This window comes from Lissotriton vulgaris, unplaced genomic scaffold (genome assembly GCF_964263255.1).
Source record: "Lissotriton vulgaris unplaced genomic scaffold, aLisVul1.2 SCAFFOLD_424, whole genome shotgun sequence".
Lineage (NCBI taxonomy): Eukaryota > Metazoa > Chordata > Amphibia > Caudata > Salamandridae > Lissotriton > Lissotriton vulgaris.
In genome coordinates, this window is record NW_028248538.1 from 695,120 (window position 1) to 839,298 (window position 144,179).

The following is a 144,179-nucleotide window of genomic DNA, read 5'->3' on the forward strand; positions in this document are numbered from 1 at the left end:
TTACTTGCTTCCCCCTTCCCTAACAGTCTTTACTTTCTTTTATGTTTTTTAATTAAATCTTTCCTTCTCCCGTCCCAGGGCAAGCTCCTCCATTGCTCACTTAGCAACACCTCCAGTGCTTTCCAGCCCCATTTTCTGTCATAGTCTTGTTTCTAAAAAAATGTTGTGCCTTATGGTTCCCCTGCATTGATTTCTCTCCAGCCTGCATACCCTCACAAGTGATACGTTGTGCCTTACAAATCGGCATCAAATAGTGGGTGGTCTACGCACTCCTTCAGAAATAAAATTTCCTTGAGTTCAGCTCAATAGTTTGATCAGTGTGCTGTGTCCGAAGGTGTGTACCTAATCACACTCGAGGTAAACTGAAAGTGGTGGCTAGCTTGCTACACTGCCTGCTAGACTCGGGCACACCCTACTATAAATGATTTACAATCTGTTAACTATAATTTAAACAAAACCTTAATCACAATTTACATTCAGTATTCTTTAATTATTTTGATAATTAATTTTTCTTATTCAATACTCAATTGAAGAAACATCCTTTCTTTGATGTTTAAAAAATGGATTTACAAGTATAATATTCAATAAAACATGATAACAAAACAGTTTTCTTATTTAAACAATGCAGATGTTAATAGCCCAATGCATTTCGGAACATGTCATTTTTCCTTCCTCAGGGGAAACACTGTGAATGAAAAAATAATAGAAATCAATCAGTGATTTAACACATTAGTAGATCTACAAGTTCTATTTTACAATTTAACAGCTCAATGCACCTCAATACAGAGTCATCACTTCAATATGTGTCAATGTGTGCTTGCAAAATACTACAAATAGTGTCTCTTCATGAGTGTGAAGAAAAAATCGTGTAAAAGAGCCATCACCTGTGGAAAAACCATGAAAGAAACCTCCATAAAAATAAATTCGACTTACTCTGTAGTACGGGTCAAAAGACACCCTTCGGGTGTTAAGATTCAGGAGTGAACCAATGATTTAGTTAACCACTGCTCTGCATGATAAAAGTAATCTCATATTAGTCAACCATAGTCAATGTGTGCAAAAGGACGACGATTTTACAAAAGAATGATTACACTTACTTCACAAACTTTATTCCGATGTTGCACCACCTAAGGCCACAAACCGAAACACAAGCTATAAAACCATAATCCGATGCACTATATCCTCTATTTTTACTAATATTAAAACAACATGCCCTCACGTACCATAAATAATAAAGATAAGCTCTCACGTAGAAATCTCAGCGTGCTGCTTAAAAGGCTTTAGTTCGATCACAGAATACACTTACTACTTCTGGCATTCACAGAATGCACTTACTACTTTCGGTATTCACAGAATGAACATACTACTTTCGGTATTCACAGAATAGACTTACGACTACTAACTTCGCTACTGGGCCGGAATTTACGGCTCTGCGGTGAAATTTACGATTCCGGCCGCAATTTACGGCATTGTGCCGTAATTAACGATTCGGGACCGGCAGATACGATTCCGGGCGGAAGATACACATTTCGGCAGTTGGTCATGTTAGCCAAGGGTAAAAACCTGTCCAAGGGCCTACCATCACCCACTATGGATCAGCTGACACACTGCAGAAAATCCCAGCCAATAGCTCCATTTTGCCATGATGAATATTGCCAGTGCCTACCATTCCCCACCACGCTCCAGCTGAAGCCAGTTAACACTAATTGACCAGCTCCACAAAACACATAAAAGCAGCACACATTGAAGGAACAGGTTTGGCCACAGAGAGTTCGTGTCCACAATGCCACAGAAAATAGAAATGAGGAGAAAAAGGAACTTTACTGCAGAGGAGACCACCATGCTTGTGGAGTTCATAGTCAGGCACCACAAATGCCTATATGGACTCCCACCCTTCTGCACCAGTGGGGCACAGAAGGCAGCCCTATGGCATTAGTTAGCCACTGCTGTCTCAGCATTGGGGGAGGAGAGGCACACAGTACAGGACATAAAAAAAAGTGGCAGGAGGAAAGGCAGAGGATGAAGGAGAAATACTCCAGGATCAAACTAAGCAGGATCCTCCCTGCTGCATACCCTGGACCCCGCATCCGTCTTACCCCACTGGAGGAGGATATCCTCACAACAATACACCACCACTTGATCCATGGGCTGCCTGTCAGTGACGTCCACTACATAGTACCAGGTAAATGGAATGAAAAGAAAAAGTGCATTAAAAGATTGTCTATGTTACACTGTCATTGTGATTATGGAACTTGTCCAAAGTGTATATAAAAATATAGTTAGTCAGAGACTCATGTGTCACGCTCTACATAGCACCACAAGTCCCAGAATCGTTTGCAGCAGAAAAGGCTAATACCACCCCCCTTTTGAAAACATGGGCAGAGTACTGCTGCCCTACATACACAACCCTGCTAATTCAATAACTGTTCATATTGACTGAAAATGTGCAATGATATATGGAAATGATAAATAAAGTTAAAAACAAATCAATAAGTAGAAATTGACAAATATTAGCAGTGAAGCCCCAGTACTAATGTGACATGCAATTCAACCCTGGCGCAAACACAGATGCGTTGCGTTTACATGGCAGTGCACTGTGGCGCAGGGATAGACAGGTGTGTGTTGAATCTGATGGTGTGTAGGGGGGGCTTTGCTGGAGTTGTGTCGCAAGAGCAATGCAACTCCAATAATGTACATGGACTGCTCATACCTAACATGCTGCGCCACTCCTTACGTCTGCTTCAAGCAGAAAAAGGACTCTGTGAAATCTTGTAGATTTCACTCAATCACTTGTACGCGGCATATCCCAAAGGAGTGCCCACCCTACCTACATCAAAGCTGACGCAGGTTCAATGTTGCGCAGTGCCTCACAACATGACGCTTCACCATTGAAGCGTCAGTTTGCGAATAATTCAAAATGTGTCGTCTGTTGTACACCACCGCTGTGTCACAGAAGTGATGCAACAGCAGTGTAAATCTTATTCAAGGGGCTTGTAAACCTGCCACAAATTCTCCAAGAAGTACATCACCATGTGCCGGCCTAAATCACAAAGCAAAAGGTGAGAGTATCATCAGACCAAAATATGTCATACACATATTCTGTTGTCCATTTTCCACTCTGCCACGCCATTACATACCTAACACACCACTGCTCCTACCTGCCCCGTCTGCAGCAGTACTTCACAACACTGTTAGCACGCAGACGATATGGGCAAATCCCTAAAAAAAGTTCCACAAGCACATTTTCCATTTGGTTACTTTTCTCTCTTCTCACCCATTGACACATCCAGCCAGAGCACAGACAACTGCAGTAGCAGAGTTCACCGCATCGACTGGGAGGAATCGGCAACGTACAGTGGAAGGCATGACAACCACACTAACTGGTAACTCAAACTGGCCAGGAGATGGTCAAAATGCATACATTGTCAGGAGATGACAGAGGGACAAATAGTGCCCACCAATGTTCCCTCTAATTTATTTCCTCTGTGTGCGGCAGTGGAGGGTCTCTGTGTGCTGCAACCATGGCTTTGTGCGCCAGGAACCAAACCGCACGTGTCTGCGACGCCAAATGGCACTCAAAAAGTTTACTTTAAAAAGGGTCTTAAGGGCAGTTTGCAAATTGGATAAGCACGCTATGACATGAATTGGTTACACTGGCAAGTACACTTCAAGTTTAGAAAAGCACAAGACTTCAATGATGGTACCATCATAACATTTTAATAAATATTCTTAACTGGAGCACAGTTCATTGGGTGGAGAAATGTTGCTAGCCTATACAATATCATATATGCACAAGAAAGGAGGGGCTGTTCAGACACATCAAGTGGAGTCACTAGATGGGTGACAGGGTTGCTTCTCACGGCGATCCTTGCCATTTTTCCAGTGCTGATAAACTCGGTCTAGGTCAACTTTCCCATTCAGGAGGTAGGCCTCTGTCCTCATCAGCATTTCCAAATGCTTCTGCTCTAGTCTATTCCTCAATTTGCTCTTAATAGTATTCATTTTTTTTTTTTTTAAAGAAGTTTTTATTGCATCACCAATATAAATGTACAGACAATACAATCAGCAGTATATATGCAGCATGTACAAGATTAGCATGGTCCAGTCCTTCTCCATCCGGGAAGTCCACCCTGTCCTTGGGGTGTGTGACCTCATCCCTGATCGCTTCTCGTAGCGCCTTACAACGTCTGACAGTAGCATTAGGCAAATATCTCTGGGTTGCTTTTGTGATTTTCACCCCTCCCCCTCCCCAAATTTCGGTACCCCAACACCCCTCCAAACCAGCTTCCTACCCACCCTCCCCCGTGGTCGCTCTGCGTTGAGTCAACAGTGTAAAGGTGTCTGGTGTGTTGCAGGAGGAATCAGTCATTCGCTAATGTGTATTCTCCTGTGTAGTGACAGGGTCTGCCCCATCCAGTTCACCCTCGCCCTCCAGCTCTTCAGCATCCATATCACGGAGCGCCTGCACCATCACTTCCCATGCAGTCGCCCTCTCCAGAGCTTTCTCGTCATTCATCCTCCAGGCCATCTGGTACCTCAGAGTACTTTCACACGCTGCCCATCTCAGGCACTCCCCATACCATCTTTGATATGTGGGCCCCACTCTGGACTTCCAGTTCCTCGTAATCTCCCGCTTGGCCAGAATAAGTCCCAAGTCTATAAATTTACTAGTCGTCTTATTCCTAGGCGTGTGAGGGAACCAATGGAGGATGCCAACCGCTTTAGTGTACTGGATATCCCTGTCTGTCGCGCCATTAAGGGTCCGCCCAACTTCCTGCCAGTAGTCTCCCAGAGAGGGGCAATCCCACAGCATATGACCTAAGTCCGCCCCTACCGTGTTACATCTGGGGCAAGCAGCGTTGTCCACCCCAAAGTACTGTTGGATTTTTCCCGGAGTAAGGTATGCCCTGTGAATGACATAGAAGTGAATCAATTGAAACCTGGCATTTCTCGAGCTCTTCCGTGCTCGCCTTAGCAACTGGCCCCAGGTCGCGTCAGGTATCTCCACTTGAAGTTCCAGCTCCCACTTGGCCTTCAGGGCTGTCAAAGGCTGCAAGGCCTCCCGCTGCATCCTAGAGTACAAGCACGTGACGGCCTTAAAAGTCCCCGCCGCCATCATTGTATACTGGCAGGCCATAGAGGTGCCCGGCTCCTGCAACCCTTCCCCCCAGTGGGCTTGCATAGCGCCCGTGACCGCTGCATGCAACAAGTAGTCGCCCCTCGGGAGGTCAAAACGCTCCTGCAGGTCCTGAAACGGCAGCAACACCCCGTCTTCATAGAGATCACCCAGCATTTGTATTCCCGCCTCCTCCCATCCTAGCAAGCGCGACCAGTCTCCTCCATGTGGGAGGGCGGTGACCATCCCCAACGGAATTTCAGGGGCATACATGAGGCGGACACCCGCCCGTTTACGGGCCCAGTCCCAGCAGAGCCGGAACGTCTGCTCCTCAACCGTCAGGTCTCCCACCCGGAGCTTCTGGTGCAGCGTGATGTACGCCAGAATGTGCCGCGGGGTGCCGTCTACTCTCGCATCCTCGGGGCCTCTATATACTCTCGCTACCTCCTGAGTAAAAATCTGCAGCTGCGCGGCCAGGTAATACCCTTCAAAATCTGGCACCGCCATACCTCCTTCATCCTTGGGGCGCAGCAGAGTGTCGAGCGCTATGCGCCTCCTTCCCGTGCCCCACAAGAACGCTATGACCAGAGATCTCAGGCGTTTAAAGACAGAGCTCGGGATCCACACCGGGAGTGTCCTAAAATAATACAAAAGCCTGGGCAGGGCTACCATTTTAAGCAGGGAGATCCTACCAGCCAGGGATAACGGCAGAGTTGCCCAGAAGTCCATGGACCCCCTCAGGGCATTAATACAGCGGGTGATGTTACCGTCCAGCAAGTCAGCCGGGGTATGATAAACATAGACCCCCAGATAGTGCAGACAGCGTGGCTCCCACCGGAGTTCCTGTGCGGTGAGTGGGCACGGTTCCCCTGGCCTCAGGGGGAACAGGCAGGATTTAGGCCAGTTGACCCTCAGGCCCGACAGCCGGCCGAACTGCTCCAGTAGCCGCCGCGCCCCCTGGAGCTCGGGTCCCGCATCGGCCAGAAACATCAGCAGGTCATCTGCGTACAGGGAGATGAAGTGCGGCCTGCCCCGAAATGATAAACCTGCATAGTGGCGGCCCAGCCTGGCCTCCGCAGCGAAGGGTTCCATCGCCAAAGCGAACAGGAGCGGGGATAGGGAACAACCCTGTCTAGTGCCACGCCTGACCGGGTATTGTCTCGAGATCAGAGTGCCCACTCGAACTCTCGCTACCGCCTCGGTGTACAGGACCTTGGTCCACTTAATGTATCCGTCCCCCAGTCCGAAGCGTCGCATCACCTCATACAGGTACCCCCACTCAAGGCTGTCAAATGCCTTCTCTATATCAATGGAGAGGACAAATGGGGAGACGGCGTCCGGCCAGTCCGCACCCATCAGTCTCGTAAGTCTGCGAATGTTGTGAGTGGTGTTGCGTGTCGGAATAAAACCACACTGGTCTTTGTGAACAAGGCCCGTCATGTGTACCAGCAGTCTGTTGGCAAGAATTTTACTGAGGATCTTATAGTCCGTCGTCAACATGGACAACGGGCGGTACGAGGACAAAACCGCACCCTCTCTGCCCGGTTTTAAGAGCGGGATCATGAGGGCCTCGCTCATGGAGCCCGGGAGTCGACCCTTCGTTTGTGCCTCATTGTACACCTCGCGCAGCCGAGGAGCAAGGTACTCTAGATATTTACTATAGAATTCGATCGGGAGCCCGTCAAGTCCCGGGGTCTTATTTCTGGCCATCTGCTTTACTGCACACCCTATCTCTCCAAGAGTGACGGGCCGACCCAGCTCTTCTGCCTCCGAGTCTTCCACCCGGGGCAACTGCAAACCGTCCAAGAACTCTCCAAGCTCCTCCGCCCCTCCTGTTTCACCACTCTCATAGAGCCCTTCGTAATAAGCACGAAACTTATTCAGAATCCCGGGTTGAGTGTGGCAGGGCTCCTCCCCTGTCTCCTGGATCCCCATGATCGGCACTCCCCTCCGAACTGGGTTAGCGAGCCATGCCAGCATAGACCCCGCCTTATCACCCTCCGCATGCGCCCTCGTCATGTACGCCTTGTGGTCAAAGCTACGCAGCCGCTCGAGCTCCACAGCCAGCCCCTCCCGTGCCCCGCTAAGCCCCTCCTGCAACTCAGGGTGATTCGGGCGCCTCTTCTCCAGTTCCCTCAGCCGTGCCTCAGCCTTATCTAAGTCGTCCAACAGAGTTTTGCGAGCCCCAGCCGTGTGCCCAATACAGTGCCCCCGCACCACCACCTTAAATGCATCCCACTCTACCGCCCTCGTGGAGGCCGAGCCATTGTTCTCCTCAAAGTACCTCTCAATGCGCTCACCCAAAGCCTCCCTGAACAACAAGTCATCTAGGGTGTCGGGCTGCAGGCGCCATGTTGGCACACAGTTAACAGTCACCATCCAGTCCAGAGATATCAACAAAGGGTTGTGGTCCGATAACGTCCTGGCCAAGTATTCCGCCCCACCCACCGCAGGGAGCACACACGACGAACAAAGAAACGCGTCTAGCCTTACGTGCAGATCATGTAGGTGCGAGTGAAAAGAGTAGTCCCTAGTAGTGGGGTGCAACGCCCTCCATGCATCCGTGAGGGCCCAGCTCTCCTGCCACTCCAGCCTACGCTTGGCGACCCTATGCACTGGTGACGCGCGCAGTGGGGGATGGGACCTATCTAGTAACACATCCTCGACCGAGTTGAAGTCCCCCCCCAAGATGACCGGCCCTGCCAAATAACCCGCCATTTTGCCTGAGATGGTAGACAAGAATGCGGGCAAATCTACATTAGGGGCATACACATTACAGAGAGATATCACCCTGCCTCTCAACCTCCCTTCCACCGCCACATACCTGCCCTCCGGGTCCACCAATGTTTTTGTCACCTGGAAGGGGACCCCCGCCCGTATCCAAATCAGTGTCCCCCTTGCAAAAGCTGAGAATGTCGTGTAAAACAGCTGCCCCCTCCAGCGCCTCTGCAGAGCAGCCCCTTCTTGCTTATTAAGATGTGTTTCTTGCAGGAACGCTATATGAACCCCCCTACGCTTGAGGTATGCCTGAACCTTATGCCTGCGCGTCATGGACTGCATACCCCGCACATTCCAGGTCACACATTTCAATGCCCCAGTACTAGCCATCCCCCCTCACACAACCGGACCAGACAATAAAAAACAATGTCCTTACAAGTCCCGCGACCACGGGCCTACCCACCCACCCTCTCCAAACAGGAAGCCAAACCCCTCCAACAACAACTACCCCCGAGCAACCCCAACTGCTCGCAACTCCCACCCCCCCAGGACAGGCCCCCCGCAACTGGAAGTACCCCCATCCAAACCAACACTCCCAACCACCCCTCAAAGAAAGGCGGTAATGGTCGCAGCCTCCACTGCGGTGACCTTAGGGGCCAGTAAGGCGTGGCTCGATGCGATAGATCCTCAAAGCAAATCTGCCCCGCGCACTCCACCCCGCAATCCCCACATTACAGCTCCCCAAAACCTCAAGTAATAGCGTTCCACTACCACGGGCCTAGTGCCCCGGTGTCCAACCAACGAGTCCACTCCACCAGTTCAGCTCAACACGCCTCGAGTATCTCCCCCGAAGTCTGCGGTGTCACAATAGGGCCCCGGGCTCCACCAAGTTCCGAGAGTCCCGTCTCCGAGCCCGTGCCCGGGTCCTCTGAGTCCGTGCCCTTCCCGGACTGACTTCTGGCGGCCCTGGATAAGTCCGCTACCGCCTGCAGCGCCGCCTGCCTCTCTGCCTTCCCTTTGCGATATCGATGGTTTGCCGGTCCTCCTGCGGTTCCTCCTGATCCGTTGGGATTTCCTGACCGGTTGCGCCACCTTAGCCTCCTCCTCCCTGGCCTTAGCACCGTCCGTTCCCGCTTTATAGGTGTCCCACCAGGCCCAAGCGTCCGCAGAGGACGTGAAGAAGAGTGATTGTTCATCCACCACCACTCTCAGCTTGGCGGGGAACAATAGGGAGTACTTGATGCCCTCCCCGCGGAGCTCCCGCTTGAGGGACAGAAAGTTCGCCCTAAGCCGCTGCGTCTCAAATGTATAATCCGGGAACATAGTGACTCTGCTGTTGTCCACTTGAAAGGGCCCTGCCTCTCTCGCCCTCTGCAAAAGCCAGTCCCTGTCCCGGTAGTGGAGCAATTTGAACACCACTGGGCGAGGAGGGAGGCCCAAGGCCGGTGGGCGCGCTGGAACCCTATGCGCCCGTTCCAGGGAGAAGAAGGGGGACAATCCCTCCGGTGCCACCTCCGTCCGCAGCCAGTTATCGAGGTAGCCCACCATATCGTCGCCTTCGATTTTTTCCGGCAGGCCCACTAGGCGTACGTTGTTGCGCCTATTACGGTTTTCCGCATCTTCGGCCCTCCGTTCCAGCACCTTCAAGCGGTCCATCACTTCCGTCATCTGGGCCTTTATCGTCGCTTGGCCTGGGGCTAATTCCTTAACCGTGATCTCCACGGACTTCACTCTGTCCTTAAGTTTATCATGGTCGGCCTTCAGGAGGCCCAAGCCCGTCGCCACCTGAGCTATATCTTGCTGTAGGGCGTCTTTTGTGGTGGCGATGGCCTCTAGGATACGATCTTGCATCCGCTGTAATGCCGCTTGGTCTCGCTCCGCTCCCTCCGCAGCTTCTGTATCAGTCGCACCATCTCCCTTCCCTTTCGGCTTCCCCATCTGGGCCGGCCCGAGCGGTGGCCTCCGTGTCTGTCCCTGGCCTTTCCCCGCACGTCGCCGGGCTGCTCCCTCCGGCAGGGTCCCCGGATCCAAGGTTGTCTCCAATAAGCAGGATCTCCGATCGACCGTCAGCCCGGCTGGCGCCAGTCGTGCTCCGGGGCCCGGGGCTTTCGTCACTGGGTCACAGCCGCACCATCGCCGCCACTACTAGGGGGCGGCTCCCAACCACCGCTCGAGGGTGCGCCCAAGGTCCACTCCAGCACCCAGGGAGAGGTGCGATGCAACCTCCAACACCTCTGATTTGTCGGGGAGCGGTCCTTAGTGGGTCTCCGGGCAGACGACTCCGTCGGCACCGAGGCTCATGCCACCGCCGCCATTTTAGGGTCTGTGACTCCTCGCTTGGGTCCAACTTTCAAAGTCGAAGTACTGGTTTGGAATGGCTCGGCGTCGTCCTCCGTGGGCACCGGACCCTCCGCAGTACCTTCCAGTACCGGATGATATCGATTACATCGGGGTCCGATCAGATTTTCAGGATATTTTCCGGGATCGGGCACGGAGCTCCGAGCTCACGCTGCCTACCTCCTTGGCATCCAAGCCACGCCCCCCCTCTTAATAGTATTCATGAGGCTAAATCTTCGTTCACAGTCTGCACTAGATGCTTGAAATGTTACATCAACAAGCTGAGACACCACACTATACTGAGCAGCATTGCGTACAGTGAAAATCACCATTTCTTGAAAGGTGCTAAATAACCACCCTTTACATGTTCTGCCACCACATATTTATAGTCTCTGTACTGTCAAACAACATCTTCTGGTGTTTGACAATCACCCAGGGCCAAGACATTTTTATACTTTTCAACAAGTCTTTCAATATTCTCAGTCCCAAAATCAAAATGTGATTGTGTGGCTATTGACTGGATCTCAAAACTTGCCCATTCTTTTAGCTCATCTTCTGAGAACCTTTTTTGCATATGCTCAGAAAGAAGGGGAACAAAAGACAAAATAGGCTCACTGTCAAACACCTGACTTTCCTTGCACAACACCATCAGCTCTCTTACATTGCTGCTCCAAAAGACAGTGTCCCCCAAATACTGTTGCTTAATTTGGCCAATCTTTGCTCTTGCATACTGTACAGCTTCAACAGTAGTTAAAGAACTTTTTTGGAATAGTTTGCACAAAGATGCAAATTCACCCAGAATGTCATTAAGTACTGCAAGAGAAATATGTAGTTTGAGTCCAATAGCTTTTTATAACAATATTTAGCAATTGGATCATTCTCCTCAACTTTCTCATGCTCAAAGTACTTAAGAACAGTCTCGTAATTTCGAATTAGTGCACCAACAGCAAAATGCCTTGAAAGCCACCGGACTTCATTCAGTGGTCGAAAAGAGACAACTTCACATTCAGTGACCGATGCAATTTCATCCAGCTTGGACTATCTTGCAGGAGATCGGGAGAACACAGTGTAGACAGTCCTCAATAATGTGTCCATCTCTTTAATCATTGGAACCCTTTTCCAGGCATCATCAACTCCCAAATCTTCTCGATGGGTGACACAATGCTGCTCAACTAGATGAGGAATGGATTGTTTAAGGTGAGTAGCAACACCATTATTCTTCCCCAGCATCACAGACGCACCATCAGATGTGAACATGACCATTTTCATGAGGTCCAGTTCATTGGCAGTGTAGAATTCTTTCACTGCAGTAGTGATAGTCTCAGCATTACAGCTAGTCAGCTTAACTATGCCCCCAAACTGCTTTTTGTGCTCAGTTGATGTTACAGGTCGGTACTTGAAATACAGCATGAGCATTTTTGTAACAGAAATATCTGTGCTCTCATCAATTATCAAGGTGTGAACAAAGCTTGCCGAAGTTCTATCATAGCTTCACAGTGTATCACGCTATTGATGGCCTCAAGGAACTCAAAGGCATAGTTCTTGCTCCTCCAGCTGCCTGTTTAAATGTATGGGGTTCTGGCTGTGAAACCTGCAACAGAAGAAAACATGGGTAAGTATATATGGTACTACAATGTTCAAGATGCACCACGGTTTAACTCAACCCAACAATTACCTCTTCTGCTTGCACTCACCTACGCCTGTTTAAATGTATGGGGTTCTGGCTGCGAAACCTGCAACAGAAGAAAACATGGGTAAGTATATATGGTACTACAATGTTCAAGATGCACCACAGTTTAACTCAACCCAACAATTACCTCTTCTTCTTGCACTCACGTACGCCTGTTTGAATGTATGGGGTTCTGGCTGCGAAACCTGCAACAAAAGAAAACATGGGTAAGTATATATGGTACTACAATGTTCAAGATGCACCACGGTTTAACTCAACCCAACAATTACCTCTTCTGCTTGCACTCACCTACGCCTGTTTAAATGTATGGGGTTCTGGCTGCGAAACCTGCAACAGAAGAAAACATGGGTAAGTATATATGGTACTACAATGTTCAAGATGCACCACAGTTTAACTCAACCCAACAATTACCTCTTCTGCTTGCACTCACGTACGCCTGTTTGAATGTATGGGGTTCTGGCTGCGAAACCTGCAACAAAAGAAAACATGGGTAAGGATATATGGTACTACAATGTTGAAGATGCACCACGGTTTAACTCAACCCAGCAATTACCTCTTCTGCTTGCACTCACGTGCGCCTGTTCAAATGTATGGGGTTCTGGCTACGAAACCTGCAACAGAAGAAAACATGGGTCAGTATATATGGTACTACAATGTTCAAGATGCACCACAGTTTAACACAACCACACAATTACCTCTTCAGCGTGTACTCACGTACACCTGCTTAAATGTGTGCGGTACTGTCTGTAAAACCTGCAACTGAAAAAGCACTGGTTTAACTCTACCAAACAATTACCTGTTTGTTCTGCCTGTACTCACGTCTGCCTGTGCAATTGTATTTGTAGTACGGTCTCACGAACCTGCAAAAGAAAAAGGGGTGCAGATTGTGAATCTATTTACCCAGCAACCCCCAACCCAATGAGGAACGTAAACAGAATTACCTCGTCTTTGTGTAACTCGCACCTGACCACTCAAATCCAAATACCGTACAGACTGGAAACCTACAAGTAAAGACAAGGAAGTCAGCAAACGCCTGAAGAATTGCAAACTATGCATGGGACCGTTCAAGAGGCCCAAGAGGAAAAATGACCAAATAATTACCTGGGATTCCAGCCTAGGACAAACAGGGGTGTGCCCATGTGTTCCATTATTAGCATCCATTATCTTAAACTGGTCTATAAATCAGAATCCCAGGGGAAAGCGGCGTCACAGAAGGTGTAACACAAAATACAAACTGTGCAAATGGTTGAGGTGGGTGAACAAGGTAACCCACAGGTGTAATGTAGTTCCTATATCCCTTATAGGTTCTGCGCATTGGAATAATATACACGATAGGCTTGGCATAGGACTGAGGTCTGTATGCCCCTATTATGTTTATTAAACTTAATTACTGTGTACCAGCTAGCTCAGAGGCCACTAGAAACTTCTTGAAGACAAGAAGGGAATAGCTTCTGGCAACCACATAACATAAAACCCACATCCCTCAGGATCATGGAAACAATATACTACTTTTCATTCAGTCACTCATCTCAGAGAAGTACATAGAAGAAACAGTCGGTGTGTTTACAATCAAATTTATTGCACAGTTGTTATTCTAGTACTGGTTATATGTGCTGCGACAACTGTTGGACAGTAGCAGAGAATTATGGCCAGCAGTGCAGTTAAATAAAAAGGCTTTGTATAGTTATTCCATTTTGCAATAGTAATGAACAAATACATGAAATACAGAATGCATTAAGATAAAGCCTATACTCTTATGATGCCTAACTAGATGTACCTTCGTGTAGCTAGCATGTGTGTAGGTCTTTAGAGAGCCAAGAATCCCCCTAGGAGTTAGTCTAACCCCTTTACCTTAGTGGGAAGTCTCTGTCTCCTCTGGTTTGCTTGGGCAGAGGGAGGTATACTTATACTGGAAAGGTGTCTTGGATTGACGTAATGTTGGTCAGAGGAAGATGTGTTCTTGGTCTGTGTCCAAGAATTTGTTGTGACATAGGTTAGTCACTGTTGGACATGGAGATTACGTATTTAGGATGGACCGTCTTCTGTGCACAGAGCACACAGTGATCAGATAAGGGGACAGCCTCTCCGTTGCTCGTTATTGTGAAATGAGCGCTAATCTAGGTCAAAGGGCCTGCCTGTCTCTGTGAAAGTGCCTGCTTGTCTCTGTGACACAAAGGATGTGTGCCTCTGAGACAGTACCGATGTTAAGGCCTCAATTTCATTCATAACACAGGATGGCTGAGAAGCACACAATCCATCCCACCTGAAGATGCTGCAGTGGCGCGCAAAAAATATGATTAACTACGATCAAGCAATTTTCAGGTAACCATAAATATGTCAAGATAACTGAAGAATGCTGGACCTGCTGCAGAGAGATCTAAGTTTTGCCTACTGGAAGTTGACTCATTAAGTAACCGAGGAGGTTAAAATGCCTGATGAAAAGCTGGTGAATCATGCAGATCAAAAATCACATGCAATGTAACTAGGTCAGTGCATTACTGCTTCTGTCAGAAATCTCAATTTGTTACTTGCAGTTTATAACTTTAAATCCTAATATAGAACAGTAACCTATTAACTAACAAACAGCTGCATTTCCATTCATTGCAATGGCAGAAAACCTGCGACATACCACCCGAGCGGAAGAGTAACAGCTTTTGATTGTTATAACTTAAGGGTGTTTTTGAACAGTAAATAAAACATTTGTAAAAACGCAGCCTTAAATTTAAAAACCTGCATCAAGAGGAATAACCCTCAATCGTGTTTTACTTGCAGAGATTTGTACACATTCCCCATATCTTCATTGCTTTGAATTTGTTCACAAGAAAATGTCACCCTTAGCCATCGAATGCTAATCATAAGTACATTGACATTATGAAAATGTCTCATAAGCAACCTGAAACCTTGGTCCAGCCTGAGGCGCATGATATTGGCATGTAATTGATGCATCAAACATCATGTAAAAAAATGGCAGACTCACAGTTCCAAAAATTGATACCCTAAGGAGTGAAATGCTTTTGTTCTGTACACATAATGAAATTGTGGATTTAAAGCTGCTGTCAAATGAAGGAAAAGGGAAGCACTGTGAAATAAAATAACTGCCTAAGATCACACAGTTTGGTCAAGTGGGGAAGCCGGCAGTCTGTATTACATCAAAGAGTATACTTTATATTTAACTATTTGATGGGCTACATCAGTACTGCACATTAAATAAATACACTTATCATGTGTCAAATCAAGTTGTGCAGGAAGCCATTCCAGAAAAAAGTACAAAGTTAAAGCGAAGTAGATTGCTTTATTTTAATGATAACATCACGGACTTCCCCAACGTATCATAGCGCCAGATTTTAGGAGAGGCTGACCAGCGCAGTGTGTGTTTACTGAAATGCTATGCATGCATTAAAAAATCCGGAAATGCCTCATCCATTAATGTTTGGAAGCCAGGGACCCCCCAAGCAATTTGTACAACTTAAATTTCTTTTTAAAAACGCCTTTTGAAGCAGAGGCAATTTCAAGAGGGAGACAGCCTGAATTGGGTCTATTGGCATGGACATGTATGCATACAGCAGTGTATTATTTATTGGTACGCAAGGGCTTGTGGAAAGTGAGCAATCCAACAGCACGAAAATCTGTGCCCTTTTTCTTCCCTCGCTGTCCCCATGCTCTCTCTGCCAGGTCTTTACTTCTGTTCCCCTCGCTGCCCGTGTCTCTACCCAGTTTTCCCTTCTGTTCCCCTCGCTGCCACCATGCCTCTCTGCCGGTTCTGCCTTCTGTTCTTAGCTGCCTGTATATTTCTGTATTCTGCCTCCTTGCCATTAGTTTTTTGTGCCCGTCTGCCCTCTGTTCCACTCTTTTTTTGTGCCTTTATGCCCTCTGTTCCACTCGTTTTGGCCCTCTGTTCCACTCGTTTTTAGTGCATTTATGCCCTCTGTCCCACTCGTTTTGTGTGCCTTTATGCCCTCTGTCCCACTCTTTCTGCCCCATCCGTTTTTTGTGCCTTTATGCCCTCTGTCCCACTCGTTTTGTGTGATTTTCTGCCCTCTGTCCCACTCATTTTGTGTGACTTTCTACCCTCTGTCCCACTCGTTTTTTGTGCCTTTATGCCCTCTGTCCCACTCGTTTTGTGTGCCCTCTGTCACAATCGTTTTTTGTGCCTTTAAACCCTCTCTCCCACTCGTTTTTTGTGCCTTTCTGTCCTGTGTTCCACTCGTTTTTGTGCCTTTATGCCCTCTGTCCCACTCATTTTGAGTGCCCTTATGCCCTCTGCCCCACTCTTTCTGCCCTCTGTCCCACTCATTTTTTGTGCCTTTAAGCCCTCTGTCCCACTTGTTTTGTGTGACTTTCTGCCCTCTGTACCACTCGTTTTATGTGCCTATGCCCTCTGTCCTACTCTTTCTGCCCTCTGTCCCACTCATTTTGTGTGACTTTCTGCCTTCCGTCCCACTCGTTTGGTGTGTCTTTATGCCCTCTGTCCCACTCTTTCTGCCCTCTGTCCCACTCGTTTTTTGTGCCTTTATGCCCTCTCTCCCACTCGTTTCTTGTGCCTTTCTATCCTGTGTTCCACTCGTTTTTGTGCCTTTATGCCCTCTGTCCCACTCTTTCTGCCCTCTGTCCCACTCATTTTTTTTGCCTTTATGCCCTCTCTCCCACTCGTTTTTTGTGCCTTTCTGTCCTGTGTTCCACTCGTTTTTGTGCCTTTATGCCCTCTGTCCCACTCGGTTTGTGTGCCTTTATGCCCTCTGTCCCACTCTTTATGCCCTCTGTCCCACTCGTTTTTAGTGCCTTCATGCCCTCTCTCCCACTCATTTTTTGTGCCTTTCTGTCCTGTGTTCCACTCGTTTTTGTGCCTTTATGCCCTCTGTCCCACTCGATTTGTGTGCCTTCCCTCTCGCCTTCAGTTCCGCTCGTTCCCCACCCGCGCTGGCCTCTCGTATAGGTATTTCTGATAATCAGAGCCCCTTCACGGGCTCTGATTAACAGCAATACTTAAACAAAATGCCACAGTCTGCCTCGCGCTTTACTAACAAAAGCGTCAACACTTTCCAAATACAGCGTGTGGTAAAGTACACGCTGTGTTTAGAAAGTGTCTACATTTTTGTTAGTAAAGCACGGGGCAGACTGTGGCATTTTGTTTAAGTATTGCTGTTAATTGGAGCCCGTGAAGGGCCTCTGATTATCAGCAATATTTAAACAAAAGGCCACGGTCTGCCACACAGTCGCAAGCGCCACAATTGCCACAATCCCCACCAGCCCCCCCGCCTCTTGATTGCGCCGCTCGCTTTTTAAAAGCGGCAGGCAGCGCGACTCTCTAGCGACGCCTTGTGTGCTCGCTCCACACTAGGTGGTGCGCGCTGACGTCAGGGGAGGTGCGCGAGCACCGTCTAGAGGGAACGGTGGTGCCCACCTATGTAAGTCAACCAGAGATGCAAAATTTGCTTCATTACAATTGGAGTTGTCAATGGACATTCACCTTTACCATATGACATTTGTGAACAGCGAAAGACAATCTATAAAATGTCTTGGCTTATCGTACCATTGTAATTGTGGTACACAACATGTATTTCACCAACAGTCCCAGACCGGGGAAACCAATCCTGTAATCAAGTGCCACAACTAGTCAAAAGGGTGTGCCCACTATATTGTAATAGTGTCTGTAGACCTAATCAAGAAATCATATTTGCACAGATATGAAAATGATGAACAAGCAGTGAGATACCAGTCTCAGTAGTATTGACAATGCATACATTGTCCAACTTCAAATCTTCCCAATAAACATTAAATTGCACATTCCACACAGATGGTCATGTACTGCGTACATTGGATGGATTATTTTCTGGGCATCAACAAAACACGATAGTGGACCTTACCTCTTGAATCGTAGGCATGTAATTGTGATATAGGTAGCATCAAGGTAGTGGGCCCATTCTAGGTTAAATGTGGGATCACTCATTACATTATGTATGACACACTTCTGCAACGGTGGTGCCCACAACTGCTTGTGCTCGTCTTATGTGCCAGAAATTGAGTGTATCTCATGTGGCAGCACAAATGTAAAGTTGCAAAACACACTTATCATTGTAGGTACAATGCGGTCCTCCCCGAATAAAAGACGCACACTGACTTCTGCTACAAGGTTGTACGTGACATCTGTTCAGGGACCACACACTGCTTCGGTGCTAGGCCAAGGTAAGTCAACCCGGCTGAATGTTCATTAATTGTGCCTTTCACCGCCACCGTATGTGTTGTACAACACTGTTGTCCTGCATCACAATATGCTCACATATGGCATTTGAACACATGGCAGATCAGACCCTGGTGGCAAATGAGAGACTGACAGCAGTTTTAGAGAGCAAAGAAAAATCATGTGGGGTTGCTGTGTGCCTGTGAGTGGTACTGTGACCTGAGAGGAACTTGGCAGCATTTCAGTCGACCCCAGATGATTTTTCTTTGTTCTCTAAAACTGCTGATCTCTACTGATGAAGGGCTCAACCCAGAAACACGTGTCTAGAGAAATACAGCAATGTCTGCACCAACTTTGGTGAAAAACGTCAGCTAATTTTGAAGTAAGTTTGAACTGTGTACTGTATTTACCAGGATGCAAAGGGGCAACTGTGCTGGGACTGTGAGGCAGTGTGCTCCCAACCCCCATTCTGTTTATGAACTTACATTACATGTATGTTCACTGTCATATACTGAATTGAGTTTGACATGGCCATTTCATGTGTATTATTGTGGCTTACGCAACTGTATTGGCCAAACCTCAACTTTGGCATTCTTGTGATCTGTGTGTCCTGTCACTGCTACATGTGCCAGTTAAAAAAACAGTAAACCAAAGGAGAACATGAAGAGTCCAGATTTAATAGAATTTGGCCATTGATATGGAGTTGCAGCTATTTAACGTCTGGACAAGTGTCATCTGCTTTGTAGCATTGTATGGGACAAGCCAAATGAAGAATGTGGGTCACACATCCACATAGGGTCTGGGCTACTTCTCTAGCTACATTGTGAGTCTAGCCTTTTGCCGTCCCCACACATCATCGGACAGTCCAGTGCCACATATTGGCTTTGTTGACTTAAAAGGTAGGTCAGTACACCGGTGAACAGTGGTAGGTGGTTGTGACAGCTACCTGTAAATGTAAAATGTCATACAGGTCACTGAGGGTGAGACGTCTGTCACTATACACACCTTGCAAATTTAGGAACACTTAAGAGTGATGCAAGGATCTCAAAGTCTGTCTTGAATCCATAGCACATGATGATCTGTCTCAATTGGAACCCAAACTCTACAAGTGCAATGAAAATCACAGCATCCAATACCCTATGGCCTGCCATGCGCACACTGGGCAATCTCTGTACCATTGCTCATCCAATGCAAACATCATTTATGATTTCCTTGGTTCAATGGTAAAGGTGCTGGCAGAGCAGAATTCAATATGAATGCACAAGTGTGGCTCATTTACCCATTTGTCATGAAGAAACTAAAACTCCCAAAATGCACTCTGCCCTGTACAGTTTATATGCCACAGTGTGCCTTTTGAATCTTGGTGACTGCTGCGTGGACACAGAATTGGTGAATGGAGGCATGGGACACACAATGGTACAGCACTGTTTCACTCACAACATACTCCCAGACACATATTGCATATGATGTACTTACTAGGTCCCTGCTGCTCATGCTCCTCCAGCTGAGCATGGAGGGTCAGCCAAGCTGCTCGCAGGACCCTCCTGTACAGTGGGGAGACGCAAGGACGATGTACATGGTGCTAGAAAGACAGGCCCACCAGCTCTGTAGCCTTTTGATGGGCCCCGCGCTTTAGGTCCTCCCAGCGCTTTCGACACGCCCTAGCACTCCTGGTGTACACCCCCACTGTACTGCAGCGCTCGCCGATGTTGGCCCATAGACTGGCCCGGGCTGCAGAGCTCAGCTGGTGCTTAGGGTCCCCATATAGCTGAGGAAATTTCTCCAGCACCCCCTCCACCAAGATGTCCAATTCCCTTTCTGAGAAATGGAGTGCTTTCTTCTCGTACTCCTCAGCCATTTTGGGGAAATAAGTTTGATGAGAGCAGCAGCATGCCTGAGAATTTGATCAAGGATATAGGATGACTCAGAATGAACACAAAATAGCTGCCAACTACTTCCTGTGATGTATTTCCTGTCTCCCACTTCCTGTATAACATTGAATGTATGAAATGATGTGTTCCAGTTTATTTTCGGATATAGCAGCCCAAAAACATAGTTTCCGGATCCGGAGCGTCGTTTACGCGCACTCAAATTACGCCGCGAAACCGGAACTAACGTTTTTGGGCCGTAACCTCCGAAAATGACCCGGAACACATTGTATCATACAGGAGATGTTATACAGGAAGTGGGAGGCATCACAGGAAGTAGTTGGCAGCAATTTTGTATTCATCCTGATCCACCCACAATAAGTAATCAAATCCACTGCCATCCTGCTGTTCTGTGGTAGAAAAAACTGAAATGACAGTGCAGGTGAGAATCCTGACTATGTAACAAAAGGGGGAACAGACAATTTCATGCCATTTCTGCACAGACAGGTGAGGGCTAACACACCATCAAACCCCAGTTTCATTTTCTCCTACTTTGCATTATGGGACATGTAGTCCATTTTGGTTGCTCATTATCAGAGTTGTGTGATGTGTTACATAACATTGGTGAGGAGCAGTGCGGATATATCACAGACACAGACACATGGGGGCAGATTTACAAGCCCCGTATGCCACATTTGCCTGAGAGTTGTGTCACTTTTGAGACGTAACGGCAGCGCAAAGCCACCGCCATGCTGTGGGGTATTTTCAATGTGACACATCTGGGAAATGTGTCACGTTGTAAATCCCTGCGCCACAGTTGGGCGTTCCTGCGCAGGGGGGGTGCGTTCCAGCACAGGAACACCTCCTAAAAGTGGCTGAGTGAAATCTGCAAGATTTCACTCAGGCCCTTTAATGGCAATGCGGCGTCAAAACCCTGCTTGTAGCAGGCGTAAGGATTGCAGTAGATGTTAGGCATAGGGTCACCGCTAGCCTTGCTGGAGCTGCGTTGCACTTGCGACACAAATCCAGCAGTGCTTCACCTTAATGGCAGCAGATGCATCACGCTTCTGTCTATACTTGCCCCATGGCGAGCCTCATTGTAAATCCGATTCAGAAAAGGGGGTGGTGATGAACAGAGTGTCTGAATTAAGCAGACCACTCTTACCCAGTCCAAATATCAGGGCTTGATCCATCACCGTTATTTATCTCACTGCACCATCCCAGCTCAGAACCTGGCTATATGCAAATCAGTCTGTCCCTGGCCCAGTGCATCATGGAAACAGGGCAGACTAAACTACCAAGCCAATTCTTCACCAGAAAGGAGACAAGCTACCGGGGACCGGTTTCTGGCATTTCAGCCTTCTTCGGCCCGGCTTGCTTGAATCCTGATGGTGCAGTGAGAAAGGGACTCATGTCTGAGTATACCCTGCCACACCTATAGTGGCCAAAAACGATTCAGAAAAGGGGGTGGTGATGAACAGAGTGTCTGAATTAAGCAGACCACTCTTACCCAGTCCAAAGATCAGGGCTTGATCCATCACCGTTATTTATCTCACTGCACCATCCCAGCTCAGAACCTGGCTATATGCAAATCAGTCTGTCCCTGGCCCAGTGCATCATGGGAACAGGGCAGACTAAACTACCAAGCCAATTCTTCACCAGAAAGGAGACAAGCTACCGGGGACCGGTTTCTGGCATTTCAGCCTTCTTCGGCCCGGCTTGCTTGAATCCTGATGGTGCAGTGAGAAAGGGACTCATGTCTGAGTATACCCTGCCACACCTATAGTGGCCAAAAACGATTCAGAAAAGGGGGTGGTGATGAACAGAGTGTCTGAATTAAGCAGACCACGCTTACCCAGTCCAAAGATCAGGGCTTGATCCATCACCGTTATTTATCTCACTGCACCATCCCAGCTCAGAACGTGGCTATATGCAAATCAGTCTGTCCCTGGCCCAGTGCATCATGGGAACAGGGCAGACTAAACTACCAAGCCAATTCTTCACCAGAAAGGAGACAAGCTACCGGGGACCGGTTTCTGGCATTTCAGCCTTCTTCGGCCCGGCTTGCTTGAATCCTGATGGTGCAGTGAGAAAGGGACTCATGTCTGAGTATACCCTGCCACACCTATAGTGGCCAAAAACGATTTAGAAAAGGGGGTGGTGATGAACAGAGGTCTGAATTAAGCAGACCACGCTTACCCAGTCCAAAGATCAGGGCTTGATCCATCACCGTTATTTATCTCACTGCACCATCCCAGCTCAGAACCTGGCTATATGCAAATCAGTCTGTCCCTGGCCCAGTGCATCATGGGAACAGGGCAGACTAAACTACCAAGCCAATTCTTCACCAGAAAGGAGACAAGCTACCGGGGACCGGTTTCTGGCATTTCACCCTTCTTCGGCCCGGCTTGCTTGAATCCTGATGGTGCAGTGAGAAAGGGACTCATGTCTGAGTATACCCTGCCACATCTATAGTGGCCAAAAACGATTCAGAAAAGGGGGTGGTGATGAACAGAGTGTCTGAATTAAGCAGACCACTCTTACCCAGTCCAAAGATCAGGGCTTGATCCATCACCGTTATTTATCTCACTGCACCATCCCAGCTCAGAACCTGGCTATATGCAAATCAGAGACCTTCTGGATTAAGCGCTTGGGTACAATGACCCCAGGGGGCCTTAATGGCCATATGGAAATGAGTTATTTTCTGTGAATTAATGGATTTTATATGTATGCTTGCACATCTACATTGGTACCAGTTGATATGATATAAGTGTCTATATGGTAAAACACACATGAACAGGGGTTCTATCATTTATACATCATCCTTTTTCTCCTTCTTTTGCATACCGCATTTTAACTAAGGATGGGCGAATTTTGCGAATTGACAATTCGCGAATTTGCGGATTTGCGAATTGGCAATCCGCAAAATTCACGCAAATTTGCAGATTTTTTAATTTTTACGTGTTTGCGGGTGTTCGCGAGGCCCTTTGCATGTTCGTGGGTGTTCGCGAAGCGCTTTGCAATTTCGCGTTTTTTTTTTTGCCTGCTTAATCACTGCCACCCTCTCATTTTTTTATACCCATCTTCCCTCTGTACCACTTGTTTCTGTGCCCTTCTGCCCTCTGCCCCACTCATTTTTTGTCCCCTTCTGCCCTCTGTCCCACTTTTGTGCCCTTCTGCCCTCAGCCCCACTTAGAATGGCGCCAGTAAGCTGCCAGCGCCATTCTGAAATAGCTAGAAATAGCTTCAACAGGAAACACTAATAGATAAAGTAAAGCAGGTGCTCCAGTTGAAGGTCAAATTAAGTTACACAATCATTAACCACCCCAAGTTTGGGGTGATTAATGATTGTGTAACTGAATTTGAGCAGCACCTGCTTTACTTTATCTATTAGAGCTTTCTGTTGAAGCTGACTTTTGTAACTATTTTAGAATGGCTCTGGCAGCTTGCCGCGCCATTCTAAAAGAGTTACAAAAGTCAGCTTGAACTTTTGACCCAATCCGTTCCGTTCGCGGATTTTCGTTCGCGGATTTTGCGGGAAATTCGCGAATCTCGCGGATTGCGAATTTAACAAAAATCCGTGAAATCCGCGAGCGGAACGGATTTTCCGCTCATGCTTCATTTTAACCATGAATCTCCATGTACTTTGTCATCGCCTGGTTGATCCACTTACACTGATGAGTATGCGTCTTTAATTTGTATTGTTTTGGCATCACACTTATAGCACTGATTAAGATAGGACATTTTCAATATTTTGCATCTCTCAAGCGGATGCTGATATTTTGGTTTTACTGTCACTGAATGGATGCCGGTTTTATGCGTCATTTTGTAAACTTTATTTGCCTGATAGGATTTAACTTTTATTTTACGAAGTTTTGTTTTGGGATTTTTATGGAAATCTCGGAGTTATCATTGCTCTATTCTGGCATTGTTCGGTAATTTGTTGTATTGGGACGCAGTTTATCTCTTTAAAGTATCGTCCACGTTGAAAACCATCAACTTTCCGCATAGAGTGGTTGCCATGACCACCGCGCTGTGACGCGACTTGAGGAAGTAGGAAGGAACCAATAGCATGATGTTGCTTATAAGCACAGTTTCGTCATGATGAAAAGCACGCTACGTTGTCACATGACCATGAGACCAGCGAAGAGGCAGGCATTTATGGCGGCGTATAGAGGAGTAAACTTGGATACTAGCATTTACGATCTAAGGTACGTGAGGGCTTCCATTGGTGGACATTTATATGTGAATTGATATGAATTTTCAGATTATAGACTTTTCGTCTGAACTCCGGTTTCTTTGCCCTTCAGGTGGTATTACATCGAACTAAAGCCTTTTAAGCAATGCGCTGGGATTTCTACGTAAGAGCTTATCTTCATTACTTACGGTACGTGAGGGCATGTTGTTTTAATAATAGTAAAAATAGAGGATACAGTTCATCGGATTATGGTTTTATAGCTTGTGTTTTGGTTTGTGCCCTTAGGTGGTGCAACATCGGAATAATGTTTTTGAAGTAAGCGTAATCATTCTTTTGTAAAATCGTTGTCCTTTTGCACACATTGGCTATGGTTGACTAATATGAGATTACTTTTATCATGCAGAGCAGTGGTTGACTAAACCATTGGTTTACTCCTGAATCTTAACACCTGAAGGGGGTCTTTTGGCCCGTACTACAGTTAAGTCGATTTTATTTTTATGGAGGTTTCTTTCATGGTTTTTCCACAAGTGATGGCTCTTTTACACAATTGTTTCTTCACACTCATGAACAGACATTATTTGTAGTATTTTGCAAGCAGACATTGTCACATATTGAAGTGATGACTCTGTATTGAGCTGCATTGAGCTGTTGAATTGTACAATAGAACTTGTAGATCTACTAATGTGTTGAATCACTGATTGATTTTTAAAAAATTTTCATTCACAGTGTTTCCCCTGACGAAGGGACAATGACATGTCCCGAAATGCATTGGGCTATTAACGTCTGCATTGTTTAAATAAGGAAACTGTTTTGTTATCATGTTTTATTGAATATTATACTTGTAAATCTATTTTGTAAACATCAAAGAAAGGATGTTTCTTCATTGGAGCTTGAATAGGAAAAAATCATTATCAAAATATTTAAAGCATACTGAATTTAAATTGGGATTAAGGTTTTGTATAAATTAGAATTAACAGATTGTAAATTCTTTATAGTAGTGCGTGCCCGAGTCTAGGAGGTAGTGTAGCAAGCTAGCCACCACTTTTAGTTTACCTCGAGTGTGATTAGGTACCCACCTTCGGACACAGCTCACTGATCAAACTATTGAGCAGAACTCAGGGAAATTTTATTTCAGCAGGAGTGCGTAGACCACTCACTATTTGATTCTCACTTACCTACATTTATCCTACAGCACCCAGAGAGCAAAAATGTAATTTGAATCCATAGCTTCCTTAACTGACAACCGAGCAACTACAAGAGCATATTCAACTGAACAAGCTTCTGAAATGTATGGTTTAATTCATGAAGTTAGCAATTTACAAGCACACAGTGGATCTATAAATCATCAATTGAAACAACTTGAATTCAGTGCAAGGCGAGAACTGAACCAGAGGCTCCACGCATCAACACTATTTCAATACCTTAAGGTCAAAAGGATCCGCCGGGGTCTGAGGTTACCCATTAATCCAATGCTATACCGTTTACAACACAACCCACAATTTATGGAAAAATGGTATCAGATTCTCAATAAGTGTTCTCTGGATTTAATCCTACTTATTATGGAAGAACTTGCTAAAAGGATTTAAGAACTCAACATGGAGATATCAAGCATCCACATGGATTCGTCAAGTAGAATACCGGAAGACGAGTGGAAAAAATGTTTAGAAGACCTGAATTAAAAACTTGAAGACTATGGCATGGAACTCCAGATGACTAAACTTCGCAAATTGAAATGCGATACAATAGATTATAAACTGAATGAGGCATACACCTGGGCAGAGGTGTATGCCCAAAGATGATTTACAAGACGACCTAACACATCATCAGAGGAGAGCATAGCCACAGAAAAAGATACAAATTCATCTAGAGCCCCGATAAAATTGTTGCAACCAGTCAAAGTGGAGAAAACAACTGAAAAACCTGGTTCTTCAGGTCAACAGGTGTCTTTTTTGTCCCCGGTCTAAGACTCAGAACTTCCACCAGATACAATCGTACAGAGAGAAAACAAAAAAAAAAGAGAGGACAAAGAAAAGGAAAAAGAGAAAAGCAAGAAGGGGTTGAGGAGCCAAGGGAAACCCTCATAATTAATATCTCATCTTACAATTTGACAACCAAGGAGGAGGAGATTTTGAATAAAGGTATCACTTTTGTACCGACATATGCAGGCTCCAGTTTTGAGAATGATATCTTTTTCTACAAATTCATGAGGACATTAAGACTGAGGAACTTTTTTGAAAACGGGGTTCATCCACAAGAGATTCAAAGACCACAGCGTGAATTATTCAGACCCAAAAGTACATTTGAAGCCCCTATCTCCCATAAAACATTGGATTTGTTTGAGTCACTTGTGTTGAAAGATTTAAAACAATTGAACTACAAGAAGAATTACAGGAAGCCTCACAACATGAGTAGAACAGAAAAAAGCATTTTGACACAGTTGGCGAGTAGACAAGAACTTACTTTTCGGGAAGCTGATAAGGGCGGAGCACCTCCTTATGGACACAGAATTCTATAATACTAAAGTCAATCTACATGTGGAAGATACTAACACCTACATGCCATTGAATCAAGACCCTATAATGGAGATATTGAGACTTCTTTACCAACTTGGCAGTAAAGCATTGGATATGGAATAGATCTCAGAGAACTTGGCTAAATTCCTTATAACCAAGTTTCCACGCAGACCAAAACATTACATGTTGCCTAAAGGTCACAAAAGCCTGGAAGACCCCCGTTCCAACCTATAGTGTCAGGATGCGGATCACTTTTTGAACCAGCCTGAAAAATTATATATCACTTTCTACAACCATTGATTCAAGCATGGCACACATACATACAGTATACTGCAGATTTTATTCTTAAACTGGAGAGAATCACTTTATCAATGGAGAAAGAATACTTATTGTGTACTATGGATGTTGTATCTTTGTATATATCTATTGCTCACTCTAAAGGATTGGAAGCGCAAGAATGTTTACTATGGCAACATCCTAAAATTGACATGGATCTGTTTTTTTTACTTGAACTTACTCATTTTTGTCTTCATCATTATGTTGAATGGTCAAAGAAATGTTCTGTCCAATTGAATGGAACATCGATGGGTTTTGCAGGAGCTCCTGCCTAAGCTAATACGTTTATGGCGAAGTATGAGGAAGAACATATTTTTCAAAACAGAGATTGGACAGAAGATTTACAGTTTTTTTGCTGATACATTGACAATATTTTTATCATTTGGTCTGATACAGAAACTAAACGTATCCAAAACATTAACTGCTTGATCACCAAGAACCCAAGGATACAGTTTACTTATTCACTGAACAGAACCAAAATAGCATTTTTGGATGTTTGGGTTGAAATCAACAATGACCAGCTGACCAGGTTGTTCCAAAAGCCAACAGATAAAAACAGCCTTCTGCATTACCGATGTTTTCACCCGCAAAGCCTTTTAACCCCTTTGATGCGGATGACAAAGCCAGCTCGCCATGGGCGTTACCTGCGCTGCGCGCATGATGAGCTGGCTTTGTCACAAAAGCCGCGATTTTCACATTTCAGCGCACAGCGGGAAAACCCGCTAGCGCGCATGCGGTTAAACAATTTACCTTATTCTCAAATTTTGAGAATTAAACGCATAGTCTCAAAAGAAGAGGATTGCTAAGCAAACATTTTTGATTTCAATAAAAAATATGAAAGGCATGGGTACCCAATCAAACTGCTTGATGAATCAGCGTCACTGGCATTGAAACAAAATCAACATTCTCTTTTAATGAAAAAGGACAACGCAGAAACCAGAAGGAATGTTTTTGTTTCAAAATTTTCAATGAATTCTCAAAAAATTAGGAGTATCATCAACAAAAGATCGGAACTTCTACAATCAGAGCCAGATTTACAGAATATCTATTCAGAGCGACCGGTGTTTGCTTACACAAGGACAAAGAACCTAAAAGAACTGTTGAGCAGTGGTAAAACATTGAAAAAATGTGAAACAGATGGAATGTGACGATGCACTAATTGTGTACACTGCAACAATGTTATTCAGGGTAACATTATTTCTCATCCGCACACTGGTGAAAAGATCAAATTACGCTACAAAGGAGATTGCAACACAAGCAATGTTATCTATGGAGTAAAGTGTCAATGCGGACTACTTTACGTAGGCAAAATGGAAAGAATCGTCGTCCTTTTGCACACATTGGCTCTGGTTGACTAATATGAGATTACTTTTATCATGCAGAGCAGTGGTTGACTAAACCATTGGTTTACTCCTGAATCTTAACACCCGAAGGGTGTCTTTTTGCCTGTACTACAGAGTAAGTCGAATGTATTTTAATGGAGGTTTCTTTCATGGTTTTTCCACAAGTGATGGCTCTTTTACATGATTTTTTCTTCACACTCATGAACAGGAAGTATTTGTAGTATTTTGCAAGCACACATTGAACATATTGAAGTGATGACTCTGTATTGAGCTGCATTAAGCTGTTAAATTGTAAAATAGAACTTGTAGATCTACTAATGTGTTGAATCACTGATTGATTTCTATTATTTTTTCATTCACAGTGTTGGCCCTAACGAAGGGACAATGACATGTCCCGAAATGCATTGGGCTATTAACATCTGCATTGTTTAAATAAGGAAACTGTTTTGTTATCATGTTTTATTGAATATTATACTTGTAAATCTATTTTGTAAACATCATAGAAAGGATGTTTCTTCAATTGAGTATTGAATAAGAAAATTAATTATCAAAATAAATAAAGAATACTGATTACAAATCGGCATAACATAACATAACATTGACTCACTCCTCCATTCTCTCCCCTCAACTGCCCGTCAAAATCTTTAAACAACAGATTAATTATTTCATTAAAATCTGGTGGACCACAACTGCACTTTGCCAACCCTTTTTAAACCTGCACTTATAAACACATTTAAGTTATATTTTTTATTTACCACTCTAAGATTCACATCTAACATCTTGGAAAGGTACATTTTTTTAAGTTGCAACTGTGCTATTCTTTTGCCACACACTTGTGTGGTGAGGCATGCATACTCATACTCAATCACACTAGGCTGCTGTAGCATCATTGCAGCATCAGCAAAAAGCATATTGTTCTATTTTTATAGATGCTGAATATTATTAATAACAAGCACTATGAAAGTCAATATGTCTGCATTGATAGCAAAAAGGTGCAACCTGTGGACTTTGTCAATGCTTGCTCTTTTCTTTGGATACTCCAAAAGAATACATGTGTTTTCTTGCTCTCTCTCTCTTTCTGCCTCTCTCTCACTCTCTCTCACGTGCAGCTTCCCCCTCCCAAATGTCTGCCATATCTGTGTTGCTACCTCACGTCTACCCCACCTCTGCTCTTCTTTCACTCTGCTTCTCCTTCCCCTTCCCTATTTAAAAATAATTACTTTGGGTTTTTACCACACTGCTTTTTTCTCTCAAAAGCACTTATGCACACTTTTTGCGCTCAGTGGCGGCTCCGCCCCAATGGCGGAGGAGTGTCGCCCCACTATTTTTAAGCAGTGCTAGAAGAGGAAACTTAACATGTTAACTTTCAGTTATTATCATGTTATGTTTCCTTTGCAGGAAAGAGGGTGGGCGAGATGCTCTGCTTACGGATCAGGGCAGGGGTGAATGCTTTGCCCACTCAAGTGCGCAATAACTGTTGGGTCAGCCCTCTCAGGCCGCCCAAACCAGTCATGCACACTTTTCCCTTCTCCATAGGGCTGCATTACAGCCTGCATGGAGAACCTGCCCACCCCTACAGCCCCTGGCAGAGTGCAGTGTCACCGCGCTCAGACCAATCAGAACATCCCCCACCCATGATCCATGCCAGCTGCCCCTGCTTGAAGGCTAGAGATTTCCATCTGAAGTAATGTGCTCTAATACCATCGTGAACATGCAGATCCGGTATATGCAAAGAAGGCAGACCAATCAGAAGGTCTCTCACTTGCAAAAATGAAGTACCAAATTTGGCGTTGGTTGTACTATCGCCTCCCTGGCTGCAGGTAACAGAACTGGTGGAACAAAACAAAGCAAAAGCCACTACAAGCATTGCTCTGTTTTCCAAACTCATGTCAAAGGTGGCAAAGGATAGTCTGAAGCTTCAATTCAAAGTATTGTAATATAAGTAAGATTCCCACTCACTCAGCCATCTCCTAAAAATGTTAATTTTGCAGATTAAGCATAAAGAATCGTTAATTCTTAAAATAACAAAAGTGAGAAATTTGAGAAAGCAATATAGAGGTTTATGAATATACGTGCATACAAAAATTCATAATGCACTGTTTGCATATTTGAGCTCAACTGGGACTGAAGACAGACGTAATATACAGCCGCGGTCTGTAGTAGGAGTTCCTGCAGGGCGGTGACGTGGGGAGGGGGAGGGGCAGGGTGGTGGTAGTAATGTATGGATCACAGAGTTTAACAGGTAAGTAAACATATAAATATAAATGAATTTTGTTGCATGCACTGCATCACCAAATACGATGCAGTGCGTGCAACAAAATTCATTTTATTTATTTAGCATAATCACACACGAAGATGAGGAGAAAGTGGCTCTGCTCTTCAACACTGACCTGGACGGAATATCTGCGGAAGAATGGAGTCAACACATGTCGCGTGACTCTGCGCTACAGGAAGTATGCAAATTCGTTAACACTGCATGGCCCGAAAAGCGCAGCCTAAATGACTATATCAAAGCGTACTGGGAAACAAGAAATGAACTCAGTTGGGAAAACGGTGTGTTGGTAAAGCTATAGCCCCTGTCACACTCAGAGACAAAATTCTAAGATTGTGCCACATAGGCCATCTCGGTATCACCAAGACTAAGCAGAGAGTCAGGTCAAGTTACTGGTGGCCGGGTATTGACAAACAAATTGAGGTCCAGGTCAGGAACTGTGTAGAATGCTGTGACTCAGACCAAACCCTCAAAACATCAAAAGTCAGCCTCTCTCCAATTCAACCCCCCCTAATGGCATGGGAGAAATTGGGGTTAGACATAGTGGGGCCCATCGAAGGACACGACGGAGAAATCAAGTACATCCTAGTGGCGATAGATCATTTCTCCAAGTGGCCGGAAATAAAAATTGTCGATGAAATTTACAGCTCAAAATGTATTAATTTCTTGGACAAACTGTTCTTGAGTGAAGGATTACCCAAATCTGTGCTCACAGACAATGGTCCACAATTCTGCTCAGAGGCATTCATGTCATTTCTAGCAAGGAACTGTATCACTCATCACACCACTTCAATTTACCATCCAGAAGGTAATGGTCTCACTGAACGCTTCAACCGTGTCTTGAAGGGACACATACAACTATCTAGAAACGCAAACCTAAACTGGGAAGAAGAAGTATACAAACTCATCTGGGCATTCAGGATATCTCCTTGTGCAAGCACACGCACAGCACCATTTGTTCTCATGAGAAGCAGAAAGCCCTTAAGCATTGACCTGGGGTGGATGTCCAAATCTAAGCAAATTGAATGGTCACCAGAAAACATCAGGAATAACATTATCAAAGCCCAGAAATACTACAAGGAATGGTATGATTCGAAACACAGTGCAAAGGAACATGCATTTAAGTTTGGCGACCTTGTGAAAGTCCGTTTGGAAAAAAAAAGTAAGGAAAGGAGAAAGCAGATTCACTGCCACTCTTTACATCGATGAACTGTTTAACAATGCGGCAAGACTCAGCGATGGGAAAGTATGGCACATGAGCAGACTGGCAAAATACATCCTGTGGAAAGGCTCACAATCAACAGCAACATGTTACGGTTAGCAATGATCTGTGGGTGGATGTCGATAGGTCTTATGCTGAAGAGAGTAACATATCTAGAAATGACATCACACACGATCTCCAACCTGACACTGACTCAGATGATGGTCAAGCGACAGACCGGTTTGTTGGTGTCAATCCAAGCACTTCGACATACAATCGGAGTTGGCGCGATGACTCACATTCTGACTCTGAAGTTGCGTCTGACGGTCACAGGTTCAGTGGTAGGTTCAGCAGAACTAGCTATGATTCCCATTCTGACACTGAATGTACACCTGACTTACCGTCGGTCTCTGGAAGGTTTGGTAGAACCATCCGAAGACCAAAACGCTTGGATGACTTTGTCTGTGACTAATTGTCTACCAGTTTATGTACCCCCCTTGTTAATGTTTACCACTTCTCGTGGCACAGTTGTCAAAACTCCCAAGAGAGGAAGATGTGTTGTATCTCACCTATGCCACCCCTCCCATGCCCCTGCGCGTGGTACCTTCCCCTCCCCTGCGCGAGAGCTTCCCCTGTGCCCTCCCCTCCCTGATTGGTTCCCCCACATTCCATTCTCCCTGTCACCACCTGTGACAGCAACTGTCATTACTGATGTTCCACTGACCCACGCACCACCACCTGTGTGGGGCTGTTCTAATAAACCTATGCTGAGGAACTTCTACCGTTTCCTGTCTACTTTGTAACAGTGGTAAGCCGGTATTCCAACATAGAGGGAGTTGGCGTAGTCAATACGGGAGGTAACAAAAGCCATGATGACAAGGGTGAGCACCTCAGTAGTGAGGAACCTACGAATTTTGCATATCCTGCGCAGATGGAAAAAGCAGGATGATGTAACTGCATTAATGTGAGGCCTCATAGACAGGTCACTACATATGATGACGCCTAGGCTCTTTACCGAATTGACAGGGCAGGGCGAGGGCCCGAGAGCGGGAGGCCAGAAGCTAGAATTCCAAGGGTTGGCTGGCCCACCCATCAACACCAACTCTGTCTTGTTAGGGTTAAGCTTCAGCTGACTATAGTGCATCCACTCAGAGATTGCAAGCATGGTGGATTGAAAGTTGGTGCAGGAAGAGGGGGAGGGATCAACAGGAAAAATCAATTGTAAGTCGTCAGCATAATTAAAAATAGTAACTGGGGTATGACGGAGGGAAGCAATAAGGGGTTGCATATAAAGATTGAACAGAAGTGGCGACAAAGCAGAGCCCTGAGGGACTCCACAAAAATGGGGGGGAATAGAAAAGGAGAAAGTGAACAGATGGACTGCCTGGGAGTGCTGGTGCAAAAAGGATCTGATCCAAGCAAGGGCCGTGCCTTGGATACTCGCGTTGTTGACACGGTCGATCAAGATGGTATGATCGACAGTGTCAAAAGCAGCCAACAGGTCCAGTAATACAAGAGCCTGGGCAATGTTCTTGTCGTCACCTTGTCGCAGCACATCCATCACGGCCACAATGACAGCTTCGGTAGAGTGAGCTGGCCGAAAGCCAGCATGCTGATCATCCAAAAAGGAGGAGCCCTCAATGAATGAACTGAGACACCTAGTGACATACGTCTCCAAGACTTTCCACAGATAGGGGAGAAGGGAGATTGGTCGAAAATTACTCATGACCGAGGGATCAGCGCCGGGCTTCTTTAGAATGGGAGCTACAACCGCATGTTTGAAAGAATCTGGGACCGTGCCAGTGGCAAGCGAGTTGTTAAGCAGTGACAGGCCAAAAAAGCTTCTTTGAGGATTTGAGGGGGGCAGCAATCATTAAGGGAGCCCGAGATCACTGAGTTTAGCAAGGAAATGAACTCGGTCGGGGAAATGGAAGGGAAAACATCCAAGCGACAGGGATTCATGGGAGGTAAAGAGGGAGGGATGGGGGAGGCAGGAGGGGGAATGTTGTTCTTGATGGTGACAATTTTTTCAGTAAAATATGAATTCAAAGAATCACAAAGAGCTTGAATAGGTAGAGGTTGAACAGTGACACGATCCGGCAGGGTGAACTCCTCAACAATAGAAAAGATGTCCTTAGACTTGGAGGCTGAGTCCATGATCTTCTGAGAAAAGTAAGAGGTTTTAGCCAATAAGATAGATTTTTTATACTGTTTCAGTAGATTAACATACTCAATTTTAGATGTTGGATCGTAGTTACGCCTCCATCGACGCTCGGCTTGACGGAGGGACAATTTATCCAGTTTCAATTGATCAGTGAACCACCGCTGAGCGTCATGAGGACGTTTAGATTTTGTAGTTTTTAGCAGGCCACTTTATCACTGGCAGATACCAGCCACTGCTCGAGTTGACAGGCCTGGTCAGACAACGAGGACTGGTCCCTAGGGGCTGTAGAGGCTAAGGTGGCATGGAATTCCTCAAGATTGGCATGCTTCCAATTACGGGCAGTGAAATTAGTAGTGGGACTAGAGTGAACAGGCAGAGAGAGGTTGATAGAGAACGAAATAAAAAAATGATCAGACCAAGAACAGGGATTCACTGAGGAGGGGGAAATGTCAAGGTTGGCCGTCCAAACTTGGTCAAGAATATGACCCTTGCTATGAGTAGCCACTGTAATATACTGACTGCAGTTCAGACCAAGTAAGAGGTCGGTGAAATCCTCAGAGAGAATACTCAACTAAATATACTTCTCATGACAAGTTCACTTTATTTACTCTATATTATTTGCTAGTTTTTCTCACCGTTCAAACCTGTGATCAAATATTCCTGCGAACAGTTGTGTATATTATTCAAACACAAATATGGAGAGTCTAACTGCGCCTGCAACTTTTCTGTCTTCTCCTGGGGAACCAATATTAGAATGGAAACGTTGGAAGGAAGGATTCTTTGCTTTTTTGGAAGCTATTGGTGGTGATGACTACACAGACAAATGTAAGCTTGCTATTTTGAAACATTGTCTGGGTGCAGAATCAAGAGACATTTTGAAGCACCTTCTACCAATTGGTAATCAAACCGATGATGAGCTGGATGTGTTTCTAGAAGCTATTAAACAATTGGACAAACGTTACATAAAAAAATTAATGAAGTTGTGTTATGTCACAAATTTCTCAGTAGGGGTCAACGAGTCTATTGATTCATTCATGAACGACTTGAGAATTCTAGCAGAAAAATGTAACTATTCTACATTTCACGATCAAATGCTTCAGGATCAAATGGTGCATAAAGTGGCTGATGTCAAACCTCAAGCTAAATTACTGGATGCGGAGGATTTGACTCTCGACAAAGCTTTGGATATTGCTCATACATTTGAAGACATGAAGTTGGGTTTGAAAAAATTAGCTAAACAAAAAGTGTCTGAAGTTAATGCAATAAAAAAAGCAATTCTGATGAATCTAATGCTAGTAAGGCAAAGTACAAAAGTTAGTTCACTCATGATAAAAAAGAATATATATGTTTCAAATGTGGGATTTCAGGTCATTTATCTAATGACAAAAAGTTTCCTGCTATAGGTCAAGCATGTAGATACTATAGATTGAAAGGACATTACACCAGAATGTGCAGAAACAAGAACAGATTTAAGAATAAGAATTTTGAACGGAGAAATGAGAACGATGAAAGCATAAGAGAAGTTAATTGTGATGATGTGTATGAAATTAATACTGATCCTAAAGATGCACCTTATTGTACTGTGAAAATTGGTGGCATTGATGTAAAGATAATGGCTGACTCTGGAGCTAGGCATACTCTCATTGGGGAAGAGTGGTTAAAAGAGTTTTCTAGCATTTCTTTATCACCTGCCCATATTAGATTAGTTGGCTATGGAAAAAAAACCATTGATGTTTTAGGATTTTTTGTTACTATTTTGAATTTTAAAGGCAAAACAATTACATCTAAAGTGTATGTAGCGAAGGATGGTTCATGTCTTTTAGGTTGGCCTCATCAAAGAGAGTTAATGATTAAGTTGGATCCTAATCATCCAGACCAAGTGTTAGGGTATTCTGATCTAATTTTACACATAGAGAGTGATCCAGCTGCGGAATGGGAAAAAAGGTTTCCTAGTGTATTTTTGTCATCTAAACTGGGTTTACTAAAAAATGTTGTACATAAAATCATTCTCAAGCAAAATGTAATTCCCAAAGTCCATAAAGTGAGAAATGTCCCTGTACATCTTAGAGAAGCTGTTAAGTCTGAACTTCAAAGACTGTATGACCTTGATATCATAGAGGAGATAGAATCTTCAGAATGGCTATCTCCAGTTGTAGTCGCACACAAACCAAATGGCAAAGTTAGGTTATGTGTCGATTTGAGGGATCTGAACAACTGTGTGTGGGTCTATAGACATCCATTACCCAACATTAATAAAATGTTTACCAAATTAAAAGGTGCATCCATTTTTTCGACCCTTGACTTATCTAATGCCTACCATCAGATTGCGTTGCATCAAGAAAGTAAACATCTCACTTCTTTTATTACGTCCGAAGGTGCTTTCAGATGTAAAAGAATGCCCTTCGGCTTAATATCTGCATCATCTGTTTTTCAAAGAGTCATGCACAATTTATTCAAAAATGTCAAAAATGTTCTATATTTTCAAGATGACATTTTAATCTTTGCTGCAAATACATCTGAGCACCCAGATATTTTACACAAGGTTCTTGATATTTTACAAAACAATGGATTAACGCTTACCAAAGAGAAATGTAAATTTGGGGTTTCGTCAGTTGATTATTTGGGCCATTCAATTGACAAAAATGGGATTTCTCCGAAGCAAAATTTAATTAGGGCCATTGAATCTGCTCCTGATCCTGAGAACAAGGACAAGCTTAGATCCTTTTTAGGACTTGCAGAATATTATGCGAAATGTATACCTTTGTTTTCTGACAAGACAGTACATATGAGAAATCTCATGAAGAAAAACTCATCATTTTTGTTGGATGATAACTGTATAAAAGAATTTGGTGAACTGAAAAAGTGTATTTCTGCTGCTTCTGCATTAGCTACATTTAACACTGCGTATAGTTCAATAATTGTATCGGATGCTAGTAATGTAGGCATAGGGGCGGTGTTGATGCAAGATCAAAAAGGTCATTTGGTTACTACTGGTTTTGCATCCAAACCATTAAGGGGAGCAGAATTTAAATACTCAACATTGGAAAAGGAAACACTTGCATGCTGGTGGGGAATTGAGTATTTCCAAAAATATGTTTATGGTACCATTTTCAAGGTAAGATTAGATCATCACCCTCTGGTTGATCTATTCACGACAAAGGGGTGTGGTAAAGCTACATCTAGGATTGCACGATGGCAATATAAATTGCAAGATTTTCATTTTAAAACTGAATATCTTCCAGGGATAAAAAATATTTTGGCAGATTGTTTATCGAGATTACCAGTCCCTGACGACAATGTGGTTGAAAAAGATGACGATTTGGATAATGTGATTTCAATATGGGAAGTGTCTAAGGGTTGTATTCAGGAAAAAGAATGGAGATTGTCTTGTGATAATGACTTAATCTTGAAGAAAGTGATTGAATATGTAAAATCATCTTGGCCTAGGAAGGCTGATTTGACAGAAGATATTCTTCCTTTCTTTCGGGTTGCACATGAATTGTCTCTGAAAAATGAACTATTGGTTAGGGGGTTAAAATTAGTGGTACCATGTAATTTCCAACAGGACACTTTAGAAATGGCTCATGAAGGGCATCCAGGAATGTCAAGTATGAATAGGAAAATTAGAAGTGAATTTTGGTGGCCAGCCATGGATAAAGCGCTAGAACGTAAAGTCAGAGATTGCATGGTACAATTTGTTTCATTGGAAATGAAAGAATTTTTACAACGTCATGGGATCATTCACAAACGCGCATCAGTTTATTACCCACAAAGTAACGGTATTGTGGAAAGGTGGATTAGAGTATTTAAAGAAGGTCTACAATTGGCAACGTCTCAGGGTAAGGATTGTAAACAAACTTTGAGTGAAATATTGTGGTGTTACAGAAATACTCCTAGAAGTATGAATGATCTAACCCCTTTTGAAAAAATGAGAGGTAGGAAATGTATATCCAACATGTATCAATCTTGGATGAAAGACCTGTTTCTTAAAGAAAAAGATAAGAGGGGTAGAGTTGTTCAGAGTGGAAGTGTAAAGTCTACTCTTATCAATGTCAATGACTGGGTTAGAGTAAAAAAAGGTAGGTTTGTTAAATCTGGTGAATCTAAATTTTCAGATCCATTGAAAGTTCTACGAGTTGGACGTCAGGTTGTGGAATTATCTGATGGTAATGTGTGGAATATGTCCAAAATTGTCAAAATTCCATAATGGTTATGGCCTGATGTAAAATCTGATTATTCGATTTCTCACAGGTTCTCCAGATCTGCCAATAACAGTAGTAATTGGAGAAAGTTCACCAATACATGTGATGGTTCTTCATTTGATCAACATGTGCAAAGATATCGTCAACGTCCTGCATGGTACAAGGATTACTACGGGGATTATTGATCACATTTAATTTATTATCGGTGTCATGTATTTTCTTTTTCTGTATACTTCATGTATTCTGTTAGTTTATGTTTGGTTATTCTGTTCACTTACTTTGTTATCATTATTAAATTGCTATGAAGGGGGATATGTGGTATCCTGGTGATGTCACAACTGGAATCTGGAACACGGGTTGTCCCGGATTCCAGTGGAGACAGTTAAGACCCAGGCTTTTTACATATAGACACCTTAAAAGCTTTTCTCAAATAAAGCTATTTATTTAAACATATTTATTGGAGGACCTTACCTTATTTCAGGCTTTCAGTCAGCTTTCTTTATCCTTTGTTCTGCTTGTGTGCCATTCACATTTTGCTTCCGTCCACTACAGTATACAGAGTGGAGCAGAGGGTCAGCTCACTTCAGACACTGGACAACATCAATTTGAGTCACTGCATTTTGCTCTTTCGCAAGGAGCAGGACCACAAATAACCTAGTTACGTTTATGTTCTCTTTCTGTTTAAGTCTGATGTGACAGCAGGACACTTTATGCCAGGGAGCCAGGTGATGGCACAGGCCACATTCCACACTTTATGAGTTGTGTCTGGCCAATGCTAATATAAATTCTATTTGGAGTGTCATTTTTTCTGACTGGTGGTATTTCACAGCATACCAGATTACAGTCCATTTGAAACTGTTCTGCCTTCAACTATGGAAAGCTTCAATATTAAACATGTGAATTCATAAGCAGATAATTCTTCAGAACAATTTTATTCTGGCATCAATTTCACCAATGGTTCTTTAATAAAGTTTTCCAAGGAAGTAAACCTTTCTTTCTTTCTTTCTTTCTTTCTTTCTTTCTTTCTTTCTTTCTTTCTTTCTTTCTTTCTTTCTCTCTTTCTTTCTTTTTCTCTTTCTTTCCTCCCTTCCTTCTTTTCTTCCTTGCATTCCTTCTTACAATCTTTCATTCAGTCTTTCTTTCCTTTTTCATACCTTGTTTACCTTTTTTGCTTCATTCTTTAATTCTTTCATTTCTTTTATTCCTTTCTTTTTGATTACTTTTTTCTTGCTTTCCTTTTTTCATTCATTCTTTTTTCTTGCTTTCCTTATTCTTTCATTCTTTTGTCCTTTCTTTCTTGCTTTTTTTGTTCATTCCTTCTTTCTTGCTCTCTTTCCTTTCTAGCTTTCATTCCTTCTTGCTTTTATTCCTTATTTTCCTCCTTCTCTCTTGCCGTCTTCGTTCTTGCTTTCTTTCACATTCATTTCCTCTTTTATTCCTCTCTCCAATTTCTTTCTCTCTTTTTTGTTATCAATTTTTCACTCTTTCTTTCCTGTTTCATTCCTTCTTTCCTTTTGTCTTGCATTCTTCGTTCTATCTGTTTTTCTATCCTTCATTCTTTTTTCATGTATTTTTCTTTTCTTCCTTCTTGACTTATCCTGCCTTTTTCTTTTCTTCTTTCAGACTTCCTTCTTTCTTTCTTCTCATCTTTCTTTCCATCTTAATTGCCCCCCTTTCGTTCTTTCTTACCTTTTCTGTTCCTTTCTTTTTTTTCCTCTCCTTTTCTTTCATTGGCTCATGCATTCCTTGCTTCTTTGATTCTTTCCTTACTTCCTTTTTTATTTCCCTTACCCTGCTATTTATTCATTCTTTCCATCTTTTTTTCCTTCTTTTGTTCACAAAAGCAAGAGACTAAAAGCCATTTGCACAACAATTGGCTTTTTTAGGTCTGTGTTAGCCAAGACCTTTTGGTTTTAATAAAATTATGTGTATGATCTAGTTACTTATAGAGCTTTACAGCCACACCTCATCCATTTGTCTGTGGTTGTGACATCCACATTTATTGCCGGCTCATTCGAGCATGCATCAAGGGGTAAAGTGTCACACCCCACATCAACTATTGGCTCACTTTACTATGCGTTAGCACATGCTGTCCTTTCACAAGGACCACATTCACACACAAAGTAGTTGTCTTCAATGTCAGGGATTACTATGGTTATGTGTGCTTTCATGAGAACAAATTCTTTTTTTGCTTTTGGTCAATGTTTCTTTAGATTCACAAATGCCTGGTAACTTTCCAAACAATAAAGTTTTGTAAAAGTCATGACAAAACAATACAAGAATTGCCAAAAGGCTAGTGGCTGACACCAGACCTGTTGGCTTACCCTATGCTTGGAAGTAACAAGGAGCAAAAAAAACATTTCTTCTCGTTAACCCAGGATCTGGGAGACATACCATTTTGATACAACTCTTTGCAAACCTGGGAATGTGCCAAAATCCATGGGTGGATGTGTGGAACACCCAGGCACAGATTTACTAAGAACTGGCCTTGCTCATGCGTCACTCAAGTAGCCGGGTGGCAACACAAGCACTTAAGTCAAATTTATTAAGCCACACAAATCCACCTTGCATGGATTAGTAAACCTAGAGTAGCATAAGGCAGCACAAGTCGTTGCCTTACTTTGTGCTTTACAATGTGTTGAAAATGTGTTCCATGGGTGGACTGTGGGTATTTTCAGGCATCCACCGATGGATTTTGCTACATTCCCAGATTTACTAAGAATAGAAAACCTGGGAATGTGTCAAAATTGCAAGCTTTCCCAACAGATGCATAACAAAGAGAAATATGTTTCTTTCCTCTTTCTACATGTGCTGCATTATGTAATTTTCACTTTGGGACTTTCCCGGGACCATATTACTGTTCATGTCTACATAAACAAACTTACAAGGATAACATGACTTGGAACTTCATACCTTTTTTTGGTGACTCACTTATAAAGAGGAAGTGTGACTTACTGAAGAAGCTTTCATCCCCCATTTTTACTATTTCAAGACATAATTAGTGAATCAGATCTGAATTATAAGCTGACATTTACATGTAGGAAAGAGTAAGACATACCAACTCTTACAAAGTATGTTGTGAAATGAGCCTAGAGTCCATTTTCAGCCAGTGCCTGTATTTTGTTATGCCATAATGCAACTCACAGCCATCCCCTAGAAATCCACATTAGTGAGCCACCTGAATTAAGCAACAAGTTAGGCCAAATCCATAAATAGCAACACAATTACAGAATAGAATTACTTTTAGTGTCACCAGTATTTGTGACCTAGTAAATTCAGTAATAAAATAGCAATTACATGCTAACTTCAAAAACCTTTAAAGGGTCACTGCTTTCACCGTTTTGAGCTTCCTCTGTAGCTAGATTTCACCATTTTACTTAATAAGGTCATTTTGAAATAATTGGGTTCTAACCCATTTAGCCCCCTAGACATTTTGCTTTTAAGCCACTTATTTTTAAACCTCGGCTGTAAGTGAGTCTCACTAACTCAGTCCCACTCACTGTAAACTCTTGTAATGGTTTGAGTGGTACTTGTCAGTGTTTGCCCTAAAATAAGGTCCACTGCTGAGCAGCTTGTGTAATAGGCTCTGGGATAGTTGTATGTATTCATGTGTGCGCACATGTGCAGGCTGACTGAGTGGGACTTTTAGTCATGTGGCTCTGTCATGCAGAAGGTGTAAGGGTCGAAGAATGACTCATACACTCGATCATGTAAAGCACTGACATCTGTATTGATGAATGTCATTGAAAGGTTGCACCATTGTTGACTGTTTTAATAATGACTGCATTGTTTTGACCTACAAACAGGGTCACTGGGATTCAGCGATTTTGAGGGTATGTCCTTTCCCACATAAATATGGATTTTGCCACATTTTCCGCATAATCCATCACCTGCATAATTTATAGACTTTAACAAAAGACATTTTATTTCTAGGTCAGACGGATCAAAAGTTACTTTAAATGTGGTGACGTGTTGCCATGCACCATAAAGCCGTTCTCAAAGAATGACTGGTCACGTTTCATTTGCCTATTGTTGTATCTAGGTGCTAAACTTGTACTAGTGAGGTGACTTCTTTGCCAGGACAGGTGTAACATGTTAAATTTACAAAATAATTAAGTAATGCGCTAAGAAAAAGTGGACACTTATGCTACATAATTTGTCTTTTTCTACTGCATGTTTTAGTCAACCATGGAACATAATTCTAGAGGCCCTGCTAACAGGTTATGAGGTTGTGGTAACCAGCAAAAAGTGAACTGTAGCAGTACAACTTCTTTGTGAGTTTACTCAGGACACCATATACTGTCCTCCTCTCTTCAGCTCTATCTCCAACTGCCGTGCATATATTCCAGCTTACCCCAATCTTCTATCTACAACATTGCTTTACTTCACAATACATTACATGATGGCGTTTCTGCCCCTCCTTCCTTTTTTTTAGAGAACGAGCAAAGAAAAGGAAAAAAAAAAGATAGAACGAAAAACAAAAAACACACTAATCTGCTATCACTTCTGGTTGTAACTGCAGACCCATGAACGTTTGTCACTTTCAAAGATGCTGGATGAAACCTACTTTGTGATTTCCTCACCTGTTGTTGCTTTACTAATACTAAACCTTCTACATTGTAATCCTGAATTCGAATGCTCTTCTTACTATCAGCTTAGTGTTTATTTTTTTCTTAAGCTTCTCTTTCCATTATCTCTGCATGATCTTTTGGTGGAACAAATGGAACATGTGGCAAACACATTTGCCTTGATTGACCAAATATCAAATTAGATGGGCATTTTTCTGTAGAATTATTAAAAGTATTTATGTAATCTCACAAAACATGACATAATGCCAGATTTTTTAAAGAGATAGTTTTGCTCTTTGTACATCTTTCTTAATTTATGATATAATACCTGACACTGTAGACCTGATAATAAAGCACATGAATTCTTCTGCCTCCGATTGTTCCTACATCTCTATTTTAGTAGAGTGCTTAGACAAATAATCTGCTGGATTAAATTATTTTCCTGGCTTGTGAACGATTTTAGAATCATAATCCAGCAGTTGCATTCCTCATCTTTCGATACATGGTGGCATTTTTAATTTTGTGTTTCCATAAATTGCAACTAGTGCTTGATGAATTGTTATTATAACCATGGCTTCCCATATACAAAATCATGATAATGTTTGCAAGCCAAGACTACCACAAGACTTTCTTTTTCTGGCTGTGAGTATCTCCATTCAATATCAGACAGACTTTCACTGGCATGTAAAATGACATACTGAGAGGTTTTTCTGCTAGACTTATGTTGCACCAAGATTGCATCAAGTCCTAAAGGACTAGCATTGACCACTAGCACAATTGTAGATCAAAACATTTCTGATTAGCTGCAGATGACATGTCATCCTATATTTGTTTAAAAGCATGCTCACAGTTCACATCCCAAATTAATTTCTGACAATTTTTTATTAGCTCTCTAACGGAGCACCTATAGTGACATAGATATTTATCTAATGTGAGCAGTAACTGGCCATTCCCAAAAATAAATGCAGTTCAGACACATCTTTAGGGATACCTATTTAATTTAAAGACAATACCTTTTTTGGATTAGGTCTCATTCCTTCTCGACAAAACTTATGGCCATAGAATTTTAATTCAGATTTGTTTATATCACATTTTCCTAAATTGAGTGTTGGACCTGCTCTGATAATTTCATTTAATGTGTTATGATGTTGTTTTTGTGTTTTTCTAAATATCAAGATGTCATCACTATAGTTCATACCATGCCATACTTTTCTTATTATATTTTATTTTATTATTTCCTGAACATTTTCAGCGGCTGAGCATATGCCAAAATTCAATCTTTTGTTCATAAATAATCGTAAATGCACCAGAAATGTTGTTATATATGGAGATTGATCATCAATTTCTAATTGATGGTCTCCTTTCTATACATCTAAATTTGAAAAGATAGTTGGGCCACTGTTAATACTCATCATATATTTCAATGCAGTCCCGGATATCTCTCTTTCAATTGCTGTGTTGGCCACTCGCATAGCCTGACACATTCTGATATCCTCTGTACCTTTTTTGGGAACTACAGCTATCAGAGATATCCATGGTGATGGCACAGAAACTGTCTCAATATTACCTTGTTGAAGAAGTATGTGTATTTTTTTCTACTTTTGTCTGTAAATGTATTGGAACTATTCTGTGAATCTGTGCTACAGGCTTCACAGCTTCATTACTGTGTTTAACTGATTGCCTTATTTTTCACCTCTCCTAGTTCTGTAAATGATTCTGGATACCGCCTTAGGACAGGATGATCTGTTGTGACATTACAAGTCACTGCTAACAGACCCATAATCTGAGCTGTGACACGGGTCAGGAACTTCATCATTCAATACATGTATCTCTTCCCTGCTGGACTTCAACCATACTGAAGAACTTTCTCAAACTTCAAACTATCCTAAACATAAAACTTGATGCTTCATTCCCCATCAGAAAACAGTGACATGTGACGGACTTAGAGATGGCCATATTTCCATCTTCTAATATTCAGCGATGCACATTATATTGCAGGTTGCTCCACTATCCAGCACAAAATAAACTTTTTAAGAGCCAACCTAATGGTCACAGATGTTATTTTCTTTATGTCCTGTCTTCCGATCATATTAATTTGTTTGAATCCACCTTCTTCAGATATATAACCTTTCTTATTGATCAGTTTCTTTATCCTCATAATCATGTTCAAAACCTTGCATTTGTCTCAGTTATTTAACATTCCCTACTTTTTTTTAATCTCAGGTATACTTTGCCAGAACCAGGTTTCTTTTTTTCTCCAGGTTGCTTTTTTCTCTCTTAAACCTGTACACACTTGCAAAATGGTTAGATTTACCACATTCCCTACATGTTTGACTTAGTTTAGGACAAGAACACAGGGGGTCTAACTGCCACTATAATATAGCTGAGCTGTCCTTCCGAGCAACCAAGATCTCGGAGTGCATAAGTCACATAAAGACAGCTTATTAAGACAAGGGTGAATACTATGTTATAGGAAACACAGAAGCTTTATAGGTCATTTAGAAATTGGTTAGCAAAATCCATACCTTTAAGCAATGGGTTAACATCAAATTGACTTTGTGATCAGTCCTATCATCTGGCCATACCCAGGTGTGAGTTGGGCAAGTCCCCTGATCATTGGGACATAGAGAGCCACACCATTCGTTGCTGGTTTAGGATTTGGTCCACCAACACAAATGAGCCGCCATCTGATTGCTAATCTTTGATGGTATAGTGAATTCTAGTGCAACAAAAACAATATAGGGAATTAAAATAGGAAGGTGTGTCCTCCTTTTATAAATGTTATTCTACGGCCGAACAACATCTCCTAATTAAAAACTAGAACAGTGCAAGAAAGACAGTCAACAAATATCTGTCTGGTAATGGGCCAACATGTTTCTGCCTATCGGGCAAACTGTCCCCTGGCTTTCATCAGGGCCTCTGTTCTTTACGTCGTTGCACTCACTATTGAATAAATGGTGAAAAAAACCAAAAACACCACCACCACAAAAGTGGGTTAATTTAAGAAGCGGTTGAGTGTGATACAACCTGTAACAACCGGAAACCTTAACCCTCCATGTCACTTGGAAAGTAGAATTTCTATGAAGGAAATATACAATAATTAGTTTGACCTAGCCATGTCTTTTTCCAAAACATGTGTTTCACCAAACTTATTAACATGTTAAATAAACAATTTTATGCTCACCTTTCATGGTAGGGGGATTGACCTCGCCTCACCTGGACCTTGCTCAGGTTCTACGAGGACCCGCACTGTACAGATAGAAGAGGTAAAACAGAAAGAAGCCAAACTGCTAGCCTTTCAAAAATAGTGTCTCATGCTCCTTCTGTTATACATCCCCACTCCTATCTAGGTATCAACAAATAAAAAGACTCCAGTCCACCAACACTTGTGTAAACCCAGTCTCGAAGTATCTCAAAATAGTCATATTACTCTTAAAAAGTCTCTCCTCCATACTAGTCTTCCACTATTTATATGGAGAAAGTTGAGGTTCCAAATCAGTAATCCCTGGTTAATACAGTGTAAAGGGCCCAAGAAAAAGAAGTTAAAAAGAGCCCAGACTGACCTCTCCGTCGGTGCCTCAAGCTCTCATCTGAGTCTTGGGGGACGTACCGACCCGGAAGAGGCCAGTCCTTTTAAGCTTAATGTCGATCGAGCACTATGAATGTAGCCCTCCGCATTGTTTTGCGTGTCATATATCAGATAGAGAGTATGTTGATAATCTTGACTTCTATGTGCACATCTACAGGAACAAACAACCGGAATTGAACCCTTACCGTTACTTCACTGTCATTCTCTGTATGCACTATTTTGCGTTCAAACTCGCGCAGTCAGATCTCGCGAGTTCGACTACAGAATGATGTCATCCTGCGGACTTGAGTAGTTTAATGGCCAGCGTGCAACCGATCGTGTTGTTTTGAGTGTCATATATCAGATAGAGAGTATGTTGATAATCTTGACTTCTATGTGCACATCTACAGGAACAAACAACCTGAATTGAACCCTTACCGTTACTTCACTGTCATTCTCTGTATGCACTATTTTACGTTTGAACTCGCGCATGCAGATCTCACGAGTTCGACTACAGAATGATGTCATCCCGCGGACTTGAGTAGTTTAATGGCCAGCGTGCAACCGATCGTGTTGCTAAAATGATCAAAAGTGCCCCCGCCCATATCTCGCTTAGGTGAAAGCAGTCTAAACGATTCTTGAATATAACAAAAATAAGTGTATTATATCGTTTCAAGATCCTGTATTTAGTATTTGTACTACAGGATGACGTCATTGCGGCCATCTTAGTAGTTTCCTAGCCCCATGTTTTAATAACGTTTTTTATATATATCCAGAAGACTTAGAGATCTTCAAGTAGAGGCTCATAGAACATAGTTAATTATATATAAATCAAACGCGAATGATAACAAGAAATATAGTGCAAATAATGAATGGGTCTCATTTAGAAAAGGTGCCACCAGGTCAAGTGCATTAGACTATTTCTTGCTCATCCACTTTGCCCTGTATGCATATGTAAGTCAGGACTACCTAGTGTAGTGTGTAGGGTTCGTGGTGGTTCGCCATAGAGTTTGTTCATCATTCTAACCCTACATTATTACTCTCATTTAAGATCTTACTTTGCTAATTGAAGACCGGCATTTCATTTGCAGCTAGACCTCTACAGCAGGGTCCAAGGAATGTCATCATTCAGTCCGTCTGAATCCATACGGAACTTATAAATCCATTTCTGTTCCTTTTGGAAAAGATATCTCGACACATCACTTATATGCCCAGGTATAAAGGGTTTTTCGAGAACAGTACATTTAAAGTCAGTTTCACGATGTTGTTTCTCCAAGAGATGTCTCCTAAGTTTAGTCAAAGCTTTCCGGCAATGAAAAGAGCTCTTATGCTCCAACATTCGGATGCGTACTTTTCGGGTTGTCATCCCCACATACCGAATGGAGCAAGGGCATGTTAGCAAGTAAATTAGGTTGTTACTATTGCAGTTGCTAAAGCTGCGCTGTACCCAAGGTCTGTTGGTACCTATATCTATTTCTTTGGAATGTTTGGTCAGTGGGCAAACTGAGCAGTTACCACATGGGTGGTGCCCCACTACAGGAGGTAGATTCCACAGGGCTTCTCTGTTTTTTTTTAGAAACCTCTTTGGGGCGAGTGTGCACCAGACGGTCTCGTATATTGCTTCCCCATTTAAATGCAAAAAGGGGCAGAGCAATTTTGTCATTACTGTGATTTAGAATCCGCCAGTGTCTTTTGATAATCTTCTGAATGTTATTGCTCCTAGTATTGAAAGTGCTCACAAAAGTGAGTCTTCCTAAAGGGGGTTTAGGAACAGGTGGTTCTAATAGAGCATCTCTGTTGTTATTAAGTGCTCTTTTCCGTGACTTCTTAATCAGGGCACTCGGATAATGTCTATCTTTCAGTTGTGATGACACGTTGTTGGCATGTACATTAAAGTTCTCCTTACTGGAAGAGTTCCTCCGAACTCATAGGAACTGACCATAAGGTAAGTTCTGATGTAGGGACTTGGGATGATGGCTCTCGCAGAGGAGTAAAGAATCGCGCGCCATGGGCTTCCTATACAGCTCACTCTGCAGGCCTGCAGGTGTTGCATATATAGACAAATCAAGGAAGGCAATCCTTTCGTTGTGAGCCTCTAGCGTGAATTTGAGATATTGATTTTTACAATTCAGCCATCAATGGAATTCATTGACAGAATCTATGCTGCCTCTCCACACCACCAACACGTCGTCGATATAACGCTTCCACCATCGAATCGATGTGTGGAAGGGGTTGGTGGGGGTAAGTACATGCTGTTTTTCGAAATGGTGCACGTACAGGTTTGCCAGGCTCGGCGCAAAAACGCTGTCCATACTTGTACCAGATATCTGGAGATATATTTTGTCTTCATACTGGAAGTAATTCCTTTTCATGGCAAGTGTAGCTAAAGCCATTATGAATGGTACCGGAGTAATGGTCTCACAGATACTATCCCTCAGGATGGATGTAACGACTTCCAAAGTCTCATCCTGAGGGATAGAGGTGTACAAAGATTCTACATCGAAAGACCAACAGGTCTCTTTCAAGGTCAAATTCAATTTCGGGGAGGACTCGTAGGACATCTTTTGTGTCCTGTAAGTAGGTGGGCATTTTTTGTACAATGGGCCGTAGAAATACATCTACAAAGGTGGAAAGTGGCTCTAATGCAGACCCTATCCCCGATATGATGGGCCTACCAGGCGGAGGCCTCTGTGGCTTATGCACCTTTGGTAGAATGTAAAAGTAAGGTGTAACCGGGTGTTCGGCTACTAAAAAGATTGCCTCATTTCGGGTAATCCATCCTTCCGATGACGCTTCTTCCACTAGGTTCCTTATCTGTTTCAAGACATCCTCAGTGGGGTCTTGCTGTAGAATTAAATATGCCTGTGTATCATTCAATTGTCTCACGCACTTTGCCTGGTAGTCGGCGGTGTTGAGAATGACAATTGAACCGCCTTTGTCCGCCGGCTTTATGGTTATTGATTGATCCTCTGATAGTGACTTAAGTGTAGTCCGCTCAGCTTTAGATAGAATATTAAATGATCTCAGGTTTGTGTTCCATAGCCTGGCAACATCATCTGCTACTGCTTTCACATAGGCCATCACCTGTGGCGGAACCGTGTGTGCAGGAGGTTGAAATTTAGATTTCACTTTAAGACCTGTGTTAGTGTCATGACTCAACAAATCATCACTTGTCTTATCCTTAAAAGGTAGTGGAGTCTAAGCTTCCTAAAGAATTGGCTTAATTCACATTGAAATGTGAAAGGATCTCCACAGTTGGTCATGACGAATCCTAAGCCTTTGTTTAGTACCTGTTCTTCTAGATGGTTCAATATTTTAGAGGATAGGTTGACTACGAGGGATGATTCCCTGATTGTACTGCTTTCGGATTCTTGGCTGTTTGGCTCAGCGTTCCTGCATGTGGTCCTGTCTGATCCTCCCATTGGACCCCTGTGTGTTGTGCCGGACGCCTTTTGCCTCTTGGTCGGCGTGGGCCAAACCCTAAAAAAGAGGATTGAAAGCATTAGGGAAACCTTGAAAATTGGCAGGAGGTGGCGGGGGTTAGGCTTGGTGTTGTTTTGGTGGAAATCCCCATGGTGTAGGTGGCCACCATTGTTGGTATTGGTTCATATGTTGATTGCCATAGGAATAGGGTCTATTGCCTCTGCCTCTCCCTCAAAGTGGAAAAAGTGATACACTGGTATTTGTATTATCCGAGTCACTCCCATCTGAGCCAGAACTTGAATAGTTAGACCCATACCGTCTACCATTGTTTCTGAATTCTGGTGGGGTATAAGTATCGCTCGTGTAGGGATACACTCGTTCGTGCTTCCATTTAGACAAGTCTTTTTTTAGTTTAGTCTGAAGAATGGTGTCTTTAAATTCGTACGAATTTATGTTAGATTTATCTTGTTGCTTTTTGAACAAGATGGGCGTTACAGTGTCCATGATGGCTGCCTCCAGGACCTGAATCTCAACTAAGATTGTGTCAGCTATTCTTTTGGCTGTGCTTATGATTAATATCAACCAATCTCTAGTGCACCTCCATGCAATAAGGGACCAATCTTTTAAAAAGACCTTGTCCTGTAAAAATAGACGAGGTGCATTGGAAACAATTAAGCCTGGCGGGGCACAGCTAGCCCTCAAATATTCTGCCATGGTTATACCGTGCACCACTGTCCGAGCATGTGATTTCTTTAGAACCAATACTTTGGCCCACTCATCTCATGTACTAGTAGAAGCTATGGAGGGTGTATCCAGTACACTTGGCATACTGTTTAGTATGGATTTGTATATAGAATCGTCATAGGCTATCCCACTTATTTCAGCCATGGTGAGTACTGAGTCAATTAAAATGTTATCTGAAATACCAAGACCAGGCCACACACTGTCTGCACTCAAAATCTCTTACTGTTGTGAATCAGTTCTAAAGAAGTAACTGTATAAGACTATCTACAAGTATAGTCTAAAGAATGTAAATGACCCAAAGCCTGCAATCTGCTCTAACAATATAAAAACCAACCGGTGAGAGAGGGTCAAAGGGATTCAAAGTTTAAAGACCCAAGCCTGGTTAATATCCTGAGCTACTGCTACATATATAACACAAGAACACAGGGGGTCTAACAGCCACTACAATATAGCTGAGCCGTCCTTCCGAGCAACCAAGACATGACTAGGTCATACTAATTATTGTATATTTCCTTCATAGAAATTCTACTTTCCAAGTGACATGGAGGGTTAATGTTTCCGGTTGTTACAGGTTGTATCGTACTCAACCGCTTCTTAAATTAATCCACTTTTGTGGTGGTGGTGTTTTTGGTTTTTTTCACCATTTATTCAATAGTGAGTGCAACGACGTAAAGAACAGAGGCCCTGATGAAAGCCAGGGGACAGTTTGCCTGATAGGCAGAAACATGTTGGCCCATTACCAGACAGATATTTGTTGACTGTCTTTCTTGCACTGTTCTAGTTTTAAATTAGGAGATGTTGTTCGGCCGTAGAATAAAATTTATAAAAGGAGGACACACCATCCTATTTTAATTCACTATATTGTTTTTGTTGCACTAGAATTCACTAAACCATCAAAGATTAGCAATCAGATGGCGGCTCATTTGTGTTGGTGGACCAAATCCTAAACCAGCAACGAATGGTGTGGCTCTCTATGTCCCAATGATCAGGGGACTTGCCCAACTCACACCTGGGTATGGCCAGATGATAGGACTGATCACAAAGTCAATTTGATGGTAACCCATTGCTTAACGGTATGGATTTTGCTAACCAATTTCTAAATGATCTATAAAGTGTCTGTGTTTCCTATAACATAGTATTCACCCTTGACTTAATAAGCTGTCTTTATGTGACTTATGCACTCCGAGATCTTGGTTGCTCGGAAGGACAGCTCAGCTATATTATAGTGGCTGTTAGACCCCCTGTGTTCTTGTGTTATATATGTAGCAGTAGCTGGGGATATTAACCAGGCTTGGGTCTTTAAACCTTGAATCCCTTTGACCCTCTCTCACCGGTTGGTTTTTATATTAGTTTAGGACAAATCTTCAAATGTGTGTCTTGCAATCCACATTTATAGCATGATTTCTTTTCTTTATCTTGCCTATCTGCTTTTCCTGTACTAGTTTCCTTTCTTGACATGTGTTGCACTTGTTCTACAGTTTTTATTCTGTCTTGATCCATACTGGTAGCATGGTTTTGTGCTTCTGTTTCTGTTCTAGCCATGCGTAAGATTGTCTGTAAGTCATATGTGCACTCTAATAACTTTTTCCTGCATTTTAATGAACAGCATCCTTCAATTAGCCTTAGTTTTATTGCTTCTTCATTGCTGAATTTCTGAAATTCACAAAAAGTGACCAGTTTCTTTAGTCTTTTTACACATTCGTCCATGGACTCATCCACATTCTGACAAAGCGATACCAAAATTATATCTTTCGAAATGCAAATTCCTTTACAGGTCAAACCTGTCATTCAGACATTTAATAAGAGCTCTGTATGTAGCGCTTTCTTGTTCATAAAACATCTCTATCAAATCCTCTACATCATTAGTTACCAAGTTAAGCAGCAGATCTCTTGCTTGTTCATAAAATACTATAGTATGCTAAATATTTATAAAGTGCATGTCTACCCAGGACTGAAATCATGTCTATCCTAGCTTGCTCAGTAGGAGCTCTTCAGAAGAGGTAGGTTTTAATCAACGTCCCAAATCTGATTTCTTCGTCGGTCAGTCTGAGATAGAGAAGTGGGGCGTTCCAGAGTTTAGCTGGTGAAAAGGCAAAGGAAAGTCCCATGCCTCTTGATCTTTTGACTGTAGGAACTACAAACAGCTTCTGTGCCTCCGAACACAGAGATCTGTTAGGTATGTATGGAGTTAACTGCTTCTGGATATAGGGAGGGCTTTGTTATACACCATTTTATGGGGCAGGCAGAGGGACTTGAATGTAATTCATTAGCATACCAGCAGCCAATGAAGGGTAACAAGAGTCAAGGAGACAGAATGGTGTTTTGGAATCTTCAGCAAAGTGCATGCTGCAGCATTCTGGACTGGCTACAGATGCTTGATCACATATTGAGGACTCCCTAGGTAGACTGAATTACCGTAGTCAAGATATGAAACAATGAGACCTTGGACAGCGGTTCTTCTTGCGGCAAAGGGAAGCAAACTCCAAAATTATTCTCAGAATGCCAAAGCCGGAAGCTGCCAGTTTCCTAACTTGGATCTCCATGGTGAGCTGACTATCTATCTAGAAGATCAGACTTTTGATTTTGGCCTTAGGAGGAGGGCTCTAAAACAGTTGGGCCAGTGGAGTTCTGACTAGAGGGTGTTGGCATTTCCTACTGCCAGTACCTTTGCTTTGTCTCCATTGAGTTTCAAATTGCTAATTGACATCCAGTGATAAATGTCCTTTAAACATGCGTTTAATTTGAAGGAAAGTAAGACTGTGTAGATGTTAAGGAGATGGCGATTTGAGTGCCATCAGTGTAGGACACTGTAGAACAACCACGCCCATAATAATGTCTGCCAAAGGCTGCGCAAAGACATTAAACAAAGTGAGACTTAACAAGGATCCCTGAGGAAACCCATAATCCATTGATAGGGACTCGGAACAGGAATGTCCTCACTCACTTGGAAGCTTCTATTAATTAAAAATTAAGGTAGCCATTTGAGAGCAATGCCATCAATTCCTGCTTCCCCCGGTCTTTTAATAAGCACTGGGTGGGACACTGTATCCAACGCAGTGCTTATGTCTTGAAAGATGACCACCACCCTGCCATTGGCGTTGAAGACTCTTTGAGCTCCTCGGTCATCGCTCAAATAACTGTTTTCATGCTGTTTCCGGCTCAGAAACCTGTTTGAGTAGGACGTAGGAGTTCCTGATCGTCCCAAAAATTTTCTCATCTGTATGCTTTTTGCCTGTAGCCTTCAAAAAATGTTTGAATCTTCTTCTCCATTGTTGCCACCATTTTAAACAGATTTTTTTATTCATTGGTTTTAAATCAATCGATAGCATTACAGAGATAAGCTTGAACTTACAAGTTGATTCCAACAAATAGCCGTCTACATCCATACACACTAATCTCGAGCCAATTCCCCCCAGGAGGCCTTGGTCTTGCTCTAGTACAAGGAATTGGTGATTCACCCAGTGCAGTTCGGGGTCCTTGAGCTTGTTAGACTCTGTACCCTCCTAGGTAGACGCACATCCCCTCAGCGTTCTGTTCCATTAATACACCGTAACACCCAGCAAAGAGAAAACCCCCCTCCTCCCTCCCAATTCCCACCCTCCCCCACACTAAGGCATGTCCCTTATTCATCCAAGTACCTGCATGGCAATTTTAACCAATCTTACAGGGCATCAGGCATGCTATTCCAAGTAATGTAGTTCCCTAAAAGGGCCATCATGGTCATTCAATAAATCAGGCACTCCGTTCCCCGCATCTGGGTTTGCCCTGTCAGGGTATGCTTCATTATTGCCGCTTGGCTGCTTTAACACCTCCACTAATGCCACCAATGCTCTTGCCGCCTCCAGTATCTTTTCACTTCCAGTCCTCCTCTGGGCCATTTGCAGTCTAAAGATCCCTTCGCAGTCCGCCCACTTTATAAGCTCTCTTGTCCATCTCAGTACACTAAGGGCGTTTTTCACCATCCAATGGCTAGAAAGTTCCCTTTTGGCTAATACAAACACCAGGTCTATAAATGTGCTAGTGACCTTATTCCTGGCAGTGTGAGGGAACCAGTGTAGGAGGCAATACCCTGGTGTCAGCGCTATGTCACATTCTGTTGTGTCTTCTAGTCTAGTCGTTACCCCTCTCTTAACTCTCCCAGTAGCGGGCAGTCCCAGAACATATGTAAGAACCCCACGTTTTCCAGGTTACACCGTGGGCAGGCGGATCGGGCCCACAATATTTGTTAATCTTGCTCTGGGTAAGGTACGCCCTGTGGAGGACAAAAAAGTGTATCAGCTGGAAGCATGCTTTTCTAGAACTTTTCCAAGCCCCTTCTACGAACTCTGGCCACGGTTTTTCATCTATGGGCTCGCATAAGTCCACTTCCCATTTGAGACGCAGGGCTTTCAGGGGATGTTGTGTCTCCTGGTAAGGCGTCAGTAGAGGCAAGTGACTGCTTTAATCGTTCCAGCCACTACTACTAAATATTGACACGCCAGGGAAGTCAGAGGTTCCGTCAACCCATCCCGCCAATGTTTACTGATAGCTGCGATCAAGACAGCATGTAAAAGGAAATCACCTCAGGGGAGGTCGTAGTAAATCATTAAAAGGGAGTAAGGTATTGTCCTCATGTAGCCTATGCCAGTCTCCACCATGGGGCAGTGCCTCCCAGATCAGCAGCAGGATCTCTGGTGCATACAGGGATCTTATTCGTGTTTGCCCACAAGCCCGCTTCCAGCATCGGCGCATCGCCCATAGGTCCACTGGGGCTTCCCCATCCCTCAAAGGGAGGCCTAACAACCCGCGGGATAGGAGTTGCAAACCCAGATCCAAGCTCCCAAGTTCCTCAGCGTTCCGGAGTTGTCCCACCATCCACTTTGTGAACCACTGTAATTGAGCTGCCTGGTAATAAGCTTCAAAATCCAGCACCGCAAAGCCTCCCTCCACCCTTGGCCTCATCATGGTGGTGAGAACCACTCTGCGTCTCCCAGAGCCCCATAAAAATCCTGTGATCATGGTATCGAGCTGAGCAAAACATTTGTGCGGGATCCAGAGTGGTAGTGATCCGAAATAATAGAGTAGTCTAGGTAGCGTGACCATCTTTGATAGTGCCACCCTTCCCGCCACTGACAGCGGGAGGGTCCCCCAGAATTCAAAATTACTTTTGGTGCCTCATATTGCTCACCCTATATTACCTTCGAATGAATCTGCAGGATTGTGGTATAATTTAACACCCAGATAAGTCAGGCATCTATTTTGCCACACCACACCTGTAGTATCTAGTGGGTCAAAGAAAAACCAAAGGAAACGATGGATGGAGCGTTGACAATACAAGCACTCACCCCCAGTCAACTGATCTGGTTTTAATCCATCACCATTCTTTAGCCCACTCTGCCACCCCAGTTCAGACATGGCCATATGCAAATCAGTCTGACCCTATGCCTCATGGGAACAGTCCAGCCCGAACTGCCAAGCCATGCCTTCCCTGGACCGGAAACAAGCTACCAAGGACCGGTTTCTGGCATTTCAGCCTTCTTCAACCCGGCTTGCTTGAATCCAGTGGCAAAGTGAGCAAGGGACTCACGTCTGAGCATACCCTGCCAACTTATGGTGGCAGGGTATGCTAGAGCAGAGAAAAGGCACATCTTGATCTAGTTGTACTTAAGTCCTGCAACTCTTCCCAGTCTACCCAACAAACCTTTGGCTCCCTGTAAGGCGTCCTCAGACTTAGCTAGGAACATCAGGAGATAATCCGCATATAGTGCTATGAATTGGGGTTGGTCCATCATTTGTAATTCCTGATAGTAGCGGCCTGATCTTGCGTGCACGGCTAGAGGTTCCACTGCCAGAGCAAACAAGAGAGGAGATAGCGGGCATTCCTGTCTCATTCCCCTGCCCACTGCACAGGCCTCCGAAATCAGTCCTCTCGTTCGAACTCTAGCAGTAGAGTTCTTATATAGTATTGCCATCTAGGCTATGAAATCTTCACTCAGCCCAAACGCTCCCAGGATGCTGAAAAGATACGGCCACTCGAGGCTATCAAAAGCTTTCTCAATGTCGATTGATAAATTGCAAGCCTCTTCTTTATTATACGTGGTCGCATCCAGTAGTCTTAGCAGTCTACTTATATTCATTACTGTATTCCTGGATGGAAGAAAGTCCGCTTGGTCCGCATGTACGTGCATTGTCATGTGAATCATCTGTCAGCTCGCTGAAATGCGACTCCATAACTTATAATACAAGATGAGCATGGCGAGGGGTCGATATGCAGAGGAATCCAAAGCTGGTTTGCCAGGTTTTAAAAGCGGCATGATTACCGCCTCTCTTGTTGAAGCGGGTCGACAGCCATCTCGCTTCACTCTAATATACAGGGCGGTCAATTGGGGATCCTATATGTCTACATATAAACTCAATCTGGAGCAAATCCATCCCCGGAGTCTTGTTCCTGGCCATGTGTTTTATGGACCCTCGCACCTCTCCAATTTCAAATTCCCTTCCCAGAGCCTCTGCGGCATAATCATCGATCTAAGGAAGTTCTACATCCTCTCAAAATCCTGCCTCCTCTAGCACTGTTGGATCGAGCTTACTCTGGTATAGGGCAGTATAACATTCCAGAATTAGAGATTATTATCCTGCTGGCTATAATAGACCTTGTTGTTCCTCCCCCGCAGCTCCAGGATCGACGTCCCTCTGTGTGCTGGATTGGTCAGCCAAGCAAGCAATGCTCCAGACTTATCTCTCTCAGCATGAGCCCGGGCTGTGTGGGGCCTGTAATCAAAGCAGCTCAATCTTTCCATCTGCGTTGCCAAAGTCTCTCTGGCCGCAAGATCAACTTGTCTGTCCACCCTCTCTGGTCTATCCCTTTCTACTTCCTGAAGCTGCTGATACGCGTTCTGTACATCACGCAGGAGGACCTTCCATACCCCCACCGCCTCTCCAATACATTGGCCCCTAATAACGGCTTTAAAATCATCCCATTCAATGAGTGGGCGTGTTACTGTGTTGGCGTTAGTTAGGAAATAATCCTCTATAGCAGTGCCTATTGCGGCATGAAACACCTGATAATCCAGTGCCTCTGGTCTCAACCGCCAGCTAGGGGTTGTAGGCCTAGTCGGTATCCAGTCCAAAGACATTATCAGGGGATTGGGATCAGAGTTCGTCCTAGTCAAGTATTCACTCAGGGTGACCCCTGCATGAACATCTGGGGAGCCCAGTATTGAGTCTAATCGAACATGCAACTCATGTAAGGCAGAAAAGTAAGAATAGTTTCCAGGTGTTTCCAGGTGTGCGTCAACCCCCAGTGTGCTGCCAGTCTTGCCTAGCCTCAACAACTCTATGTGGGGGAGCGGCTGGTGGGAATGGTCCAGGGTGACGTCAGTAAAACTGTTGAAATCCGCCATAAGAGCACCAAACCAGTCAACACCAATGCTAGTGTCTGTGATAGTTGCGCTAGAAATGCAGGTTGATCTACATTAGGGGTGTAGATACTTCCTATTGCTATATCCCATACGTCTAATCTTCCCGATACCACCACAAATCTGCCCTCTGGGTCTATTATTTGTCTAACACATTGAAAAGGGACTCCCGCACGCACACAGACCAGAGTCCCCCTGGCAAAAGCTGAGTATGTAGTATGAAACACCTGCCCTCTCCACCGGCGCTGCAATGCAGCTCCTTCTTTTTGCTTTAAGTGAGTTTCCTGTAGCAGTGTAATCTGCACCCCTCTCCTGACCAGATATGTGTGTATTTTATAACGCCGGGTCATGGTGTGCATCCCCTAATGTCCAAGAGATACATTTAATACCTATGTTGGGTCCCTTTTTGTGAGCCACAGTCTTTCTCGGAATAGTTCCCCCCAGCGACATGCCTGCCCCAGACCAAATCCACTCAACCATAAAAACTCCCCCTCCCCAGGACAACTAAACACACATACAAGTTCCCATCCAAACTAAGGCACGCAAACAGTGAATCATAAAAAGTGGCGGGTGTAAGCTGACCCTGTTGGACCCAGATCTTCCCCTAAGCCCTCCTCCACTCTTTAAGATCAGGTAGTGGTCCACCCTGTTCCTATAGTGTCCCCAGGTTGCCACCAGTAGGGCCAAGTGTTAGTAAAGGGCATATCCCAGCAATAGGCAATACCTATTCATACGACCTGATGTGTGATCCTCAGATTACGTCGTCTGCAGTTTTAGGAGTAATGTCGAGGAGTTCGGCATCCGATTCCTCATGCACACTACTCGACCTTGAGCCTTCCGATTTATCCATTTCGTGTCCAATGATATTACTGTTCGGGCTCAAGTCTCCATGGCTAATTTCCACCACCTCTTGCACAGCTTCATTACGTTCAGTTTTCGCTCCTTCGGTGAAGGAGCTCTCTGAGGAGGTGAAGGAGTGTCCGGGCTCCCGCCTGGACCAGCCGGGTGATGAGGTATGAGGTCCAGGATTCCGTTGGGCCTCCAGCCATACCCAAGCTTCATGCGGGGTAGTAAAGAAATGCGTCTCTGCCTTATCAGTCACCCGGAGGCATACCGGGACCAGCATAGCATAGGGGAGCTGCAGCTGGCGCAATTTCTGCTTAGCGGCCTGGATCGAGGGTCGCTGGCGCTGCACCTCCCTAGTGAATCCAGGAAGATCATCACTTTACTATTCCCAGTCTGCAGGTCTTGTTTCTCCCATGCTCGCTGCAGGATGTAGTCTTGATCCCGATAGTGCAGCAGCCTTGCCACCAGCTGGTGGGGAGGGGCTCCAGGTTTGGCCCTTCCACCGAGACTCTGTGGGCACGTTTGAGTGCATAAAATGGCAAGAGACCCTCCAGGGCAACCTTCGTCTTTAACTAAGTCTCCAGGAACTGAAAAACGTCAGCCCCTTCCTCTCTTTCCGGGAGTCTATACGCAGGTTATTTTTACATGAGCGACCTTCACTATCTTCAGCTCTCACTTCCAACACTTTGTAGGGTAGAGACCGTCTCCGGGACCTCGTTCATGGCTTTCTCATTGAGGGTCACTCTCTCCTTAAGTTTACGGTGGTCATCTTTTAGCAAGGTGAGATGTGTCCCTATTGCATCAATTTCTGTCTCCAGTGCTTCTATCGATGAGATGATGGCCTGCATGATGTCGGCTAGGGTAGGGTCTCCAGGAGCCATCTCTGTTCGACTCCCGGGCGCATCAACGTCATCCTCAGTATGGTGCTCCCCTTCTTCCACTCACAGGACCTCAAACCCCTTTCTTCTGGAAACTCTCCCCATCGTGAGTTCTACAACGATAAGTCTTGGAATGTCTTGGAGCACTCGTAGGTCGTCAAGCTCATAGACAATTATGGAGGCCCAAGTGTCCTGTGAAGGATCTGCCATCTCTTTGCTCTTACGTGTCAGCTCTCGTCAATCAGAAGGTGTTGTAACACCGCAGCACAGCCTCCGTTAGCTCTGCCTCCCTGATATTGAAAAGAGGGACTCTTGTGTTGTGTAGAGCTTGTGTACAGTGGTAATGAGCCTCTCAGGGGCTGCGGGTATCCACCAAGTTCCCCAGCGATTGCCTAGCGCCAGTCAGCAGTCTCCCATCCCGCAGCCGCCGGCCGACCTTTGTTTTCAGTGCCTCCACATAACTGCTGCCACCCAGCAGGGCCTAGTTCAAGCCTCACCACACCTTTTCACTGTTGCGGGTCAAAGTCTGAGGCACACGGCTCGTCGGCCAGTTGTTTCTACAGTGTCTGGCGAGTACTGCACCGCGACACTCCAGCTCCATGGTAACCAATCCTCGGTTCAGGAGGAAAGCACAGAACAGCATACTCCAGTCGCCTCTCTGCCTCACCAGTTCTCTCGCGCAGAATTGCTGCAACCTCGCTTCTAGAGCTACCTCACGGCCTCTCATATATTCAGCAAGCCCTGGCCACAGTGCTTCCTTGCTACTACCATCACTACCCCACCATCAGTGGTGCAGCACTGGTGCAAGGCATGCGTTTCAGCTGCCAATCATCACTCCCACAAGCAGCGTGGCTTTTCGCCTCTGTCTTCACCAGACCTCACCGTCGCCTCACGGGCACAACCCAATGCAACGGTATACTGGTGGCCCCGTCGCTCCAGGTCGCTCCCTATCGTCGCCTCTGTGGTCCCCTGTCGTGGGTTGAGCTCCAGCTCTCTGCACTGCCGCTCAAATCCAGATTGCAGCACTCCCGTTACTTCAGCGAATGGAGTACTCCAATTCAGCATGCGGCCGCCTTCTTAACATCTCCGCGTCCGGAGTATGAGCAGGACAATGAACTACTTTTTTCTCCCTTATAACGGCATCATCATTCTCCAGCAGCGGACCTACAAGGGCACCAGTCGTTCCACCAGAGGATGTGCGGTAAGGGTCCCCCCAGTGTCTCAGGATCATTGGCTGTGGAGGGAAGCCGCAGAGGAGCTCTCAGGTTCACTTCCCCTTACATCGGCACGAAGCCACATCCCCCATTTTTCTCATTGTTGTGAAATAATTAGATCAAATAGGTTAAATGGTAAAGGCATTTAAACAATAATGCTTGGAACATTTCCTATACTTTCTACATCATTATATGTCTCTGTTACTGTATTTACTGTAACCTCACGATATGTCTCTTTATTTGAAATTTTATTTGAGAAAAAACAAAAAAGATCAAACTGTGCCCTTCAAAATGATAAAGCTGATCCTATCATATACAATGGAAACTCAACTCAGGTGTGCTTTATTTTAAACAAGTTGCACTGTGTGATTTGGGCTTTAATTGACTTCGGAATGGAGTTTTTAAATATTACTGAGACTCAAAACAGTTCTGCTTCTGCCTAACTTTAAAATGGCCGCCATGGATGCCGTTAGGTTTCTATTGTTGGTTTCTCATCGCATGTGTGATTGGGTGCACACTATAATCTTCCATTATTTGGAACATGCACGCGCTCCGTGACTGGCATCTTCATACTGTATTTGGCAGGACGCGTACACCACAATCTGTACTTTGCAGGTAAATATTTAATGTCTGCTCTAGTTCATAAGCTCACTGGTGATTACTTACTGACAGATATTTAAAGGCCTTAGCACTGCTTCTCAATCTCTTGCCAACCTCTGATTTTCACTGCCTCTGTTCATCCTTCCGGGTAAGTGCAGCCACCTTGATTCTTTTACTGCATGTCGCATGAATGTTTTCCACTTGTCCCTATTGTGGTAACTAGCAAGAAGTGAAATGTGGACACTATTGTTTTTTCACAAGTTTATTCAGGACACCATATGCTGTGCTCCTCCCTTCAGCTCTATCACCACCTGCCCTGCATGTATTCTATCTTACCCCAACCTTCTATCTTCAACATTCCTTTACCTCATAATATATGTTGCATCATCATAGAGGTCATTTAGTGGTCATCACCAGAAGCATTTCTAACTGCAATTCTGTATACCTGTATAAATTGGTGTTTAGTATTTAGTAGCTTTTCCTTTTTGTGAGAAAAAACTGACTAGAGAGTGATTTAATGAGGGTTGTTCATTGTTTTGCTTGTTAAGTACCTAAGTCCCTTACCTACACCTCCTCTAAGTAAGCCTTCGACTGCTCTGTCTTCCTTCCCTGAGAGTCATGTGCTAAAAAGAGGTGCATTTTTGCTAATTACCGGCACCGAGCTATGGGGACCATAGAACACTATTGGTGAAAGACCCCAGTTGTTACAATTAGGGCCCAGTACCCTGTCTTCTCTGGGACCCCAACCTGGATTCCTTACATTGGTTGCAAGCACTGGGATTACTAGTTACCACTCCAGAATGCACTAATCATATGTAATAAGTAAAGTTTTTTGCATGAATAGCTACATATGAATACCCAAATATCATAGCAGGGGCCTCTGAGAGGGGTTGAAAGGCTGGGTTGAGGAAACTCAAGACAGAGGAAGGAGAGCACCTATTCCTTATATCTCAGGAGAAGATATTGTGGGTGTTTTTTTTTACTTCATAGGTTGTGGCATGTTCACATTTGTAGAATAAGTTTTAAGGCAATGAGCTCTCTCATAGAATACTGCATACACTATGACTGTATGATGAAGACACTTCTCCATAGGTTTAGAGACTGCACTAAGTTCTCAAGCAACTGAATTTGGGAAGACTGTGTGAACCCTGCTTCTCAGTTTGTAGAAGATGTGTGTGAGACTTTGGGAGTTATTTTCACATATATATATATATATATATATATTTTTAACAGAGTTTTATATATCGCAAACTTGACCCGAATCGGGTTTCAGAGTGCTTTACATAGCACCAGTTACATTACATGAGGACACATTCATTTTTATTAGGCACGGGGAGATTAAGTGATTTGCCCAGAATCACAGGATGTTCTGCTTCATTGCCAAAACTCTAACCCAGTTCCCCAGATTTGAGGTCTACCACCCTAGCTAGTGGGCTCAGTGAGGCAGTAGAGCACCTGGACATATGGCAGGACCACTAGAGGTTCCCACTTTGAGGGTGGAGTCCCCAAGAAATTATCCCAAAGTGGGCTTCCAAGAAAGAAAATGCAGTTTCTAAGGTCACCATAAGTTAGTTGCTGTGGATAGGAATTATTATAGAGAGACCCATGTTAGTGGGAAGTCCAGTTAGGGTAGTTACTGAGAGTGTAGTAGTTGTGGTGGTAGCCCCTGAGGAATTAGAAGGAATAGTGGTAAGTGCCCTCGTTGCCCCAGGTGGGCTAGTGAATGACCCTAAGGAGGTCAAAGAGGGTTTCCTGTGCTCCCTAGATTCCCAGGATGGATTAGTGTTCAGGGGAAGAGTAGGGGAAAAGCCTGACCATGTTCAGTGAAAACTATCTTTCTTCAGGTTTTGTTACCAGATCCTGAGATGCTGGCAGTGGCAATGCCTAGCCCAGTGTTCCCTCAAGTCGGTCCTATGGAGTCATACCCTACTGAAAGGGGCAAAGGCTCGGGGAAGGAGGAGGAGGAGGTAAAGAAGGTGGGTGATGACTGCAGTGGCACAACCAGGTTACTGGGTTTTGCTTCCTCTAAACAAAAGGGAGCCTGACAATCAGACTGAGTTATTGCTTGATATTTCAGTTTGGAACTTTTGATTTGGACTATCTGAAGTCCAGGCTGTAGAGGACTCCTTCTTGGCAAGCCCCTAGCTGGTGCACTTTAGTTATACAATCCTTGGGTAAGAAGGCCTTGTGGCCCTCTGAGAAGTTCTGGTTTGTTTGTTTTGCCAGTTAGGGGTGGCCTCTGAACTGAGTGAGGTGGAAAGTGACACTGTATACCTTCTGGGTGACCTGTCACATTTCACAAAGAGATGTGGCTCCTAATATGTCTCCAGATTGACATTTTGGGGGTTGGGAAGGTTCCCAAGGTAGGGGCGTGTCAGGCAAGACCTGAACAGTGCCCAAAGGCACTTCTTATAGATTCAGTGAGGCTTGATAGTCCTTGGTTGGGGAACATGGACATTATTCTTGCTAAGGAGAGGTGGGCTCTAATCCCTAGGGTTGTTCTAGTCAGTGTTGTCAGGGTTGTCCAGTGGAGTGTGCCGTAGGTTCATAAAGACATCAGTCCTCCAGGCACCACCAGTGTGATGGTGGGTGACTTTAGCATGACAGCTGGCGTCAAAGTATATTGACTGTGGTGTTCCAGAAGGGATACAGGTCAAGAAGAGTCCAGAAGAGACTCTTTGTCAGGAATGTAATATGAATTTCGAGTTGGTTGTTCTAGCCTCGGGGAAGTCTATTCATCTCACAAGGGCAGTGTAAGCTATAGACTACACCCTGTGTGCTGTACGTGAAGGTCAGTGGTCCTGCAATAGGCCTGTGTCTTTACCTATTGGGTGTAGTAATCCAGTAAGCGAGATGGTGATTGGCTTGTCTCTGTTATCCGTGGGCTGTGAGGGTTAACAGAAATCTTGCCTGGCTCATGATGATAAAGATTTATGAAGAGAAACAGAAATTCAAAAAAGAAATCGAAAATATTTTTGAAGTGCAGTGTTTTATGCACAGTGCACTCATATCATCATAGTAGGGTTTAAAAACCAAAATAAATAGGTACTTTTCATTTGTTCATGTGCCCAAAAATAGAAAAGGGGAAAAGAAGTGCAAGGTAAAGTTTATAAAAAGTAGTGACTCACTTTACATTCAATTGTGACATAAAGCATACATTGAAATTCATGTATATGTTATTCATCAATGATCCCCATCATTCGGGGCCGCATACGATATACACAAGTTAGAACATTATTGTATATTCAAGCTCCTATTAAGCTGTATAAATCACGCTGATGGTAGGAGTTGACAAAAGTAGATAGCAGTCTACGTTTCGACCCAAGGGTTTGTAGGATGATTGATCCTTACAGCGCGGGTCTTCATCAGGACATGTGGGGGGAGGGGGATGGGCAAACCTCCTAGGGTTAGAAAAAATGAGAACTAATTAATCATCAAGGGCTAAATAAGTCCCTATGGAGCCGTAGCGGAGGAAACCGCTCGGGGAAATGCATTAAAAACACTTAGGACTAAAAACGGGCGCGTTATCAACAAGGGTGTAACATATTTACCTGCCGCATAGTACAGGTCAAAGGGTATCAAGTGTGGCCAAAAGTGCTCCCGGATAATCTGAAGGGATCGAAAGGACTGGGTCAGGATCGTTATGATTACACTGTATAGTGGCCAACAGTAGTTAAGGAGATCGATACAGGCGTTACCTTATATTCTGAAAAACGGCTGGGAATGTTCAGCAGTCCGTATCTAGGAAAGGGAATGAAATAACGGGACCAGTAAATTGTCCATTCACCAATTGGTAAGGGATCATCAGAAAATTGGCAAAAGCTTCGCAGATCGAGCTTACCCGTTAACACGAGTTTGCCGGGTCCACAGGGAGGTCTCGAGGTCGATGGCGTCTCCCGTAACCAGGAAGTAAGGCGGAGGGGGCGTGGTAACCTTAAGTATGTTGCAATGGAGTGGGAAGAAAGACTACTCGGCGGCGGTTGCCAGGTGACCATCCCGTTGTGGGAAGCATCAGGTTTTTACAAAATAGAAGAAAGCTCCTTCGGGTAGCATACAATTAATCCGGTACTTAAATATTCGTATGGTACAAACATCTATATCAGCTTGAAAAACATATTCCACTAAGTTGCACTGAATTACCTGCCTGCATGAACCTGCCTAGCAGGGCGGTTTAGATGCATGTCATAACACATTCCGAATTAATAGAACCAAAGGTTTAGGTAAATTGTTTCGCTAGATTGCTTGTCTGCATGAACCTACCAACATGGCAGTTTAGATGCATGTCATAACACATTCCGAATTATAGAACAAAAGGTTTAGGTAAATTGTTTCGCTAGATCGCTTGTCTGCATGAACCTGCCGACATGGCGGTTAAATGCATACCAACTCACAGAGTATGATCACACTAGGAAGACAGATTTATAGTGACAGAGTAAGATTCAGAGATTAGCCAGTTGAGCGAAACTGTTTTCAGATTCATTAAGCCCATTCCGCACAGAATCAAAAAAATCGATCCATTTCAGTTCCCTGACATAAAGAATGGAGGCTATATTGCCGCCCCTAGGGCCCAGTTTCACCTGTTCCAGTATGACCCACTTCAGGCTTTCAGGTAAGTGGTTTTCTTTATCACAGTGTTCTACCAGGGGGGCTCCTTGCACCTTGCACCTGACACGGCTGCAGTGTTGTAAAAACCGCATTTTTGCACGTTGCTGTGTCTGTCCAACATAAGGTAAGTCACACGGACAAATTATGCAGTATACCACATTGGTGGTGTTGCAGTTGGTGTGTGACTTAAGTGTTACTCGTAGTCGCTTATGAACAAATTCCTTTGTCTGTATGGTCGAAGGGCAGGCCTTGCAACAGCCACATCTGAAGTGACCCACAATAGGTGGGAGGTTCCACATTGAAGTGATGGTGGGTTAATTCTCGGTTTCAAGGAATGAACATACTACGTGATTGCGAATGTTCTTAGCCTTTTTAAAGGAGTGTAGTGGTAGGTATTCAATGTCGAGGTCCTCTGAAATTAGATTCCAATGTTTGTTAATGGCTTTTTTGATTGAATTGCTTTGGGTCGAGAAAGTCGTTACACAAATCAGGCGCTTTTCATTATTCCGTTTTCGCTCATTCGGTTGTAGCAAAACTTCCCGGGGATTGAACCATGCTCTCTTCCTGGCTCTCTTGATCAGGCGCTTGGGATAGCTGCGTTCTATCAGCCGTTCCATGAGGTTTTCGGATTGCTCCATATAATCCTCTTTCTTGCTGAAGTTGCGATGGATTCGCAAGAATTGCCCAAAGGGCAGGTTGTCCCTGAGGCCTCGCGGGTGATGGCTGGAATATTGAAGTAATGAATTTCTCTCTGCCGGCTTCCTGAACAGGGTTGTGTGTAGTACATCCTCCTCAGCAATAATGGAGATATCCCAAAAATGGATAGCTTTTTTATCAAATTGAATAGTACATTGGATATCTTGTGACCTCATGTTAAGCCAGATGAAAAAATCATTAATTTCAGTTTCAGTTCCAGCCCAAATTAAAAGGATGTCATCTATATATCTCATCCACATAAGTATGTTGGATCTAAAGGGATTGGTATCATTTAGTACGGATGTTTCTTCGTATGTTGACATAAAGATTATGGCTAGATCAGGGGCAAATGCCGCCCCCATAGCCACGCCTTTGGTCTGAAGATAGAAACAGTTCTGGAACATAAAAAAATTTCGCATCATGGCAATTTTGAGAAGTAAAATAATGAATGACGTAGGGGCCTGGACAGGTGCCACTCATTTGTTCAGCGCGAGTGTAGCCACTACCAGGGCTTCTTCTTGAGGTATGCTAGTATAAAGCGACACAATGTCGCATGTCGCAAGTAGTTCTTGTCTTGAATCAAATGGACGTCCATCTATTAAATTGATTGTGTGTGTTGTGTCACGTAGGTAGGTTGCAGTGTCTTCGGCCAGTGGTTTAAGAAAAAAGTCTATGTATCTGCCTAGGGGTTCCAGTATAGAGCCGCAGCCGGAAACGATTGGTCGTCCCGGTGGTTGGTTTAGGTCTTTATGCACCTTAGGCAAGGTGTAAATTGTTGGAATCCTTGGGTCTTTTTGATTTAGATATCGGAACTCTTGGTCAGATAGGAATCCTTGTTCCAAACCCTCTTGTGTGGCTCTTAGTATCTCTCCAGCCAATTCCTTAGATGGATCGCCGGGTAGCCTCTTATAGCTGATTCCATCCCCTAGTTGTCTCATGATCTCGTTCTTGTAGTTGTCCACGTCCTGGACAACAATTGCACCGCCTTTGTCGGCAGGTTTCACTGCCACAGTCTTGTTTTCTTTCAGGGATGATAGAGCGAGTTTCTCTGCTTTGCTGATGTTGTATTTGATGAATTTCTTTTCATCCAGGATCCTCTTGACATCACGTAGAACTAGGCTTTCATAGGCCAGAATGCGTTGGGTCATAGCATAGGTAGGGGGGACAAAGGTTGATGGAATTCTAAGACCAGTAGTAGATGAATGTTGTTGGATTGGTCTATCTTTGAAAAAGTATCTGAGTCTGATTTTTCTGAAAAATTTGTGAAGTTCAGCTATGGTGGTGAAGACATTAGGCATAGCAGTGGGTACAAATGATAAGCCACGGCTGAGTACTCTCATTTCTTCTTCCTTCAAAGTGTATTTAGAAATGTTTATCACAGGGGAGGAAATTGGTCTCACCATCTGTAATTCTTTCTGCGGGTCGATCTCTCCCCGTGTTCCTCCTGGGGGAAGTTCACCTGTTTCGTGCCTCTTCCCCTGCCGGAATCCCATTCCTCTCTCACATTCTGTTGCCCCCTGCCAGAGCAGGGGGCAACAGAATGTGTTGATAACGCGCCCGTTTTTAGTCCTCAGTGTTTTTAATGCATTTCCCCGAGCGGTTTCCTCCGCTACGGCTCCATAGGGACTTATTTAGCCCTTGATGATTAATTAGTTCTCATTTTTTCTAACCCTAGGAGGTTTGCCCATCCCCCTCCCCCCACAAGTCCTGATGAAGACCCGCGCTGTAAGGATCAATCATCCTACAAACCCTTGGGTCGAAACGTAGACTGCTATCTACCATCAGCATGATTTATACAGCTTAATAGGAGCTTGAATATACAATGATGTTCTAACTTGTGTATATCGTATGCGGCCCCGAATGATGGGGATCATTGATGAATAACATATACATGAATTTCAATGTATGCTTTATGTCACAATTGAATGTAAAGTGATTCACTACTTTTTATAAACTTTACCTCGCACTTCTTTTCCCCTTTTCTATTTTTGGGCACATGAACAAATGAAAAGTACCTATTTATTTTGGTTTTTAAACCCTACTATGATGATATGAGTGCACTGTGAATAAAACACTGCACTTCAAAAATATTTTCGATTTCTTTTTTGAATTTCTGTTTCTCTTCATAAATCTTTATGTTCTCTTACCTACTCCTTACCAGTTGGGGACCCCTCTGTTTATAACAATCAATCACCCAGGTCCCTATGACTATTTGGGTACAACCCTGTTTTTTGCAATATACTTCGAGCAGACGCGGTCTGCGAGGTTTTTTTCCTTTTTTTAAAAAAGTGTAAAATCGTGGATTTACAACCAATGTAAAATGGTTGACAAAGAAATTCTATCTTACACTGAGGACTATATCAAACAACTTCTCCTAGATCCAGCTAACAATTTCCTTTCTCCTAACATACCGAACATTGATTTCACACTTAATGACAAGATTAATAATTTAGAGCGCCTTGAGAAGAAATTGATCAGAACAAAATTGCACGGACATTTCCTAGCACAATGCCTTCAGTCAAATATTATTCCTGTAGGTTTACAGGTTAAAGTGGAGCCAGCGATTTTTGTGGATGTCCCGAAGTTCCGGGAAGGTTTCAGCTTTGTCGCGAACAATTTTTCGTGACATTGGATGGTGCTAGGAATCGAAACGGCCAATGAACAAGTCGCAGTCCTGACAAAACAGATATCAGATTTGAAGGCAGAAATAACTGGTGATTCAACCCTGACTAACTCAAAAGAAGCTCTGACCAAACTTGTCTCAACACTCCAAGATTTCGAGACAACCACCATTAAGAAAAAATTGGAGAAGCTTGCACGAGATTTGAGATTGTACGATAAGAAAAAAACGTACCCCTACCTCCAGGAGGAATACTACCGGCAAGATACACAAGGTAGAATTACCAACCGGGGACGCAGTGGCTTTAGGGGCAGACGAAACTTCACCACTTTCTTGGACTCATCCCACAGTTCCGGAGAGGATTCCGAACAAGCCAGCCCCAGTGGATCCTACAGATACCAGGAAGCATACGGCCCTGCCTACCAACCCAACTCTTTTTTAGGACAGGGTGGATGGAGACCCCCCCGTGGCAGAGGCAACAATTGGAACAGAGGCTCTGGCAGGGGGCAACAGAATGTGAGAGAGGAATGGGATTCCAGCAGGGGAAGAGGCACGAAACAGGTGAACTTCCCCCAGGAGGAACACGGGGAGAGATCGACCCGCAGAAAGAATTACAGATGGTGAGACCAATTTCCTCCCCTGTGATAAACATTTCTAAATACACTTTGAAGGAAGAAGAAATGAGAGTACTCAGCCGTGGCTTATCATTTGTACCCACTGCTATGCCTAATGTCTTCACCACCATAGCTGAACTTCACAATTTTTTCAGAAAAATCAGACTCAGATACTTTTTCAAAGATAGACCAATCCAACAACATTCATCTACTACTGGTCTTAGAATTCCATCAACCTTTGTCCCCCCTACCTATGCTATGACCCAACGCATTCTGGCCTATGAAAGCCTAGTTCTAATTGATGTCAAGAGGATCCTGGATGAAAAGAAATTCATCAAATACAACATCAGCAAAGCAGAGAAACTCGCTCTATCATCCCTGAAAGAAAACAAGACTGTGGTAGTGAAACCTGCCGACAAAGGCGGCGCAATTGTTGTCCAGGACGTGGACAACTACAAGAACGAGATCATGAGACAACTAGGGGATGGAATCAGCTATAAGAGGCTACCCGGCGATCCATCTAAGGAATTGGCTGGAGAGATACGAAGAGCCACACAAGAGGGTTTGGAACAAGGATTCCTATCTGACCAAGAGTTCCGATATCTAAATCAAAAAGACCCAAGGATTCCAACAATTTACACCTTGCCTAAGGTGCATAAAGACCTAAACCAACCACCGGGACGACCAATCGTTTCCGGCTGCGGCTCTATACTGGAACCCCTATGCAGATACATAGACTTTTTTCTTAAACCACTGGCCGAAGACACTGCAACCTACCTACGTGATACACTGTCAAGATCGGCAGTAGCACAAGGAACATTTACGCCACTAACCTTCTGTCTTGTCCCAGCAGAGACGATATCAGATGCTAGATCCTCTATTTCCCTCGATACACGCCCCCCAACAGGGAAACTATATACCTCTGTCTGGCTTCGTGCATAGAAGGGAAAAAAGGAGAGAAGAAGCCTTGGAGTAGAGCGGGAATGCGATCTTTCTATCTTCGTTTCTCCCTCTTTGGAATGGACTGGGTCTATGGGACAGCTCCGTGACACCTTTCCAGTATCTAAAGGCGAAATAAACACACGATTACTTCTCACGTGTATACTAGACTTCACTATGCCAATAAGGGGGATGATGACTCCACTCACCACACTTTCTGCATACAGGGCCGTAAGAAAAGGAAACACTGCTTCTCCCTTTCCCTTGCTCGTGTCCTTCACCAAAGAGGATATATTCCCAATGTCATAGGAGAGTGACTCCTCCGCAATTAAACCAAAAATAAACAAAACAAGAAGGCTGAGCGCCAATTCTGCTAAAGCTTCTCTCTTTTCGTTGTTAGTTGCACAACTAGGACTACACGTCCCACAAGGCAGTTCAAAATTGTCACAGATATCCGATCCGGCTTAATCACTGAATCAATAAATACTCGGACTCTAATCAGAACTCTACATGCGCGGCCGCGCTAAATCCTTAGTCCTCCTCAAGTCTACCAGCCTGTATACTGCACGCGTTGATGACTGCACGCGCGCAATATTACAAACTGTATTTCTCACGGTTTTCCCCAACGCTAGATGCGTTAAGCGAAACTCCGTGGCTACTCTGCTAGGCGCTGCGCCTACAGTAATCCAAGTATTTCAAATCTTCAACAAGGAAGGAGGCGAGCCCGCGCTCCTTCTTACTTGATACAAGGGTCCGTTTGGAGTTCTCCGTTTTCTCCCTCTGGCGCTGTACCACAGTACTCTCCTAGATGCTGCAATTCTTCTCGCTGGGATCCGGCGGGGAACACCTTCCGCCTCTCCTCCGACTCGCACTGCAACAAACAATTGACAAGCACCCTTCTCTGGGGAAGGAGGAGCTTAGTACAAACGAGTCTCCCCCAAGGCAGTCTGGGAGTTGTAGTTGTTTGTCTCCTCCCCGTTATCCTCGCATAACTGGAAGGCAGCCCTTTCTTCCTGGTAATCGCCACAGAACCCCCTCCCGAGGACAGCCGTCCCGGCGGTCGCCCAGGCTTACCAGGATTCAAGTCATGAAAACGCGCAACCAACTCAGGACAATGGAGATAACCCACTGGTTCCCAGGACCGCTCCTCAGGGCCATACCCTTTCCACTCGACCAAGTACTGAATCTGCCCACGCACCATACGGGAGTCAAGGATTGACTGGACCTCATACTCTACATGCCCATCAACATCCACTGGAAGGGGTTTATCAGACAGCCTAGTACTCACGGGACAGGGTTGGAGCAAGGAAACGTGAAAGACGGGATGAATCCTCCAAGTATCAGGGAGGGCCAACCGCACCGCCACAGGGTTAATGATTTTCTCTATGCTATAAGGCCCCACATATCTAGGCTTCAACTTGTTCTCTCCTTTCAGATGTAAGTTTTTTGTGGAAAGCCACACCCTATCCCCCACTGCATATGCAGGAGCAGAAGACCTTCGATTGTCAGCATAACGTTTCTGAGAAGACTGCGCGTCCACTAAGCTATGTCGCGCCCCCACTAGTACTGCTCTCAAATGTGCATGGTGTTCATGTATACTGGGCACCGGGGAGTGTACAGGAACCTCAAAGGGTAGTGCATTAGGGTGAAAACCAAAAAGACAAAAAAAAGGAGAACAGCCCAAGGTGGAATGAATGGCATTGTTGTAAGCAAATTCAGCCATCCAGATCAAGGTAGTCCATTCAGTATCGTTTTGCAAGGCAAAACAGCGAAGGTATTGTTCTAACGTCTGATTCAGGCGCTCTGTTTTGCCATCCGTCTGGGGGTGATAAGATGACGAGAGTCGCGCATCAACATCCATGGTCTGACAGAGGGCCTTCCAGAAGCGAGAGGTGAATTGAGTACCTCTATCGGTGATGAGCACACAAGGTATCCCATGGGCATGGACGACGTGTTGCAAGAACACCTGCGCCAATTCAACAGAAGTAGGCAGGCCGTTGAGAGGAATGAAATGTCCCATTTTTGTCAAATGGTCTACGACCACCAAGATCACAGTCTTACCCTCACAGGGTGGCATTTCAACAATAAAGTCCATCGACACCGTATGCCAAGGCTTCGGAGGAATCGGGAGAGGTCTAAGAAGGCCAACCGGCTTAACATGTACTGCCTTCCCCTGTATACAAACAGCACAGTTCATCACATAGTGTCTTACTGATGCTCTCAATTTTGGCCACCAAAAGCTACGTTCCACACCTGCAATAGTTTTATAGATTCCTAAATGGCCACCTAAAGGTGAATCATGGATCCAGTGCAATACCTTCAGTTGCAAGGGTTCAGTAGGGACATAGATGGCTAATCCCTGATAGGCAAGATCATCTTTCGTTGTGCGATGCTCAGGATCCTCTTTCACCCATTCCGGTATATCCATATCAGCAAGAGCCACTCGGACATCATCCAAGAATTCGGGAGTTGACACCAAGGCGATGAAAGGAGAGGGGTGGCTGGACTCTTGGAGAATAAGTGGCGGTTCTTCTTCACTCTCGGTTTTCTGTTCAGCCGTCTCCCCGATTCGAGATAGGGCGTCAGCCTTACCATTCTGTGGTCCTGGTTTATATTTAATAACAAAATCAAAGTCCGAGAAGAACAGAGTCCACCTCAACTGCCTGGGAGTAAGGGCCTTGGCTGTTTTCAAAAATAGCAGGTTTCTGTGGTCTGTATAGATTTCGACAGTGTGCATTGCTCCCAGCAGATAATGGCGCCACTCCTCACATGCCCTCTTGATTGCAAGAAGCTCCTTATCCGTGACAGAATAATTTGTTTCGCAAGGAGAAAGTTTTCTTGAGAAATAGGCCACGGGATGCAACTGACCTGTTTCGGGGTGGCGTTGTGATAATATCCCACCGATAGCATACAGGGAGGCATCAGTCTCCAAGACAAAAGGCAACTGCGAATCAGGGTGGCGTAGAATAGGAGCCTGTGTAAACTGATCCTTGAGATATTGAAATGATCTTTCCGCTTCAAGGGTCCACCCAAACACAGTGTTCTTCCTCAGTAGACTGGATATCGGCTGAATGATCTTGGAGAAATCCTTTATGAACCGGCGGTAATAGTTGGCGAAACCAAGGAAACTTTGTACCGCCTTCACGTTCTTGGGTGTACTCCATCCAAGAATAGCCTCCACTTTGCTGGAATCCATTTGGAAGCCCTGGGCCGAGATGATATAACCAAGGAATGCCACTTCCTTCACATGAAAAAGACATTTTTCTAGCTTGGCATACAAGGAATTCTGCTGTAATCGCCCCAACACCACCTTTACATGATCCACATGTTCGCGAAGTGTAGATGAATAGATCAAAATGTCATCTATGTACACGATGCAGAATGTCTCCAGACACCCGCGTAGTACTTCATCCATGAAATATTGGAACGCTGCAGGGGCGTTGCAGAGCCCAAACGGCATCACAAGGTACTCGAACAATCCAAATTTTGTCCTAAACGCGGTCTTCCACTCATCTCCACTCTTTACTCTAACAAGATGGTACGCTCCTCTGAGATCGAGTTTAGTGAAGAATCGAGCCCCTTTCAATTGATCCAAAAGTACAGGTATAAGCGGTAGTGGATACCGGTTCTTGATTGTCATTCGATTAATGGCCCTGTAGTCGATGCATGGTCTCAATTCCTCGCAGTCCTTCTTTGGAATAAAAAACATCGGCGAGGAAGCTGGCGAGGTAGAATGACGAATGAACCCCGTAGCCAAATTGTCATCGAGGTAATTCCGCAAATACACTGACTCTTTTTCAGTGAGAGCGTAAACTCGGCTACAGGGAATATCAGCACCAGGAACAAGGTCAATTCTACAATCGTAGACGCGATGTGGAGGCAAATCAGTAGCCTTTTGTTTGTCGAACAAGGAACTGAACTCCTGGTACTCATCAGGAAGAGAGGTGGCACAACAGTATGGTCCTATGGAACATCCAGAAGCCAGACAGACTGAAGGCGTAGCTGATCGTTCTTCCTTAACAGACACGTCCTGTCTGCAATTGGCCTTACAAAACGCCGAGGACAAGGTAATGGTACGAGCTGCCCAACTAACTTGAGGATCGTGAAGAGTCAGCCACGGCATCCCCAATATTAAACGGAACTGGGGGGCATCAATCAAGTCGAATTGGATCATCTCTTGATGATTTTGATTCGTCTGCATCAGCAATGCTTGGGTATGGTAAGAAACGGGGCCAGATGACAAAACCGTTCCATCCACTGCTTTGACCAGCTCTGGTTTATCCTTTTTCTCGCATACGATCCCAATCTTCATGGCGTATTCTTGGTCGATATAGTTACCAGTGGCTCCGGAATCTAGCAGAGCATCAATCTCCATAGCGTCACGGGTATTGACCCATAAAGTTACTTTTAAATTCATGTGAGCCACTGCAGGATGTAAGGTATTTGCAAGTGTTGGTGAGATCTTTAATGGTGAACAACCCAAGGCAGCGACCTCCTCCTGATTTGGGCATGTTAGTTTTCCGCCGGTCGTCCCGTTTGTATGACAGCCTGAGAAGGGGGAACCATTGATCTTCCAGGAAACGCGCTTCTGGCTCGACAGTCTTTCACAAAATGACCACCCTTTCCGCAGTATAGACACTGTTTCAGTCTTCTTCGTTTGTCCTTCTCTTCCTTTGAAAGGGGTCCCCGAAGCCCTCCTATTTGCATGGGTTCAACTCCTTCTGGCATCTTAGGATGATCTTCCATAGTACCTCGAGGACGTGGATAGAAGAAGCGACCGTCTCCTCTGCCTCTATCACCCCTTCGTTCCAATAGGCGATGGTCCAATTGAACAGTTAAGTCGATCAATTCTTCACAAGAGGAGGGGAGTTGTACCACTTGCGCCAGGACATCTTTTAGCTCCCCTCGGAGCCCTTGATAAAAAATAGATATCCTCTTTGCCGTAGGCCACTCTGTCTCGACCACAAGTCGATTGAAGGAAGTTATATATGATAGCAAATCTTGAGACCCTTGCCGTAGGGTTAACAGCTCTCTATCCAGAGACAACATATGGAGCTTTCTATCAAACAAACGTCGCAGTTCCAAACAAAAATCATCAAAATCGTGTAACACAGGATCATTTCTTTCCAATAAGGGTATTGTCCAACTCGCTGCATTACCTCCCATGTATGACATCATAAACGCTGTCTTTGTTGTATCCTCTTGGAACACCCCCGGCTTGCACAAAAAATGTAATCTACATTGGTTTAGGAACGTTTCAAATTTACGGGGGTCCCCATAGAACCTTTCAGGAGGGGCAAGTGGGATCCCGGTATTTTGTATGACATGGACAGTGGGAACTGCATCAGAAGAGGAGGGTGTGGAGGGAGATGACACCGTGAACCCACCCCCTTCAGCTCCCTGTGGCCCAGGAGACACGGTAGAAGATGGGGGTTGTAAAGTGGCTGGTTTGATATACGAAGCCCCTTTGCCCCCTCTCATGGACATTTCGGACATCTCCTTTCTAAGAACCCCTAGTTCCTTATATAGGACCTGACTCTCGGTACGAGACGTGGTAACTTCCTGTTGTAGCGCCGCAAGGCTTTCCACAACAGAATTTAGTACACTTTCCACATTCATCGTCCAGGCTGGGTCTTGTTACTTGGGCTTGTCAATCTGTCAAGATCGGCAGTAGCACAAGGAACATTTACGCCACTAACCTTCTGTCTTGTCCCAGCAGAGACGATATCAGATGCTAGATCCTCTATTTCCCTCGATACACGCCCCCCAACAGGGAAACTATATACCTCTGTCTGGCTTCGTGCATAGAAGGGAAAAAAGGAGAGAAGAAGCCTTGGAGGAGAGCGGGAATGCGATCTTTCTATCTTCGTTTCTCCCTCTTTGGAATGGACTGGGTCTATGGGACAGCTCCGTGACACCTTTCCAGTATCTAAAGGCGAAATAAACACACGATTACTTCTCACGTGTATACTAGACTTCACTATGCCAATAAGGGGGATGATGACTCCACTCACCACACTTTCTGCATACAGGGCCGTAAGAAAAGGAAACACTGCTTCTCCCTTTCCCTTGCTCGTGTCCTTCACCAAAGAGGATATATTCCCAATGTCATAGGAGAGTGACTCCTCCGCAATTAAACCAAAAATAAACAAAACAAGAAGGCTGAGCGCCAATTCTGCTAAAGCTTCTCTCTTTTCGTTGTTAGTTGCACAACTAGGACTACACGTCCCACAAGGCAGTTCAAAATTGTCACAGATATCCGATCCGGCTTAATCACTGAATCAATAAATACTCGGACTCTAATCAGAACTCTACATGCGCGGCCGCGCTAAATCCTTAGTCCTCCTCAAGTCTACCAGCCTGTATACTGCACGCGTTGATGACTGCACGCGCGCAATATTACAAACTGTATTTCTCACGGTTTTCCCCAACGCTAGATGCGTTAAGCGAATCTCCGTGGCTACTCTGCTAGGCGCTGCGCCTACAGTAATCCAAGTATTTCAAATCTTCAACAAGGAAGGAGGCGAGCCCGCGCTCCTTCTTACTTGATACAAGGGTCCGTTTGGAGTTCTCCGTTTTCTCCCTCTGGCGCTGTACCACAGTACTCTCCTAGATGCTGCAATTCTTCTCGCTGGGATCCGGCGGGGAACACCTTCCGCCTCTCCTCCGACTCGCACTGCAACAAACAATTGACAAGCACCCTTCTCTGGGGAAGGAGGGGCTTAGTACAAACGAGTCTCCCCCAAGGCAGTCTGGGAGTTGTAGTTGTTTGTCTCCTCCCCGTTATCCTCGCATAACTGGAAGGCAGCCCTTTCTTCCTGGTAATCGCCACATACACACACAATCAATTTAATAGATGGACGTCCATTTGATTCAAGACAAGAACTACTTGCGACATGCGACATTGTGTCGCTTTATACTGGCATACCTCAAGAAGAAGCCCTGGTGGTGGCTACACTCGCGCTGAACAAACGAGTGGCAGCTGTCCAGGTCCCTACGTCATTCATTATTTTACTTCTCAAAATTGCCATGATGCGAAATTTTGTTATGTTCCAGAACTGTTTCTATCTTCAGACCAAAGGCGTGGCTATGGGGGCGGCATTTGCCCCCGATCTAGCCATAATCTTTATGTCAACATACGAAGAAACATTCGTACTAAATGATACCAATCCCTTTAGATCCAACATACTTATGTGGATGAGATATATAGATGACATCCTTTTAATTTGGGCTGGAACTGAAACTGAAATTAATGATTTTTTCATCTGGCTTAACATGAGGTCACAAGATATCCAATTTACTATTCAATTTGATAAAAAAGCTATCAATTTTTTGGATATCTCCATTATCGCTGAGGAGGATGTACTACACACAACCCTGTTCAGGAAGCCGGCAGAGAGAAATTCACTACTTCAATATTCCAGCCATTACCCGCGAGGCCTCAGGGACAACCTGCCCTTTGGGCAATTCTTGCGAATCCATCGCAACTGTAGCAAGAAAGAGGATTATATGGAGCAATCCGAAAACCTCATGGAACGGCTGATAGAACGTGGCTATCCCAAGCGCCTGATCAAGAGAGCCAGGAAGAGAGCATGGTTCAATCCCCGGGAAGTTTTGCTACAACCGAATGAGCGAAAACGGAATAATGAAAAGCGCCTGATTTGTGTAACGACTTTCTCGACCCAAAGCAATTCAATCAAAAAAGCCATTAACAAACATTGGAACCTAATTTCAGAGGACCTCGACATTGAATACCTACCACTACACTCCTTTAAAAAGGCTAAGAACATTCGCGATCAAGTAGTATGTTCATTCCTTGAAACCGAGAATGAACCCACCATCACTTCAATGTGGAACCTCCCACCTATTGTGGGTCACTTCAGATGTGGCTGTTGCAAGGCCTGCCCTTCGACCATACAGACAAAGGAATTTGTTCATAAGCGACTACGAGTAACACTTAAGTCACACACCAACTGCAACACCACCAATGTGGTATACTGCATAATTTGTCCGTGTGACTTACCTTATGTTGGACAGACACAGCAACGTGCAAAAATGTGGTTTTTACAACACTGCAGCCGTGTCAGGTGCAAGGTGCAAGGAGCCCCCCTGGTAGAACACTGTGATAAAGAAAACCACTTACCTGAAAGCCTGAAGTGGGTCATACTGGAACAGGTGAAACTGGGCCCTAGGGGCGGCAATATAGCCTCCATTCTTTATGTCAGGGAACTGAAATGGATCGATTTTTTTGATTCTGTGCGGAATGGGCTTAATGAATCTGAAAACAGTTTCGCTCAACTGGCTAATCTCTGAATCTTACTCTGTCACTATAAATCTGTCTTCCTAGTGTGATCATACTCTGTGAGTTGGTATGCATTTAACCGCCATGTCGGCAGGTTCATGCAGACAAGCGATCTAGCGAAACAATTTACCTAAACCTTTTGTTCTATAATTCGGAATGTGTTATGACATGCATCTAAACTGCCATGTTGGTAGGTTCATGCAGACAAGCAATCTAGCGAAACAATTTACCTAAACCTTTGGTTCTTTTAATTCGGAATGTGTTATGAAATGCATCTAAACCGCCCTGCTAGGCAGGTTCATGCAGGCAGTTAATTCAGTGCAACTTAGTGGAATATGTTTTTCAAGCTGATATAGATGTTTGTACCATACGAATATTTAAGTACCGGATTAATTGTATGCTACCCGAAGGAGCTTTCTTCTATTTTGTAAAAACCTGATGCTTCCCACAACGGGATGGTCACCTGGCAACCGCCGCCGAGTAGTCTTTCTTCCGACTCCATTGCAACATACTTAAGGTTACCACGCCCCCTCCCGCCTTACTTCCTGGTTACGGGAGACGCCATCGACCTCGAGACCTCCCTGTGGACCCGGCAAACTCGTGTTAACGGGTAAGCTCGATCTGCGAAGCTTTTGCCAATTTTCTGATGATCCCTTACCAATTGGTGAATGGACAATTTACTGGTCCCGTTATTTCATTCCCTTTCCTAGATACGGACTGCTGAACATTCCCAGCCGTTTTTCAGAATATAAGGTAACGCCCGTATCGATCTCCTTAACTACTGTTGGCCACTATACAGTGTAATCATAACGATCCTGACCCAGTCCTTTCGATCCCTTCAGATTATCCCGGAGCACTTTTGGCCACACTTGATACCCTTCGACCTGTACTATGCGGCAGGTAAATATGTTGCACCCTTGTTGATAACGCGCCCGTTTTTAGTCCTCAGTGTTTTTAATGCATTTCCCCGAGCGGTTTCCTCCGCTACGGCTCCATAGGGACTTATTTAGCCCTTGATGATTAATTAGTTCTCATTTTTCTAACCCTAGGAGGTTTGCCCATCCCCCTCCCCCCACATGTCCTGATGAAGACCCGCGCTATAAGGATCAATCATCCTACAAACCCTTGGGTCGAAACGTAGACTGCTATCTACTTTTGTCAACTCCTACCATCAGCGTGATTTATACAGCTTAATAGGAGCTTGAATATACAATAATGTTCTAACTTGTGTATATCGTATGCGGCCCCGAATGATGGGGATCATTGATGAATAACATATACATGAATTTCAATGTATGCTTTATGTCACAATTGAATGTAAAGTGAGTCACTACTTTTTATAAACTTTACCTCGCACTTCTTTTCCCCTTTTCTATTTTTGGGCACATGAACAAATGAAAAGTACCTATTTATTTTGGTTACCCTACTATGATGATATGAGTGCACTGTGAATAAAACACTGCACTTCAAAAATATTTTCGATTTCTTTTTTGAATTTCTGTTTCTCTTCATAAATCTTTATGTTCTCTTACCTACTCCTTACCAGTTGGGGACCCCTCTGATTATAACAATCAATCACCCAGGTCCCTATGACTATTTGGGTACAACCCTGTTTTTTGCAATATGGCTCATGATGATGTTACTTCAGGGTAGGGAAGAGGGGAGTTTAACCTTTATGCCTGCTCTTGTGTGTCATCAGCCCACACCAGGCAGCAAGACTACTCCAATGGTGGTGAGTCAGCATACAGTTTCTGACTAGTGAGCAGAAAGCCCTGGGGAATCTGTAGGTGCCCTGCTGCTCTCTCAAAGGAGACAGGAAGGCTTTAGTGAAAGTACTGGAGTTTCTTAATCACCAGAAAGAAAGAGATCAGGCAGTAACTCTCCTGGCAGGTTTGACACCTTTCAAAGTTGACAGCATTTGTGCTTATGCACTGAACCGTTGAAAGAGTTGTGGTTGATACAGAGTTGTGAGACCAGTGGCAAGAATTGGCATATACCTGGTCAGCCATTAAGGAGATAAGTGTAGTAGGCGCACCAGCATAGAACCAGGAGGGTTCGTAGTGCACTCTACATTTCTGTGGGACTCATGCTTGGATTTAACAGTTGGCCCAGAGTGTAAGAAGGCCAGGTGAGGATGGCAGTGGGTGCAGATAACTGTCAGATTGTATGTATGTGAAGAACTCATTCCCACTCACATTACAGATGGTCAAACACGTTCCTAGTTGTGATCACTTTTTAAGAAAGAACATCAACATTTTTAGATATTTCTACTAGTATCAACTGAGAGGAATGTGTGTAACCCTTTTCGCCTACTCTTCTATCTCTAGCTCAGCATACAAAGGTTCATATTGAACTTTTGAAAACAACAGGAGTGGGAGGGATACACACAGTGCACACTTCTTCCCCCTAGGATGCTACAAATAAACAACAAAAGAGTGCTAAAAATAGGGAAAAGGGAGGTAGGAGGAGAAGTCACTCTTGGACAAAAGAACCCTCACTCACCAACCTAGTTGGTGATATGCTTCATCACTGGGTTCCCACCGGAGAGGCTGAATGCCTCCCTGGTGTGCTGAGACGCCTGACTACAGCGAAGCGGGATTTTTCGTTTTGTGGGGTGAATATGTTAAATCAATGTGAGTGATTATTTTAAGAGTTGGAGCCTTCTCCAAAAAACTTTAATGATGGAGGGCCCGGCACTGTTTAAAACAGGTGATGGATGTGTGATCACTGGTTTAATTTGCCTGGAAAAATCCTAGTGTGGTGAAAGTTTGTAGTCAACATGTTTCAGCTTTTCAATTCATTAGGTGAGGCATTCGTCAGGACCAACACACCACAAGGTTGGTGAGTGAGGGTTCTTTTAACCAAGAGTGACCTCTCCTCCTACCTCCCTTTTCCTATTTTTGCACTCATATTGAACTTTAACAACAAGTTGATGAAAAAGGAAACATGCATTGGCATAGCCAATAGGTCTCGTCTTTGAGACCTTATAAGTGTTTAGCCAAATATATTGACTTTACCTATGTCTTTAAGCTGTGCTGTACAGAAGTCTGCAGCATGCTGAAAAGTTATAATAAAGAATTTTCAGAAGCATTTTCTGTTACCTGATATATGACAGTGTTAACAGTAAATAATGTCTTGACATTTTTTTGGGTCCCTTCAATGCTGGCAACTTCTGTCTGCCTTTCCCACTGGTTGCTTGTTATGTTTTTTTGTTAGGGGGGCATAGATAACAGGAGGATGAAGATTGGAAAGTACTACCTGTATAACAGTCAGTGAGAGAGTCAGTCAGTTAGTGAGAGAGTAAGAGAGTCAGTAAGAAAGTCAGTGAGAGAGTTAGTCAGTCAGTCAGTCAGTGAGAGAGAGAGAGTGAGAGAGTCAGTCAGTCAGTCAGTGAGAGAGGAGTTCAGTCAGTCAGTGAGAGAGTCAGTTAATGAGACAGAGAGAGAGAGAGAGAGAGAGAGAGAGTCGGTCAGAGAGAGAAGGAGAGAGTCAGTCAGTGAGAGAGAGAGAGTAAGCCAGTGAGAGAGAGAGAGAGACAGAGAATCAGCTAGTGAGAGAGAGAGTCAAAGAATCAGTCAGTGGGAGAGAGAGAGTCAGAGAGTCAGTCAGTGAGCGAGTGAGAGAGTCAATCAGTGAGAGAGAGTCAGTTAGTCAGTCACTCAGTGAGAGAGTGAGTCAGTCAGTGAGAGAGAGAGTGAGTGAGTTGGTTAGTCAGTAAGTGAGAGAGTGAGAGAGAGATTGAGAGTCAGTCAGTCAGTCAGTGAGAAAGAGAGTGAGATAGTCTTTGCCACTCCAGAAAAGATAGTGAAAGAGGATGTGGCATGGGTTAAAGCCCAATTCTTAAATATGCTGTCTGTAGAGAGAGAGGAATTGGAGACTGTGAAACCCACAGTGAGAGCCCATTTGTTGTTAAAGACAGTCCCACTGATAGAATCATATTTGTTAATTGTTACAAAACCTTTCCATCAAATTCTTTTAATTAGGTTCCGTTTTAATCTTATCCATTGTCTTTTAGCAGATGTACCGGGCTGGAGCATTGTAAAAAATCGAGGTCCCTGTACATGTGATAATTTATCTTTGCAGGGCACCATGCACTTTTGTTTTGTGAGCATTTTAGCCCCATGAGGAGAAAGCTTTTAATACCTATTTTAAAGGGGAAGAGATTTGTGCAAGTCAGAGCAGCTCTACTATATCTGCAGTTGTTACACAACCCATGGGAGCGTTTTAATGTTGCACATTTTTTGGTGGTGGCAGTCAGACATAAGAAGAAAGGGTGCTGGATATTTTAAAGTGTTGACTGTGTTCAAATATAGATATAATTGTTTTTATCACATGATTAATGAACTATAAGCCGTTTTATTTTATTGGCATTATCTTATTGTTTGTATATGGTATAATTAAATGAATTTAACATAAATTAATATATTTATGTTCATTTTTTTATGTAAATTGTTCACTTCGGTGTGCTTTTATGGCTTTGGTTAGCCGAATAAAGTGGTTTGAACTTTGACTGAGAGAGTCAGTCAGTCAGTGAGAGAGAGAGTGAGAGAGTCAGTCAGTCAGTCAGAGAGCCACTCAGTCAGTTAGTCAATGAGAGAGTCAGTCAGTCATTGAGTCAGTGAGAGTCAGTCAGTCAGTGAAAGAGTGAGAGTCAGTCATTCAGTCAGTTAGTGAGAGAGAGATTGAGAGAGTCAGTGAGAGAGAGTCAGTCAGAGAGTGAGAGAGTCAGTCAGTGAGAGAGTCAGTCAGTCAGTGAGAGAGACAGTCATTCAGTCAGTGAGAGTGCGAGTAAGAGAGGCAGTCAGTCAGTCAGTGAGTGAGAGAGTGAGAGAGTCAGTCAGTCAGTGAGAGAGAGAGTCAGTCAGTCAGTGAGAAAGAGTGAGAGAGTCAGTCAGTCATTTAGTCAGTCAGTCAGTGAGAGAGAGAGTGAGAAAATCAGCCAGTCAGTAACTGAGAGAGTCAGTCAGTCAGTCAGAGAATCAGTCAGTGTGTCAGTCAGTCAGTGAGAGAGTCATTCAGTCAGAGAGAGAGTGAGAGAGTCAGTTAGTCGGTCAGTCAGTGAGAGAGAATGAGAGATTTAGTCTGTTAGTCAGTCAGTGAGAGCGAGTGAGAGCATCAGTCAGAGAGAGAGAGAGAGTCAGTCAATGAGAGCGAGTCAGTCAGTGAGAGAGACAGTCAGAGAGTCAGTAAGTGAGAGAGAGAGTCAGTCAGTGAGAGAGGGAGTCAGACAGTCCATCAGTCAGTCAGTGAGAGAGCCACTCAGTCAGTTAGTCAATGAGAGAGTCAGTCAGTCATTGAGTCAGTGAGAGTCAGTCAGTCAGTGAAAGAGTGAGAGTCAGTCATTCAGTCAGTTAGTGAGAGAGAGATTGAGAGAGTCAGTGAGAGAGAGTCAGTCAGAGAGTGAGAGAGTCAGTCAGTGAGAGAGTCAGTCAGTCAGTGAGAGAGACAGTCATTCAGTCAGTGAGAGTGCGAGTAAGAGAGGCAGTCAGTCAGTCAGTGAGAGAGAGAGTGAGAGAGTCAGTCAGTCAGTGAGAGAGAGAGTCAGTCAGTCAGTGAGAAAGAGTGAGAGAGTCAGTCAGTCATTTAGTCAGTCAGTCAGTGAGAGAGAGAGTGAGAAAATCAGCCAGTCAGTAACTGAGAGAGTCAGTCAGTCAGTGTCAGTCAGTCAGTCGGAGAATCAGTCAGTGTGTCAGTCAGTCAGTGAGAGAGTCATTCAGTCAGAGAGAGAGTGAGAGAGTCAGTTAGTCAGTCAGTCAGTGAGAGAGAATGAGAGATTTAGTCTGTTAGTCAGTCAGTGAGAGCGAGTGAGATCATCAGTCAGAGAGAGAGAGAGAGTCAGTCAATGAGAGCGAGTCAGTCAGTGAGAGAGACAGTCAGAGAGTCAGTAAGTAAGAGAGAGAGTCAGACAGTCCATCAGTCAGTCAGTGAGAGAGCCACTCAGTCAGTTAGTCAATGAGAGAGTCAGTCAGTCATTGAGTCAGTGAGAGTCAGTCAGTCAGTGAAAGAGTGAGAGTCAGCCATTCAGTCAGTTAGTGAGAGAGAGATTGAGAGAGTCAGTGAGAGAGAGTCAGTCAGAGAGTGAGAGAGTCAGTCAGTGAGAGAGTCAGTCAATCAGTGAGAGAGACAGTCATTCAGTCAGTGAGAGTGCGAGGAAGAGAGGCAGTCAGTCAGTCAGGGGGAGAGAGAGTGAGAGAGTCAGTCAGTCAGTGAGAGAGAGAGTCAGTCAGTCAGTGAGAAAGAGTGAGAGAGTCAGTCAGTCATTTAGTCAGTCAGTCAGTGAGAGAGAGAGTGAGAAAATCAGCCAGTCAGTAACTGAGAGAGTCAGTCAGTCAGTGTCAGTCAGTCGGAGAATCAGTCAGTGTGTCAGTCAGTCAGTGAGAGAGTCATTCAGTCAGAGAGAGAGTGAGAGAGTCAGTTAGTCAGTCAGTCAGTGAGAGAGAATGAGAGATTTAGTCTGTTAGTCAGTCAGTGAGAGCGAGTGAGAGCATCAGTCAGAGAGAGAGAGTCAGTCAATGAGAGCGAGTCAGTCAGTGAGAGAGACAGTCAGAGAGTCAGTAAGTGAGAGAGAGAGTCAGTCAGTGAGAGAGGGAGTCAGACAGTCCATCAGTCAGTCAGTGAGAGAGTCAGTCAGTCAGCCAGTCAGTGAGAGAGTTAGCCAGTCAGTCAGTCAGTCAGTGAGAGAGAGTGAGAGAGTCAGTCTGTTAGTCAGTCAATGAGAGAGTCAGTCTGTCAGTCAGTTAGTCAGTGAGTCAGTCAGTGAGACGGAGTGAGAGAGTCAGTCAGTGAGAGAGAGTCAGTCAGTGAGAGAGAGAGAGTCATAGAGTCAGTCAGTCAAACAGAGAGTTAGCCAGTCAGTCAGTCAGTGAGAGTTAGTCAGTCAGTCAGTGAGGGAGAGATTGAGAGAGTCAGTCAGTCAGTCAATCAGAGAGTCAGTGAGAGTGTCAGTCAGTCAGTGAGAGAGTCAGTTGGTGAGGGAGAGATTAAGAGAGTGAGTGACTCAGTCAGCCACTAAGAGAGAGAGGGAGCGAGTCAGTCAGTCAGTCAGTGAGAGAGTCAGTCAGTCAGTTAGTCAGTCAGTCAGTCAGTCAGTGAGACAGAGTGAGATAGTCAGTCAGTGAGAGAGAGTCAGTCAGTGAGAGAGAGTCATAGAGTCAGTCAGTGAGAGAGTCAGCCAGTGAGAGAGAGAGAGAGTCAGAGAGTCAGTCAGTGGGGGAGAGTTAGACAGTCAGAGAGTCAGAGAGTCAGTCAGTGAGAGAGAGAGTCAGTCAGTGAGAGAGAGAGAGAGTCAGTCAGTGAGAGAGAGAGAGAGAAAGAGAGAGAGAGATAGAGAGAGAGAGAGAGAGAGAGAGAGAGATAGACATTGAGAGAGTGGAAGACCTGGGCTGGACTCTCTGGGTCACAGAACGGCGCAGCATCACTAACAAGATATATGGAGCATAACTTAATAAACTCCGTGAGACTTGGATTCTCCTTGTAACTAGCCCCAGGCAAACCAGTAATATTGCTCTCGAACCAAAGAAGAAACAAATACCACTACACCTGAGAAGCAGTGTTGTGGTGTCATACACAGTGGGAAAACCAAGGAACATTTAGACACGGGTACCCCGCAAGGAATATAGAGCATAGTCAGAGACAAGTATAACACGGACAACTGTGGGAACTGACAACAGGCAAAACAATGAAGTAGAGGAAGCAAGTATGAACGCAAATTAGTAGGATAAGCAAGAGAGTGGTAACATCCGCCCCTGTTGCCAGACATCCATCCATATTTCAAGATAACCTTAATAGGGCTCAACAGCGGGAGGTACAATGAAAGAAACAAAACTAGAAGGGAACTCACAAATAGATGAGGAATCATCAAAAGATGAATAAAACACATAATGGGTTGAATACGATGTACACATGTGAATGCCTTGTTAACCCCAAAACGTGTGCCTCTTTGAGAGATGTGATTGTAGTGTAGTTCCTATTTTCCCAATAGGCCCTGCGCATTGGAATAACATAAACAGCAGTATAGGCGTAGAAGTGCGGTCTTCCAGGTCTCTACTGACTATGCTAAACTTAGTTGGGTTTGTTACCAACTAGCTCAGAGGTCACTGGAAACTTTCTTGACTGAATAGGAAGTGATCAGCTTCCCTGGTACAGATAAGAAGGGATTCAGTTTTCCAACAACCGCATAAACATGACAACTTTGCTCCTTAGAATAAGAGTCAATCTCTAGAGTCGTGTGAAACAATAGACAGTTATTTTACTCAGTCAGTTGTGCAGATTACTTTCACCAAGATGCAGAGAATAGAGAGACGGGCGTTTTCAATAAAAGGTATTATTTATTGAACAGTTTTTCTTCTTGTGCAAGAGAAATGAATTGCCACAATTGCAAGACTTGTTATTATAAAAAGTGTGTACAGTAAAATGAGGATTGCGAAATAATACTGTAAAAGCATTGATATGGTTTCTTAGCCATACAATGGTTAAAATGAATAAAATATATACATTCATATATACATTTAGCTAACGTACTCAACTGGTGCTTCTAACTACGCCTACACCAGTGTACCTGACCTAAGCCCAATACTTGGGAGGGAGTAAGTAAGTAGCAGTTTTAGTTAAGTTGGTTTTGCCAAGGTTTGCTTCAAGAATTCTCTCTAAGGGTTTATTCAACACCATACCTCTGGCATAGAATGTTGGAGGTCTTGTATGTCCTTCCAGGACTCGATATCCCAGTTACTCGCAAGAGTAGGCTGGAAACGCCGGAGCTGGATTTTCTCGGCAGGAGAAAAGACAGCGTCTCTCTCAGCGTGTCGAGGAGGGGCAGCGTCCGTGGGCAGCTTGCATCTGCTGGGCTCTGCAGGGGACAGCTGTTCTGCTCCTGTGTTCAACACACCATCGCTATCATCGATGTCGTTGAGGCAGCGTTTGCTTAAGGCAACGTTGGTAATATTTATACCTGAAAGGTGCCTGGTTTGACGTAAGTATTTGGACATAAGACGACAATAAAGATGTCACTAGGAAGTGATCGTCTCTCAGTGCTCATTAGAGTTCTATTACTAATCAAAACATAGCAAGCGGGGTTTTCCCAGTTTGCTGAGTTTTATCTTGTTAAAGAACTCGGAGTGTAATCTAGGAATCTTAGATAGTGGCTTCTGATGTGTCATTTGCTCTAATGAGCTGCAGAGGAAGAGATTCTGAAATGTGGCTCTGATTGTGTTAGGCTAGAGACGAGTTTCTGAAATATCACTCTTGATCGTTCATGCCATTATAGGGATACAAATGGATTATAGCCGTATAGGGGCATAAGGTCACAGTATTGATCGGGGTCCTAGATTATTTGAGAGGTGCATGTTTCAATCACCCCCTGGTATTCAAGTTGATCTAAAATCTCCCTGACTTGTTTTTTAGCTTCTTGCTTAATGGGATACTGCCTTTGTGCAGTTGGTTGACTTTTTAACTGGATTTTGTGAGGAGGAGAGTCCTCATCCCATCCTACATGATTTTTATATAGTGCTGGTGCCTGGGCCACTGCCCATTTCCTTGCATATATATATTTAGTGTGAATCGGAATGTGACTCGAGAAGGCAGGCATAATCATTTCTTCGCCACGAGGGCACTCAATGACAAACTCTGGGGACCAATCTTTTTCAGCTAACAGAATGTCATAGCCTTTTGAGAGTTTATCCCAAAATAGACCCCTTATTTTCCTAGTCTTATCACCCTCTATACGCAGTGTTATTTCGTATATCTTATGGGGCTCGCTAACTCTGGTGTCGGCAGTTTCTACTTGAATGTATTCATTCGTGTCCACTGTCTCCAGATGACTCATCAGGATCTTGCGAGCTATGGTGATTTCTGCTGCACTGTCTAGCATTGTCTGTGCCCACCCCCCGTTTTTCAACTGTGTCCTCAGTATTCTCGGCATGTTCGATTACTCTACTACTGGCTACCTTCTTTCTTGGAAATTCAGATTTTTTACTTTGAGCAGGTTCCTTGTCTTTGGACTTGGTGTGCTCTCCTGGGTCTGACCGTCCTCTTCTTTCCGATTTCTGCGAAAAAGATCGAGAGGGACGTGTATCAATACTTTGATATCTATCAGGCTTCTTCGAATTATCCCTATTTCTAAGGTTATATCTTTTCTCAGAGGGCTCCCTCTGGGGAGACTGGTGTTCTCGAGTCGGAGTTCTTTCCCTCCGTTGAGGAGACCTTCCTCTGGACTGGAAAACATTTTCGTTGGGAGTGGATTGTTTATTTCCATCCCAGCTCTTTTTAGGAGTGTTTGAATTATTTTTAATAAATAATTTTTCAGGATTTTCGAGCAGTTGGGGCTTTACTGGTTTTCCACCCAAGCTGTCTCTACCTAGTTCTTCATAACATTTTTCTATAATTCTGGCAAGCTCAATTGGTTGATCTGTTATATCTGTTTCCTTCAACTTCTGGCGGATCATTTTATCCTCCATTGTCAATTGAACTAACTCTCTTTATGCCTTTGTTAATTCTCTTATTTTAATTAAGAGTTCTTCACTTGACATTTTATCAATGTCCGGATGTGGTGTGTAGCTGGCTAGAACCGGCCACGTTGCTCCTGGTCTACCTAGTGGACCGAGCCTGATAATATGATCATTGTGTTTTAGGGTGCCTTTAAACCAGAGCAGATGCTCTTGGAATTTTAATGGGATTTCAATCTCCTCAAAAGGAGCGTACTCTTCCGGTGGATCCCCTATTTTGTAATAGTGGAACTCGTGTGTTGCGGTGTTTGCCGCTGGAAATTTTATCCATGAATAGAATACCTCTGTCTGCTGATATTCGTGTGCCTCTATCACGAAGACGACTGTGCCACCTTGTGTGGTCAGTCCATTTTCTATAAGTTTTGACGTTATAGATTTTCTTAAATGTACCAGAATTATTATTGCACCCGGTTCATTAATTTCATCGGGACCCTGCTGAGTCGCATTTACTACACCCCCAGTGGTTCCGTTCTCTAAGTCTGACATTTTATGGTCAGAAAGGTTTTTGCAGAGCAGGTCTCCAAGGAGACAAAGATTAGGTGCACAATATTTTGGAACACTGTATCCTTCAACGTTGAATAAACCAGAGCTTTACATAGGAATCTCTTCCTACTAAGTTCGGGCGGATTTTAACCTTTCACCCACTCCAGACGTCTATTGGAGTATTTACGGTAAAAAGGGGTCTGTGTGAAAAATGCACAACTGAGTTACTCTAACGTCTTGCGTTAGTTTTATCGCCTTACCAAACATTGGGCGCCATGTAGTGTAGTTCCTATTTTCACAATAGGCCCTGCGCATTGGAATAACATAAACAGCAGTATAGGCGTAGAAGTGCGATCTTCCAGGTCTCTGCTGACTATGATAAACTTAATTGGGTTTGTTACCAACTAGCTCAGAGGTCACTGGAAACTTTCTTGACTGAATAGGAAGTGATCAACTTCCCTGGTACAGAAAAGAAGGGATTCAGTTTTCCAACAACCGCATAAACATGACAACTTTGCTCCTTAGAATAAGAGTCAATCTCTAGAGTTGTGTGAAACAATAGACAGTTATTTTACTCAGTCAGTTGTGCAGATTACTTTCACCAAGATGCAGAGAATAGAGAGACAGGCGTTTTCAATAAAAGGTATTATTTATTGAACAGTCTTTCTTCTCGTGCAAGAGAAATGAATTGCCACATTTGCAAGGCTTGTTATTATAAAAAGTGCGTACAGTAAAATGAGGATTGCGAAATAATACTGTAAAAGCATTGATATGGTTTCTTAGCCATACAATGGTTAAAATGAATAAAATATATACATTCATATATACATTTAGCTAACATACTCAACTGGTGCTTCTAACTACGCCTACGGCAGTGTAACTGACCTAAGCTTAATACTTGGGAGGGAGTAAGTAAGTAGCAGTTTTAGTTAAGTTGGTTTTGCCAAGGTTTGCTTCAAAAATTCTCTCTAAGGGTTTAGTCAGCACCATACCTCTGGAATAGAATATTGGAGGTCTTGTATCTCTTTCCAGGACTCGATATTCCAGTTACTTGCAAGAGTAGGCTGGAAACGCCGGAGCTGGATTTTCTCGGCAGGAGAAAAGACAGCGTCTCTCTCAGCGCGTCGAGGAGGAGGAGGGCAGCGTCCATGGGCAGCTTGCATCTGCTGGGCTGTGCAGGGGACAGCTGTTCTACTCCTGTGTTCACCACACCATCGCTATCATCGATGTCGTTGAGGCAGCGTTTGCTTAAGGCAACGTTGGTAATATTTGTACCTGAAAGGTGCCTGGTTTGACGTACGTTTTTGGACATAAGACGTCAATAAAGATGTCACTAGGAAGTGATCGTCTCTCAGTGCTCATTAGAGTTCTATTACTAATCAAAACATAGCAAGCGGGTTTTCCCAGGTTGCTGAGTTTTATCTTGTTGAAGAACTTGGAGTGTAATCTAGGAATCTTAGATAGTGGCTTCTGCTGTGTCATTTGCTCTAATGAGCTGCAGAGGAAGAGATTCTGAAATATGGCTCTGATCGTGTTAGGCCAGAGACGAGTTTCTGAAATATCACTCTTGATTGTTCATGCCATTATAGGGATACAAATGGATTATAGCCGTATAGGGGCATAAGGTCACAGTATTGATCGGGGTCCTAGATTAGAACGCGACATGATGAAATTGTTTTTTATAGACAATATAGAGATTGCAATAGGTAGAAAAGTGGACAATGGGGGGGTTTGCTTTTCTGTCTTTACTTTTCATGCCATTTATGAACCGAAAAAACACTGTCGGATTACATTATAACTTTCAGCAAGCATGGTCCGCAGCCCCTAAAGTGAAACCAGACCGTGCTACAAAGAACAAACAAAGAAGAGGGGGAGGGGTGCCAACATGGAGCGCAGGCTGCTAATTAGTAACTTGATCCACAATGAGGGAGGAATGCAGCTGCCAGGCTGCGTGGCGCTGCTCGCTCCCGAGAGCAAAACACTGTGGGAATGAACATTTGAAGAAGAGGTGTGACATGCACCCGCCTTTGGCCATTTGTGTGCTTTCATTATTCAAAGACACTCGCAAAGGCCAATCAGATGTGTGGGAGGTGTCCGACCCACACTGAGAAGTTTTGAGCCCTCACAAGAAGCCTCACATAGAGCAGCGCATGCGCGCTGCGCTAGGCTTGACCTAAAAAGGATGGAAAAAGAAAGTATGGGTGAAATATAATATGAGTGAAAGAATTTATGGGTGAAAGGATACTCATAGGTGGGTGATGATAGGATGTATGGGTGGGTGACGATGGATGAAAGGTTATATGGTTGAAAGAATACCTGACTGGGTGAGTGAAAGGGTATATGGGTGAAAGGAAGCCTGCATGGGCGGGTGAAAGGAATGTTTGGGTGGGTTAAAGGCAAGCAGGATGGGTGAATAGCTGAAATAATGAGTGGGTGGGTAAATGGATGTTGGTGAAAGGTTTGTTGAGAGCAGTGTTTGGATGGATGGATGGATATAGATGGATGGATGTTTTTCAATGGTGAAATACTGGATGGGAATGTAAAGCCTAAATGGTGTGTATCAAAGTCAAAAGTGAGGAATACTAGAACAATGAAATGATGAACGGATAATTGATTGGACGAAGAAACAAGGGAGCTTTGGATAGGGGTATGCTCACCTACTTCACTTGCTTGGAATGGTTTTTATCAAAGCTTTGATTCAACGTATCGGGGTGGTATTTCCGTCTACTCCCTTGACTGACCAAGCAAATGTATTCGTTGGGAAAAATTGTTATAAAGAGTGGTGGAGGGTGAGGCTAGGACATAGGTCTAAATAAGTGCCTTCACTTTTGCAAATGGGATAATCTGTGACAAATGTGCCAAATATATCCTGTTCCATAATCCTTTCCCTGTACTGCAGTGCATCACATTTCCCACCGTCTGCTTACGGCAGACAGGATGTCAACAAAATTTTATATGTGACATGTATCATTAATTATTATTCATCTGTCTTGTAGTCATGGAAAAATTGAAAAGCATTATGGAGAAGAGCTGGGCCATTGGAATCAGATAATTGTCCATTACAGTTGCCCCAGCAGCAGACTGCAGAAAGTAGCAAAGTATAGGTACGACTGAGTACCACTGGGATGCCAGCAAGCATGCCTCCATTAATTTAGCACAACCGAAAGAGAATACTTGTACTCCATAGTGCATAATGCCTTACTCATTAATGAGAGGTAATTTATTTTTATTTTTCCACCCAAAGTCTCTTTTTAGTTTTTACTAGGAAATCCTTCAAAAGAAAACAAAATAGCTGGTTTTAGTGGCAGCTTGCATGCGCTGCTCGCTGTGCAAGGCATGCTGTAATAGAGTATGCTGTGGAAGCCCTGCCCACTCTCCTCCAATATTTTCCATTGGCTGGTGTCATTGCCCTTGGTAAATGCTGGCTTTCAAATCATTATGAGGCTTGTTAGTACCTCCTTGTTACCACCTTGTTGCCATTTGTTACCGGCCACTAGGACTGGACCTTTTACTTGGCTTGTTACACAGACTGCTTTGTCGAGTGAGTGAGCACTATTTTTGTTATTGACACTGATGGGGACAATGGTGGCTGCTTTATTTTGTTGTATTTGCATGTTGAGTGCAAATCCTACTTCAGGGACACTGCACTATGTTTTTTTTTAAATTTCAAACTTTAATACTGAGCACAGAGCCTGCTTCAGGGATACCGTGCTCGTTTTATTTTATTATATGTTTAAATTTAATACTGAGCGCGACGCCCGCTTCAGGGACACTGCGCTCTGCAATGCAATAGGTAAATAGGTGTTGCTTTTCATATTGTAAATGACAATGCCTTTTAATTTTTTATAAAAGGCATTGACATTTACAATGCCAATAGCTCAAAAACTCGCAGTTGCAGGACCTAATATTGTATTGCAAATGCTTGTTTTAACTGGTATGCTGCTTATTCTGCCTTAATTCCTTTCAGACAGTTGGTGCATTTGCCATTTGCCTTTAGTTTTATGTGAGGCATGTGTTGGTACTGGCTGTGCCTCCACTCACATCAAAATCGATTGGCCCTAGGCGACCAGCAATGTATTGCTACTGGGACTCCACATAATTTTAAGCAAGTGTTTTGCAAAGAGCATTGTTTACAATTTGTCTGTTTTCTTCCTTGATATAGCAACTCCTGCTGGTCCATCTCAGCAGGATATAGCAGTCCGGCTAAGGCAGCAGATGCTGGAAGCCATACGGGCAGAGTACCAGTAACTGGTCGTTCAAGAGGAGGAGTAGGTAGCTGCCCAGGGTCACAGCTAGCTGCCAGCGCCCCCATCCTCTCAGCAACAATGGTGGTGCCGCTGTTTGCTGCCCGTCGTACCACCACTGCTGCCCCCACTTAAATGTCTGACAAACTTTCCAACGCCCTCGTCCTGCTGAGGCTGGCACGCATCGAATACAGGCATGCCCACAGATGATGAGGCACCCCAAAAAGCTTCTGGCCCACTGCGTCTAGAAGTGATCTCTTCTTTACCCCCTTTTTATTATTTGTTTTGGTGTGTGGGACTTGCTGTGGGTGGGGAGTGTGGGAATGATAGGAGTTAGAACCAGGACTTTTGTTTGGCCTTTGGTTTTTTCCTGTTGAACATTTTGGATATTGGTTGGGGATGGGGAGATATGTTTGAGGAGAGGGGGGGCAAGTTGTGGGCGGAAGGGGTGGGTTTTATATTGCTAAAAAGGGAAATAAATATTGATTTGACATTTATGCCTCAAATATATATATATTCTTTTACTTTTTACTGCTGACTTTTAGAACACCCTGCTTTTATCAATAAGTTATGCGGGTCACTGAGTGTTGTTCTACTACTCTCTTAGTCTCTGCCATCTGCAACTATATTGACCACTGGGGGGAAGGGGTTGTTAGTGCCTATATTGCCTACAACAATGCTCCATAGTTCTCCTACCTGAATAGATAAAGCAAGGACTGCATGGTTTCCCAAGGTGCCATCTTACTGTGGTGGCAGTAATAGCAGGCTAACATACTAACAGTGAATGAATCAGAACAGAAGTGAGGTCCCACTCCCATCTAGGTGGACTCCAACGATTAATTAGAACGATTATTCATCGCAAGCAACTAAATTGTAATAAAGGGGCGTTGCCAAGATGGCGGCAAGATATTACGGTATTTCCCTGCTCCCGTCCGTTGTCACCCATGTATAGCATCTCCTTGGGTCCAAGCCTGGCCCAGACGGCAGAATCAATTCGGGCTTGACCCAGGGAAGCGCTGGGCTTATTATAGCAGCCTGAGGTCTGAAATTGCTGGGAGGGGAAGCTGCGGACCACGTCCAGGGACAGACGGATAGCGCGAGAGGGGACACACACTGCCGGATCCATTGGGGGAAGTGAGGCCCAGTGGCCAAACATCGCCCTGTGCCAGCAGCTTCAGCGAGGCAGCCGGCGACACCGCAGAGGGAACTGGAGAGACTGCGCTGGCCTTGTGGGGACTACCGGAGGAGCAGAACACACTGAAAACACACCAAGCCCATGCACCACAGAGGCCTGTACACAGTAGAGGAGCTGCCGCCGAGTCTGGTGGAGCAGTGAAGCCAGGTCTAGCTGGGAGCTGCAGCGGGCCTCCACGAGCTGAGCACAGCTGAGTGCGGGCAGGAAGTTGTAGGCGCCGAGGGCCTGATGCCCCCTGAGGCACAGAGTCGACCAAGACCGCAGCGGGAAGAGGCTGTGGAGCACGGCCGGAGATGGATGAAGGCATGAGCCATGGCGGAGGAGGGCATGGAGCCTGATGTGCACGCCCGGATCCGCCGAGGGAAGAGAGACACTTTGTCGCAGTGCTGCCCTACGCCGGCAGCACCAGCCATCCCACCAACAGCACTGTAGGGGAGAACCAGAGAGGCAACACAGGTCTGAAGAGGACTGCCGGAGGCGCGGATTGCATGACAATCACCCCTGGCCCACGTGTGCACCGAGGCCTGTGCGAGATAGGGGAGCTGACACTGGCCCGGTGGAGCAGTGAAGCCAGGCCTGGCACAGAGTAACAACGAGCCACCGGGCTGGGCACAACTGATCACAGACAAAGGGCCGGACCTCCCCTGGGGCGCAGAGTTGACAACTCTCACATTGAGAGGTACGGCTTGGGGGCATACAGATGTGAGAGCAAGGGACTAGGCCATAACGGGCACCTAACAGAAGCCACTGAATTGTGAACTGGACCCTGGTCCCTCCCTAGGCATTGCCTGACAGCCAAGAGCAAGAGACACAGCCAAGAGCAGTGAAGGACAGACGAGATGGGGGCACGAGCGCGGCCCCCAGTAGAGGTGGTTGCTGAGAGTGGAGCCTGGTGACCTGCAGAGGTGGACTGACTAGGCTCAGGTGCGGCTTGTGGGCACGCTGCGAGGCTCCCGCTCATCTCCTAGCTTTGGCCCAGCATTCAGACGGCAGCTACATTCCCTATTCGGTGTAGGTCCACAACCACTATTAAGAATCAAGCCTCACCACTATACACAACATCTCACAGGCACAAGTGAGCGTTGACCTCACGGGAACCACTGCCTCCTCTGAAAAAATGAAAAGAAAATGTTTAATTTGTTTTTAAGGAAAATGGACTGCATCCAAAAAAAATGATTGCTTTATTTAAAAACAATCTCGGACATGATGTTGTGCTGACCCGAGCAGGCCACCATCCTCTTGATTTTAGAAATTCCTAATGGGTCACAAATTGGGGCCTACCTCATTAATATTCATGCAGTAAGTTGATTTGCGACCCACAAGGAATCACTAAAACTCATGGAGTTTCATACATTAGGAATAGTGATTACCTAATGGAGAATCGCAATTAGGTAATCGCTATTTTCAATATTGATACATATGGCCCCATGTCTCTTTGTAGCCTTGTATTAACAGCCACACAAAGGATTAAGCTCTCCACCAACACATGTACATCTTTATTTTTGTCCACACTTGCCTACATTTCAGACACCTTCTTTAGCTGTTCCTGTAGCATATGCAACTAGGGATAGCTTGGCACATCATACTGTCTTTCTTGCTGACTTCCCGTGTAAAAACCTCAAAGGGAAGCAGCATCTCTGTCAGACATTTGACTAGGCCCCATTGGTCCATCTCAATGATCATGCCTTTCACAGTTGCATCCCCACTTTACATGACATATTCATTGGTCGGTCTGTACTGCTCAAACATATGTTGCAACATGTAATAAGTCCAGTTCCAATGTGTTGATATCTCCTATATGAATGTTTTAACTGGCAGTCTATTATGAGGTTGAATGACCCTCAGCTGCTTCCGGGCTTTAAAAGAATGGCTGAAATGAGTGCAGATTCTTTTGCAGGTGGACAGTAAGTTTCTGACTCAGACTTCTTTTTTGAGAAAGTCATGTACAATGATGTTGATGCAGTGCACCAAACACAAGACCCTAAAATAGCTACCATCTGACATGGCCCTTACTATATTACTGGCCTTCTCGGTGGCAACAAATCCACTATTAAGCCTTCTAGATCACAGCCATTCAAAGACTGTGTTGTTAAAGTCATCCAAGATGCTAGCAGCTGTATGGGATTTTTCAATGGCAAACATGGCTACTGAGGCATGCTTCCAAACTCCTTATAAAATTTCAGCAGTGTCCAGACCTGCAGATATAATTTCTCTAATCACCACAAATTAGATCCAGTGCGCAGTGATGCACATGTATTCAGTGCCTGTCGTCAGATGGATAGTGTGAACAGCACTCTGCTACAAATTTTGTCCAACCAATTCCAGCACTTTATGATGTAGCACTGGAACAGCAACTCTAGCAAAATGGGCCTAGCTGAGAACCTTCCATTTCAGGCAGATCACCAGTACAAATTCTATAAAACCCACCACAAAAAGAAAAGAGAAGAGGTGCAGCACAAACTTTTTAGATAGCCACCCGTTGTACCAAAATGTTATCATGCTGCCCTTCCTGCACAACATGTCAGGAATAGTAGCCTGGACTTTTTTCTTTTCTGGCCCCACTGACACAGGCGACTTCTTGAGAGAAGAAGGTGGTAGACCTAACTTTGAGTCTTGTGCCATTGCGATATTGCTGATGAGCCAATATTACTCGACTGCTGGGGACAGTGCTCAATTTCACCCTCTTCTTCGCCTTCACCTTCCACTGTGATAGGAGCAGATTCAGATTCCCTGCTCTCACCACCTTCACCAACACCACTTGCAGTTGTTTTGCTAAGGTGCGCCTCACAAGGGATTGCGTTGTGTTTTCTCAAAAGGGTTGTTTGGCCTAAAGTACCATAGTTTGCACCAAGTTTACATCGACTAACACTTGCATTGCAAAGGGAGCATATGGCAATGTACACCTACTGCTTGCTAACGATGAAGAAGTGCCAAATTGGGGTCCACTTTCTGCCACTGCCAAAGCCCGAAGTAGTGGCAGTAGGTGGGTGTTTTGATGTTTGCCTCTCTGCAGTGGCTACTTCTACTGAGATGGTTGTGGATTCAGGTTTCAGGGGCCTTGAAAATATGGAAGCTGGTGGTGCTGGTATCTGTGCCACATTCCTCAGAGAAGGAAGGTACAGTTAGGTGGAGGCTTGGTGAGGAGGACTATCTCCCACCTCCATGTTGGATTGGAGATGATGATGCAATACATTTTAATCACGACCTGGGTGCTTTCTTTTCTTCCCTTTTCTATCTAGCCTTTACTTGCAATTATCCTTTTTTTTCGTTCTTTTCCTTTCTGTTTTTCGCTGTCATTATTGATCAAGGATTATTATGGATGTGGAACGAATTTACATAGATTGTACAACCTATTATAAATTGATTTTTGTTGTTGTTTACAATTAATTCACATATTTGTTTTTAATCATGAATCATGACACTGAGACACTTTGGTTGTTTCAAATTATGAACTATGAAATTGACACACCTTACCAGTACATGTTGTGTTATGCTATCTTGAATATATGAAGAAATTGTATTTATTTGTTATGTTAGGTATGGTGTTTTTTTCCCCTTTTCTCCTTTCAAGCTGGGATCTGTAAAATCATTATATGAATGATGTACATGAGAAACAATTGTTTTTAATATTGGTATGCATTGTGAGGTGGTGGTTTTTATTGGGCTTTTCATATTTTGTATTGATTGTGTAATTTTGAATTGTTTCGGCCCTGACAAAGTTCTTTGTGAACGAAACGCGTTGGCTTAGGAGTTTGTTTTAATTGGAATTGAATAATGACATTTTGGAATACGAATTGGAGCTTTCGAGTACTCCCTTTTTGGTGCACCGTCCTTTTATATATCAACATAATAGATGTGTGTACAAACCACGTACACTCATATGAGACCATGCCATGTAGGCACATCATTAAGAAATACAGGCTGAACCATAACACCATAGAGTCTTTGACATAGCAATTTCAATCTGAACTTTGTCTAGACATCAGAATTGAGAATGCCATCTAACATGCAATGTTATTTTTCTGTGTTACGGGATAGTTACACTACGCTGTGCTATGTAGAACCCGTGAGGCACTTGAAAGTTAGTATTACTAATGGTGATCAGACCTATTCTTTTAGGGAGGTTAATGTGGGCATACAGCACACTCATATCTTAACATAAAGGCTAGTGTGCATTACAAAAATTCAGCCTTAAAACAATTACTTTTTTAATTAAATGCAAAATAAAAGTGCTATATTGTAATATTAAAAAAAAACACAAAACTACACTCATTTTCAGATATTTAATATGCAGGTGCGAGGCAAAGACATCTAGGGTTGGTGATTCCCTGTCACTCAATCAACACCCTTTTAAAGAGTTGGGGTCTGTTCACAAAATTCGCAGTGCAGAAGGAGCATTGCCCTACAGTTCTTACATAGAATCTATGACAGTATTTTTGAAAAAGAAAGCATTTTTCAAACAATCTCTGGGCATCAGTGGGTGATGGTCTCCTATCCATTTACAATCTGTTGTTATCAGATGTATGTAGTGCCATAGCTGAGTGAGAAACTGAACTACTATGGTCAGCAGACACAGACTGCTTTGCAATGCTCGTCAGTGAATTGTATATGCATCACCCTATTCCCACTTTAGTGTAGATGAACCGTTGTGTGTGTGGGTGTGTGGGTGTTAGTTTCTAAATAAAACAGAGTAGGCCTTGCACTTTTCAAAGCTCAACCTACTCACTGTTATGGATGAAGATAATGTGTGCCACAGTTAGATGATGTAATGGATCAACATCACTGTGACACCATTTTTACATTCATTGCTTTTGACGTGTCATTTGAATCTTGTGTGTTAGTTCAATAGCAAAACATATTAGTAAAAATAATCTCCCAGGTTCAAGTCAAGTCAAGTCAAGTCAGAGAATTTATATAGCGCACTACATACCCAGAGGGTTTCAAGGCGCTTAGAGAGGGGAGGAGGATTACTTGTCAAATATCCACAGCATATTATATTGCAGCTATGCATTCATTTAAAATCCAGAACTGGAACAATTTTGTCCTGGTGACATGGATTTGTCTATTCAGACTGCCTATTTTTGTTATGGTATTGTGGTGACTCCAGTGAGCTATTGTGTGGTATGTGATAGAGTAAGTAGAGCATACAGAGGATCAAGCAACTTGATAGTTATTGTTGTAGCATAGTGGTGGGATGTGATTTGAAGTCCACATGTAAGGTCAAACCTTTGTTAATCTATTTCCAATATGAGTTGTGTTAAGTAGACTGTGGGGACAGTAAGTAAATGGTAGATTGTGATTACAAAGGAATTGCAGTGAGTTGTGAAGGCATCAAGTAGTGTGAATAGAGTGTGAACAGTGTAGAGGTTTGTGTTAGGAATTAGCAGTGCTAGTATGCTGAGATGGTCACAGAACTAGTGTTTATACTTACCAGTCTCCCCTCCACCTCCAATTCCCATGATGCCTTTAGTGTGGAGTTTGGACAACCACTTCTCTTCTCAGTGTAAGAAGCTGAGGGGCCTGAGAGACCCAACACCAGTTGGCAGAGTCACTTGATCTTTCCAGGAAGGCCAGTTTACTTATTACAGATCTCCTCCTATGAGTGTCTAGTGTTTGAGACAGCATTAACCGTATCCATGATTGTGGCTCATCCTTCCCTTCTCTGGCTGATGGATGTAGTCTGAACCTGTGCTCTAAGCATGTGGGGCTCAAATCTAATTATATCATTCACCATCAGAGTTAACTGGAAAATGGTATTAACAATGCTGGATAAACCACGGGTGCCATTACAACACAAGCGGTACAACGCTTACCTTAACCATGCATATGCCTTAACCACACATCTGCTTGGTTAAGGCAGTCAGTGCTCTAGTTGCAAAGCGGACGGTTGGGGAGAGCAACAGGAAGAATCGAGATAGTTAGGACTGGGACGCAGCTTGGTAAGAAAGGCTCAGAGCGGTGGAGGGTTGAGGTAGTTTTCAGCTGGGGACGGTTTTAGGACTCATGTCGAGGGGCTTGGATTTAGAGCTCAAGGTGGGGGGAAGGAGCAGTTTTCAGGGCTGGGGACAGTTTTAGGGATCAAGGTAGGAGGTCTGGGGTTGAGGACGTTTTTTTGGGCTGGAGGCCGAGTTTTAGGCCTCAGGGTGGGGCTTAGAGTAGTTTTTAGGGCAAGGGCGGGTGGATTGCAGGGCTGTGGGATTGTTTTTAGGGCTCAGGGCAAGAGGGCTGAGGTGTGATCTCTACCACTCATACAACTTTACCAATCACTCACTCCGTATGTGCCTAAAAAAATTCACTTTTCACCGGACTTTGTGTTTTTAAACTTCCTACTATGAGAAGAAATAGCACTGAGATAACTTCAGACCGATCCATATGAGATGTCAGGGCACGGGCCCATTGGCTAGAAGGACACAAACTGAATTTACCGGGTCAGAATTTCTACAAGATATGTTTCTTTTTAAACAAGAAGAGTCTTGAGATACGGATAGCCCTGAGGAAGTCGCGGCTCTATCCCCAACTGTGATGAAACAAGTGTTGGCTTTGTGCCTAGAAATAAAGAATTGGACAACAGACAGAAAAAACAAATAATTCACTTGTGGATTTTTGATTCAATTTTGAATGAATTATATGTACTATATGCAAGTGTGTGCTTGAGGCTGAGACACATAAGCAAATGTGTGTTGTCAAATGCATCCGTCAATGTTGAAGGTCACATCCAGTGTCACATCTGCGGTCAGAAATCGCATCTGCCATTTCTGTCCTCCATCCTGAGAGTCCCTCTGTCCTACTCTGATGAGAAACTAAATATTGCAGAAGGATGTCTACCATATTAACATTGACAGAGTGATGTCAGATGACAGAGAACAAGGGGACCAACAACAGAGAACTGAAGGATAGCTAACGGCTCTTCCTCCATCATGATGGATGGCGATCTGTCAAGACAACCCTCAAATATGCAGGGCAGATAACCACTGATCTGATGAGCGGATCAGTTCTGCCATGACAAAGAACAAAGGGGCATATTGTCAGGAATTCCCTCCCCCCTGCTGCCCGCTCCCCACAGCGCGAGCTATCACGGGATCGTGAAATCGGCGGACGAACGAACTACAGGCACCAGCATGCCTAGCGAGGGCCAAAGCGCAGGCTGAAAACGCCCATAAAAGACGTACGCAGTAGAGGAAAGGCGTCGGATATTGAGATCCGTGCCGGCCTTCCTTGGATCTAGAGACCGCGGACCCGTGTCTCATTAAGAAGCTGCCGCGGACCTGATTAGAGCTTCTTCGACAAAGTCCTGATGTAAGATTGAGCGGCTGATCTCTTACACCCCGGAAATTTCAGCTCCTCGCGGTCGAGTGCCTGGATAGGCATTCCCATGGGAGGAGCGAGCAGAGACGCACACCGTGGAGGTGTTTGCCGCGTCCTCTGTTTTGGGATCTTTAAACCTTGTGAGTGCACAGCGTAGAACAGACACGCACACCACGGAGGTGAGTGCAGGCGTTCTGTTACTTGGAGTTACATGTGAAAGGTCGAGCGGCTGCTCCCTTAAAACACAGATCGGTAACCTCGGCGGAGCCAAGACCGGGCATTACGGAGTTCGTTGTCTTCACGCTAGGTGCTCCTGGATCCGTACCAGGCCCTGCTTATCGGCCTCACCAATAAGGCTTTCTAACAAAGATTTGAACGGCATTGTCAGCCGTTACTGAGCACAGTGCCCTCCGTTGGGAAATACCCGGACCAGTATTCATGCGGAGGACGGTTGGATGATCAGTCATAGCAGCGAATCGAAGCTGGTGCGGGTATCGTTGCATTAAAACTTTATTATTGCCTTGTCCATTGACAATAACTCTGGTTGTGGTTTCACCACAGTTCAGCGGGACTTCATTGTGTATAAAGTTGCTTTACTTTGTTCTAAACAACCAATAAATACCCTATTGGATGTAACACGTGGTAGAGCTGTGTTCTTCTCTTGCAGTCTAGGCTATTTCCCGACCCGAGACAATCAGGCAGATCACACATATTACCAAGGCGGGCGATATGTGATTATCGCCGCTTTAGCGGCCGTTTTCGGCCTCTAAGCGGCGATAATTCTATCGCCCTATTAGCAACTGCTGTTAGCGACAGCATGTAGGCGATAGCGAGCGGTTTGGGGCCCGCTTTGCATGTCAGCAATATTTATCGCTAGTGACATGCAAAGTGGGCGTACCCAACCTGTTAGCGACTGAAAGCTGTCACTAACGTCGCTATCGCCTGTTAGCAAGGCAGGCGTAGCAATGGAAATATTTGCGCTAAGCGCGAATATCTCCAAAAACTAACGCCTGCTCAGACCAGTTCTTAGCCATTATATCCAATGGGAGTTGGATATTATGGCTAAATCCCCATTGACGATAATGCGTGAATATCGCTGGATTACCAGCGATATTCACGCATTTCGCCGCTAACGCCTGAAATTTTATCACATTTGAGATAAACGTTGTTAATAGCAAGTTCTCTCTGCGATAAAATCAGGCGAAGCATGGCGATAGAAAAAATGTTGCTAAGCCCATTTAGCGATAAATATCACTTGTTGTTGGAAATATGCCCCAAAGTCCTTCTGCCAAACTGTAGTACAGGCACTTAATTCAACAGTTCCTTTGCTTGAATCTAAACATGGGCCTAATATTTTATACAGCAGTTTATGATGTCACCTCATACTCTTTCACGTTATTGCTCAAAAACTTACAGACCCCATTATCCCTATCCCTTCGAAATTATCGCCATCTCTGGCTATAGTAAATCCGGGGAGGGGGTGGTATAATGTTTTTCCTCTAATGAGAGCATAAGTGGTATATACACTCCCACAAGGCTGTGCACATCTGGATTATCTTTCCTGGTAAGAACTATAGTTCTTTCTTACTTTAGATTGCACTGTTTTTCAAAGAAAATAAAGGTATGCAAATGTTACTATCCCTGTTCTGGGATCACACTCACCCTTCCATTTTTTTGCCTCTCTCGGAAAGTCCACCTTCTTGCGAGTGCCATATTGCAAACTTCTGAATACTTGATAACCGGCAATGGCCTCTGGCGGCCATTAAGAAAATGCCTGCTTTGGTGACCTGCAATGATTTAGTGACATTAAAATCAATCACTAGGCATTACTTAAGGGGAAGGCTGTCAAGAAACCCCTTTTTCGCACTCCAGTCCATAAATCACTCACAGTCATTGCCTGTCTGCGCGATTCTGAAGTGTTAATGGCTCTTTTCTATTGATGATGTATTTTTTACTTGGCATACTGAGTTGTTTATGTTTTGCTTGCTCCTTATGTGCTTATTGGTAGTTGAAATTTAGCAACCTGTGATATGTGAGAAGCTTTCTGAAGCTTCTGCAAGTCAATAGATCTACTTAGTGATGTTGCTTCACAGTTCGGCACTCAGTGAAACACCGCTACAGACTGAACTGGAGGGTGGGTTCATGGATCGATGCACTAAGAGATACAAATCCAATTGAGCCCTAAAAGCAGCTCTGTCGGAGCAGCACGGAATGTTCTTATAGCACATACATTGATGTTGTGGGGAGAAACACTACTCTTTAGAACTGTGATAAGACCGGCTTCTTAGGCGATTTATTTGGAAAAGTATACAGTAAATTAATCGAAGAGCTCCCTTGTTTAAAAATCGAAATATTGTCAACTGCACGTCCTGATAAACTGGTGGACATTTCTGTGCTGGAAATCTTATTAACCAATGCAAATTCACCCACTTTATTATTGTCTGAATCAGAAATGAGACTTTGCACTCGTAAATCAAGATATTTGCGTCCTCTTACCCAAGTTCTACATAAGAAAGCAAATTAACCTGAAATGGCATTCAGGTGCATATTCACAGTATATATATTAATTGGTTTGTGAAAGAAAATCTTCGGACATCTAATAATCATAGCACAGCCCAAAGGCCAACTTAGAATAACTAATGTAATAGAGTAGTCGAAAAAGGCCACACAGTCAGTGTTAGGGCTCCGTGCACCGCTGGTGGTGGGCGAAAAATTGGACCTTTTGTGTTATGATACAGTCATCAATGAGGAATGCATTACTGACAAATTCCTTATTATGGAACCATTTTGAGAACCGGATGATTGTTTAATAAATGTGGCTTTATGTTTACCGTTTCAGTGTTTGCAATGGTAGCTTGCTGTTTCACATTGTCCTTCTATCCACTGACCGTGGCCCTCCACCTCTTGTGGTCTTGTATATGCTACCCGACTCCTCATGAGCTGTGGTTGCTCTGGATTAAGAAGCCTACTCACCCGTTCGCCTCGGTGGAAAACGCTTTTAGTCGCCCTTATGTTCCATCTCCACAAGTTAGAAAGGGGTAAGAGCAGTGCTTAATTTGAGCTGGTGGTTGCAGGCGGTGCCCACTTGTATTCCTTTTTGGGGACCGACACTTATTTTCCATCAACAGATTTTGATCACGAGCAAGGAATAGTTTCCTGATAGCGCTTCAGATGTCCCTAAACCCATAATGGACCTAAAGCCATACAGGAGCTTAGCATCTCCAGGACTTAAAAGTACTTTGGGACAAGGTCTGTAATTCTTTGCCTCACCTTTCCAGTATGTACATGTGTCACAGTACCCCTTTCTATCACTCATGATAAGTGCGACCCCCTACTCTTGTCATCACCCTGTTGCCCGTACATCCCCATTCACAAACATCTGAGTATTGTATTGCGACGTCTCCCCTTGATCAGAATCAGAATCAGGACTCAGTCATCCACTTACTTCCCCTTGCTTCTCTGCTCACCCTACCCATATATTTGACCCTCTCACCTAGACTTCCATCAGAATGAATACCTGCAGGGCTAGGTATCTCCTCAGCCAGTTTTGGGACAAGCCAGTTCGTGGCCTAAAGTACCCCACATAAAACATGGGTGGGGTAATGCTTTCCTTCCGTATTCCATGAGTTGGGTGGTCAGTGGGCAGGACTTGGTTATGTTGATTTTGCCTTCTTTTCTCTGTTATCTCCTTCACCTTTCCTAACCTTCTCCTCTTCTTCTGACACCCTTGCCCATCCCTCCGGCTACCTGGGCAGCGCTCCCACCCACACGTCCTCCCCACACTGATTAGTGGGACCTATGCTCTCTTTTTCACCTATGACTTCTAACCAACACTGATAAGCGCCTGTGACAAACTAAAATATATTGCCCATCATCTGCCCCATCCTATGAGCTCCAACCCTCGTATACTGCCACCTGCTGTCCAAAGAGACTTCAGCATCTCTCCATGGCCAATGTTTGGACATACTCGCATTAAACACGAAGGGGCTTAACCAGTCAATCAAACAAAGAGAGGGGTTGGATTATTGTAACAACTAAAGGGATATCATCCTCTTACAAGAGACCCAAAATCTATTCATGAAGCAAGATTTTACAGCCCATGGATTGCAGATGTCGGCACTTCCCCGTCTCTAAATAAAAAGAATTGGGTAGTAACACCAATCTTGAATAAATCCAGTATATCAGTCATATCACACACTTATGATCAAGTGGGCAGGTGGCTCATCTCCAAGATGAAAAAACAAAATCTAGAATTACTTATTGTAAACATTTATCAATCAATCAATTAATAGAATTTGTAAAGTGCGCTACTCACCCGTTAGGGTCTCAAGGCGCTGAGGAGTGGGGGTCGCTACTGCTCGAACAGCAGGTCTTGAGTTGTTTCCTGAAGGAGAGATGGTCCAGGGTCAGCCGTAGGTGGGTGGGGAGGGAGTCCCATGTCTTGGCTGCCAGGTAGGAGAAGGATCTTCCTCCGACAGTGGATTTGCGGATTTGTGGAACGGAGGCGAGGGCGAGGCTGACGGTACGGAGCTGGCGGGTGGGTGTGTAGTATGTGAGTCAGCTGTTGAGGTACTTCGGGCCCGTGTCGTGGAGAGCCTTGTGTGCGTGGGTGAGGAGTCTGAACGTGATCCTCTTGTTGACGGGGAGCCAGTGCAGGTCTTTCAGGTAGGCAGAGATGTGGCTGCGGCGTGGAATGTCCAGGATGAGTCGTGCTGAGGCGTTCTGAATGCGCTGGAGTCTTTTCTGGAGTTTGGCAGTGGTTCCAGCGTAGAGGGTGTTCCCGTAGTCCAGACGGCTGGTGATGAGGGCCTGGGTAACTGTCTTTCTGGTTTCAGTGGGGATCCATCGGAAGATCTTTCGGAGCATGCACAGGGTGTTGAAGCAGGATGATGAGACGGCATTGACTTGCTTGGTCATCGTGAGGGATGAGTCCAGGATGAAGCCAAGGTTGCGTGCGTGGTCCGTTGGCTTGGGTGCGGTGCCCAGGGCAGGGGGCCACCAGGAGTCGTCCCAGGTGGAGGGAGATGGTCCTAGGGTGAGGACTTCCATCTTGTCTGAGTTCAGTTCCAGACGGCTGATCTTCATCCATTCCGCGGCCTCTTTCATTCCTTCCTGGAGGTTGGCTTTGGCGGTGGCGGGGTCGTTGGTGAGGGAGAGGATCAGCTGGGTTTCGTCGGCGTAGGAGATGATGTTGAGGTTGTGTTGGCGTGCAATGGCTGCGAGAGGGCTCATGTAGACGTTGAAGAGGGTGGGGCTGAGTGAGGATCCTTGCGGAACGCCGCAGATGACTTCGGTGCCCGAGGAGCTGAACGGGGGATGGCGGACTCTTTATGCATCAAATGACAATGCCTCAGACTTCTGGAGCGATCTAGACAGACAACTCTCTGGACTCCAGGGCAACCTGGGTGTTGTTTAGAGAGGGGGACTTTAATCTGCCTATGGAAGGCAATCTAGGCAGGATATCAGCCCACACATTTATAGGCAATAAAGTGCACAAACAAATGAAAATCTTCTGTAAAAATAATAATCTTGTTGACATCTGGCAACTTCATAATCCCACCAGGAATGACTACACCTTTTACTCCTCGCCCCACCACTTCTTCACACATATAGATTATATCATGGTAAGCAACTTCTGGTTCCACATCTCCCACACCATGAAGATCGAGCTCATAGTGATGTCTGATCCCGCATGTGTCTCAATTCACATAACACTTAATGATCTTTCACCACCTCACCAATGACGCTTGAACGACGACCTCCTGGACAACCCTAACAATATAGTACAGATATAGACGCCCATTACAAACATCTTCAAAGAGAATGCCTCAAATGACACCTCACCCACAAGACGCTGAGATGCCCTCAAGTCCACTTTATGTTTTGATACTGATACATATCTCATCCGCTAAGAATAAGGCCATCTCAAATTGCCTCAAGGAACTAGTCCTATCTATCCATACCCTAAGCATCCAACTCAGACAATCCAAAGGCTCAACCCGCCTTTCTAAACAGCATACAGAACAATATGAATACAATAAAATCATGAGTCACAGAGCCCAAAAATGGATTGGCGTGACCAAAGAAGGTAGATTATGTAACAACAGCAAAGCAGGTAAATCTCTTGCAAATTATCTAAAATACACAAAAAACAGATCCCTTATATCGGCCATAAGAAATGCAGGTGCGAAGGCTCCTAGCTCCCAGGGTACTCAGCAAAGATCAATAAAACTTTTGCCGACATTGTGTCCAACCCTCTACCTGCAATTTTTAATGAGTAGGCCTCCACAGCCCATATCACATCCTCGGCCACTGAAGCTCAGTTGTACCTAAAGAAGGGGAGGCCCATCGAACATCAAAAAATATAGGCCGATCTCCCTTATTAGCATCGACTATAAGATCTATGCGAAAATTGCAGCACACTGATTGGAGTCGGTTATCCAACAATTGATTCCCAACTAACAAACAGGTTTTTTTAAAGGCCGACTTTCGGCAGACAATATCATGACATTCTGTCATGTCCTAGAAAGAGCTAAACAATCCCTATCTCCAACAGCGGCCTGGGCACTTGAAGCAGAATAGGCCTCAGACAAGGTCTCTTGGCCTTTCCTACATGCCGTCTTACTCATATGCAACCTGGGTGAGGAATTTTATATGCATGACTATGGTCTTCTACTCAGGCCTGACAGCAAAGTTAAGAGTTAATGGCCACCTATCCCAATTATTCACTCTCTCACAAGGTACTCGCCAAGGGTGCCCTCTCTTCCTTATGCTTTTCCTACTGGTTAATGAGCCACTCATTGTAATGACGTTGATGTAACGTGCCCAGTGACCAAACTGGTCAGGCACTAGGACCGGCCCGAGTGAGGGACGAGGGCGGGCAGAAAGGGAGGAGTGGGGAGACCAAGTGGGCAGCTGGGCAGTGAGCCATTAGGAGTCGCAGAGAAAGGACATGCAATAAAGAAGGTCCCTGATACTACCACACTGTGTCTGCCTGAGTTCTTGGGGCTGGACACAACAACTGGCGATGAAGGTACCGGACCCTGAGAGTGTGGACGGCTACAGCAGCAACCGGTCCGGAGCTCGCCCCATGTCTGGAGGCTCGAGCGCGCTGCAAGAAAACGCCCACCGAGTGCCCACCTCGGCGGCGGACGCGCCTACCAAGTGCCCACATCGGCGGCGGAAGCGCGTTGCTGAAAACGCCCACCAAGTGCCCACCTCGGCGGCGGAAGAGCGCCAACAAAAGCGCCTACCGAGTGTCCACCTTGGTGGCAGAAGCGCGCTATCAAGAGCGCCTACCGAGTGCCCACCTCGGCGGCGGAAGCGTGTGGCCGAAGAGACCGCCTACCGAGTGCCTACCTCGGCGGCAGAAGTGAAAGAAAAACTGCCCTACCTGATCGTGACTCAGGCGGTGGATCACGGCTGCGGTGAGTGAAAACGCCGACTAACTGGGCCCCCCCCCCCCCGGTGAAGAAAAGAAGAGAAACGGCCGAAATCTCGCTCGAAACGAGATTCCTGGGTTGCTATTTTGGAGTCAGGCAGCATTGACCAATCCCCTGCGAGGGATCATCGGCGGCCATTTTGAAGTCAGGCAAAGAGCCTGAAACAGCAAAAAAGCACTGCCGAGTGCAACAAAGACAGTAAACAAGCACTGGCGAGTGCAACAAATAACAAACAAGCACTGGCGAGTGCAACAAAAACAACAAACAAGCACTGGCAAGTGCAACAAAACAACAAACAAGCACTGGTGAGTGCAACAAAGACAACAAACAAGCACTGGTGAGTGCAACAAATAACAAACAAGCACTGGCGAGTGCAACAAAGACAACAAACAAAGAGTGAATTAGGACTGCAAAAGCCGCCAGGAACCACAAGCGTACAATGCCTGACTCAGCCCCCGAAAGCATAATGAGATCATCTCTCCTGCGCCGCCCCGAGCCCCTTGTTCTTGAATCCGGCAGGAGCATGGGCCCGCGATGGCAAGAATGGATAGAGGATTTTGAGGACTTCATGAAAGCATCCAAGGTGTCAGACCTCGGAGAGAAGCTGCTTATTCTCAAGAACCTGATTGGCAGAGAAGGTGGACGACTCATAAAAGAACTGCCAGAAGACTCCTCTGATTCTTACACTAAAGTATGTGAAGCACTAGACAGCAAGTTCATACACAAAAGGAACGTCGACTTTGAGCGGTACACTTTCAAGTTGGCTGCGCAAGAGAGAGGTGAACAAATGGGGGCATTCGGAACACGTCTGAGACGATTTGCGAAACACTGCGATTTTGACAAATTCTCAACTGAGGACGCCCTGCGACTAAGAGTCATAGAAGGTTATCTCTCCGAGCCACTGAGACGCAAGTTACTCAAGAGAAGCTACGCATTGGAAGAGATCGTAGAGATGACGAGAGTAGATGAAAAAGCTGACGAACACGCGAAGAAAATGGAAACCGGGAAAAGTGAGAGACGGGAACAAGTCTTCAGGATGCAGTCGTGACAAGAGCACAGACGGTCTCCACCACGAGACAGATCAAAGATACATCACCACCAGTCAAACAAAGGACACAAAGACGCGAGTCACACGAAGGGACGATCAGACAGACAACTCAAATGCTACCAATTCGGATACGACTTCCCGCATGCAGATGCATGCCCAGCACTAGGACAACAATGCCGGAAATATGGCAGAGACAACCATTTTGAAAGCATGTGTGGGGCAGTACCGAAGAGTGACCACGGGTGAAGACACCGACGACACCCACCTTCAAACAGTCATCATCATGTCAGAGCAGTCCAGGATAGACGAGACACATCCTCTGGGTCGTCACAATCTAGCTGCCGCTCCTGCAGGACATGTCAATCTCGTCATTAAGAGAATCTCGATCCCCATCGCCCACCCCCGAGTTCAAAAGGAATACCTTTACCATGTAGTAAATCTTGATCAGCGGAAAGAGTACCAGTGTTTAGACATCAGAGTTGGCTCCCACCCCGCCCAATTTGTGCTAGATAGTGGAGCAACGCTAAACTACTTACCAGTAACAGAGTACCAACGCATGAAACCACCGCCAAAGCTAGTTGATGCCCACGTACAAGTGTATACGTGGATGGCCAAGGAGCCACTTACATGTCTAGGGAAGTTCGAGACCGAACTGTCATATGAAGATCGAACAATACCAGCCTACATCCATGTCATCGAGGGGCCTGAAGCCGACTGCCTCCTGAGCCTAGCCACTGCTGAGCAATTGAAATTGGTGGACATCCTATTCAGAGTCCCTGGCAAACCAGCACTCATCAAGAAGTTCCCCAAGCTCTTTCAAGGCCTGGGAAAAATGAAGAACTGCCAAATAAAATTGCACATAGATGAACAAATCACAACTGTGGCGCAACACCACCAAAAAACCCTGTTCCACCTGCAAGAAGCCGTGGAGAAGGAACTCCAAGACCTGCTGGAAGCCGACATCATCGAGAGAACAGATGGACCAACTCCATGGGTCTCCCCGGTCGTCCCAAAGAAAGGAGAAACTGGCCGAGTCCGTCTGTGTGTAGACATGAGGGCGCCCAACACGGCAATAGAGAGAGAGAGACATCCAGGCCCTCACATCAGTGACATGATCACTTCCCACACCAAGCCCGGAGGACGTAGGCGATGTACGATCGTTCCTAGGCATGGCCAGCTACTGCTCCAGATATATACCTGACTACGCCACGCTAAGCTACCCGCTAAGGATGCTCACGAAACAAGGACAACCCTTTCAGTGGTCCACTCATGGTGAAGGGGCATTTTGAGAGATCAAGAGAACTGTAGAATCAACAAAGAACCTAGCATACTTTCAATCCAAAAAAGAAGACGGAGATAACAGTAGATGCCAGTCCTGTAGGATTAGGAGCCATCCTTGAGCAATATGATAGAGAAGGAGACCAACAGCACATAGTAGCATATGCCAGCAAAAGTCTGACGGACAGAGAGAGAGCATATTCACAGCCAGAAAAAGAAAGCCTGGCTGTTGTCTGGGCGTGTGAACACTTCCACATTTTAATTTTTGAAAAACATTTTACACTGATAACTGACCACCAAGCGTTGATCACAATATTTGGAAACCCGCGAGCAAAAATGCCACCGAGAATAGAGCGATGGGGCCTACGGCTCCAAGAGTACACCTAAACCATAATTCACAAGCTAGGAAAAGATGCAAACCCTGCAGACTACATGTTCCGACACCCCATCAGATCCAACAAATCAGAACAATCAATCGCGGATGAATACATTCACTTTGTAGTGAACCAAGCGAGTCCTCCGGCTGTTCCACTAGAGGCTATTTGCGAAGCAACGCAAACGGATGCCACCCTGCAAGAGGTGAAATGGCTGATCCAAACTAACAGCTGGAGACACACGCAAAGCAATGGACAAAACAACCAAGAGATGGCGGCATTTAAACATGTCTACAAAGAACTGTCGATAGCAGCAAATGGTCTCATCTTACGAGACACCAGAATAGTGATCCCACGACAACTCAGACAAGGGGTCATCAACCTAGCACATGAGGGACACCGGGGCATAGTAACCACAAGAAGAGCACTCTGTGAAAGAGTCTGGTTCCCAACTCTAGACCTGATGGTGGAGACGACCTTGAAGGACTGTCCGCAATGTCAACTGGTTAGTCGTCCGGATCCCCCTGCACCACTACAAATGTCTCCACTACCGGAGGGCGTCTGGCAACACATTGCCATTGACTTCTTTGGGCCAATCAAATCGGGCCAATACGTCCTGGCCATCATGGACGAATACTCCAGATTCCCCATCGCACAACTGTGAACATCCACGGGAGCATCGTGTGTCATACCGATCCTAGAGGAGCATTCCCCTAGTGGTGAAGTCAGACAATGGGCCTCCATTCAACAGCCATGACTTTGCTGATTTTGCCCAGCACCTCAACTTCACACACCGCAAGATCGCACCACTATGGCCACAGGCCAACGGAATGATTGAACGCTTCATGGCAACGATCTAGAAGACCATCCAGCCAGCAGAGCTCACAGAAAAGAGCCTTCAGACAGCACTCGACGAGGTATTGCGGGCATATCAAAATACGCCTCATTCCACCACAGGCAAATGTCCTGCCACTCTCATGCTAGGACGCCCAGTGCGCACCAGAATACCAATGATGAATATGGTAGCGCACAAACTGTATTCCGACTCTGATCATGAGGAGATCGCGGCCAGAGACAAGATAAAGAAGGAAAGAATGAAGGACTATGCCGATGAGCGGCGTCATGCTACTACCCCTCAAATCCAAGAGGGAGACTGGGTGCTGGCACGACAAGAGCAGCACAGAAAGACTGATTGCCAATACCATGAGGTTCCACTCAAAGTGATACAACAAAAAGGAACCATGATCACTGCAGAAACCGACGGGAAAAGACTTACTAGGAGTGTGACGTACTTCAAAAAGTGCGGACCCAAGGTCAAAGAGCTACTGACCGAACCGAAACTGGAGCCGGGAGACCCAGAGACACTGCCAACTCACAGTCAGTTATTGATGGAGACTGCCGATGAGAATGAGCGTGACAGTCCCAACCTCCAGTCACGCCCCAGACGTGTGATCACGAAACCGTCTCGCTTTATCGAAGAATTCTAAAGAAAAATAATTTGCTGTTTGCTGTGGTGTATATTGTTTTGTTTTCTTTTATTCACAGAGGGGGGAGATGTAATGACGTTGATGTAAAGTGCCCAGTGACTAAACTGGTCAGGCACTAGGACCAGCCCGAGGGAGGGACGAGGGCGGGCGGACAGGGAGGAGTGGGGAGACCAAGTGGGCAGCTGGGCAGTGAGCCGTTAGGAGTCGCAGAGAAAGGACATGCAATAAAGAAGGTCCCTGATACTACCACACTGTGTCTGCCTGAGTTCTTGGGGCTGGACTCTACACTCATCACCATGTTTAGGAGTAACCCAGAGATTCCGGGTATCAATGACAGTTTTCATAGATAAGTAGTGGCTGCCTATGCAGCTGACGTACTACTGTGTACAGAGGACTCCCCGCTAGCCATACCACTCCTCATGGAAGAGATAAGCGGATACTCACAAGTTTCAGGCTACTCCTTAAATAGACAACACAGAGGTATTTCCCTTAAATGTACATTGTAATGCTACTGTAATTGATGGATTTGGCCTGAAGTGACAACCGACAGCCATCAAATAACTGGTTGTGTGGTTCTCCTCAGACCTCAAACACTCTGTTGCACTTAACGAACAAAAGACACTGAACAAAATTAAAGAACTCCTTACTACATGGTCTCCTAAAAATATCACTAGGTGGGAACAGTGAAGATGATTATAGTTCCTCTGAATCATATTATAACCAGCTGCTTCTGGTGCTCTTAACCCCTGCCTTTTTCAAATCGGTGGACCTTGCCATCTCCGAATTCATATGGAAAAGGAAAAAAACAATGATCTCCAAGAAAATCCTGAGGAATAAAACCTCTGGAGGTATAAATATTCCAGACTACTCCTGTTATCAAAGAGCTTACCAGATCGCTCAGGTCATGTAGTGACTAAAACCGCAGGAACCAAACCCTCCTCCATGGCTTAGTATTGAGTCCAACCTCACCGCACCACTTCGCCTGAGCTCCACCCTTACAGTCCACAATATCTTGAAACTCTTACTCGAACACTGTAGCCAAATTGTAATGGATACTATAACATCACTTCTCCTCCTTGAGAAACGCTTAAAAAATCGAACACATGGCTTTACCCCTGGCTTCCCTGTGGTATAACTGCTTGATTAAACTAGATGGAAAAACACTATTTTAGAATACATGTGTTCGAAAAGGTATAAATACCTTACTTAGTCTAGGACCACGTGCTAGTCCGGTCCCCTTTTCCATCCTACAGATGAACTACGATCTAATTAATATTGACTTTTACTAATTTACACAACCGAAAAAGTGTATTGCACAAACTGAAACAACATCATGAACCAGACCTCCCTGCGCTGTTAGGCACCCTTAAAAGAATAGGTCATAATGCTTCCAACCTCTATAAACTTCTTGATACACATACCGAACAGGATCTGAGATTATTTAACAGGAAATGGGAACCACATTCCCGATCGCAGGGCACTCGCTTCATTGACAAAAACAACATGGCGTGAGATCTGGAACTTCCCTTTCGAAGATAAAATCACCCCTGCCCTTGCACAATCCAGATTCTGGTCTATTTACAACACATACTGGACTCCCAACTAGACTACACAAACTTGGGTTGAGGACTCAATCACATGCTGGCAATGTAAGAAAGGCCCTTAGGACCTTCTACACATGCGTTTTACTGTAAAATGACATCTCCAATCTGCTTCCTAACAACGGCCCCCAGAACTACATGCCAATCCCCTCGTGACAGAATTTGACCCTTACACCTCTTACTTTTTTTTATCTGTTTATTGGCATTTTATGAACAGGTAATACATCTTAAGTAAACAATTCCATTCATTATCATTCCATTTTGGCACTTAACATGCAGCACACAAATCCAGTAATTTACAATCTGTACACATATCAACATCCAGCAATTGCTGGGTACAAGGGCTCCCGCTGGTGTGGCGATGTTACTCCCACTGAGATCAATGAAGATAGCGTTTGTGCCAGCGCGTATGTCTTCGTGTTTGTGTGTCTTATAGAAAATATTGTGCTGTCACGTGTCGAGAATAGTATGTCACTGCAATACATCTCCGTGCCAACGCCAACGGCAGGTCCTTAAACCGGTAGCCTACTTTCCATTTTGGCAGACTTGGGCATAGTCCTAGTAAGCATGCTGCTGCTTTTAATTCCGATTCAATATAGAGTATAGAGTCAATGTGGGGTAATGTAGGATATGAGCAGGAAGTTAAATTGGATGTACTTAAGTCGAGTGATATGTGAAATTTTCTTGGGGATACCAACACCCTGCTCCACTCTGAGACCGTGAAGCTTCTATCTAGGAGCCTTTCCCATTTCTCCCTTAAGTGCGAGAGCGGGGTCAGAAAGCGCCCAATAGTGATCTATAGAACCATTTGATTTGGTGACCTGGCGTTCCCAGGGTGACTAGACAGTGCAGTACTACATGGGTCCCTGGCTCCTCCCAAGCCATTTCCCACAGTTTCCAAACGCCCGGACTAGCACCTCATATACACGGAATTGCCCTGATGGGAGTCCATACCCCTCAACCAGCTCTGCGAATGGGAATAGGGTTCTGTCTAAGTAGCAGTCCCCCGTGGCTTCAATCCTAACCTCGGTGCAGGCCACCATCTGCTCCATCGTTAAAATCAACTGAGGCTCTCCGTAAGGCAACCCCACTAGTGGTAGCACCGGGGAATATTGTGGGGCATCCGGCAGTCTGAACATGCAACATTTCCAGCACTGTGGGGTGGTAGTCTTCAGGGTTGTACTATAGGGGACATTAGTCACCTGGCAGAGGAGTTTTGCTAGCAGCAGGTGGGGGTGCTGGTCCGGCTCCATAAGAAAGGTTCCCTCCCGGTATACACCCTCCAGCCATTGGGACACCCACTGTAGCTTTGCAGCTAATTGATAGAATTCGAAATCTGGCACCCCCAGACCACCCCACTCATAGGGCCCGCAAAGTCTGTAGAGACACTCGCCATCTCCCATTCCCCTTATGAGGCCCCCCACCAACGTGTTGAGTGGGCGGAACCAGGCCGCTGGCATGAGTATGGGCAGGTTGGCAAAACAAAAATAATAGGCGGGGCAACATGACCATTTTAGTCAATGACCCTCTAGCCATTAAGGGAAAGCTCAGAGTGCCCCAAAAAGCCATGTTGGACCGGAGTGACCAGATTGCCCTGTCAAGGTTACCCTCCTTCAGCTCCTCCAGGGAGTGATAGAATCGTATTCCCAGGTATTTAAAAGTGTCATGGGCCCAATTTAGTTCAGTGGGGGTCCTGTGGCCTTGACAACGGTCCCGCCACTGGAAACAGTTATGTTTTACGGTTATTAACCTGCAAGCCTGACAGAATTTCGAAGACCTCAAGGAGCCCTACAGCCACCTCAGTCCCACCCCTCGCGACAATCAAGTAAATCAGTAGATCGTCTTCGTATAGCGATATAATGTGGGTACTGCTGCCCACTGTCAGTCCCAGTCCATCCCCTACCCAGGTGGAAGAGCTCCTCCAGGGGCTCAATCAACAGCGCGAACAGGAGCGGGGATAAGGGGCATACCTGACGAGTGCCGCGCAATATCACGTATTGTGGGGAGATATTCTTATCCATCCTGACCTGCGGCTTGGGGCGAGCATACAACAGCTGAACCCACTTCATCCATCCCGGTCCCAATCCCAGTCTCTCCATAACGTCAAATAGGTAGGCCCAGCTCACAGTATCAAATGCCTTCTCAATGTCGACTGAGAGGAGTGCAGCCCGTGGTAGAGACCTCGATTCCTGATGATAATGAACAGAGTACAGGCTCTGTAAGTTATACGAGGTGTTACGCGAAAGGACAAACCCATTTTGGGCCGGATGTATTAGACCTCACATGTGTGGGAGTAGCCGGGATGCCAAGATTTTACTCAATCTCTTGAAATCTGTGTTGAGCATGGATAAGGGTATAAAATCCCTCACTCCAGCATCCGGGCCAGGCACCTTGGGGAGGGGAACCACAGTGGCATTCTGCGTGGAGTCTGGCAGGTGACCCAACTCTAAAGCTTCAGCATGTAGTGTGACCAGGTGTGGGGCCAGTTCTGTGATGTACTTTACGTAAAACTCAGCCGGGAGGCCATCAGAACCAACAATCTTACTGCTGGCCAGTGATGTGATTGCCCCTCTGACTTATTGGATGGGTATAGGACCATCAAACTCCTCCGCAGTCTGCTCATCTATGGTACTGAGGGGCAGCGAGCCAGGAATGCTTGAAGATCCATCTGGGGGTCTCCTGTGCGGCAGAATATAATGATTCAAAGTAGCTCTGAAACTCCAGGTCGAATTCAGATGTACCTGTATCAGTCAGTATATGGGTGATGGGTGTGCCCCGGGTTTCCGGACTAATTAATCACACTATCAGGCGACCCGCTCTCCCCTCCCTTAACCTCCTACTTGCAGAACGCCTCCTCTCCTTAAGCACCAAAACTGTTCTCTCTGACTGGAAATCCACAACCTCCAGCGCTTTTGGCAAATGGTGAAATATACTATGCTCTGATAGATGAGCTGATAACATTTTGTACTCTAAATTCCATGGCCCCTCCTGCCCTCAATGGCTTTGGGATGCTTTTGACAAATACCTACCGAAGAATAAGCTGTCATAAAGACCCCCATTATGCATCCATATCTTCTTCACGTGGGGTAATATATATACCTAATCTATCCTATATTCTGAATTTACCTTAGACCCAACTCACCTCTGCTCAGCATAGCAGTACCCTCATTTCTTCTCTTCCCATTCCCATTCCCTACCCTCTTTTCTCTCTCTCTCTCTCTCCCACTCTTCTTCACGTTGGGTAATATATATACCTAATCTATCCTATGATCTGAATTTACCTTAGACCCAACTCACCTCAGCATAGCAGTACCCTTATTTCTTCTCTTCCCATTCCCATTGCCTCCCCTCTCTTATCTCTCTCTCTCTCTCCCGCTCTTCTTCTCATGAGCCAGAGACTTGGTTTGCGGTACACTCTATTCCAACTGTTTCAATTGTGATTGACTTAATCCACCATTTACGAGTTGTAGCCATCTCCATACCTGCTTTGAAATAACATTCATCTGGTTTTTGCATCCACTCTTTTTTATGTTCATACCATATCATGCTATGGAGATACATTTCTAGTTCCTTATCTTCTAGGACGCTTGGAGTGTACGGCTCCTCTTGTAAAGAATAACAACTATCTGATAAAAAAAAGATGTGTGAAGAGGGAGGTGCAAGTACTGGATTATCTTCACATTAGAGTGTGTATGGGACTAGTAATTCCCAAGCAGCATCCTTGTGCCTGGCGCCTCCATGGGGCCTGGGATCGAGGTGAATGAATGTTGTTACTTGTTTGAAAGAGCCTTGTCTAATAGACCACTAGAGAATCCATCACTATATATTGCTTCTCACTCTAAATTACTACTGGGACACCATTACGTTTTTCCTAGGAGGCAATCTCTGGGATATTGATATTCCAAACTACGGGGCCAATATCGAATATCAGGCCCGCAGTAAATCTTACCTGTGGTGATTAATAATGGTATTAAAGCGGAAAAACGGAGATCACCCAACTATAAAAGAACGCAGAAAAAAGATTTAATCCGAGAATTCCAGCCATCCTTGCTTAGCTTGGCATGACCCGCTACCCTGTTAGATGCAAAAATGTGTATACTTGCCTGAATACGTACTCAATATGGACCGCTAGCATCAAGCCGTTTATAAAATGCAATAAGTGCCGGCGCCCGTGTGCTGCGGAGACTGGGACAACTGAAACAAAGCTGTCACATAAAAGCAGCACCTGGGGAAACCGACAGCAAAACATTGTTCATGCAATCAAGGGTGCCCTCGAAAGTAACTAACAAAGCGAACTATGTAACATTATTAAGCTATAAGCGACAAAACAAGAGACACCTGCTGAGGCTTATGAGTGTGGGGCAGTGTAAACATCACCACGATTATCCAAACAGCAGCTGTTGTTATTCACCCACGGCAACACATCCCATCATATAACGCAAACACAAGTGAATGTATGCTACATGTAAGCTGCCGAGCCCACCTGATTGCATGAAATGCAAGCACCAATTAAGTCATCAGAACACGATTGAGGAAACAGCAACAATCATCAGTTAACATGAGTTAAATGCCCAAATCGTCACAGACATTGCAGGTCCTGAAGACACACGGCTTCCTTCCCACAGTGAGGACATTTTTGATCCTGGGACTAGCTGTCAACCTCCAAACGTTCCCCTTCCTCATACCCTCCCACGTTACAGCTTCTTAACAATAGAGCCGAACCCCTACCAGATGAGCAAAACAATACATTCTCTTCTTCTTGTCAGCCCATAATGTGCCCAATGTCTTAGCACAAGGACATTTTACTTTTCAAAGTAAGGCAGATGCAACGTATTAGATCTGTCATCTTTAGGGTGGTCTTCCCTAAAACATCTTGCCTGCTTAACTCCATTTTTGCTGTATCTTTTTGTTGTCCATAGAACTCTGAGCACGTTACCGCTGCTGAGCAGTGCTGAAGTGCATTTGCTTCTCCCCTAAACATGGCGATATTCATGTATACATGACTGGCATATTTGGTTTACCTGTAAATCCTTTATGAAGTGGTATACCATATACTCAGGGCCTGTAATCTAAATGCTACCAGTGGGCCTGCAGCAGTGGTTGTGCCACCCACACCAGTGGCTTTTCAAACCTGTCTCAGGCTTGCCATTGAAGCCATCTGTGTGCAGTTTTCTTCCACTTCGACTTGGCATTTAAAACCACTTGCCAAGCCTTAAACTCCTCTTTTGTTACACAGACCATCCCTTAGGTAGCCCTCAGGGCAGGATGCTGTGTAAATGATAGGTAGGGCATGCACTTGTAAGTTTTACGTGTCATGGTAATGACAAACAGCAAAATTCGTTTTTTACTACTGTGAAGCCTGCGGCTCTCATAGGCTAGCATTTGGATTTTTTTTAAATGCTATCAGGGCGGGCTTAACCTCCGTGAAGACTCAGTGGTATGAGGGAGTTCTTACATGAAGCTACTGGAGAAGAGCGGGAGCTAGACAATTTGAAAATACCTTAAGGTTCCTCAGTTATCACCTTTCTTCATGAGGACTCTAGGTAAATTAAAAACACTTCTTTTTACAGGTATCATAGCGTACAATGGCTCAGGCCCGTCTCTTAGTTGCCAACATGTTTCTGCCCTCAATGGTTAGCCTAATAGGTCTGGGGCATTCACCAGGGCTTGTAGATCCCAATAGTGTTAGCATAAGTGTCAAGTGGATTCACGATGGTGATGCAAGTGCAACCTACAGTAAGTATACCCAGGGGAGTCCTACCTGGGATTCTAATTTCCCGGACTGCGATGATAACCTATTTTGGGGGGATCAAAAGACAAGACATTTGTGCATATGTGCATTTCAAACCGGGATTCAATATAGGAACCTGTCATGCAATTAATGTCAGGGAGGGAGTGAATCTATCAGATGCCTTCCGAAGGTTTGTCTATCCCAAAAAGATGCCACCCAACACATGCAAGAACGGAAGTTGACATTGACTAATGTCTAAAGTCAATTAGTGTAGTGGGTACCCACAAAGGTGACAGGTGCAGCTAACTTCACATGCACACATCAAAGACGTATTAACATTTAACATGTGTTTTCAAAAAGAAAAGGTAAGATTACTCTATAGATATTTATAGCGCCTACATTACTTAGTATAGGCAATGTACAGTATTTGTAGATCGTACACCTTACCATAGGCTTTAGGGGACACCGGTAGGCTGGTCAGGGAGTGGGTGGTAACCTTTGCTGTCACACTGTGAGGATTCATAAGTGGGGGAGACACAAAGTACAAGAGAAAAGAAAGACATACTTACAATCTTATAAGGGGAAGAAATGTCCGGCTGAAGGTTACTTAGTGTTGCATCTGCTCACAAACCCGTTTCTCACAGTGAGGCAGTACGTGCCTAGTTGGACCGGCTATTTTATTAATACATGACTCACTTGTGCATTACGCCAAAATAGTCACTTGGGACGTGTCGGATAAAAAGGCATCTCAATCTTAGTGCTTGCGTACAAAAGCAATCAAGATACCCTAAAGTCACAGAAAGCATGCTAATAGAACAAACCAATCATTCCAAGCATAGATTTTATATTATTGGACCATTCACTTACTGCGCAAGGGAGATGATACAGAAGTCATTCATTACATCGGCATGCCAAGCTTGTACTGTCCCGACCAATCGTACATGACCAGTAATTTACTGTTAGTAGCCCTAATGATTAAATAAGCACCATCTCAGACAATGCACATACCCTTTTACCGGTACACCAATTGCCCAAGCATAATTCATGTATAGAGAAGCAGTCTCAAAATGTTCCGCATTCAAGACTTTTGGTTCACTGACAAAATACCAATGAAATCCGTTGCCATTTTTTTGGTTAAAGTTCAGCTGCCGTGGAAGCCTTTCAAGCTATAGATGCTCAAAGGCGAATGAACATGGAACAGAAACAAGCTCCTCCGGGGGCCCGCCCAATACTCCTTACTTCATCAAAAGGATCACCACTCATGTGAACATGGCATATTCTACTTCGTGCTGATGGTATCTTGGTCCTCAAGAGCGGAGTCACTAAAGAGCTTCCTGGTATGTGACGTACAGACATGAACGCCCAGCTGACGCCGGTAATGGCGTCGCTTTGCCTAAAGGTCACCAGGTGTTCCTGCAAAATGTAGTGGTCACCAAGTGTACATGAAGGAACTGCTTTCTGCTTTGCTGAGCTGCCCTGCTACCTGTTGATCTCTGCCCTGCTAAGGCCAAGAATATTTACAACAAGGGGTGGTGAGGGACAGAGTCTCTGAATTAAGCAGAAAGCTCTCACCCAGTCAAGAGATCAGGGCTAGATCCAACACCGTTTTTTAGCTCACTGCACCATCCCAGTTTCAGAACCTGGCTGTATGCAAATTAGTCTGTTCCTGTCCCAGTGCATGATGGGAACAGGGCAAACCAAACTACAAAAGCCAATTCTTACACTGGGAAGGAAACAAGCTCCCGGGGACCGGTTTCTGGCATTACAGCCGTCTTCGGCCCGGTTTGCTTGAATCCTGATGGTGCAATGAGCAAGGGTCTCACATCTGAGAATACCCTTCCACGCTTAGGGTGGACAAAAATATTTACAACAAGGGGTGGTGAGGGACAGAGTCTCTGAATTAAGCAGAAAGCTCTCACCCAGTCAAGAGATCAGGGCTAGATCCAACACCGTTTTTTAGCTCACTGCACCATCCCAGTTTCAGAACCTGGCTGTATGCAAATTAGTCTGTTCCTGTCCCAGTGCATGATGGGAACAGGGCAAACCAAACTACAAAAGCCAATTCTTACACTGGGAAGGAAACAAGCTCCCGGGGAACGGTTTCTGGCATTACAGCCGTCTTCGGCCCGGTTTGCTTGAATCCTGATGGTGCAATGAGCAAGGGTCTCACATCTGAGAATACCCTTCCACGCTTAGGGTGGACAAAAATATTTACAACAAGGGGTGGTGAGGGACAGAGTCTCTGAATTAAGCAGAAAGCTCTCACCCAGTCAAGAGATCAGGGCTAGATCCAACACCGTTTTTTAGCTCACTGCACCATCCCAGTTTCAGAACCTGGCTGTATGCAAATTAGTCTGTTCCTGTCCCAGTGCATGATGGGAACAGGGCAAACCAAACTACAAAAGCCAATTCTTACACTGGGAAGGAAACAAGCTCCCGGGGACCGGTTTCTGGCATTACAGCCGTCTTCGGCCCGGTTTGCTTGAATCCTGATGGTGCAATGAGCAAGGGTCTCACATCTGAGAATACCCTTCCACGCTTAGGGTGGACAAAAATATTTACAACAAGGGGTGGTGAGGGACAGAGTCTCTGAATTAAGCAGAAAGCTCTCACCCAGTCAAGAGATCAGGGCTAGATCCAACACCGTTTTTTAGCTCACTGCACCATCCCAGTTTCAGAACCTGGCTGTATGCAAATTAGTCTGTTCCTGTCCCAGTGCATGATGGGAACAGGGCAAACCAAACTACAAAAGCCAATTCTTACACTGGGAAGGAAACAAGCTCCCGGGGACCGGTTTCTGGCATTACAGCCGTCTTCGGCCCGGTTTGCTTGAATCCTGATGGTGCAATGAGCAAGGGTCTCACATCTGAGAATACCCTTCCACGCTTAGGGTGGACAAAAATATTTACAACAAGGGGTGGTGAGGGACAGAGTCTCTGAATTAAGCAGAAAGCTCTCACCCAGTCAAGAGATCAGGGCTAGATCCAACACCGTTTTTTAGCTCACTGCACCATCCCAGTTTCAGAACGTTTTTTAGCTCACTGCACCATCCCAGTTTCAGAACCTGGCTGTATGCAAATTAGTCTGTTCCTGTCCCAGTGCATGATGGGAACAGGGCAAACCAAACTACAAAAGCCAATTCTTACACTGGGAAGGAAACAAGCTCCCGGGGACCGGTTTCTGGCATTACAGCCGTCTTCGGCCCGGTTTGCTTGAATCCTGATGGTGCAATGAGCAAGGGTCTCACATCTGAGAATACCCTTCCACGCTTAGGGTGGACAAAAATATTTACAACAAGGGGTGGTGAGGGACAGAGTCTCTGAATTAAGCAGAAAGCTCTCACCCAGTCAAGAGATCAGGGCTAGATCCAACACCGTTTTTTAGCTCACTGCACCATCCCAGTTTCAGAACCTGGCTGTATGCAAATTAGTCTGTTCCTGTCCCAGTGCATGATGGGAACAGGGCAAACCAAACTACAAAAGCCAATTCTTACACTGGGAAGGAAACAAGCTCCCGGGGACCGGTTTCTAGCATTACAGCCGTCTTCGGCCCGGTTTGCTTGAATCCTGATGGTGCAATGAGCAAGGGTCTCACATCTGAGAGGCCGGGCCGAAGAGGCTGAAATGCCAGAAACCGGTCCCCGGTAGCTTGTCTCCTTTCTGGTAAAGAATTGGCTTGGTAGTTTAGTCTGCCCTGTTCCCATGATGCACTGGGCCAGGGACAGACTGATTTGCATATGGCCAGGTTCTGAGCTGGGATGGGGCAGTGAGATAAATAACGGTGATGGATCAAGCCCTGATCTTTGGACTGGGTAAGAGTGGTCTGCTCAATTCAGACACTCTGTTCATCACCACCCCCTTTTGTAAATCGATTTTGGCCACTATAGGTGTGGCAGGGTATACTCAGACATGAGTCCCTTTCTCACTGCTCCATCAGGATTCAAGCAAGCCGGGCCGAAGAGGCTGAAATGCCAGAAACCGGTCCCCGGTAGCTTGTCTCCTTTCTGGTAAAGAATTGGCTTGGTAGTTTAGTCTGCCCTGTTCCCATGATGCACTGGGCCAGGGACAGACTGATTTGCATATGGCCAGGTTCTGAGCTGGGATGGGGCAGTGAGATAAATAACGGTGATGGATCAAGCCCTGATCTTTGGACTGGGTAAGAGTGGTCTGCTCAATTCAGACACTCTGTTCATCACCACCCCCTTTTGTAAATCGATTTTGGCCACTATAGGTGTGGCAGGGTATACTCAGACATGAGTCCCTTTCTCACTGCTCCATCAGGATTCAAGCAAGCCGGGCCGAAGAGGCTGAAATGCCAGAAACCGGTCCCCGGTAGCTTGTCTCCTTTCTGGTAAAGAATTGGCTTGGTAGTTTAGTCTGCCCTGTTCCCATGATGCACTGGGCCAGGGACAGACTGATTTGCATATGGCCAGGTTCTGAGCTGGGATGGGGCAGTGAGATAAATAACGGTGATGGATCAAGCCCTGATCTTTGGACTGGGTAAGAGTGGTCTGCTCAATTCAGACACTCTGTTCATCACCACCCCCTTTTGTAAATCGATTTTGGCCACTATAGGTGTGGCAGGGTATACTCAGACATGAGTCCCTTTCTCACTGCTCCATCAGGATTCAAGCAAGCCGGGCCGAAGAGGCTGAAATGCCAGAAACCGGTCCCCGGTAGCTTGTCTCCTTTCTGGTAAAGAATTGGCTTGGTAGTTTAGTCTGCCCTGTTCCCATGATGCACTGGGCCAGGGACAGACTGATTTGCATACGGCCAGGTTCTGAGCTGGGATGGGGCAGTGAGATAAATAACGGTGATGGATCAAGCCCTGATCTTTGGACTGGGTAAGAGTGGTCTGCTCAATTCAGACACTCTGTTCATCACCACCCCCTTTTGTAAATCTGCTAAGGCCAAGGACTGGACCATCTCACTTGAACCCAGAGTTACTTCAAGGGCTTTTTGGTTTGCTCCTTTTCTGAAGCCTTATCACCATCGAAGACTTCCTTCAACTCTGTAGCAGCACCTGGACTCTGCCATCTGTGTGCCCTGCCCTGCCATGTGGTGCCAATCCAGTTCTGGGCTCTTGAAAGATGATTTTTGCTGTCCAGAAGCATCAAAATCGACACAGTGAGGATTTAGTATCGATTAGAACTGACTCATTGCACTTTGACGCAGAACCAGGAGCGGATCAACAACATTGTCTCGATGGACTGCATTGCTCGACAACGACAGACAGAGTGGCTTGACGCCGACACAGTGCCTGCATAGTAAATGGGTTCTACATTGCCTGATGAATCGGTGCATATGCATCGAGACTACAACATTGACGCTTGCTCCATCTAAAGTACTTTCTCAGCGGGATGTGCGTGAGCCCTGTAGCAAGCCTGTCCTCCATCAAGGATGTATCAAAAAAGGGGGAGAAGGAGGGTACAGCTAGGTTCAACCTCCTAAGTTTTAAAGTATAGTACAAAAATCCACATATGATGGATCGTGGGAACCTACGATGTATCACAATACAGAGAGAGAGAAGCTTTGAACAAAACTAGAGAAGAATTAGTACAGATTATAAATCAGTTGAATTAAAATACAGAAGCTTTGACAGTGCCAGTGACAATTGGTCCTGTGATCCCATTGTATGGAGATAAAAAGAGTAGTCTGTAACAGTTCCTTTAAGTAATTTTAGGAAAGAGAGAGTGATGTCTGATGATCAAGGCAGTGAGAGTGATTCAGTTATTTCAATAATGGATCTACCAATTATGGAACCTTGACCAGAAAAGGCGAAAGAAAAGGTGTCTACAAGTCCTAGTGGAAACTTTAAAGACATGCATCGGTTTTTGGTGTGTGGTTCCAGTCCAGTGAATTTGTTAGGAAGAGATCTACTGTGCAAAAATGAATTTCGCAATCTACTGTATGACTGATGGTGTTGCTTTCCAGAAACCTGTCGAAGACACTGTTTACAAAATGATGTTAGCTAAGCAAGGTACAAAAGTGATTGAAAGGTTTTCATTAGTAACTGAAAGTGAATTACCAGAAGAATTGAGAGACGCCGTAAATCCAGAGCTGTTGGACTTTACAGGAAAGGATGTAGGGCTAATGGGGAATGTAGACCCTGTGAAAATAATGGTGAAGGAAGGTGCAGGTTATCCACACATAAACCGTACAAAATGAGTCCAGAAGTTAAAGCAGGAGTTGCTCCAGTGAATGAACAAATGAGCGAGCAAGGAATTCTGACAGAAATAGTACGGAGTCCTTGTAATTCACTAAATATGGGACTTAAAAATCTTAGTGGCAAGTACAGAATAGTGCAAGTTTTGAGAAAGATGAATAAGATAGTAGTGCCTTGTTGTCCAGTGGTGCCAAAGCCAGCAGTGATCCTTTATCAAATCCCCTGGAATGCAAGTTGGTATACAGAAATTGATTTGTGCCAAGCATTCTTTTCTATACCTCTGCACCCGGATAGGCAGATTGAGCCGACGTCCAGTGGCATATTTCTCTGCCACCTTGGATCCAGTTGCATCATAATTACCCGGCTGCTTAAAAGCAGTAGCTGCTACTGGTGTGAGTCTGGAACAAAGTGAGTCAATTGTGATGGAACATCTTGTAAAAGTATATATTCCACACTCTGTTGAGATTCTATTGACAAGAATGCAAACACAGCACCTCACTCCTAGTCGGCTGACAAAGTATGAAAGAGTGATTTTGGGAGCAGAAAATGTGACAGTGATAAGATGTACAGTAATGAATTCTGCCACATTCTTGCCAGATCCATGTTGTGAGGAAGTGAAAGATAAGATTGATCATGATTGTCTGGATGTGACTAAATTATGTACTAAGCCCCGTCCTGATATAAAAGAAACTCCCTTGAAGGAATCTGGTCATGAATTGTTCGAGGATGGGTCATGCCTAAGAACGGAAGAAGGAGGGTTAAGTGCTGCATATGCTGTATGCAAAATAACAGGGATCATTGAAGTATCCTGTTTATCGGGAGTCAAGTCTGCACAAGTAGCTGCATTGGTGGCCTTAACAAAGGCATGCAAAATTGGGAAACATTTGAAAATAACAATATTTACAGAGTGTCAATATGGTTTTGGGGTTGTGCATGACTTTGGCCAACTCTGGATGCAGAGGGGATTTCTGACTTCTTCAGGATTTGCTATCAGAAATAGTAAAAATGTAAAAGATTTTTTGGAAGCATTACAATTGCCAAAAGAAATAGCAGTGGTCAATTGTGCTTAAAAGTGACTGAGTGAAATCTCATAGATTTCACTCAGCCACTTTTGCGAGGCGCACCTGCCCCGGAACGCCCACCCTGCGCCGGAACGCCCACAAGCGGCGCAGGGCTTTACAACGTGACGCATCTGCCTAGATGCGTCACGTTGTAAATCGTTCGTAGGGATGCGCCACGTTTACGCCGCCTTGCGTGACGCAACAGCGGCGTAAACGTGGCGCAAGGGCCTTATAAATCTGCCCCTGTGAGTTTATGAGCCCAGCTGAGTATGTGAAAGTGGAGTATCTGTTGTTGTTTAACCGCTGGATCAACACTATTCATTAATTCAATGTCGCACAAACTTTCACCATAATGTAATGGCCAGCATTATGGGTGGTGTGGGTATATAGATTCCTACAATTTGTCAAGAATTGCAACCATTTGGCAATGAATATCCACAATGTGGCATGATTTACCCCTAGAACTCCCAGAACCATCACTGTGCTGAGAATGCCTAAGACGTACCATCATTGTGCCAGGGTAAGCATATTTGTACACTCTTGGGCAATTGATACCCACAAAAAGCTAAAAATGTCCATCATACTGCCAGGACCTACAATATGCCTCTTATAAGCCCCATCATACAAAGAGTGTTCTTAATGTGCCCGTAATACTACCATTATGACAGGGATTGTCTTTTACCAGTGGTAGTTAACAGCCTATGGATGCCAAGATGTTCCAAAAATATGTTAGGGGCAACATTTTTTCAAGGGTGGGCAACATGAGTGGAAGCTTTTTACAACAGAATACTCTCTGTAACCCTAGAGGTATCTGGGTTTATATTATCTTATGTAAAATGTAGTTTGTAGTAATAAATAACTCATACTTTCTCTACCACTCCATAGTGTCAGACCCCATTCGGTGTCCACAGGGCAAGCATGGTTACTGGGCCTCAAACATAGTAGCTAGGATCGTTTGCCTCTGATGTTCCGGGGTTCGTTCTATTATGGCTGTGCAAACAGGCAAAAGAACAATCACGTTGGTGAGAAATTGAGTTATTGATTTGGGGGAGTAACTCAAGCAACAACAAAATTCTTGTCAGGGTGAACTGCAAATGTTACTAAATTAACCTATGCTAAACCCTTTAGTAGCCTGACACATCAGCAGTCAGGCTTACCTCAGAGGCAATGTGTAAACTATTAATTCAACACTCAATCAGTAGCAGATTGACAACACAACACCCGAATAATCCCACACTAATCCGGAAAGATAAAATAAATTTTAATAATAAAATTGATACAGGAAACACAAAAATACAGTCGGTAGAACTGGACATATGTAATTTCAAAGTCTTGGGTAAAAGTAGCACGAGAAGCTCAAAGAGCCAAATGGGGATATCTAGTCACGCTAGAACGGTAAAAAAGTCCCAAGCAAACCACAATGGAGTGCAGGTCGGGTACAGGGCCGAGTTTGGCCCGCTGGGCAATGTACCTGGCTATACTTGAACTGAAATACAAGGTACCATATCACACTGCATTGAGTTGTGTTGGTTCCGATGGTGCTGCAAATCTGAAGCTGTGAGGTGCTGAGTCAAGTAGAGTTGCGCTGTGATGGATCCAAAGAGGCTACTCAAGCTGCAAGAATCTGTGATGTGAGGTGCTATGTCAAGATGTGTTGCACTGTTTTGTTTCTGAAGAGGCTGGCAATCAGGAACTCCAAGGTGGTACGATGGGAGGTCCTGTATCGCGCCGCATTGAGTTTCACCGCACTGCATCGGTTCTAAGGGAACCCACAGCTGGGCCAGGAGGAGTACACTCTGATGCTAGTCAAGGACTCCGGACCTGAAAGGTACCTCTTAGGGATCAGGACTGACTTGAGCAGAGGTCAGCAGTTGGGCACAGGTAGGTCGAACTGAGTGTGGGCTGCTGGACAGATGCAGGACTGGTCTCTGTAGCTTGTTATGTCTCTGTAGCACAGAACAGGAGGCCAGTCAGCTAGCCCTTGGAGTCCCTCTGATGGTTATTGGTTCAAGGAGCAGGTCTAGTCTTCCATCCTCATTCAGCAGGGCAGTCTGTCTTGTAGCAGGGCAACTGGGCAGTCTTTCAACAGGTCCAGAAGTGATGTCAATAGTTGGTCTGCGGGTCCAATATTTATGTCTGGTGCTAGCTTTAAAGTTGGAAAAACTTCTACAACTTCCCACACAGCTGGTTTTGGAATGTCCTTCTTTGCCCTGGCTCTGATAGGTCTGGGGTGACAATAGTCTAGTATTAAGTCCTTTGTGAATTGATAGGTGCCACCTCTGCTCCTCCCATTAGGTCAGGATATCCCATCCAGCCAACATTCAGTACCCTTTTTAATCACTGACTGGAAGGAATACACAACCAGAACTAGTCACATGACCCATTATAAAAGCACCAGGCACCAAATGGTTACAACAAGAAAATGGCAAATTTCTAAAAGTGACATTTTAAATATTGTAACTTACAATCAGGCTTTACCATTGAAGAGGGTCACAGGAGTCGTGTGGACTCAGAAAAAGTGCCAACAAGCACTGTGTGAGAATTCCAGTGACCGTGTTTTCGAGGAAACCAAGCGTCAGAGAGGTAGCGGGAGCAAGGAGCGAGGAGCGAGCGAGAACAACAGCGGAGACAGACGGACGGAGGGAGCGAGAAACGGCTTGTGATTCTGTTGTGTTTTTTCCCTATCGCGCCTGCCAGCACTGTACGGCCGTTGAGAGGAAGAAGTGATACCAAGGAGGACACCAAGGTGGGGGAACGGACGGCGACAGTGAAGTGAGCAGGGGGGGCACTAACGGGAGCCGAGCCGAGCCCTCACTGCTCACTGCACTGCCTGCTACTGCCACTGCACTAACAGGAGCCAAGCCTAGCCCTCGTCAAGCCCTCGCCCTCACTGCACTGCTCTTGACACCATCAGCAGTGCGGTGTGATGTGGCAGTGGGCGGTTTGTGGCTTGCCTGATGCCTTTATCCCCTTGCGGTATCCTAGCGGTATCCCTGCTTTTCTCCCTGCGGCTCCGACAGTCTGTAACGCCCCCCACCCCTCATTTCCGCCCACTTTTAGCGATACGGGTTGGCTGCTGTGCTGCCTGCCTGCCTGTTGGCCTGCCCAGTCTGCCTAGCCCTGCTTGCACTGCTTTGCCCTGCTTTGTTTCATCAAGGGTGGGGGCGGAGGCAGAGAGGCGAGCTACGAGGTGAGCAGTGCATCAGGAATCACCCACTAGGAAGTGTGGCGACTGCTACCTCCACACAAAAATTACCGCTGCTCAGTTTGTGTGGTCATGGGCTTATTGTCACCCAGTAGTGGAGGGAGTTACCACCTATTGAAATATCAGACTGAAATACCAGACCAGCAAACCAGCAAACTAACAGCAGCATCTCTGAAGCTCATCTAAAGCTAAAATTACGATTAAAGCTACACCTCGCCATCGTGGTTACGTCTCTCTGATCTGACATTGCAGCCGGAGCTGTAGCTGCGAGGTGAGCACCTTTTACAAAAGGGTTACAAAGAAATTAACTTCAACTTGGGCACCTGCTGCTGTAAGCCTGTAAGTGCACCCTGGCGCCTCGTCGCCTACTTGCAACTATTCTCTGACCCTGCTCTGACCCTTGAAGCAGGGTCAGAGAATAGTTACAAGTAGGCAATGAGGCGCCTTGTACGAAAATTAAACCTCAACAGGAAGCACTGACAGATATAAAAACAAGCATTTGCAATGCAATAGGTCTCGCATTAGGAAAGTTTGAGCTATTGGTCTTGTAAATGACAATTTTTTTTATTTATGTGTTGGTTTTGAAAATAGCTAAATTAATAGCTTTGTCATTTACAATGCCAATAGTTATAACTTTCGTAAATGTGACACCTATAGCATTTGTAATGTAACATGTTTTGTATTTACGTGACTTAGCTGTATTGATATTACAAATTACAATGGCTTTTAGTTTTTTTTAATAATTAATACTTAAATAAAAGTGATTTTAATTTATAATGGCAATTGCTTAAACTTTTGTAAATAACTTTTGTGAAGATTATGCACAGTGTATTTTATTGTGACGAAAATCCAAGAGCAGAAGTGAAATATTAATATCTTTTTGTGACGTTTGTAATAAAGTTTGAAACATTGAGAGAACATATTTGAACCAGTTGTTGTTGAATGGTTGCACAGATTGATGCTGGGGTGGCGCTGAGTGGTGCTGTAGCGGTGCTGAGTGGTGCTGTGGTGATGCTGAGTGGTGCTGTGGTGGTGCTGAGTGATACTGGGATGGTGCTGAGTGATGCTGAGTGGTGCTGTAGTGGTGCTGAGTGACGCTGTGGTGGTGCTGAGTGATGCTGTGGTGGTGCTCAGTGGTGCTGTGGTGGTGCTGAGTGATAATGTGGTGGTGCTGAGGGATGCTGTGGTGGTGCTGAGTGATGCTGTGGTGGCGCTGAGTGGTGATGTGGTGGTGCTGATTTGTGCTGTGGTAGTGCTGAGTGATGCTGTGGTGGTGCTGAGTGATGCTGTGGTGGTGCTGAGTGGTGCTGTGGAGGTGCTGAATGATAATGTGATGGCGCTGAGTGATACTGGGATGGGGCTGAGTGATGCTGGGGTGGTGCTGAGTGGTGCTTTGGTGGTGCTGAGTGATGCTGTGGTGGTGCTGAGTGATGCTGTGGTGGTGCTGAGTGGTGTTGTGGTTGTGCTGAGTGATGCTGTGGTGGTGCTGAGTGATGCTGTGGTGGGGCTGAGTTGTGCTGTGGAGGTGCTGATTGGTGCTGTGTTGCTGCTGAGTGGTGCTGTGGTGATGCTGAGTGGTGCTGTGGTGGTGCTGAGTGGTGCTGTGGTGGTGCTGAGTGATAATGTGGTGGTGCTGAGTGATGCTGTGGTGGAGCTGAGTGATGCTGTGGTGGTGCTGAGTGATGCTGTGGTGGTGCTGAGTGGTGCGGTGGTGGTGCTGAGGGATAATATGGTGGCGCTGAGTGATTCTGTGGTGGAGCTGAGTGATGCTGTGGTGGCGCTGAGTGGTGCTGTGGTGGTGCTGAGTGATAATGTGGTGGTGCTGAGTGATAATGTGGTGGTGCTGAGTGATGCTGGGGTAGCGCTGAGTGATGATGTGGTGATGCAGAGGGCAGAAAGGCACAAAAAGCAGTCTAACAAAGGGCAGAAGGGCAGAAAAACAAGGGAAAACGAGTCTAACAGAGGGCAGAAGGGCACAAAAAAATAGTCTAACAGAGGACAGAAGGGCAAAAAAACAAGGGAAAAACGAGTCTAACAGAGGGCAGAAGGGCACAAATAACGAGTCTAACAGAGGGCAGAAGGGCAGAAAAACAAGGAAAAATTAGTCTAACAGAGGGCAGAAGGGCACAAAAAACGAGTCTAACAGGGGGCAGAAGGGCAGAAAAACAAGGGAAAAATGAGTCTAACAGAGGGAAGAAGGGCACAAAAAACGAGTCTAACAGGGGGCAGAATAAATCCCGCCCTGCGTGTTTGTCCACGAAGATTCCACCTTTTTGTGAAATACCTCTACTCAACTGGCGTACTTTCTACTGTCTAATCAGTAAGTGTTCCCTCGTTGGCTAAATGTATAAGTGCAGATTTACAATAACTGGCGCATCCCCAGGGATGCGCCAGTTATTGTGCGCCGCAGCTCCGCCACCCATGGTGCGCCGCATTGTAAATGCGGCGCACCATGTGCCAAAAACGGCATAGATGCGTCCCGCATCTGTGCCGTAAAAGCAGCGCAATGCTGGAGCTGAATCGCTCTTGCGATGCAGCTCCAGCAATGCTCTGGGGGGCCCTATCTCCCCAATGCTGCATCAAGTCTTGCCCCTGCTTCAAGCAGGCGCAAGTTTTTGACGCAGCATTGGCCTAAAAGTGACTGAGTGAATTCTTGTACATTTCACTCAGCCACTTTTAGAAGGCGTTCCTGCGCTGGAACGCCCTCCCCTGCGAGGGAACGCCTCCTGATGGCACAGGGCTTTACAACGTGACGCATCTCTCATATGCGAAACGATTATCTCCGTGCACACGCTTATACACAATTATTCTTTAGGTAGGTTGGTGTCGGCGCTGACCTTGTCACACTTTGCCTAGCAGTGCCTTAAATAATCTGAAAATTGAGTTAAGAAACCTCAGGTTTCATGTTGAATGAGCGCGTCCTTAGTGATTTGCATATCACACAATTTTCAGAGCATCTCTCATATGCGTCACGTTGTTAATAACCAGCACCATGGCGCATCTTTTGTGCTGCCGCGGCGTCACAAAAGGTCTCGGTAGAGGGTGGCAGTGGTGAACCAGAGGGTGGCAGTGATGAACCAGAGGGTGACAGTGATGAACCAGAGGGTGGCAGGGGTGAACCAGAGGGTGACAGTGCTGAACCAGAGGGTGGCAGTACTGAACCAGAGGGTGGCAGGGGTGTACCAGAGGGTGGCAGTGATGAACCAGGTGGTGGCAGGGGTGAACCAGAGGGTTTCAGTGGTGAACCAGAGGGTGGCATGGGTGAACCAGAGGGTGGCAGTGGTGAACCAGAGAGTGGCAGTGGTGAACCAGAGGGTGTCAGTGTGAGCCATGGGGGTGACAGTGGTTAACCATGAAATGAAATGAAATGAAATGAAAAGCAATTTTCATAGCGCTACTAAGCCCAGTGGGCGTCAAGGCGCATAACCAGAAGGTATCAGCTATTCAGGAGTGCTCCTATTGTGGGTAGGCCTTGACGAAACACCAGGTTTTTAGCGCCTTTTTAAATAAGGACAGAGAGGGCTGAGCCTTGATTTCTTGGGGAAGCGAATTCCACAGCTTAGGGGCAACGATGGAAAAGGCTCTATTTCCCCAGTGTGCCTTTTTGGCACGAGGTACAACCAGTAGGTTTAGCTCTGCAGATCTAAGAGATCTACCTGGCAGATAGCGAGTCAGCAGCCCGCCTAAGGGATCAGAGGAACTTTACGCCAAAGCTCTATAGGCCAGGCAGAGAATCTTAAACGAGATCCTCAGGTGAATAGGGAGCCAATGGAGAGTTCTTCTAGCCATAGTGGCAGAAGAAACATTAGGGAGTGCCAAAACAAAGCGGGCAGCGGCATTTTGTACGACCTGAAGTCGATGGATGAGCCCCTTGTTGGTGTCTGCATATAGTGCATTACAATAATCCAACCTGGAACCCACCAATGCCACTACCACCTGCTGGGAGAGAGAGATAGTGAAGGATTCTCCTGAGAATTTTTATGACCCCCCCAACAGGTAGCAACCGTGCGGTTAACCTGTAATGTCATGGACAGCGTGGTATCGAAAATTACGCCAAGATTTCTTGCTGATTGGGAAGGAGATGGACAAGTTCCCAACGAAGACGGCCACCACTCATTGGACCAGATATCCTGGTCTTTGCCAAAGACCAGGATCTCAGTTTTATCGCCATTCAACTTCAGGGAATTCTGAAGCATCCAGTCAGAGACTGTCTGCATACAGATCCTGAAGTTGGTGGCGGATGTAGAAACTGAGTGGGCTAATGACACCATGATTTGTGTGTCATCGGCGTATGACACCACTTCCATCCCCTGAGATTTTACTAACCTTGCAAGGGGGGCGACATAAATGTTAAATAGGGTCGGACTAAGAGCCGACCCTTGGGGCACCCCACACTGCAAGGTTTTAACAGGGGGAAGAAATTGGCCAAGCTTGACTCTCTGCTCTCTGTGCTGTAAAAAGGAGTGCAGGAGGTTCAATGCCGCACCGGAAATCCCTGCCTCCCTCAACCGAGATGTTAAAATGGAGGGAGACAGGGTAGACAGGGTATCAAACGCTGCGGTGAGGTCCAGTAGGACCAACACCGTGGTTTGTCCTGAGTCTACCTTCATACGGATATTGTTTACCACCATGGTCAGAGCTGACTCCGTACTGTGTGCTTTTCCGGAAGCCATGCTGGGAGCTATCGAGATATCCAGATGCATCAAGGAAGGTGGAAAGGTGGCAATTGAGGTGAGACTCAAGTATTTTTGCGGGGGCGGGTAACAGCGAAATAGGTCTAAAATCTTTCAACTGTTCTGGGTCCAGCGTGGGTTTCTTAAGTAGCGGCTTCACTATCGCCCTCTTCCATATTAAAGGAAAAGTACCTTGGGTTATGGCACCGTTCATCACTTCTAGGAGAGGTGGGAGCAATGTGGATCTACAGTCCTTCAGGGTCTTCAGGGGACAGGGGTCAAGGGGAGATGAAGATTTAGTCCTATCCAGTAACCTCTCAAATCCTTCCAGAGTAAGAAGCGGAAAATCCGTGAGAGTGTTGGAGTGGTCTCTAGGCCAAGCTTCTAGGCTTATAAGGGTGTGAAAGGAGGAGTCGTCTAAAGTCTTTCTTTGAGTTTCCAAGGCCAGGTAGATGTCCTCAATTTTATTATGGAAAAACTCTGATATATTATCGCAAAGCTCTTGCGAGCCTACCACTGGATCAGGCACCTGGAGGGAACAAAGGGAGTCGACGATCTTAAATAGCTCCCTAGAGGAGGAAAGGGAGGTAGTGAGATTGGAAAAATACTGCTGTTTTTCTTTAATTACACTAGACTTATAGTCTGTTAACAATCTCTTATGAGCTTCCCTTTCAATTGGATCCCAAGATTTCCTCCATTTTCTTTCCTGTCTTCTGCAGCCTTGTCGAAGAAGTCTCAGAGATTCCGTGTACCACGGAGCCGTGGGCTTGCGGCGAGCGGAATATCTAGAGGATAAGGGAGCTAATTCCTCAACCGCCATGGTGATAGAGTCTGAGAGTAGTACAGCTGCTTCATCCACATCTCCCAGGGAGGAGCAGCTATACTTCTCTATAAATGGGGCCAAGGCATTGTTGGTGATGTTCTTAAAGCTCCTTTTCTGACCTCTAGTGGTGGAAGGAGGATCGAACCTTACTTCCGAGGAGAAAGCTATCAGGAGAGGGATAGCAAGATGATCAGACCAAACTAGGGGCATCGGAGTGTCGACAGACAGTCTTTTATCATTAGTAAAAACTCCGTCCAAAATGTGGCCCGCCAGGTGTGTGGGGTTCTTAACAAGCTGGATGCACTCACAGGCTTCAAGTGCATCCACCAATCTAATGGTATCAGGATCCCATAGGTTGTCCAGATGAAAGTTAAAATCCCCAAGAATGGTCAGATGTGAATTGCCAAAGTAGGGTTCAAGAATTCTAATAAGATCCTCAGTAAAATTGGCTCTAGAGTCAGGGGGTCTATACAGAAGGATTCCAGAGAAGGAAACCGAGGGGGCACACAAGATAGAAAAGTGTAACGCCTCATAAGGATCCGAAGCCGCAGACAGGGGTTTAATCGTTCACTGCAGGGAGGTGCTACAAAGAATGGCCAATCCTCCCCCTCTACGTTTGGGTCTATCCTGTCGGAACAGATTATACCAGAGGGTGGCAGTGGTGAACCAGAGGTGCTGTGATGAACCAGAGGGTGGCAGTCATGAACCAGAGGGTGGCAGTCGTGAGCCAGAGGGTGACAGTGCTGTACCAGAGGGTGGCAGGGGTGAAGCAGAGGGTGTCAGGGGTGAACCAGAGGGTGCTGTGATGAACCAGAGGGTGGCCGTGGTCAACTAGAGGGTGGCAGGGGTGAACCAGAGGGTGGCAGGGGTGAACCAGAGGGTGACAGTGCTGTACCAGAGGGTGGCAGGGGTGAACCAGAGGGTGGCAGGGGTGAACCAGAGGGTGCTGTGATGAACCAGAGGGTGGCCGTGGTCAACTAGAGGGTGGCAGGGGTGAACCAGAGGGCGGCAGTGATGAACCAGAGGGTGGCAGTCGTGAACCAGAGGGTGGCAGTGGTGAACCAGAGAGTGACAGTGCTGAACCAGAGGGTGGCAGGGGTGAACCAGAGAGTGGCAGTGCTGAACCAGAGGGGGGCAGTGGTGAACGAGAGGGTGGAAGGGGTGAACCAGAGGGTGGCAGAGGTGAACCAGAGGGTGGCAGTGGTGAACCAGAGGGTGGCAGTGATGAACCAGAGGGTGGCAGTGGTGAACCAGAGGGAGCTGTGCCCATACACGAAAGCATTGGTAACTTCGCCATGCAAGCGGCCTGCAAACATGCAAAAAGCCCCGCGAACACTCAACAAAAACCGCAAACACGCAAAAAACCTGCAAACACACAAAAAAACAAAAATCCGCAAATTCGCGTGAATTCGCAGATTTTGCGGATTGCGAATTCAATTTCCCGCAAATTCGCAGAACGCAAATTCGCAAATTTCGCCCATACTTAGTAAAATACAGGATACAGGATAAGGACCAGCCAAATGTGATGCAGCGTGGGCAACAAAATTCGTTTTATTTTATTTTTTCGATTCTTACCTCTAATGGTCCTTGTCCCGTATTTTACAATCCCCCACCCTGACCCTCCCCTGCCTGACGTCACTGCCCCAGTATAACACCCGGCACGGGCCGTGCCTGTTCAATTACAGTTTATCTTGTTCTAAAATGTATCTCTTTCTTTTTCTTTCTTCTTCGTGCAGTTTAGGTCCCCAAATGTACTGCTAGCTCCTCCCCGCTATTAAGTCCCCCCCCCGGGGCTTTAGTTTGTAAGTCTACTATATAGCGGGATTCAAGCCGTCTACGTTTTTGTACCCTATCTCCCCCTCTCTGATTTTCTGGTACATAATCCAGACAAAAGTACTGGAGGAGATTTCTATCACTCTTGTGTTTGATAGCAAAGTGTCGAGCCACCGGGTAAGTGAAGTCTTTTTTTACTATTGCCCGCATGTGCTCGAGAATCCTTAATTTCACAGGATTAATGGTACCACCCACATAGTTCTGATTGCAGGGACATCTTAGGCAGTATACAGCAAAGGTAGTATGACAGGACATAAACTTGTTGATCCTTCTACCTCCCTTACTTCCCTTGACTTCATATGTTTACGTTCTTCTGCTACCTGCACAGGCTTTACATTTGCTGTATACTGCCTAAGATGTCATATAGGGGTCCAAAGTAAGGATGTTCTAATTTTTCTGCAGTATATTTCTAATCTGTTTATTTTCTGTAGAGTATGTGGTGAACAGCCTTATTTCCTGAGTAGTCACATCCGTATTTGGGGGAAGTTGCTTTTTGGAGAACAATTCTGAACGTGCCTGACTCGCTGTCTTTTGTTGACATGCTGAGACCATTTTTTTTGTTGTAGTTTCTTCTTCTAAATCTTTCAGATATCAATCTGCTGTTTTTTTGCCATTCTGGTTCTTGTGAACATATCCTTCTTGCCCTTAGAAATTCACCGTACAATATGTTGTTGATTAGACTCATTTGCTGATAGCTTTCAGCGTGGAAAACAGCATTGGTGGCAGTTTCTTTCGGTGTAATGTAGTATGTACTTCATTGTTCACTGATTGTATATGTGAATTTAAGATCAGTTTCCGTATTGTTATGGATGGGGAAATATTCTGCAAATTCCTGTTTAGTTCCATCCCAAATGATAATCAAATAGTCGATGTATCGTAACCATTTGACTATTTTGCTCACATATACGTCATTTTTAGGGTCCCAACTTAGCTATCTCACGTTTCCGCCACCCCATTGTCAAACAGGCATAGCTCGGGCTAAAAGAAAAGACTATACCCATCCCCTTTACTTGATGGTAGATCTCATCACCGAACATGAAGATGTTTTCCATTAGGCAGATTCGTATCAGCTCGAGTAGCATTTTGTAATGATCAGTACATTGAATGTTCTGTTCTTGTAGGAAGGACTCAATAGCTGTTAGACCAATCTCATTACAAATGTTTGTGTAAAGAGATATCATGTCCAAGGTAACCAGATGATAAGTTGTTGCCCACGGGGTTTCTTGTAGATGTTGTAACAGGTCCCCTGTATCCTGAAGATATTATGTTAATTTCACGACATAAGGTAGGAGAAAGGTATCCAAATAGCTTGCTATTGGTTCGAGTAAAGCCCCCTTTGCCGAGATGATCGGTCTGCCTGGTGGTCTAGTGGGGTGTTTATGAATCTTAGGGAGGAAGTAAATGGTTGCTGTTTTTGGGTGGTTAATTGTTAAGTATTTCATTTCGTCATCATCCAAGAGGTTGTTATTTTTACATGTTGTTGATTTCTGATCTAATTCCGGTTTAAGCTTCTTAGTTGGATTTTCTTTAAGTCGTTCAGTATTCTTTGTTTCTTAGTTGTGAATGTGCTTCTACTATGCACGCTTCCTTGTCCATAGTGATGATATTCCCACCTTTGTTTGCCATTTTGATTTTGATTACTTCGCATGTTTTCAGATTTTCCAAGGCTTCACGTTCTTGTTTTGATATGTTATTTGATTTTTTTACACATTTGAGTTGGTAAAGTTCTCTTGTAACTGCTTCGTGAAACATCAATTTTTTTCCCATGTGGGAATTGAGGATAGAATCTTGATTTGGGTTTCATACCACTTATTCCTGCTCCGAGTTATGTGCGATGTGCCCCTAGTCCTAAGCTTGGGGAATCAGGATCTTCATTTAATTCCATGAGGGCTACAAAACTTGTAGAGTCCTTTGCTGCTAGATCCGTGGTGGGTACTGGTAATTGTTTCTTATAATTTGCCAGTTTTTGATTTTCTGCAAATACTTTTGCCAATTTTATTTTGCAGATGTATTTATATAAGTAATTCCTGACTTGCGATAAATCTGTTGTATTGGTTGGACAAAAGTTAAGTCCCTACTTGAGGAGTTGTATGTCCACTTCAGTTAGGGATTTTTTGGAGAGGTTAATTACTTCAAGATCTTGTGAAAATGTCGCATGGATTAAGTCCACTCCTGTCTCACGCTCTTTGCTGTTGTGCCTATCCTTTTCTAATCTGTGGAGCCATATGCCTCTCCTTGTTGGTTTGGGCGGGCGCGCCGGCGTCCTCTTCCACGATTTCCTGTTGATTGGATGCCCAATTTTTTTCCCTGTTCTTTTGCTGGAGTGCCAGCCGCATCTCGCCTAAAAAAGTGTTCTTTGGTCGTACTACTGTCTGATCTTGTTTCCCCTTGCTTTTATTCGTGGAGGTTAATGAGGATATACTGCCCAAAGCTGTTGTTGCGGAATCCATTTTGTCCTGAAATTGAAGTTTGGCAAATTTTCTTGCATAAGTAAGAATCCTTCCCTCTAGATAATCATCTTGGGATACATTGAAAAACATTAAGAAACCGTCCAACTAAGGAAGCACACAAAATTCCAATGAGACAAAAATGATTATCTAGAGGGAAGGATATTTACTTCAGGGTTAATGGTGCATGTATCACGCACTAGGAGGACGGTTTTCAAGGCAGTACTGTTCACAGAATCAAGTCTCTAGTACTTAGATAAAAATCAGTTCAATGTCCAGATTTGCAAGAAGAATCTGGTACCAGAACAACCAAAGTGAACTGGAGGAAAGTCAATGAGAGGGAACTTGAAGGCAAGTATATAGTCTTGAGGAGACCGATACTCCAGCCTGCTTACAACTGTAAAAGGATAGTGTGAACTAACGCGCTATCAAATACTTTACCTAGTAATTTACTTGCCCTAAGTCTGAATAAGGACTCAAGGTCTTGTCTCTGTAAGTCACAGATGAACTGGAATAGCTGAGCAGTAGGCGGAGGCGAAGGATGCTTTGAGGGAACTGGAGACAAGGAAATCATTGGAGGAACTTGAACTGCACCCGGAAAGAGCACTGCCCAGGATTGATCGATTCTCCAGGTGAGTGGATAGGCAGGAAGCTTGTTCACAGGAAGTGTAGGCCAAGCAAGGAGCTCAGGGTAGAGGTGAGGCTTATATACATGCTCAGTGTCTAATGGATACAATGGGCTCACTTGTGGCACGTGGCAATCTGGAAAGCTCTCCAAGACTCCTAAATGAAGCACATGTCAGTACACAAGCTTAACCTTTCAGAAAGAAAAGGTGAACACTTAAAGATGGAACCAATTAGCAGGAAATAAATGCTTATTTTGTCTAAACTTGCATATGGAAAAAACACTCTAAGACCCCAGCAACAGCAGGATCAAGGCAAGCCATTGGTTCTTGTGTTTACGGAATGCTAGCAAGCTCGGGCATAATGGAATCAGGGGAGCCATCTCTCCCCCTCTGCCTCATCACAAATGTTTCTGCAGCACCATTTTCCTGACTCATAAGGAGGGTGGGGGGTCACAGACACTTCAACAAAAGGATCATACACCACAATTGAAAGATGAGGGTATCCACCTTTTAAGGGATATGCGCCATTAGGGAGAATAGATGGTCCTTCTGGACCACAAAGATCCGTACCCCACCATTCCCCTCTTCAATCACTTCCTACAGTTTAAATGGGTGTCTTAATGGTAAGAATACTTAGCGCTTCCTTTTGGTCTCTCTTCTGCACTGTGGGCCATACTAATGAAACTGATGGTCGAGAGGCTGCAGGAGAATTGAGTTTGATTGATCATCTGTTAAAATCTAGGTTGCGGCGTAAACATTATCGGCGCCCTCTTGTCCCTTTTCCAGGCTCATACGTGTGCGTAAGCAGCAGCTATTTTGAGTATCATGGCCTCTCTGCCCACTGCCGATCGCCAGCGTGTCTCTCTCTGACCTCGCAAGCATCTCCCGTGCACTGACAGCCCCTGCTCTCACATGCTTGGGCCATAAACCACCCCTTCAGTGCAGCCCTGCCTCGGAGCCACATCCCATACCCGGCTAACACCTCCCTCCATCCCTTTCATGATCACACACCCTTTGATAAACCCCGTTCCTCTGTGCCCGATTGTCCGACCCGATCCCAGGCCATCACCTGGTCCGGCGGATGCAGTTTATTGCCCCCTACTGTAAGAAGTTGCCCCTCTTCAAAGGAGCCACGATTGATCAAAGCTCCCACCCCATGAGATCCAATCAGTCGCACACATTCCGGGAACTGGCGGAATGTCCAGCTGCGCGACAGTCATCACCTACTGAGACCGGGGTGGGGACTTGTGTGGGAACGGGCCTGAAGCGGGGATTCCAAGGATGTCTTTCCGTACTTCAAAGTATTTGTAAGAATGTGTCACAGGTAATAAACTGCAATAAAAACCATAAACCTGGGGGAGGAGCTACGCTACGAACCAAGATGGCCGCATAAGCTCCCGGCTCCGCCAACCTCTGCTGGCGGCTCGTATATCCTGATGATTATCCTTTCCTCCCGCCGGACTCCCGTGTACATGAAGTACTCCTGACTCCTGCGTGCAATCCCGGACT

General features: G+C 45.0%; 1 pseudogene; it reads right to left on the reverse strand.

The window, feature by feature from the left end:
- Positions 1–10,496: 10,496 nt before the first annotated feature.
- On the reverse strand, positions 10,497–11,587 carry LOC147664070 (E3 SUMO-protein ligase KIAA1586-like; annotated as a pseudogene).
- Positions 11,588–144,179: the final 132,592 nt, after the last annotated feature.